Source organism: Pogona vitticeps, chromosome 4 (genome assembly GCF_051106095.1).
Source record: "Pogona vitticeps strain Pit_001003342236 chromosome 4, PviZW2.1, whole genome shotgun sequence".
Lineage (NCBI taxonomy): Eukaryota > Metazoa > Chordata > Lepidosauria > Squamata > Agamidae > Pogona > Pogona vitticeps.
This window is the reverse complement of record NC_135786.1, coordinates 164776882-164921060: the sequence shown is the minus strand read 5'-3', so window position 1 is coordinate 164921060 and position 144179 is coordinate 164776882. Positions and strand designations below refer to the sequence as shown.

General features: G+C 41.0%; 4 protein-coding genes and 2 long non-coding RNA genes across 8 annotated transcripts; 4 read left to right on the top strand and 2 right to left on the bottom strand.

The window, feature by feature from the left end:
• The first annotated feature begins 327 nt into the window (after positions 1-327).
• Positions 328-9365, top strand: NOL7 (nucleolar protein 7). 2 transcript variants are annotated; one of them, XM_020798614.3, is made up of 8 exons: positions 328-597; positions 1314-1374; positions 5266-5324; positions 5816-5850; positions 6187-6259; positions 7568-7689; positions 7777-7854; positions 9097-9365. In XM_020798614.3, the coding sequence occupies exons 1-8, from the start codon at positions 392-394 to the stop codon at positions 9162-9164; spliced, it is 702 nt and encodes a 233-aa protein (XP_020654273.3). In that variant the 5' UTR covers positions 328-391; the 3' UTR covers positions 9165-9365. The 2 variants fall into 2 exon arrangements, with proteins under 2 accessions (XP_020654273.3, XP_020654272.3); XM_020798613.3 differs by having other exon boundaries at positions 5813-5850.
• A 743-nt stretch (positions 9366-10108) lies between these two features.
• On the bottom strand, positions 10109-58313 carry RANBP9 (RAN binding protein 9). The gene is made up of 14 exons (XM_020798612.3): positions 57738-58313; positions 45455-45566; positions 36094-36146; positions 34432-34599; positions 32187-32209; positions 30291-30475; positions 26593-26705; positions 25635-25743; positions 24733-24923; positions 22066-22213; positions 20475-20596; positions 14795-14946; positions 11815-11926; positions 10109-11060 (listed from the first exon to the last, which is right to left on the bottom strand). Exons 1-14 carry the CDS (start codon positions 58171-58173, stop codon positions 10930-10932), a joined length of 2055 nt encoding a protein of 684 aa, XP_020654271.3. The 5' UTR covers positions 58174-58313; the 3' UTR covers positions 10109-10929.
• A 25319-nt stretch (positions 58314-83632) lies between these two features.
• LOC144589229 (uncharacterized) lies at positions 83633-98742 on the top strand. The gene is made up of 4 exons (XM_078393496.1): positions 83633-85526; positions 85721-85817; positions 87653-87713; positions 88531-98742. Exon 4 carries the CDS (start codon positions 93486-93488, stop codon positions 97983-97985), a length of 4500 nt encoding a protein of 1499 aa, XP_078249622.1. The 5' UTR covers positions 83633-85526; positions 85721-85817; positions 87653-87713; positions 88531-93485; the 3' UTR covers positions 97986-98742.
• A 1924-nt stretch (positions 98743-100666) lies between these two features.
• Positions 100667-114724, top strand: LOC144589228 (uncharacterized). The gene is made up of 2 exons (XR_013545214.1): positions 100667-111539; positions 113228-114724. It is a non-coding gene; the product is annotated as an uncharacterized LOC144589228 (long non-coding RNA).
• A 5109-nt stretch (positions 114725-119833) lies between these two features.
• MCUR1 (mitochondrial calcium uniporter regulator 1) lies at positions 119834-137481 on the bottom strand. Of its 2 annotated transcripts, none has more exons than XM_072998662.2 (9): positions 136929-137481; positions 135597-135641; positions 133740-133843; positions 130328-130429; positions 129825-129866; positions 126163-126234; positions 125524-125577; positions 123543-123657; positions 119834-122948 (listed from the first exon to the last, which is right to left on the bottom strand). In XM_072998662.2, exons 1-9 carry the CDS (start codon positions 137269-137271, stop codon positions 122893-122895), a joined length of 933 nt encoding a protein of 310 aa, XP_072854763.1. In that variant the 5' UTR covers positions 137272-137481; the 3' UTR covers positions 119834-122892. The 2 variants fall into 2 exon arrangements, with proteins under 2 accessions (XP_072854763.1, XP_020654257.1); XM_020798598.3 differs by having other exon boundaries at positions 135522-135641; positions 136929-137476.
• On the top strand, positions 130466-133903 carry LOC144589227 (uncharacterized). The gene is made up of 2 exons (XR_013545213.1): positions 130466-131560; positions 133147-133903. It is a non-coding gene; the product is annotated as an uncharacterized LOC144589227 (long non-coding RNA).
• Positions 137482-144179: the final 6698 nt, after the last annotated feature.

Here is a 144179-nt window from a genome sequence, read left to right as displayed (position 1 = left end):
GAGACTGAATTATTTCATGGAAGTCTTTTTTGTGGAAGACTCATTAACTCAATGGGTCTACTCTTAATTTGTAGTAGCAATGCCGGCTGCTACCTTGTCCTGGAATGACGCTCTGCCCAACTGCGGAAGCCCTCGCCTCGCTACGCTTTTTTGCGGGCGCCGTTGGCTCCTATCCCGGGCGAAATAAATACTGTATTGTGAAATGATGAGTCTTCCGCGTCGCCCAGATTTGAAACCCGTCAACATAACCAGGAAGCTGATCTCCGGGATCGTCCCTCCCTCTCTACGGAACGCCATCAAGACAATCTGCATAGCACCGCCCACCCCGCGGCCTCCGCCATGCACTTCCGGGTCACGGGAAGAGAGGTCAGTCGGAAGGGGAACGAGAAAGATGGTGGCGCGGAGGACGCGGGCGGCGGCCAAGGCCGACGAAGCTGCCGCAGGAGGAGGAGAAGGCGAAGCGGTGCCCGCCGCCGTTTCTTCTTCAGAAGGCGAGGAAGCGGGCGGCGACGAGGAGGCGCCCGAGGAAGTGACCTTCGAAAGCGCGCGGGTGGCCGCGGAGGAAGCGCACCGGTCGGCGGGGGAGCGCGCCCGCCGGTATAACTTCTCCCTTGTCCCTCTCTTGGCTCGGCTTCCCTGAGGGAACGGCCCGCGGCGGCGGTTTGGCCTCTTGGGGGCCCGGCCTTTGCTGACCCTGGGGGAGGGGGTGGTGGCGGTGGCCGCAGCCGCAAAGGTTGCCAACCGTGGCCCCCACCTGGAGACAGCAGGTCTGCCTCCCGGGGTTGATGGCCGGCGGTTCTGGGGTTTAAACAGTCCCGAGGCCGTCCTGAGGAGGGAGTTCAGAAGAGGGGCCGCGGAAGGCTAAGCGCCCCAAAAAGCAATCTGTGGCCGAGGAAGGGAGTGAACTCCGTTCAAAGGAATAAAGGCGGGAAGGCGACGTTTTATTTTCGTTGCCCTTTTTGTAAGTAAGAAGTGCCGCTGAGCAGAAGTGAAGCAAACTGGGGATGGGGGGGAACCGAAGGGAAAGCGGGGGCAGCCTAGGTTTGCGACTTGAAACATCCCAAAGCGTTAGAAGTAACTGGCCAGATTCTTCTCTGGCAACGCCATAGTTGAAATGCTGACCCCCCCCCCAAAAAAAAAACCTCATCCGGATTTGTCCAGCGTAATTGCAGGTTCAGCAGGAAGAAAACATTCTCCATTCCTGTGTTAACTACATTGTATTTCAGTTTGTATGTAGAGAGCGCTTTGCACACGGACTTATTATTGGCTACAAGCAATTACCTGTTGATCTCTCTGCTTTTTTGCTTTCTTAGAGAAAAGGCTATCTTGAAAGAAAAGAGACGGCAAAGAGAAGAACTATTTAAGGAACAAAAGGTAGTAACTTGTGCGTCCTTTCTCTGGATTTTGAGGTGGCTTTTGAGCAGGATAGGAATAATTTTCTCTTGGACTTCCAGTCCAAGCTATCTTGGACTTACGTTTCCAGTAGCCCTAGCCAGTGTAACTATTGGTAGGCAGTCATGAGAGTAATTGGCCCCAAACAACTGAGAACCAAAGGTTCCTCGCTCCTACTTTAGAAAGTGTATTTGGACATGTTCCAGATTGCTGTACTGCCTTTGAATGTGCCATCAAGTCAATTCTGACTTATGCGACCCTTCTCAGGGTTTCCTCAACAGACAGCACTCAGAAGTGGTTTACCATTCCCTTCTTTCTAGGGCACTTTTGGAACTGTGCAGCATACCCAAGACCACCCAGGCTGGCCCGCTCTTCCAAGATGCTCTGTGGGGAATTGAATTCCCAACCTCTGGCGTCACAGCCAGATAACTAAACCGCTGAGCTAATTAAACTGAGACGATCGCTTCGTAAATATATAGTCCCAAAGAATTATTTTAGTTCAGATTGGATTTGTCTTCAGTGTGGAAGGGATTGTCACTCTCGAATAGGCCTCCTCAGCCACACTAGATGCTGTTCCAAGTCCCCCATACAGAGCACGTTACCATAGTCTTTCGAGACTGAAGGATGACTAACGGTGGTGTGAAAAAAGTAAGCTGCTTAGTAAAATGAAAATGTGCACACCAGTTTTTCTGATTTTTCCAAACCTTAAAGAACATTGAAAAATGAAATATGATTCTTATGCAGGCTTGGTTTGAACACAGTAAGCAAAAAATAATAATTGTTTTTTCCTACTCTGGTCAGCATTACTAATATGGCATTGATCCCGATATAAAACAGCATGAACTGCCACCCAATTACAGGCACCCTACAGTTTCTACTGTTGTCCATAAGAGGTTCCAGCTTCAACCTGGGCATGGTAAAAAAAAATGACAAGTCCTGTGGCATCTTGTAGACTATATGCCACTGGTTTTCAGTTCAACCTGGAAGTGATTTGTATCCTATTCTTGTATTTATATAAATTTTATTTTCCTTGAATTTGATCCAGAACACATTTAAATTAAAAGAAATAATAAATATCTTTTTTGCCCTATCACAAGACTTCTTTGAGACTTAATATAGGACCTCCTAAATCCTGAGCAGTAACCTTGCAAGCAGGCAATACCAGCCAAATTAGGACTTTAGTTGGTACTGTATTTCAGCCAAATTCCAAATGATGCTTCCAGTTCCAACTTAAAATGTTATTAGATGCCAGTATGTAGTCTCCTAAAAGTTCATAAATTTTCTAGTAAAAGTACATTTGGGAGTTGAGTGATGGCAACTGGACTTCTTCCTTATTAGGCTGAAACATTTTGCTACTCATCCAAGCAGCTTCTTTAGTCTGAGGAGAGTCAGTAGGAGACCCCTGATATATCTTCCTTGGTTTCACATCTCCCTAATCTGAATAGGGTTGTTAGATGGACAAAGGGCGACGGGTGAGTAAAAATTCCACCTCTGCACTCCTTCTCCACCTATTCTCGTGGGTCGTCAGCAAGTGAACTCGACAAGGATGATGGGACAGATGATAGCGGAGGACACAAAGGACAAATGGATGAAAAATCTCTCAGACAGGGAACTCACTCGGTCAGAGAGGGAGATCTTAGTCAAAGGTCTAAATGTTGTCATGACACCCAAACAGATTCTGGTTATGGACTTCATTACAGCCACAGAATTGGCTATCCACAACAATCTACCAGTAACAGAAGCTGAACAACTCCAGATAGAAGTTTCTGCAACACTTCCCAGCACTCAACTGCCACCATCCAACCTCACCAGACAGGAAAGAAGTCCTCCGACATCCCTCAGCAGGGATGAGACTATCACAAAACTGCCTATGGACAAAGGAAGATGCACTGTCGTCCTCAACACTGGATTACCATAGAAAACTAAGATCACACATAAGAGAAACTGAAGAGGGACCCACCAACATTTACAGGAAAAAAGTGATAGGATGCCTGAATCACTTGGAAAAGGACCACGACATTGACAGGGTGACCTACCACGTGTTGTATCCTGAAGAGCTCCCCTTGGCCGCCCTTATGGACTTCCCAAGATACACAAGGCAGAAGCCACCCTTAGACTCAGCAGCAGCAGCATAAACTCAGTAACGTACAACATTGCTGAAAACCTGTCCACTGTCTTAGCACCATTGGTTGGACACTTGGGCCACCACATTCACAACTCAGAAGAGTTTGAATCCAAAGACAGGAAAAATGAAAATAAATACCGACAGGACCATGGTATCATTTCATGTCACATCCCTCTCCATCAGCATTCCCATCTCCGATGCCCTAACAACTGTAAAAAGGAGACTGGAAGAAGACAGCACCCTCTCCACCAGAAGCAGCCTCAACTAAGACCAGACTTGCCTGCTCCTAGACCTGTGTCTGAGCACCACTTACTTCACCTACAGAGGTGACTTTTACAGACAGAAGCATGGCTGTGCCATGGGTTCTCTGCTGTCGCCCATTGTTGCCAACCTATGCATGGAAGAAGTGGAAAATAAGGCACTAAACACATTCCAGGGGATGACTCCAACCCATTGGTGAAGATCAAGATTCAGGAAGTGCAGGCTTTCAGAGACCGTATAAACACAGTGGACCCAAATATCAAGTTCACCAGGGAAGACGCCAAAGATAACCTGCTGGCTTTCCTGGATTGTGCAGTCATCATAGGATCCAATGGCAGTTTAGGAATAGAAATCTACAGAAAACCTACATTCACTGATCATTACCTGTGGTTTGACTCATCACCCATTGCAACACAAACTGGGGTCGTTGGGACACTAAACCACAGAGCAAGAAGCATCCCCACCTCCACAGAAGCCAAGAAGAAGGAAGACAGACATCTGAAGGCAGCCCTTAAGGCCTGTGGATATCCAAGATGGGCCTTTAACAAGGCAATGTCCCAACCCAGCAGGACAATGGAATAGTCTGAGACCCAGAACCAACGGAAGAACCTGCTCATTCCTTACATGGTGGTTGTGTCTGAAAAGCTTAAAAGGATTTTTGGTGAATACCACATACCTGTGTACTTCAGACCCACAAACACACTGAGGCAGAGACTTATCCTCCCAAAAGACCAGACAGCAAAACACAACAGGAGTAATATAGCATATGCGGTCCAAAGCAAAGAGGAATTTTTGGAGCTCTACATTGGAGAAACCAAACAGCCACTAAACAGGAGAATGGCCCGGTGCAAGAGGGGTATCAGCTCAGGATGACAATCAGCAGTGTTCTTTTGTTTGAAGCATAGTGGACACTCATTTGATGACTAAGGTATACTTATTTTGGACTGAGAAGATAGATGGTTTGAGAGGGGTCAGGGAGGCCATACATGTGTACATAGAAAATCCCTCACTTAGCAGGGGTAGAGGCCTTAGATACAGTCTGTCTCCTATTTATCATGCTGCCCTTTCATCCATCTCCAGAAAGATCAGGACTGCACACACACCAGAACGACCACTGTTAACGACGCATGACAGTGGGTGGAGAAGGACTGCGGAGGTGATATTTTCACTCACCCCCAGTCCTTTGCCTATATAACGAGCCTATTCAGACCATGAAACCAACGTGGAGAATATATCGGGGATCTCCTACCAGCTTTCCTCAGACTGAAGAAGCTACTTGAATGAGTAGTGAAACGTTGCAACCTAATAAGAAGTCCAGTTGCCATGATTCAACTTCCAGATAACCACACCTGAATGATTGAGAATCTTCACAGATAATTTCCAGTAAAAGATGAATTGTACAATTACTGTGATGCTGTCAGATTTGTAGATAAGTAATTATTCTCTTCAAGTAATCTTGATTTGCAGAAATTTTCCAATTTTTTTAGAAAAGAAAGCTGCTTCCTGAAAATGTGTTAGAGGAGTTGGCTTCATCCACACAGGAAAGGTAAGTAAAATAGGTTTCAGAGCACAAACTGGCACTCCCAGCTTTAGTTTGATTAAAGTGTAAGGTGCCTTTGGTGGTACCCTATATACAGTGCTAAACGATGACCCCGCTGTACAACGAATCCGCAGGACAGTGACTTTTTTGCGATCGCTATAGCAATCGCAAAACGATGTTCCTATGGGAGATTTTTGTTTGACGATTAGGTCCGTGCTTCGCGAACCGTTTGTTCACAAGACAACAATGTTTTCTGGCTCCGCAAAATGGCTGCCCTGTGTTTTCTGGACCCATGCTTCGCAGGGCAGCCATTTTAACAGCTGATCGGCCCTCGGAAAATGACTTTCCCTATGGGCAATCTTCGCTGGACGACAAGCTAATTTCCCCATTGGAACGCATTAAATGGGTTTCATGCATATTAGCATGCCACCGTTATATATATGAATAAGTTGATTTACTGAATGTCTTCCTAAATACAGCTTTCCTTTCCTTAGCAGAAACCAGCCATGTGACACACCTGAAAATGATAAGTGTAAGATTTTCTTATGTTACCATTATTGTATTGCTTTTGTCGTTTCGTAAGTATTGCCTGCTAGGCAATACAGTGAACTAATTTACTGACCATTAATACTAGAGGTCTTACATTTTTAATTCTGTCTGGTTGAGAGTTTGGTATGTGATATTTTACTGCTCATTATTCACATTTTCATAATCTTAAATTTACTGCACTAGAAGATTTTTTACAAACAGTATAGAATACTCCTGGCATCTATTTTATAAAGATTTAAAACATGTATTTTCCCCTTTGCCTTCTCTGGTTGTAATTATGAAGATAAAACGTCTTAAACCTACCAAATTTTTCTTACAGCACAGGATGTTGAGGGTGAGTCTGAAACTGAACATACAAAGGAAGATGAAGAAGAAGAAACAGTAGCTACTAGGTATAGCTTAACAATTTTTATTTAGTACAGCTTTTCTCAACCTTTTTTCAACCATGGCTGTAAACTATGAAAGAAATATAGGCCAAATCAAGATTATATAAGTTGCAAAATGAACCTTATAAGGTGTTGTGTGGAGAATTGTTTCCAGTCTGTGTCTGCCTTCAAATATTCCAGGGCCTCCTGGGGGGCCATATGGCCCCCATTGAAAATGGCTGAATTAGTCTGTTGTGTCACGATTTACCTTACAGAGCCATTCAGACTAAAAAGTTATAATTTTTAGACATTATGACTTATGACTGAAAATATAGTAAACAAATATTAACAAATGCTTATATCCTATTTCATAGCCTCAAGGAACTCACAATATAGTTAAAGAACTAACAGGGTACCTAGTGAACAGTACTGTATTAAGTATGGTGAGGTCTCTATTGAGATGTAGAGCAAGGAGACAAATTTACTTACAAGGAGAGAAATTTTTCTTTTAGAAACAATGTCTGTAAGCATAGTAGCTTGACATTGTGCCACAACCGTCGGATACCCATGGCCACATATATACCATGCATGTGGAAGCACCTATTTACATCAGAGGTGTACAACTAATGTTTCCACATGTCAGATTACAATTGTTCTAATTGATCACTGATAGCTGATGAGCCTTGTGGCGCAGTGGTTAAGCTGGTGTACTGCGGCCAAAACTGTTCTCATGACCCAGGGTTCAATCCCAGGTAGCCGGCTCAAGGTTGACTCAGCCTTCTGTCGTTCCCAGGTCAGTAAAAATGAGTACCCAGTTCACTGGGGGGGAGGGGAATGTGTAGCCTGCATAATTAATTTGTAAACCACCCAGAGAGTGCTTGAAGTGCTATGGGGTGGTATATAAGCAACACGCTTTGCTTTGATGTGGCCATCTGGAGGATGATAAGTTGCTCATGCTCAGTTTCATAAATGGCATCTCCATGTTGGCATGAAGGCAAAAGCCTTCTCATAACCCCACATTATTACAAAGCTGGCCTGTGTGAGGTGCCACGATGTATGAATATTTGAAATTGTTTTAAGTGGTAGTAAGCCTGTGTCCAGTACAGAGTAACTTCTGGACTAGAAGCTCACATTGCAAATTGAAAGGATTAATTACAACTCTGAACATGAGTGAAAATGTTTCAGAAATCATGACATGTTAAATTAATAGGAAAATTAAAATATTTGATCCAATTTAGGAAAGTTGGAAATGGTTTAACTAAACTGTTTCTGTTTCAGTAAGACAAGACACAATACAAGCTACTATGTCTCTTCTAATTTCTGTTTTATTGTTAGGCTCCAAGAAAACTATATGGCTGTGAGGTTAAAGGATCGGGATTTAACCAACAAGCAACAGCAAGGAGCTAAAAACTTTGTACAGAGACTCCTATATGGAGCTGGCTCCAACCGAACTACTGGTAATGGGATTTTTCTTTGAATCATTTATAGTACATATAGATTTTGCTGCATGCATACTTTGACTAAATTGCTATTTGTCTTTTCAGCAAATCAGTATTTTTCTGTTGAAAACAAGAAAAGGGCAGTTAAAAAAGCAGCAGTCCAGTTTGTGAGTAATTCCTGGGGTAAGTGTTACTCTTTTTGTGTGTTGATGCAAGGAGGGCTCCTTGGTCCACACGGCAAAGTTCTGTCAGGAAAATAATAGCAACATTTGTGAAGTAATTCATTGTGCTCTGCCCTTAAGTTCAGACTTGGACATGAATGACCTTGGGTTCATTCATTCATGTCTCATTCAGACGTTAGTGACAATCTGTTTGTGTTCATTCCAAGTTATAAAAATCCTATTTATTTTAGGCTACAGATCAACTGAATGGTAAACAATTTTTTTTAGAAGCTGGCAATTTAGTCAAAAGCCTGTTGAGTCTCTAAGTATTTATGTCAAACCTTTTCCCCCTCTAATAAGTTTTTCCATGTGCTTCTTAAAAAGCATGTGGTTAAATGTTAATGGAAGCATAAGTAGCAAAATGTGTTAACAACATGTAGGTGTTTTTGTTTTTCACGCCTAATGATGAACCATTTAGGGGAATTCTGTGTCAGATTACTGTCTTAAGGTGGCTTGGTTGTGGTTCATTAAGAGTGTTGGTTGGAACAAGTTTGTTTCAGTGGTGGGGTTATATTGTAATTGGTGGCTGAATAAATTTCTAGCCAGAGGTAGTACTGCTAAATATGTATAGTGCTTTAGTGCCCACAGCACCTCATACTCTAAAGAATAAACTGCTCTCAATAAATACTGTCACAGCATTGCACATGAGAAACCAAGGCTCCTGAGGATAGTGGTTTGACAAACAGCCATTTAATGTTAGTAGTTGCAACATGAAGTGATAGAGTCTTGGCCCAAGACTATGCTACTTTTCTTAGGTTTTGATCTCTCGCGTAGATAATTATATATTTATTTATATACCATGTTCTTCCTCCTCATAGGGGACCTAAGGTGGCTCACCACAGATAAAACAATAAAACACAGTTAACTAGACTCACAATATATTTGTATAGTAATCTTCAGTCTGAATTCCAATTTTCATATAAAATTCTTATTAAAAAACTTAAATGAATGCTTGGAATGTGGAAAACTAAGATTGTAGTAAATTTAATTACTTCCCAAAAAGTAAAAATCTTATCATTTTCAGTGAGTTGTGACAGCAGAGAGTAGTCAGAAAGCTTCCACAGAAAGTTGCTACTTTAGTGGCTAATCATGGCAAGGTTTTTATAGCGACAGCAATGGGTGGTTAGACCCTCAAAATGGACATTTGTGGCTTGAACTGTTGACCTTTCAAGTGCACTTGGAAATGACTGCCTTTCCCCCCCAGGTAAAACGAAGAAACAAAAAGCTAAGCGATTCACAAAGCACTGGGTGTCATCAAAAATAACCCCATGAAACCTTGACTGCATTTTGTTATGGAACATAATAATAAAAATTTAATTATTGTTTTTATATTATGCAAAACTGTTTAGGTGATTTTTCTTATAACTGTATATATACGTTACACTCTTATAGGATACTGCATGTGCTCCTTCTAGATAATATGTTGTCATTTCAGCTATACATCCTAATTAAATATTATTGTGTGCCCCTCAACTCTTTGAGTATTCTTCCTTCTTTTGTTGAATGTCCGACTGCCAGATGGGCTTCTCCAGTGGGTAATAATTTCTTCTGTGTCACTGAAAGGCTGTGTGAACATGAATCAGAGGCTGGCAACATGATGCCTTCCAGCTATTTTGTATTTCAACTCTGAGATATCCTAGTCAGACATTATCTGGTAGGGTATCAGATTGCCTTGTAAACACAGCATCCAACAAATGGGGTAAAAGGAAGGACAACTGCTACAACACATGGGGGGGTAGAAAACAATAGCTGGATTTTAGATGTTGTGCAGTAATAAAGCACAATTGCATTTTTTATTCTACGTACTGTATAGAGGATGTTGAGAGTTAGTGTGGTGTAATGGGCAGAGTACTGGATTAAGACACATGAGATCTAATCTGCTTAGCTATGGAAACTCATGGGAGGGCACCTTTCACGCCTTAAAACCCTTAGAAAGACTGCCATAAGTCTAAACAGACTTGATGGCACATAACAATTTCTTTTCTTTAGCATGTGCACATGGAACTCTATCTGAACCTCTGGAAACCTCAGTAACCCATCATTTCAAGCAAAGGGCTTTCTTCCTCTTTCATCCAACTCACAAAACAAACCCCAGTACTAGATGTAACATGATGTTTCAATGCATGGCACTTTCTACACAGCAGTGAAATCTAACTGCATACACAGAAGTTCATGTACTAATGTTCAAGACAACACATACAAAGGTAGCCATCCTACCATATGTAGAAGTATTTAATGACTGATTAATGATGGTATCACTACATTTTATTGCAATAGAGTACTCATTTAAGCACTTTTAAAAATGCAGGGTGTACAAAGATTAAATTAAGACTGAAACTGACTAAATATTTGGTTTTTATATAAATAGGCCATAACCACACTGTGTTGACATATAATACTGTTATAATACAACAGTTAAACAGGTGAGTCTACAACGTAGGTTGTCTGCAGTTAAACAGGAAACAGAGTTGAAAAGACCATGTTAAAACAAAAACCACTAGGAAACAGGTTGAGATTGTAAGTAGCGACAAACATATTCACTCAGCTCCTGAGTATTTCAAGTTTTACAGTACACATTAAAAATAGTTCTTCCCATCAATACTATACAGCCAGACTGTCAGGTACTTATGCATTTTGCAAATTACACTGATTGATCTATGTAATAATGGGGGTGAAAGTTGGCAAATTATCCTGCTTGAAATTTACATCACCCACATACTAACACATCCACAACATTATCTATTTTGCCCTGCCTTTCAGGAAGGCAGGACATTTTTGGTTTTTTGGAACAATTCAAGGGTTTGTCAATTTGATGTTTACTGATGATATTTGACTCTGGTTAAAGGTGGAAAATTTCTCCTAACAGTAGTTTAGAAAATCATTTGCGTCATGCTGTAAACTAGGAAGCAATGTAAAGCAACAGACCTGTCCATAGTACATAATTTTTAAAAAATCTGAACTCCAGTTGGCAGAGCCGGTCTACTTTCATGTTGAATATATGCCACATTATACACCTTGGTTGTCATCTTATGCATGGCTAGTGTAGATAATCTTCCACTGTGGCAAATGCACAGGATCCAATTCCTGACCGGGCCATCAGTCCTAGGCATTGTGAAGCTTGTCCCATTGCAAGAGCAAGTGGAGGCTGCTTTGGTAGATTGTGTGTCTCTGAAAAGATTAAACAATGCACAATTATGTTATACTTTAAATACTTTATTTTACAATTATGCTTTCAAGAAAAGCATGGCCTCTGAAGTTATTGCATTGGAATTTAATGAAATTCTTTCAATGTTCCAGCTGGTGAAATTAAACTATTGGACTTTTGTGTACAAGAATCACATATACATATATTATCATTACAGTTCAGTGGTTTATGTAAGTAAATACGTTCCTGAGCACTTTGGAGGGTTTACTTATATCATTGCCCTTTCTCTGTTCACCTGGTATAGTCAATATGTTGGAAAATCTTTAGTTTAATTTTTTTTCAAAGTTGAAATAATCTGTGCCACACGCACTTTTCCACCCTGGCTGACACTAGTTGACAGGCTTTGGATACAGCAGTGGCAACACAAGAGATCTCTTATCACGCAGAAGGCAAAATATCTCTGCCTGTGGTGACCAAACATTAATTTGTTTTCACAGTAAGTATTAAAGCCAGGCAAAGATTGATACTTACTGGTTAAGATTCTTGCAATTTTAAGAGATCATGTGGAAAAAGCTCAACTTCAGTAACAGGTTTGTTGATGGAATTTACAAATGCCCCAAATCAGTTGCAAAAGAGGGCATAATTTACACAATGCTGCTGACATTTTCATTCTTTCTATGCCACAAAATGTTAATATTAAACTACCATATACAGCATGTCATAATCTGCCTATAGCTTAATTAAAAATATATATGCAGTATAATGATTAAGTCTTACCTAGTATTGCACTGTTGAGGACTGAACACACAGGCTCTCTCTGAATGGGGTCCAGCTGGTTTCCTACTGGACTGCTCCAGGGATCTGAATATGCAAGTAGACTGAATGCATCCTGTTGAGAAATCCAATGTTCCATTTTATCATCACCAGCATTCCACAGTTCCACCCAATTAAAATGATCTAAGGATGCTTTCTGTCTTGCTCAAAATAATATAAAAACACATGGTAACTGTACCTTACTGCTGAAATACTTTTAAAATGTTGCTAACACAATTAAGAATGAGCAGGATTCAATAAGGGATGTTACTGGCTAAGCAGTGGAATCTAGTTGAGAGCAATATACCGTGGACATAAAATGTTTATACACCCTTGTTAAAATGTCAGGTGTCTGTGATGTAAAAAATTGAGACAAAGATAAATCATTTCAGAACTTTTTCCCACCTTTAATGAGACCTATGAATTGTACAACTCAGTTTAACAACAAACTGAAATCTTTTAGGTGGAGGAAAGTAAAAATAAAAAACTGAAATAATATGGTTGCATCTGTGTGCATACCCTTAAACTAATACTTTGTCAAAGCACCTTTTGATTTTATTACAGTGTTCAGCCTTTTTTTGTATGAATCTATCAGTATGGCACATCTTGACTTGGAAAGATTTGCCCACTCTTCTTTGCAAAAACGTTCTAAATCTGTCAGATTGCAAGGGCATCTCCTGTGCACAGCCCTCTTCAGATCAGCCCACAGATATTCAATCAAATTCAGGTCTGGGCTCTGGCTGGGCCATTCCAAAACATTAATCTTCTGGTAAAGACATTCCTTTGTTTATTTGGATATATGCTTTGGGTCGTCATGCTGAAAGATGAGGTTCCTCCTCATGTTCAGCTTTCTAGCAGAAGCCTGAAGGTTTTATGCCAGTATTGACTGGTATTTGGAATTGTTCACAATTCTCTCTACCTTGACTAAAGTCCCTGTCCCAGCTGAAGAAAAACAGCCCCAAAGCATGATGCTGCCACCACCATGCTTCACTGTGGGTATGGTGTTCTTTTGGTGATGTGCAGTGTTGTTTTTGCACCAAACCTATCTTTTGGAATTAGGGTTGAAAAGTTCAACCTTGGTTTCATCAGACCATAACATTTTTTCCCCACATGCCTTTGGGAGAATTCAGATGTGTTTTTGCAAACTTTAGCCAGGCTTGGATGTTTTTCTTTGTAAGTAAAGGCTTCCGTCTGGCCACTCTACCCCATAGCCCAGACATCTGAAGAAAACGGGAGATTGTTGTCAAATGTACCACACAGCCAGTACTTGCCAGATATTCCTGCAGCTCCTGTAGGCCTCTTGGCAGCCTCCCTGACCAATTTTCTTCTAATCGTTCAATCAATTTTGCAGGGAACGTCCAGTTCTTGGAACTGTCACTGTTGTACCATACAGTATTTTCTCCACTTGATGATGACTGCCTTCACTGTGTTCCATGGTATATCTAATGCCTTGGAATTTTTTTGTACCCTTCTCCTGACAATTAGATCCCTCTAATACTTTGGAAGATCTCTGCGGACCATGGATTCTGCTGTAGGATGTGACTAAGAAAATGTCAGGAAAGACCTACTAGCACAGTTGATCTTTATTTGAGATTCCTCAGAGGCACTTCAAATGATGGCAGGAGTGTACTGACTCCTACATGACAAGAGTTTGAATGTGATTGCTCACTGCTGAAAACATGTACAGTGGTGCCTCGCAAGACGAGCACTCCGTTTTACGACGAAATTGCATTATGACACATTTTTTGCGATCGCAAGTGATTGCAAAACGATGTTTCCTATGGGGGAATTTCACTTTGCGATGATCGGTTCCCTGCTTCGGGAACCGATTCTCGCAAGACGATGATTTTCCTACAGCTGATTGGTGGTTTCAAAATGGCTGCCGGGTTAAAAAAATGGCTCCCCGCTCTTTTCTGGAATGGATTCCTCACTGCACGGGCAGTGAAAATGACCGCGCTATGGAGGATCTTCGCTGGACGGTGAGTTTCAAGCCCATAGGAATGCATTAATCGGGTTTTAATGCGTTTCTATGGGCTTTTTAATTTCGATTTACGATGTTTTCGTTCTACAGCAATTTCGCTGGAACAAATTAACATCGTAATGCGAGGCATCACTGTACTGTACATCCCCAGTTATAAGAGGGTATGCACACAGATGCAACCATATTATTTCAGTTTTTTATTTTTACTTTCCTCCACCTAAAAAAATTCAATTTGTTCTAACTGTTGTTTCCTATCCCACTTATAGGTTTCTCCCATTTCTTTAAGGACTTGCCATAGTTTGCTGTGGTCCATAGTCAATGAAGCAGAAGTAGATGTTTTCTGGAACTCTCTGGAATTTCTCCATAATCTAGCGCATGTTAGCAATTTGGTCCCTAGTTCCTCTGCCACTTCGAAATCCAGCTTGTACTTCTGGGAGTTCTCGGTCCACATACTGCTAAAGCCTGCCTTGTAGGATTTTGAGCACAACCTTGCTAGCGTGGGAAATGAGTGCAATTGTACGGTAATTGGAGCATTCTTTGGCACTGCCCTTCTTTGGGATTGGAATGTAGACTGATCTTTTCCAGTCCTCTGGCCACTGTTGAGTTTTCCAAACTTGCTGGCATATTGAATGTAGCAAGTCTAGGGGTAACCCCCCCAAAACTATCAAAAGCCCCCCCCCAGGAACAAATTCTCTTGTCTTGTTTGGATTCAGTTTGAGTCTGTATCGATGTGATATGTTACCTCACAAGCCCACATGTTACTCGCAAGCCATTTTAACTTACTATCTCACACACTACACCAGAACACAGAGTTCTAACTCCTGTCCTCTGAAGATGCCGGCCACAGAGACTGGCAAAACATTAGGGAGAAAAAACTTCAGAACATGGCCAAGCAACCCAAAAAACCTACAACAACCATTGGATCCCAGCCGTGAAAGCCTTCGAGAATACATTTTAACTTACTTTGAGCATTTTCTTATTTGCAGTGTTTTTGCCACATTCTCTCCTTAGCTGTTCGCTCATAGCTTGCAATTCTCTGCCAAAGTGAATCATTCTTTCAATGGCTGCTTGGCTGCCTCCACACAGCTGACGTCTTAACTGACTGGAGTCAACCTCTGTAAAAACAAGGTACCTTTAGTAATGCAACACAGTACCAAGAGTGCACTATGTTTTGACTAAATATTGACTAATTCAAATAGTCAAGAGAAAAGCAGCAGAACAAATTTGAAGTTATTTACTACTTTAATTTACATACTACTTTTCACATTTCAGAATGAAAGAGCAGCACACAAGAAAGACTTTCACCATGAACATACTCTTCTGTTTTATGTGGTTTTCTATTGGTTTTATCATAACAACACAATTCCCTCATTCACAGTAAAACAAAAAGTTAACAGCACAAGACAAAAGGCAGAGAAAAATATTCTTTGAAAGTATAGGATGTAGAATGCTTAAAATGACCTCGGATTACACAATTCCCAGCAGAAAATAATTTTGGCTCCCTCAGCGGGAGAGACAGAGCTTCATTACTGCAACTAACTACAACCAGCATTCTGTACAAATCTCCTTCAAGAATGCACCAAAAACATAAAATACAAAAACAAAGATGACACACTTCACTGTGAATAAATCCCATTTAACTCACTTATTTTTGAGTAGACCTGTGTTAAGACTGCACTGGGTCATAGAATCATGGAATAATTGAATGGGAAAGGGCCTGTAAGGTCATCGAGCCCAGCCCCCTGGCTCAGTGCTCTGGAGTCTTAACACACATGTACAAGGGCAGCAATTTGATGCATGATTTCCTAGCAAGAAGCCCCATTTAAAGACAAAGAGACAGATTTTCAAATAAGCATGTATACACGCACAATATAATACTAACTTTCACAACAGTAACAAGGAAGGTCCACTACCTAGAATTCAGAGTTAATTAGGCCGATTTAATGGATCCTGTACTCTGCCACCATGTTATGTTGCAAACTGTTTTTGAAATGTTCCCCTATGTTTAGCAACAACCATGAAAAACAAATCTAAAGCCACCCTTGGTTCACATAACTAGTTTCAGAACTCTTTGGGTGTTGGTTGTAGGCTCCATTGTAAACTGTACTGCTTAGAGTCTAAATCTGCTTATCAAAGATGTAGTAAGCTAACCATAAAATCACACATTTGATTCTAGGATTTGCTGGTGCAGGAAACAAGTACTTTAAATATGGTGTACTGGCTCCACTACCCATCACAATCCTGTGTTAATGTGGCAGACAGGTGTGGGTTTCAAAAAGCTGACAAGTTTGTCTGGAATTTTTGTGCAAGTGCATGAGTCCTACATCAGTATTCCTTCAGATATGACTCTTCCTTACCATCTCAGCTTCTATTCTGGAGGACCTAAAATAGTTTCTAAAAGCCTTTTAGCAACAAACAAGATGGAATCTTATGATAGATAAGACAGCTGCTTCTTTTTAAAACCCTGTTGTCTGTAATTTGATATACTCAGAATGTGACAACAGTATAAAAACAAAACAAATTCTAGAAGTAATCAATTCTTCTTAAACCAATGGACACTCACTATTTGTATGTTATCTGTTGGTCTTCCATTCCCCCCACCACCACTATTTCACCATTATTCTTGATCTAACATCAGAAGCTTGACAAACGTTTAAGAGAGAAAACTTGCTGAGAGAAAACTACTTCCTTTCTAAAGCGCTACAGGAGCGTATCTGAATGTTCACTTATGGATTTCTTTTTTAACTAAATAGTTGAAACAGTGCTGGGGGGAAGAAAAGCATTATAGGTTACAGACACTAACTAACATGCACACACTGCATATATTAAAAATAGCAGTGCTGGTGGGCACAGAAGAGCTATGTTAGCTTCTTCCAAGCTACAACTACAAAAGTGTGCAAAAAAGCAAATATGACCAGAGACCAGGGCAGGGAGCAAATAAGAAATGAGCTTCTTGCTGGCTGTTAACAGTTCTAAAGTACAGCTGCCAAGTCTCTTAAAAGTTCTCATCTTTACATAGCCTTTGAGTGTATCTCAAAAAAACAGCTTAACCAATACAATTCAAACACTATTTCCTGAATTCTTTTCACAGGGAGTTAGTTCTTGGTTGCTGTCACTTATCTGACCATTTATGTGAATCAAGCTGTTCTGTAAAGCTGGGTAAGGCTGTAAGACAAGAAAGACTTTGAGACTTTCATTAAAACCACAAAGGACTCAGCTCTACACTACCAGACTCTTACAGATACCAATAATTATTATGAAAATTCAGATATTTTACCACAGTTTTCCCTACTGGGGATAGGAAATGCTATTACTCTAAGCATCTGCCTATCCCAAGTCCCAGAAAAAAGGGGTTTGCTCTAAAATACCTCCTTGGTATTTTGAGCTCAGAATGCTGAGGAACAAATACTTTTTAAAAATTAACAAAAACAACAGTAGTTCTCATCCAGATGTTTGACAAACAAATTTAAGATTTAAAAAGTATTTCCATAAAATATTTTCATTAGGAGGACAGGTTACATACCTATAACTTTGGTTCTTTAAGCAGCCATCTGTGAATTCACACTAATGAGTTTTTTCTGCATCTATGCAGACATCCTCAGAACTTTCCAGAGGCTGACAGGTCATTAGTTCCCCCCCCCCCACCTAGTGTGCACACACCACCACCCAATAACTTTACCTCAGTTCTCTTGTCTGCCACTGAAATTAAACAGGCAGAGAGGGAAGGTTGGGTGAATTCACAGATGACCACTCAAAGAACTACAGTTACAAGTAAGTAACCTGTCCTCCTTCTTCATGATCTCTGTGATTCACACTAATGGGTGATTGACAAGGCCATTTACTGGCTAGTGAGATATCACACCAAAACTGATGATATAGCAGGGCAAAAAGAGGCACTGACCTTTGCCCTGACATCCAGTCTGAAAAGTTTTATGAATGTCATGGGCTGCTGCTTTACGTATCTCCTTTATCTGGACTCCCTTCAAGAAAGCCATAGAGGCAGCAACAGCTCTCATGGAGTGTCCTTTCAAAGAATCTGGCAGAGGTTTCTTTGCTACCTGATATGCTAGAGCAGTGGTCCCCAACCTTAGCCCTCCAAATGTTCTTGGACTTCAACTCCCAGAAATCCTGGCCAGCAGAGGTGGTGGTGAAGGCTTCTGGGAGCTGTAGTCTAAGAACACCTGGAGGGCCACGGTTGGACACCACTGTGCTAGAGTAACAGTACTAACCATCTGGACATCTGCTATGAGAATACTTGGCAAGATTTTCTATGACCTTGATAAGAAATAGATGTTTGTTTTGTGAAACTTTTTTGTCCTCAACAGATAAAAAGCTAATACTCTATGTAAGTCCAATGTGTGCAAAGATTTATCCAACTTATTAAGTGGGGATGGAATGAATGTTGGCAACACTAATGGTTAACTGATATGAAAATCTGAGATGATTTTAGGTAGAAAAAAAGTAATGTCAGTGAACAGTTTCTATATGAAACTTTAAAAATGGAGGATCATGACGTTAGGTATTTAGCTCACTTGCTGTTCTTGCTGGTGGGACTGCTACCAAGAATATAGTCTTGTATATCAAGAAGTATAAATCTGAAGTAACTGTGGGCTCAAATGGTGATTTAATGAGCTCGTGTCACAAAAAAGGAAAATGACCATTAAGTGTTGGCAGTTTGATATCAAAGTATTAGTTTTTTTAGTCCTTTCAAAAATCTCTTCAAAGCTGGATTTTTAAAATAATACAAGGCTGGAGAATCCTCTATTTGGTTAGCAATTATGGCTGTCAGACAAACTTTCAAAGAATGGCTTAAACCCTTCTCTTTTAAATGTAACAGGAATCTTAGACTACGATGTAATTTTGGAGGTTGATATTCCTCTCCCATTGAGTGAATACAAGAAGTGAGCTTTTCCCACTTACAAAACTATGTTTTTCTTGTCAGTGATTTTCTGAATTCCATAATAATTCTTTTTTTTGATGAATTCTCCATACAGTACTGTTAATTTCAACCTGTCAAGATCTGGATGGTAAGCTGTCTGTTTCTCTTGTGTTATGAGATCTGGGGTTATCAGCAGGTGCAGAATCTCTGAGCCATCTGGAAAAGCATTGCAAACCAAGGCTGACACGGCCACCAAGGTGTTACTAGAACTGCACTGGCCTTTTTTTACATAGCTTTACAATCGATTATTTTGTGAACCATTGGAAATTGGGTGGTGGTGGTGGTGAGATAGGTTAGTTCCTTGAACCAATGAATCAGAAATGCATGGACCAGGGAGGAATCCTTCCTCATGATCTTGCCCAAGAGCACTACCTTCTGCATTTTTGTTAGTCTCTGTGGCAAATAGATCTATAGTTGTGTGGCCCCAGTGGCTACATATTTCACTGAATATACAAGGTGACAACTCCCATTCATATATTTGCTTTATTTGTCAACTAAGGGAATCCTCTCTTTAGTCATCTCATCCATGTAGAATCAGAGCAAGCCCTCATATGGTGTTGGGGGTCAACATGTTCCCTCACAAATTGGGAGTCACCTGCTTTTTTTCTTGGTTCTTTAGGTCTCTGCTAATCTTGCTGAGCCTTGCTTTCTGACATTTGAGAGTTGTTCCCAATTAGGAGAATGACTGAAGTTTGAAGACACATGGTAAGAGTGCTGTGGGACTTTGTTCCCGTCTAAAACTGAACCCAAGCAATCCACGTCCCTCTTGCTCTTATAACTATGTCAATGTTTTAGAAGATGATGGACAAACTGCAACAGAAGACAGTTTGTTTCGTCTTTTATATCACTTTAGCTTTTTTGGCCTGGCTGATTTCAGGAATGGCTTTTTTTCTTCTTTTTTGGTACATCAGTTTCAATGTTGAAGTTTTAGACCCCACTTCTTTGTCTTGAGACTGCTGCAGTGATTTGGATGGTTGTGGCGCTGGTTCTTCCTGTGTATTGACAGGTGTTATGTCACTCTGTAGATGCTCCACAAGCATTTGTTTTGATGGTGTTGTGCAACTGAAGATAACCAATGTTAGCATTGATGTGTTTTGTAATAGAGTTCATGGTCTGTAATGTTTTTGCCAAACAATCTGGATTGTCTGTTTTTAATGGTAATCCGGGTAAATTTTTACAGATTTGGCAGGACTGACAATAAACACACTTTGTCCATCCACGAGAGGGAGTTTAAAAAGCCATGCTATAAACTACAGAGCTAATTTTATGATGAATATAACTTCTTTTTTTAGGGGGAAAAAGGGAGCTGAGATAAGTTGAAAAGGAAGAAAACTATTTACAATGAATATTATAAAATAGCAATTATGTAGAAAATTGGCTATGAAAGACTGCTGGATGTCTCCCCTGCAGCAGTCAAAAGGGAACTGAGGTAAAGCCTTTGGTCAGTGGTACACGCACACTAGGTGAGAAGTGCGGCTAATGGCTTCTTTTCAGGCTCTGGAAGGTTCTGAGATTTCTGCACAGGTACAGAAGGAACCCATTAGTGTGAATCACACAGATCACAAAAAAGAATTTTAAATTAAACAGAGCATCTGAGAGTTACAGCAATATCTAAAAACAGCATGTAAATTTCATTTGGAAATCATTACAAGCAAACAGAACAAAAACCAGTGACAATAAAATATAAGAAATATTGCTGCAGACCCATTTGTGTGTCACATTCTTCCATTTCATGATCATGTTTAGAACTACCATTTAGGAAACCATTGGATGACGTCTCTCCAACTCCATTGGAGTAGTGATCTGTTTCCATGTCTACATCATTACTGAGAAGAGGAAAAATGCACAATTAACTATGTAAAGATTTGGAACTGGATCTTATCTTTAAAGCGTGCTACATTCTCCAAGACAACTGTGGAGAGATACAAACATTCATTTTACTACACAGCCACATGTGATGACTACACTTGGGTGAGAGAACCAAGAGGTAGTCTTGATCTGTATCAGGTCTCTTACACATCATTGTGATATTACTACTGAAACATGAGAAAACTGGATGATCCTACTGGGAAATTTTGATTAATGGAAGCTTTAAAGCAGTGGTTCCCAACCTTTTCCCAACCGCAGATCAGTTGAGTGTGTGTGTGGTGCGCCCACAGGGGGGCGGAGCTCTCATGCACGCATGTGCACATTGCACTCAGGGTCCCCCCGCTTGCATGCATGTGCACAAGCGTGCTCACAGGAGTGGAATGTGCTTGCGCATGGCGGCGCTTGTGGGGGCCACCATGTGCGTGTGAGCACAGCACAAGCGCAGGGGTGGAACAAGATTACGCACATGCGCGCGACAGCGCTCACGGGGGTAGGAGATCTGTGTATGTGGGCCGGTCCTGGATAGGCCGCGAACCACTGCCGGGTCATGGAGGGGGGGCTGGGGACCTCTGCTTTAAAGGGTCCAGGGAAGCTTCAGGAGTCCTGTGGTCAAGCTGCATGCAGGAGCAGGGGTACCTTGCTTTTGGGGACCCACAGCTACTGCCTGTTCCTTGTTGGTGCCCATCCCCTTAACCTTACCAGTTGGAGGGCAGGCTACCTGTCTGCTCATATTGCTAAATGTAGTTCTAGGTCTACACACTTGGATTTGCTGGCACACACACGTTCCCCTGCTCCTGACGTACCAGCTGCCATCTCATTAGTCCCCACTGGCTGCCACCATGGGCAGGCAGGTGGCAAGAGACAGTCACCATTCAGTGACACATGTGAACTCTGTTGAGGCCTCCATCCTTTTCCAAGCATGTCATGTCCCGCAAACAGACCGGCATGAAGACCAAAACATGAGCTACTCAAATGCTCCAATCAAGACACCTTGTTTCTTAGGACTCTTAATATTTACAATTACAGTCTTATACATTATTAAAGGTTCCTTAGTATAGCCTGATCTTTTTATAAACAGGAATAAAGAGCAGGAATGGCCTTCCCTATTATTTCTGCTTACTAATGAAAACATATTCTTTTCTTTGCAGAATAGAAAGCAATGCTCTGACTGAAATGCAGTCACTTTACTTCTCTTAGGTCCAAGCCAGGTAATAATTCTATAATTCTGTTAAATGCATGCACTAAATATCTTCATACATTCAAACTAAAAGCAGAGAGGAAAGCAAGATTTCTAGCTTAACCCGTCATTTTGCCCATCAGTAAGGCATTATAGTCAACAACAACTGCCTATGCCTCAAAACCCAATACATAAACTGGAGGTGCTTGATAAGGAACAGTAGAATTAAAATAGATTTAATGTACTTACTTGGAGTAACTATTAACCTGCTGTGATCGTGTTACATTTAGATTATTAAGTTCTGGTACATTCAAACTGGTGGACTGATGTTTACTGTGACAGTAAGACTGATGCATTTTGTTTGATATCACTCCATTACTGCAACTACTTTCAAAACCTAAAATCAAATACGTAAAATGTTAAAAATCAGTATATTTGCTTATTTTGAATATTCATAACCCTGTACAACTTGTGCATGTGTAACTGTGCATGCTAAGTTTCAGAACAGTCCAGCTTCAGTCATAAGACACTTGATGGTGCAGCTTGAAGGAGGAACCTGTTCCTACAATACCCCTTCAGGCAAACAAGAAGTACAAGCAAGCTGTCCAGTAACAGCAGGCAGACTAGAGTGGGTGAAATGAAGGGACCCTTCCTTTTGCCTCCTGAACAGCTACTGTATTTTTCCATGTACAAGACGCTACTTTTTCCTAAAATCATTACATTAAAAATTGAGGGGCATCTTATAAACAGAAGGAAGCTGAGAAGAGAATAAAACGGCCCATACCTTGCCTTTGAAAACAGGCTTTCTTCAGTCACGAAGCTTAGCTTCCTACAGTCAGGAGACTTAGCTTCCTCTAATCACAAGTCTTATGGAAGTGATGTCAGCTGATGCTGAACAAACCAACTGGAACACACCTCATTGGAGGTGGAGCCTGTAGGCTGAGATGCAACAAGGACCCGTAATGTCCAAGCATTATGAGCCCAGAGGCTAAACAGTCAAAGCTCAGTTAAGATTTCTTAATTTTGAGTTAGAAAAGTGGGGGTGTCTTATACATGGACATGTCTTATACATGGAAAATATGGTATGTTAAGGCTAAGAGCATTTATTTGGGGAAAGCACTTGCTTCTCAGAGAGAACAGGGGTGTCGGCTACTATGGATAAGTACACAAAACTGCTCCTATTGTTGTTCATTTTCTAAAACAAATTATCAGACTGTTACTCTTGATGCCAACAATTTCTGTTGAAAACCAACGTTACCATAATATGTGGGCCTATGCATGAAGCTCTCCATACAGCTGCCCTAGATTAGCAGGACACATGTTGAGGGCTCATCACAGGACTAGAATACAGAAGAACTGCATCTGAGAGTACTGAAGAAACTGGCTGAAGAACTCTCAGAACCGTTATCCATTATTTTCTGGAAATAATGGGATATGGGTGAGGTGCCAGAGGACTGCAGGAGGGCCAATGTTGTCCCTATCTTCAAAAGGGGCAAAAAAGAGGAACCTGGGAACTACAGGCCAGTTAGCCTGACATCAATGCCAGGCAAAATTCTGGAACAGATTGTAAAGCGGTCATTGTGCAAGCACCTAGAAAACAATGCAGTAATAACTAGAAGCTAACACGGATTTGTTAAGAACAAATCCTGCCAAATTAATCAGATCTCATTTTTTTTTTTTTGATCAGGTCATCTCCCTGATAGAAAGAGGGAATGCTGTAGACTTACCGTATTTGCCGGTGTACAAGGCGACTGGCCGCATAAGACGACCCCCAAAAAATTCCACTCAAAATATAGAGTGGACGGCTCTGCTGCGGCGCCGGCAGCGGCTGCCCGGGGCTCTGCCCTGGAAGTTCATGGCCGGCGGGGAGGAGGGCGAGGAAGAGGGGAAGAGGCTGGGCGGGCGGCAGCAGGAGGAGGAGGAGGAGAAGGAGGAAGAGGGGAAGCGCGCAGCTGGCGGGCGAGTGAGCGCGCAGCTGGCTCAGCGGTGCGGGGTGGTGGGCAACCCGGCGGCGGGCTCTGGCCGCTCAGGCATGGCCGGCTCTGCTTCCCTCCCTCCATCTGGACCAACTGCCTGTCTCCCTGACCGCCTGCCTTCCTCCCTGACCGGCGCGGCCCCACATCACTCACTCAACAGCAGCGGCTCCTTCCTGGCTCAAATGAAGTGCACCGGGTGTACAAGATGACCCCCCCCCAATTAGAGGCATGTTTTTTGGGCCAAAAAAGTCATCTTGTACGCCGGCAAATACGGTAGTATATCTTGACTTCAGCAAAGCTTTTGACAAAGTGCCCCATGATATCCTGATCAGAGATGGGGATATTCGTATATGAATATACCGCACAGGTAGAAATAACGAACCCATGGGGCTGAACTGTCCACTCACAATTTTGCTGCTGCCACTGGCTCAGCGCAGGCTTCCTATCGTGCGGTTGTCCGCAATCAATTACCCACTCCTGGGAGGAGGCAGGATGACAAGCCTCTCTGCCAGGTCGCAGAGTGGCTAATCCACTGCAGAGAATGGCACGATAGGAAGCGTCTGTGTAGCTGGCGGCAGCAGCGAAATCATGAGTGGACATTCGTTATTTCCACATATGCGGATACCCCCATCTCTATTCCTGATTAGCAAGCTAACTAGGTGTGGACTGGATAGATGAATTGTCAGGTGGATTCTATAGGTGGTTATAGAATCATACCCAGAGGGTGATGATCAATGGGTCCTTATCCAACTGGGAGGAGGTAACAAATGGGGTACCCCAAGGGCTCACTCCTGGGCCTGGTGCTCTTCAAAGGGAGAACCATTCATCTAAATCCGCAGGACAGCAACCTTTATATGGACTATTTCATATCTTAAAAACAAAAAGAATACTGAAATAAAATATTTCTTTGTAACATCTTATTCTGTCACTTGAAACTCACCAGAACAATGTGTGCTACTTCCTTTGCTTGTTGCTAGACTGTGAATATTCATTCCATGACTGGGGCTCATACTAGGACTACTAAATGATCGAGGACTAACAGGATAGCTATCTTGAGATTTCGGACTGTGACCTCCTAGACATCGTACTTCACTATCTGTACCATTGACCATTTCTATGAACTGACGTACCCTACAAAACATAAAAAGAAAAGTTAATTTTGGTACTTAAGATAATACATTCCAAAAATTTAACTGAACTCTCTCAATCACCAAAGATTGGTATGACTATTACTATAAAAAAAAGACAAGCTTCTTCACATCCCACATTACCACCCTTTACTATACTAAAAAAAAACTCTGATCCAGTTACATAGAAAGAGAGAAAGACTGTAGCTATACATATTTTGCTTTGTGTACCACATTTCGAGTAACTGTCCTCCCTCCCAACTAATTTAGAATGATGCATACAAATAGATCTATTTGTAATCCCATTTTTTCTCCTGCTTTAAAAGTTTAATTTATGCAGAAGGGGAGAAGTAGCATTATTGATAGACAACCAGCATACAGTGACCCACAATGTGATACATAACATGAACTGTTACAGGGAGATTTACAGACAAAAGGTGTAATGCAAGTCTTCACCTTCAAAATCATTTCAACAGATCATGGTTAAAACCTTGCTCTTAATCCTTAATACCTTCTTTTTCGTTTTTCCCCATTTTTGGTTTTAATGGGAGCATGTAACAGTATTTCAAGACACATTTTGCAATGTACTACATAAACATTATCATGCAAATCACTAGATCACCAAGATGGCAGCTTGTTATTACAAAAGCTTGAAATTAAGGCACACATTCCCTCCCAGATCAGTTACTATTTTATTAGCAGGTATCTGACTCACTTCAAAGCAAATAAAAGATTGGGGTTTCTTTCTAATAAACTTGGATACAATTGTTGTGTTGTTTCAATGGCTTCTCCCATTCTTCCTGCTAAAACTAATTTCTGAATTCCTGTTCAAAGAAATAAAAGATAACAGTTTGAATATATTATATTTCAGGGCACAATTCGACAACATTTGACCACTTCTAAGCCCCACTGAGTTAAGTTAATGCCATAACACTGATACATCATTTAGCTTACAGTATCCATCTGCAATTTGGCTTCAAAATTCTACATGAAAATAAAAATAGTGGTTGATTCCAAGATGGATCCTGTTTCACAAATGACTGGACAGTGCTGCACAGAAACAAGTAAGATATATTGAACAGCACAGTGTTACTCTAGTTTCCTCACAAGATTATTAGAAAGCCATGATTGAGAAGAAGCAAATAAAAAGCAAACAGGCAATACTGTCCTGGAAACATTAAAAATATTGAAAGAAAAAAAACCAGAAAAAAATATTTTCACACGTATTACCAGAAATGGCCACTAGAGGCAGCCAGAAACCGTGCTATGAATACTTGCTAGAGCTAGAGCATAATAAATAGCATGGTCTCTGGTGCCCTTCAGAGGCCAATTTTGTTAATGCATCTGAAAATAAGTTTTTTTTTTCCCATGGGGGCCTTGGAATCAATCCCCAATGGTTTTGGGGGTCCTATTGTATTCTTTTGTCAGATGATTGCCCTAGTATCTAGGATAATGCAAAGCTTTGCTTGAATTTACCTAAATGTATCTAAAGTAAACTTTCACAACAGAGCCTCTGAAGTGAAAACAAACTCACACCACAGCTACCAATGGTTGAGATTTACAAAACAGCAAACAACAAAATTCCATAAGTGTGATTAAAAGAACAGATCCTGGAAAAGCACTTTCACATCTGAATTTATTTGTATTCAAAATACAGCATTGTTCAGACTTACTTTGTCTATTTTTAATGGAAGCTAATTCTTCAAGAACAGTCTGATCAGTAGATCTAGCAAAGGCTTCTGCTGTTGCACAGTACCCATGATGTACCAAATAAGATGAAACCATCCTGTAAAAAGAAGTCAAAACATGAGCATATAAAAATACAGCACGGATGCAGACTTTCAAAACAATTCATGACAAAATCTGTTATCGACTAGTATTTCATTATGAAAAAAAAGCTGAGATTATTCTTACATATACTTTCACAACTGAAATGAATACTATCAATTTGAATGCACAGTACTATCATTGACAAGTGTTTTACATTCTCCTTTGTATGCATAAAAATGTATGGTTACGTACATTTTTAATTCACAGTAATATGTGGTTGTTTGTTACCAGAAGACTAAAGACGCTAAGGCACAAGTGTCAAACTCAAGGCCCACAGCCTAAATCCGCCTGTTGGGCCATTTCATGTGGCCCTCACAGTGTTGCCTGCTACTGTGCAGTATAATACAAAATGCAGGCACTTCCTGAGTCATCCATTAGGCTCCACAAGGATGCTTGGAATCCGCCCAATGGGACTTCTAATCCCAGCAATCCAAGCAGTGAAGATTCAGAACGTGCAGCCACTTGGGCAGCGTATAGCACCTTGGGAAATGTAGTCCTCGCTGTTGCCCAATCCGATTCTTAAAGGTCCCAGCAAGGACTGTTTGATGGCATCGCCATCTTAACTCAGCCTGCTCTGTGACCCTGAGAGGGAAGCACTCAGGTGAGGGGAAAAGAGACGGGTCCCCCTACCAAATTCCCCCAAATTTCTGCTCCCCCCTCCACCAGCGTGTGGCTCCTGGAAAGACAGGTAGGGGAGCAGCCAGGATAAACTGGCTTCTGTTTTGAAGATACGCTCCAGCAATAATGGATTTCAGACCTTGCTTGGCTGCCACCGTATAAATTGTTTTGCCGCTCGGCTTTTGATAGGGAGAAAGATCACACACAGGCGCACATGTGCACACGTACAACTTGGCAAAGCAAGGAGGGGGCTGAACTCTGCAGCTGGCTTCTGGAAGAATCTGGACCCTGCAGGTGGCATGGCAACATTAAACACGGAGGCCCTTTCTCCTCCCCACGGCTGCTGGCCCTTCTTTGAGGGTGTTCAGTGCAGAGAAACAAGCTAAATCAGCGATGGCTAACCTTTTTGAGTCTGAGTGCCCAAACTTTTTTTTTTAAAAAAGAAACAAAACCCAGTGGGCAACGGGCAGAGATGGCAGTGGAAGTGGCGGCGGCAGAAGCAGAAGTGGTGGTGGAAGGGGGAATCCCGAGCATAGAGCTGCCTCCAAACCCCACTCTGGATCCGTCTCCAGTCGGGCCCAACCCCTGCCGCCGCCGCCACCTGCTCCAGATCCTGGCTCGTCGCCTGTCGGGCTGCTAGCACCACAACTGCAGCTGCCTCCTCAGGTTTGGCTGCTGGGGGTAGTAATCCGGTGTCTTATGGCTCACGTGCCTTCAGAGAGGGCTCTGAGTGCCAGCTGTGGACCGCGTGCCATAGGTTCACCATCACTGTGCTAAACCTTTCCCTCCCTCCCTGGAGAACAAGGCACCTAATAAATGTAAAGAACCAACTCTGTGTCCTGGGCTCATTGCAGAGATGTTATCTGCCACCATGAGCACGGCCCTTGTCTAAAGCTGGAGGGTCAGGGTTAGGATTAAGACTGCATTTCAATTAATTGTACAACAGTTGTACACGTGAATATCTGCTTGCCACTATTTCTAGACTTTGATCATAGACTTTTACTTTCATAGCTAGTTATTACTTAAGTTATTACTAAAACCAATAATAATCAAATGAGGACAATTATATTTAATATGATAAAGAGTAGATACATTTACATAGTGTTACAGATACAACCGGCCCTTTGAGGGCAACCATAATGCCGATGCGGCCCAAGATGAAACTGAGTTAGACACTTCTGTGGTAAGATAATCAGTGCACAAGATGATGAACCTGAAACTACCTTCTCTAGCTGTTCAGCACAATGGAGACAATGCCAGGAGAAGATTTAGCACTTGTGGGGACTCAAAGCAGTATACAAAAAGTTTAAAATCAACAATTAATTAAAACCAATTAATTAAGATTTCCAGAGACAAGTAACACAGATTCTGAAGGCGCAGCAGGTTAGTTGGTAGTACACATTAATTTGCTATTTAATAACAATAACAAAAGAAAACACTGGGGAGGGCCATTTTTACTCTCAAAGAGGCACAAATAATCTTTGCCCACAGAACAAGGATAAAAAATAATTTCCAATAATAATGTATATGGCCAATATTACATCAGAAATATGTAAATCCATAATACCTTGAACATTCTTATCTTGATTTTAGAGTTTTACAGTGACAAAAAAAGGACTGGCAAATGGTTTTTCTGCTACAGGTTGCCTAATCCAATATGAATTAATAGCAGAAACAGAGACTAGTAAGCAGTCTTAAATCATGGATATCCACTTATTCTCCCTTCTCTCTGTGCTATAATTATTTCTGAAGCATTAATACATGTATTTGTTACACAAAACTGGGAAGTCTGCAAAGATAAATTATACAATATACTAATGAGTCTTTGCTCAATTCAAAATGAACTGCATACCATCAATCCAACATTTTTTAAATGCAGAAGTGGCTCAGTTTCTGTAGAAATAGTCACATTAGTCTGCTCAGCACATTGGCAAAATTAATGGAGGAGAACAAGAAGAAAATGAAAAAAATGAAAGCGAGCAAGCGCAAGAGAGAAAGCAAAATATTGTGCCACATTAAAGATTAACTGTTCTATTTCAATTGCGAGCTTTCATGGATCAAAATCTACTTCTTCTGACACAGAATCTTGAGTGACTCAAGATGAGCTCATATCTTTGCAACCACTCCATGGCAAGTGTGCCCACAAACAATAAATCTTTATAGAAATCGGCACATACTTACCACATTAGCTAATTCAAAGTTACAAATGCTGAATAGGAATAACAAAGCACTCCAGAATTATTTTACTGCTCAAGTTGGAGACTAAAAGTTAAAGAGACAGACCTAAATTAAATTACCAGAGGCAAATAATAATTTGATGTTTACTACACAAATATAAATACAGTGGTGCCTCACTTTACTATTGCCCCGTTTAACGACGAAACCGCATTACAATGAACTTTTTGCAATCGCAAAACGATGTTTCCTATGGGGGAATTTTGCTTTGCAATCATCGGTTCCCTGATTCTTTGCAAAACGACAATTTTCCAACAGCTGATCAGCGATTTCAAAATGGCTGCCGGGTAAACAAAATGCCCCCCCGCTGTTTTCTGGGACGGATTCCTCACTGTACAGGCAGCGAAAATGGCTGCCCTATGGAGGATCTTCGCTGGACGGTGATTTTACACCCCTTTGGAACACATTAAATGGGTTTTAAAGCGTTTCAATGGGTTTTTTCTTTTCGCATTACAATGTTTTCGTTCTACAGCGATTTTGCTGGAATGAATTAATTTACTTGACTTTACGAGGAAATAATTCCACCAGATAATCTCTCAGGCATGCATGGCTGGTTTCAATGGGCATTACTTCCACTGACACACAGGCTACAACTAAAATGTATAGAACAGAAAGGCCAAACCAGGATTAGCTCTTAAACCTGAATAGGAATTTAAGCAGGCATTCATCACAATCTTGAAAATCTTACTTTTGGATCATTGTCTGCCATTCTCCTTCCCGATCTCCTATAGGAAACCTGTCAATCTGAGCTTGAATTTTGGTTCTCCATTCTCTCATATAATCTTCAATATCAAACACAAATGGATGCTGCCCAAAATTAGCATCCACCACTTCTCCTGGTGTTTGAAGTCCAACCGTAGGGTACAGGTTTGGCTGCAAGAGATAATCATCATATTTTACTTTACTTAAAATTCAAGTATATCCCTCCTGTCTCAAAATATCCTTCATTATTTCAAAATCCAAATATGTTTCCATTAATTCAGCATCAAAGCAACAAAATTACTGCATTAAAAAAGTAGTAACATAAAATAACAGATATTAAATTCAGGTTCTAGGACTACTTGGAAGACTCCTATATAGTAAAAAAGCAAAATATACTGCCATCACTATATTAAATCTCAAGTTGTAAAAGAATTCCTTTAGTCAGAATTTCCATGTTACATCAAGATTACAAAGTAACAGATGTACATCAGTACCATTCAATATCCTCTCCATCAGAATGGACCGGTAAACCACTTCTGAGTATTTTATGCCTACAAAATCCTAAGAGGGTCATCATAAGTCAGAACTGACTTCACAGCACATCATCAATGTATTGTTGTTACTAATAATAGGCTAAATATTAGTAACTCTAGTTCAAAAAACGTTTCAGGTAATAAGATTAAGAAAGATTTTTGGCTAAAATCTTGTGAGTTGTTGCCAGACAGAATACATAGTACTCATTAGATCTCAATCACTACAAGGAAGATTCATATTTTTGTTCAATGAACAGGCTTCCTCAGGGATTCTGACATCATTGAAATTTCTGTCACAATCTTGATGACAAAGCACTAACATTCTAGAATGACAATTTGGTAATCATTAATTCATCTTCAGTTTTTTTATGGTAAACAGTAGTTCTCGAAATCAAATATACTGATAACTCAGGAGGGTTTGCTCTAAGAAAACAATCACTTGTACTAAATTAGACTACAGTGGTGCCTCGCAAGACAAATTTAATTCGTTCCGCAGTTAATGTTGTCTTGCGAAAAATTCATCTCGCGAAACACGTTTTACCATAGGAATGCATTGATATCTAATTAATGCGTTCCTATGGGCAAAAAAAGTCAGAACAAAGTCAAATTTGGTTTACAAAGGGTTTTAAGTGCTCTTTAAAGCCATACATATTGACTTGATTGAAAAAAATTGCAATCAAAAAACTAACTTTTTAAACATCATAGAAAAGCATTTAAAAATCAGCAAACATGAGGCAGGAACAAAAAAGGGAAAACATTCAACTTGCAAAGCACGGCTATAGGAACATTTGTCTTGCGAGTCATCAACCGCATTGCCAAAACCATTTGTCTTGCGAGGTTTTTGTCCTGCGAGGCATTTGTCTTGTGAGGCATCACTGTATTGATCTATAAAACTCAGCAATATCTATACAGACTGACAGTGGCTTCCCAGGGTCTCAGGCAGGCAGATTTCCTGTCATCTTGTTTGTCCTTCAAAATCTGGAGCTATAAAACATACACTAGTACACTAAGAACCCTATGCTTATATATCCACCTAATATGGAATTTAAATACTTCCTGAGACATAAAATACAAATACTCAACCAGTGCTAACACCAAATGTGACACAGTGCTTATAACTGTTTCAAAATTAAATTTCATGTGCTCGCTTCGGCAGCACATACACTAAGTTTCATAATCAGAACAAAAGCAATGTTTCTGTTAAGTTACTATCTTTTACTATTTTTAGTGTGACTGTAATTTTTAAACAAAACTAAAATGAATATTCTGAATTATGTACATATTACATAAGCACAAGAATCTGCTTTTTCCTATACGAATGCTACAGCTTTAAAAAAAAAGTATCTTACCGGCAAATCTGTGAAAGCAATACCTGCAACCAAGAGACATCCATTAAAATTTTAGAATTACAAGACACGTCTTAAAACGTCAAAACATATGTCTGGATACTATTGTAATCAAAGCAGAAAATTTTCAATCTCAATAGAAGACACAGCATGTTAATTCCCCTTACCTTTTTCTATTTTACCACGTAAATTCTAGTTTACAGTTCAGGAGAAAAACTGTTGAATTCCCATTTAAGAATTTAAATACAGCAAAACTAACACCATCCTGTAATTATATGTCACATGGTAGCTCATTATTCTTAGTTTCAGTTATATATGCAAGTTCTGCTTAGACAATAGTCAATATCCCAGTGCCTAATATGTATTGGAAGAGAAAGCACACAAGTGTCTCACCCATTCCAATAGATTTCCCACTGCATGACCAGATGTGCAATCTTGCAACCAGTGTGAGAACACATGGTGTAGAGCTTGCTGGAGTGAACAGGCACTTACATAACTGTCCTTCAGCTCTTGATTCAGGAATAGGATATTGGCCAACATGTAAGATTTAACGATCAAACTTTTAATAAAGCAAAATTTGGCAATAAAATATAAACAGTTTTGCAGCAAAACTTGGACCATACACAACTATATACATTAGAATCTACAGTTTTATAGAGAATTAGAAGTTAAAGAGAAACCTCTTGAGCCCCAGAAACTAAATTCATATTACTACTAGATAATGCAATACAACCTATTCTGGGCTGTATTCAATGCTTGAAGTCTATCTGCATAACAAAGAAGTTTTAAGCCCCACTGCAGTTCCCCAGGAATCCCAAAATCCAGCTTCAGAAGGCTGGGAAATACTCTGGAACTGGTTTAAATGGTACAGCAGTAGTTAAACCAATAACCAGAGTTTATGTAGACAGCAGTCATTAGACTACATATCATCACATGGTGGTATAGTTTTTTTAACCATATAAATAAAACAATTAGCAAGACAGGCAAAAGTCTGGAACACACATTGCATACTCTCTCTAAAATTCTAAAACTCTGGGGCCTTGATAATGGAAATATGGGCCTCCAGCCAACAGGTATTCTCTGCTACAATAAATCGAATAATCAATGGTAAGTCAGCACCTACTTAAATCTCACTGGTTCAATATGTATACTCTAGTTGGAACCACCCACTGACTCAGGTCAGTGTACTGTCTAATGTTGTGACTATATATATGTATGTGTGTTCTTCGTTTAGACTACCATAAAAGAAATTATCAAAACACCCAGTAAGGTCACATAATTTTCCATTTTTGTTTGAGCTGAAAATTAAAACCTTTTGCTTGAAACACTTCATTTACCAAATATAGTAACTAAAACTACACTCCAAAAGAAAAAGAACAGTGTAGAAAGCAAAATCTGTTTAGCTTATATAATATAAAACAAACATCTAAATTTAAAATTCTACTTTTTGTTATCTGGTTAAATAACCTGTATTGCCAAACAACTAAACATTTCAAAACCTGTTTTTCCGCATCTGTTGAGGTAGCCAAATCAAAAGCATAGCACAAATACTGAACTCTTTTCTTTCATTTAAAAATAACAGAATTATACAAACTGCAAATCCATGATCAATTTGTCAATGTTTTCACAGTTTTCATTATCTCCTTTAATTTTCTATCTTACTGATAAATAGAAAAGCTGTATGTTCTAAATTATTGACACTAAACAACTCAAAGGTACTTTGCTTCAAACCTATGTTCTATTTTTAATTAGATTTTTTCTCTTTTTAAAATTAGTAGAGATGGGGGTATTCGTATGTGAATACCCCTGCACAGGTGGACATAACAAGGATCCAGCCCCCTGGGGCAGGACCATCCACTCACCTTCCGCTGTTGCCCCAAGCTCTGCGCTCCCTTCCTATCGCTGCAGAGCTCGCGGTCTGCAAGCCACTCCTGGCAGGAGGCAGGAAGACGAGCCTTGCTGCAAGGTTGAAGAGTGGCTTGCAGACTGTGAGCTCCAGAGCGATAGGAAGAAAGTCCACAGCTTGCGGCAACAGTGGAAGGTGAGTGGACGTTATGTCCACCTGTGTGGGGATATTCGTATACGAATACTCTAATTAGCAGATTTGTAATTTGTATTTTATAACATTTGACTCAAATATTCAAAGATTACAACCCTAGTGTAAAAAACACAGTAGCTTCTCAGATTTGCAAAAATTAATCTTTTAATCTCCTTACATGTTTGCATCATAATTGGTGATTCTTCTTACCCAAACTATGTCCATTCTTTGTGTAGAAACAGGTATTGTTGATCAGGTTTACACAGCAGCCAATGACATCACCAGTTGTGAAAGTTGGACCATAAGGTTGTCCAGTTCCAGAGGAACAAAACGAGTGTCCATCATCACCATGATAACCATATGAATGTTTATCCCACCCTAAAAACAAGCATATAACATATACCATTTACCATATTATGGAATAGCTAGAATAAGACAGTGAGATCCCAATTCAGATATGCTTGGAGCAGACCTATTAAAATCAAATGGGATTTGCATTGGCCTTCATTATTTCAAGTCCTATTGATTCCAGTGGGTCTGTTTTAAGTTTCAGCATGACACAATGGTCTGAAATGGAACTTGTTGGTTTACTCAGTTCTCAAAATGTAAGAACATTCTGAAACCATAAAAAAAAAATTATTAGTTGCAAGTAGATGTACAAATAAGAAAAATGTTGAGTTTCCCCAACATTTCCCCAACTGAAATGCAAGAGAAACTGAAGATTTAATGCAACTGCAAACTTACCAAATCTTAATGACTTCACTACTTTATGAATTTGAAATATATAGTCAATATGCTAACACTCTGGCATATTTATGCAATTAAAAATTTAAAAATAATTTATTTGCCACGCTGTATTATAACCATTAAGAGCTTGGAGCTGCAACTTGCTATTCTCTAACATACTCTAACATTCCTACATATTGATTAGCTAGAACCAGCAGGCAATTACCAAAGTGCTTTTAAAACTTTCATAGCCACAAAAATGCTGTAGGAAGCATGAAAGTTATAAATCATCCCGATTGAATCAAGGGCCCAGGAATTGTTCCCCTAATAGCTGTAATGCGCAGTACTACCCTAAATTGAAACCAGCCAAGATCTCAGAACACCACAAGAACTGCTATCTGGAATCCTGCACTTTTTTCTTCCTCTAGTGGGTTTTTATATCAGCTTTTCCTGCATTAAACTTCTGCTCTCTCTCTCCCCCCGCCCCCATTCAAATTGAATGAAATAGTTTTAAGGCTTGCTAAGCAGAGCAATTAACTGCTATTTCTACAGAAAGGCTTCATTTTGTATAAACATCAGGACTTCTAAGTGGTAGTACACAATAAAAGGCAATTCAGGTAGCTAGCAATTCCATGCATATACTGAATTAGCACTTTCTGAAACTTACCATTCCACAACACGTTCCATATACAACAAATAGGCAGAATATACTTTCTCTAGTTCTATTATCTGACTGAAATCCTGTTCCAAGTCAGTGTGTCTGAGAAGGTGTGTGGGGCCTTATACCCAGACAGCCAGTATTGCTCTATTTACTGCACAACTCATATTTTGGTTGGGCAGTTCATACTGCAATTGTGCACTTGAGTGTCCAGCTCAGAATGTGACTCCGCAATCAATCATGTGATATGTCTATGGTAGTGCTTCTTGGATCTTCCACCCTGTCATGACTTTTGTACCACTTCCACAGCCTCACTTTATGCATATGGAGGTCTGCAACAGACTGCATTATGAAGTAATTATTGTTATCAATTAAGAAGTAAATTTTCAGCTGCAAGAAATAAATAAAATAAATAAAAGGATAATCAATTGGCCTGCAGTTGATACAAAGAGATGTTCTGAAACCTAAATAATTACTTGTTCTCATACCTGGTAATCTGTTCATGTTCACACCTTGAGCAGAAAGCCCAATTCCCATGTAGCTGCAAAAGCAAAACACAAAACAGTTTCTACGTTTGTGTTTCATAAATAAACAACCATTTCAAAATACAACATTTCTTAAAAAAAACAAAGAGCTACCACTTAATTATTACATACAGCAGCTGTACAATGAGTTTTGTATACAGCACAAATTAGAGATGGACACAAATTGAACTACAGACCAGAAAAAACATGAACTGGGCTGGGTCATAGTTCAATTTGTGGTTCAACTCATGCAATTTTGGTTCTGTTTTGCCAAAGTGAAACAAAGCACCAAAACAGATGCTTACCCATCCCCTTCCTGCTACTCCCACTGCCTCCCTAGCTGGTCCTGCCACCGCCTCCGCCACCACCACAATCTTCAAAGACAGTGGCCTGGCTTCCCTTCCCTGTCTCTGGGCATTTGCCTGTCTATCAGCTGATTGGGGTGGATGGGCACAGGCAGTGCCCAGGCTTCCAGCAATTTTCTCTTGCTATGGTGCACAAATGAATTTCATTTCCATAACATATACAAATAACAAGTGTTGAGTTCTCTAGTTGAAAAAAAATGAGAGGGAAGGTAAAAAACAAAAAAATTCTGGTAAATATTGGTAAATATTGCAGAAATATGCCTGATATGTGCAAATCCATAATAAATACTAGGCTATCAATGTGCCAACATTATTTTCATGACAAGCACTGCAGTGGCACTATAACAGCAGGGCATAGGTAAGACGGCAGGACTAAGATGACCTATACTGGAGGAGTAAATATATATTCGAAAATTAGCTGTTCATGCTTCCCTTCCATTCATTTTATGCACAACACCAGGCATAAGGTCTCATTACTTCCCAATAAAGTGGTGCCTCGCATAACGAGCGCACCGTTTAACGACGAATCCGCATGGCGATCTATTTTTTAAGATTGCGAATGCGATCGCATTGTGATGTTTTAATGGGCAAAACATCGCATTGCGATGATCGGTAAGCGTTTCACTTACTGATCTTCGCATTGCGATGTTTTTTAAATAGCTGTTTGGCGGTTCCAAAATGGCCACCGCAACCATTTTCGCGCGGTTTCCTCGCTTACCGAGGGTGCGAAAATGGCGGCGCTATGGAGGATCTTCGCTGAACGGTGAGTTTGGGCCCCATAGGAACGCATTAAATGAAGTTTAATGCGTTCCTATGGGTTTTTCCGTTCCGTTTAGCGATGTTTCCACATAGCGACGATTAATCCGGAATGGATTAACGTTGCTATGCGGGGCACCACTGTATCTAGAATGAAGGTAGGTTGGTAGGTAGGTAGGTAGGAAAGAAGGAAGGAAGGAAGATAACAGCAAGAACACTGCAAAGCACATCACCTTTCAATAATACTATTAAATATGGATACTGTCTGCAGAGCACTAAACCCATTATTACAGAGGAAGTTAGAGGTATGATTCAGTGATACAGTGGTGCCTCGCTTTACGATCGCTTTGTTTAACGACGAAATCGCATAATGATGAACTTTTTGCGATCGCTTATGTGATCGCAAAACGATGTTTCCTTTGGGGAAATTTCGCTTTATGATGATCGGTTCCCTGCTTCAAGAACCAATACTTCGCAAAACGACAATTTTCCAACAGCTGATTGGCGGTTTCAAAATGGCCACCGGGTAAATAAAATGGCTCCCCGCTGTGTTTAGGGACGGATTCCTTGCAAGACAGGCAGCGAAAATGGCCGCCCTGTGGAGGATCTTCGCTGTACAGTGAGTTTTAAGCCCATCGGAACGCATTAAACAGGTTTTAATGCATTTCTATGGGCTTTTAAATTTCACTTTACGATGTTTTCGTTCTACAGCGATTTCGCTGGAACGAATTAACATCGTAATGCAAGGCACCACTGTATATGCTACATTTTAAAAAAAAAATCAGAGCAGCACTAGTCTTTTCCTATGGACAAAAAGGGTTTTATAATCAAGTCAAATTTCTGCTTTTTTAAAATAAATAAATGTATTGTCATTGTAAGTATATACATAGTATACCCATACAGCAAAATTCACACAGACACCCAGAGACCAGACCCACATGCACATACACAAAAAATTCCCAAACACTCCCCACCCACTAAAATCCCCCTCTAAGAATACAAACATCTACACTGCAAGCTAAGTAACACTGTCCAACTATTCACTACTGGTGGTCTTTAAGCTCATTATTAAGTGCAATTATAGCTCTGGGATAAAAACTATTCAGAAAACGTTTGGTCCGAGTCTTGTTTGTTCTATATCTTCTGCCAGACGGCAAGTTGTATGCAGGATAGGAAGAGTCTCTCAGGATGTTGTGCTACTTCCTCAGACAGCGGGATGTGAAGATGTCATCCAGGGTTGATAGCTGGAACCCAATGATATTCTGGGCAATTTTAATGGTTCTCTGTAGAGCTTTTTTGTCCACTACAGAGCTACTCCCAAACCATATCACAATGCCACAGGTTAGGACACTCTCGATGGTGCTACAATAGTAGAACAGAAGTAAATGCTAAGATAAATTTAACTTCCTGAGCATTCTCAGGAAATACAGCTTCTTCTGTGTCTTCTTCACTAGCATGTTGGCACTTATAGTCCATGAGAGGTCATTTGAGATGTAAGTGCCCAGAAATTTAAAACTACCAACTCTCTCCACTTCCTCACCATTTATGTACAGTAGTAAATGTACATTTCTCTTCCTCCTAAAATCAATTAAGAGTTCTTTACTTTTTTTGATGTTAAGTGTAAGATTATTTTCTTTACACCAGCGTATCAACCCTTGTACTTCCTTTCTGTAAGCAGACTCATTGTTTATTTATGACTCCCACCACTATCGTATTGTCAGCAAATTGAATAACTGCGTTGGTGTTACAGTGGACCCTCGACTTACGGAATGAATCCGTATTGGGACGGTGGCCACAGGTCAAAAAGTCCATAGGTCGAGGGTCCATTTCCCATAGGAATGCACTGAAAACCATTTAATCCATTCCAGCCGAAGAAAAAAAATCCCGGGCTTCCAAAGCTGCACCCGCTGCCCTGTGCCTTCCGTTCCCGCTTGCCCTCTGCCTCCCATCCCCGCAGGAACAGGAAGCAGAGGACAGTGGGTGCAGCTTTGGAAGCCCGGGAAGCCGAAAGCTGCTCTGCGCCCACTGCCAGCTTTCGGGGCTTCGAAAGCTGCACCCGCTGCCCTCTTGTCTCCTATCCCTGGTGCCCTCTGCTTCAGGCAGAGGACAACGGGGACAGGAGACAAGAGGGCAGCAAGGGCAGCTTTTGAAGCCCCGAAAGCGAGCGCGGAGGTCCACAGGAGGCAGAGGGCACCTGGGACATTAGACAAGAGGGCAGCGGGGGCGGCTTTGAATTTCCCATCCTTTCCCCCTGTCTTTCGTAGGTCGAAGCTCCAGCTGCAAGTCAAACTAAAATTTTGCGGCCGGAGTTTTTCGTACCTCGAAATTTCCGTAAGTAGGGACCTTCGTAAGTCGAGGGTCCACTGTATACAGTAGGGTGCAATCATGTGTGTACAGGGAATAGAGGAAGGGACTTAGCACACAGCCCTGGGGAGCTCCTGTACTTAGTACCAGGGTAGAAGAACGGTGAGGTCTACAGTGCTATATTGTATGTTCTTTTTTGCAATACATGCCTCTGGTTTAGCACAGCACTTGGTTTACCAGCTGTTTCAATGCCAATTTTTGAAAGTCAAGGAAGTGGCACACACTACCACACATTCTATAAACAGGAACTTTGGTGACATATGTCCAAACTATTTTATCCAACTAAAAGATAAACAACAGTTATTTTGGAATAAGGCTATACATAGTTTTTGTATTATTTGCATACAAATAATAAGTAACTAGGGACTTTCACATAGAATGCAAAACCACTATATCTATATATATACGTAAGTATGACCACCTAGAAAGGAAAAGCAGTATAATTATTTTGTTGACCATACAAAATCACATAGACTGCATAATAACCTGTTTCAGGACACTATGCAATAAGGAACTACTGTTTTCCACAGAATGATTTGATTTAAAACAAATTGATTTAAATTGTGATTTAAATTTTAAAAAGTTTGGTTATATTTTTTATTTAAATTGTTATTTAAATCAATTCTGTTCTTAAAATGACTGATTTTTATCCACCCAGAGGGACTATCAGGTTAATTTTGATCACTGGCCATGCTTGCTAAAACTAATGAGCACTGCAGAACAGCAAAAGCTAGAGGGCCACAGGGTCCCTAACCCAGACTTGCTTGCTAGAATCATCTTGCATAGCTACATTAGTGCAACGCTAACCATTAGAGGCAAATTGCCTCAAGTTATGAAATCATTGTAGACATTACCTGTTTTATACTGACTTACACTGATACAGTTGTGCAATAGGATTTTGACCATTGTACTTACTTAAAATGTGTGACATTTTGCCCTTGGTCATTTTTACAGAAAAAAGCAAGCTGTAAAAACCTTTTAAAAATGTTATTGATTTGGTTTCAGTACCTTAAGGTCTCTTACAAAATTCTAAACCGGGCTATTTAATCAACATTTTAAGATTAATCCTTGATAATTAATTTAAATTAAAATGACAAATCACTTGGGTATCATTCTTACTTGTGTCACAGATAAGAAAGGACTGGAAAAGAAATTTGAGTAAAAATATCTGTTATATCTATAAAGAGGAACACAGTGTAACAAAGTAGCTTTAAAGTAAATCACCTATGTGAAGAAAAAAGGTAGACCATGTACACCATCATGATTATTGTGGAGAAAAAGTAGAGTATAAATGTAATAGATAAATATTTTTACTTAGGTTGTCCTTCTAATCTGGGCTTGTAAGAAAGAATGTCAAGTTCCATTTGAAAAAAAAATTGTTTTTCTTATAGACCCCACTAATAGATTGTAGGACGTTATGGACAGGACACAAAAAACAGCTGCTTGTTCAACTAGTCAGTTATGCAGTTATTTTACCCCCAATTTTTTTAATACAGTGGTGCCTCGCTTAACGACGATAATCTGTTCCAGGAAAATCGCCGTTAAGCGAAAACATCCTAAAGCGAAAATAAAAACCCCATTGAAACGCATTGAAACCCATTCAATGCATTCCAACGGGGTAAAAACTCACCATCCAGTGAAGATCCTCCATACTGTGGCCATTTTTGCTGCCTATATAGCGAGGAATCTGTCCCTAAACACAGCGGGGACCCATTTTAATCACCCGGTGGCCATTTTAAAACCACCAATCAGCTGTTCAAAAAACGTCATTTTGCGAAGAATCGTTCCCAAAGCAGGGAACCGATCATCGCAAAGCAAAATTCCCCCATTCAGACCATCGTTTTGCGATCGCAATTGTGATCGTAAAAAGATCATCATTAAGCGGATTCGTCGTAATGCAGGGCAATCGTAATGTGAGGCACCACTGTATAAATAATTAGGTTTTGCATTTATATTATCAAGGAATTCTTTCAAACCATTTGCTAAGTCGTTTATATACTGATGTTAAAATCATCCAATTCTTTGCTTCAGTGAATGACCCAAGATGACAATAGCAATAAAAAGGTGGCTTTCATTGCTATTCTCATAACAATAAACTATGGTTACAGGTATGATTACCTGTAACCATAGTTCTTCTAGTGGTTCTCTGTGAATTCACACAAATGGGTTGTTCTGCACCTGAGCTGAATGTCTCGGTCAATTCTAGAGCTTAAAAGTAAAAGATTAGTGGGATGTTCCCCCATGGAGCATATGCTCCGCCCACCCAAGATTCCCCTCAGTTCCTCAAAATTGTCCGCCGGGCAGTAAAATCATTTACCGTATTTTTCTGTGTATAAGATGCCCCCATGTATAATATGCCCCCCCTTTTCTAACCCAAAACTAAGAAATCTAAGTGGGGCTTAGCAAGTGTAGGGGGAAAGGGATCAAAGTGCTGCGGGATCACTTTGATCCCTGCTTTCTCCCTGCGTGCTAAGCACTGCATAGCTTAGCAAAAGAAGGGGGAAAGCGATCAAAGCAATCCCGCAACTGCATGATCATTTTGATCCCTTTCCCCCTTATACAGCCATGGGATTGCTTTGATTCTTTTCTCCCTCCTTTGAGCCCCCCTTAGCACAACACAGATAAATGAAACTCCTAAGGGAAACAACAATATTAGAAACAGGATATAAAAACAAGAGAAAGGTAAATATAAAAATACTAATACTAATGTTAACTACTGAGCTAGTAATTCCTCTAAAAATATTTACACTATAGAATAGCTAGCAAAAACTATAATGAAAATGAAAGATCAACTGTGGAAAGCTTTCAGTTGCAAAAAAAAAAAACCCACTTGGGACACTGTTTAACATCCAATACAGATAAGCTCTTCAGGAGGAAAAAGTCTAACAGCTGATTATGGGTGACCCACTTCCTAATATCTGCTATCCAACAGCCCTGTGATTTCCCCTAAATTACTGAGCAAACAGGATTTTTCTGCATTTTCTTTAGTGAACTAGCTTAAATTAAGGTCTCAGCAAGATCAGTAAACAAATGAAATGCTGCTTGTAATCATTCTATGATAATTAAACAATAATCAATTACATGCTAGCATAAGGCGACAGCCCTATATAACTTTGGGAAAAAAGAAGAAAGAGCAAGGAGCTTCCCCCTAACTAGGGAATACATTCCAGCATGAAAATAAACAAGTTATATAATACAGCTTGGAAGTATGGAGACATCATGAAATGCAATGAAAAGGAAAAAGGAAAAGCCATAATTAAAGTATTTAGGCTGCAATTCTACTCCTACTTTCCTTAAAGTAAGACTGGATGATCTCATTAGGACTTGCTTCTGAGGTGACATGTGCAGAATTGTACTCTTAAAGAGCAGACATGGTCTAGAGGGGCGGGGTATAAATTTAATAAATAAATAATAATAAATAAATATGTTTCAAGAAATCTTGTCAAAATCATCAGTGGATTTATATGTAGATCGAAAACAGCAGAAATATTTACTGAGACAGTTCCTCCCACAGACCACTAATCCACTGTTGATACATATTTACAAATCAGACAAGTTGAGCCCCAAATATACCACTATGGCCCATTGGTGTCTTATTACTTATTTTCTTCAGATATGTGCCATAAATTGTAGATAAATTTATTTTACTTCAGCACAAATTCTAATGTTCAAACTATTTAACATTCTCTCCTTGTTCACCTCTCAATAACACTTTGATATAGTCTGCAATTATCTTAACACTTGTGAAATAAGTCTACCTGCTGAATTCAAGGCCTTGCAAAGTTAATTTACAATTGAAGGTTAAAGCTCATCTTCACAACCAAGCTCAGCTTCAGCCTATCCACTATGCTTCAGCACTCTAAATACAATAAAATTTCAGAACTACTTATTATGTTATTAATATATTATATGGCACGTGGCAATCCTTATTTCTAATATCACACTGAGAGAAATCTCGTATGTTTGCATCTCCATACAAATGGAAAGAAATGCATTTAACTGCAGATCCCTGATCTGATCATGAATTCAGGCCTTCCAAAGTCTGCTTCACCCGTCTCTACTCCACATCATCACATCACTAGACTTTACTATTGGCTGAAATTCTGTTGACCTAAGTTTCACCATTCAGGCTAATGACTCAATCAGAAGTCCTGATTTTTCAAAAATTAACTATTTATTACCTCTATCTTTAAGTTCTTGTATAATCTCTTTCATTGTCAGGAAGCCATGGGAATTGCGGGATGGAAGGGGGAAGTCTTTAATTGCTGAAAGTCATTGCCACCAGCAAAGTCATCTCACTGCTGATAACATCATTAGCATTACACTAACAGGACTTCACCCATTATAGTAAGGTAGGGAACTAAATGCATGGATGGTGTTTCATTTTTAACAACACATAACGTATATGTCTGTGGTTAATACTACATGTTTCAGAGCTTTTCCCAAAGACAAATGCTGCTCAAAACTCACTGCTGACTATGATGGAAACAGCTTCCATTCAGGAACAGAGTTATCATACTTCCAAATATGAGCATATGAATACCATCCAAACCAATCCAATTTGCATCCAAATGTTTGCTGTACACGTCAGCACTAAAAGCTGGTCTGGAGGTGGCATGAACCAATTTGTTCTCAGGTTTATGCAGATATTTGTATGTTTGTATGTTTCAGGATTGGGGGCAGGGTTACTGCAAATGGGAAAATAAAGGGCTACAACCTGAGTGAAATTAGCTACCTGAAAGGAAAAGGGGAGATCATTCTTAAAATGCAACCTGTATAAGTAAGAAAAGTAGCATCCCTCCTTTGCCCTACCAATTTTAATGCTAAATTCCTGCTTGGTTGAGTAGACAGAAATATACAAAGACAGTAAGGGTGGTGTGAGTCCTCTATGAGGGTATCATGATTAGATTTTCCAAGGAAGGTTTCAACTTTCACTTTGGAACCTCATTTATTTGCTATATCAGCTTGTGTCAATCTCCCACCCCCCCAACTCAGCTAAAGATGACTAATGGCTTCTTGAAACCCCTCCAACTGATCCAAGAAATGCTTAAATATGCCTTCACCATCTTTATTTGGACCCTCTTCTCATAAGCTGGTGCACATTCCTACTTCCAAGCACTGTTTCCTCACACCAATCAAGCAAAAACTTACTTTTCAGGTTCAATGTTTCAGAAGAAGAGGCTACTAATAGTCAAGGAAAGTCCTGTATCCTCAACATTGTTTTTGCAAGTCAGGTATGTGGCAGTCTTGAAGAACAAGGCACATCACCTCCAATTGCAGAAGTAAAGATCTAGAAATTCTGTACTGCAGCAAATCATTTAAGATGACCCTCACCTTTTGATATTGCTAGAATGGTATCACAGAAAAAGCAAACAGTAAAAATACTAAACTCTGCTGAATGAATGACTGGAAAAATGGAAGAAATAGCCAAGTATTGTGCTTCCAATCATAAATGTCTACAGGTACATGATGTGCAAAGTACTATTTTACTCACTTGTAGCACAGAAAATCTTAGATTCTATTTGACAAAATAATCACCAGTGAGTGTGCAAACAATGTGTAATGTGGTTGGAATGGTTAGTCAGAAAATCTGATTTCTTTGTTATTTGGATACTAAACAGCCTTCAATCCGGTAACTTAGATTAAACCTTTAAATGTGCAGATCCTTTAATTTTCACTGTTAAGTTGCTACTCTTCCTTTTATGCTAGACTTTCAGCACAACAATACATCCAGGATTCTACCATCTGCTTTGTAAATACTGTATGAACTTCACTAAAATCACAATAGTAGAATCTTTATAAAATATATTACATCTGAAAAAAGTACACTAAAATCTTACCCATCTCTTCCTTTGCTGACAATTTTAACTTCAAAATAGTATATTCCACAAGCAGCGGGTATAGGGTGGGTGGCTCGAACAGAAGCAGCATCTTTAGGAGTTTTCCCATGTCCTGAAAAATGCATTAAAAATACAGTTCAACGTATAATGCAATACTTAACAATATAAAAGACAGTATGTTTGTTTGTTTATTACACTTTTATATTGCATCAACTTGCCAGAAGCCACACTGAAATGAAACGACAATCCAATGAAACATACATGAAACATGGCACTGAGAAGATTCAGTTATTCTAATGGCCTCTTACTAGAAATCAAGATGAAATCTATTTGAAAAATGCTTCAAAAGAAAGGTGTGGCTATGTATAAAATTAAAGAACTGGAAACAAAACTAATTTTTGCCTCAGACAACGGAAGGATATTAATGATGGAAATCCAAAGAGAATCAACGAAAATGTTAATTATTAATATTTATGTTCCAAATAGAAATAAAAACCATTTCTTTAAACAATTACAACTAGAACTAACAAAGATTATGATCATTATCGTGTGATAGGAGATTTTAATGCCGTTTTTGATGAAGAACTAGAAACAAAATCAGATGAAATAACAAAAATTAGAGAGAGGAACGATATCAAGAAATTTTCTACAATTGACAGAAGAAGTAAATAACATAGATGCCTGGAAGATGTGTTACCCAAAGACAAAAGATTATACTTTTTACTCTAATAGACATAAATCGTGGTCAAGAATTGATGCATGTGGGATCTCAACAAGCCTAATGAAAGAATTGGAGCAAATAGATATTTTACCTAACACATTTGCAGACCACAGTCCCATTTCATTACAACTGGGTAGCAAATCCAGAGAATTTAATTAGAAGCTCAACATATTTAAAAAATGAGGAGTTTATCAAGCAAATAAAAAAAGACATGGACTTCTTCTTCAAACAGAACATGAGGCCAGAAACACCAATGATAATGGTTTGGGAGGCAAGTAAGGCATTTTTTTGAGGAGCAGCCATAAGATTAGCATCAAAACAAAAAAGAAAAAGACAAAACAATAAAATAAAAGATGAACCACAGCTGGAAAAAAAATCCATCAAATACAGAACTGAAAGAGAAGATAAACTTAGTACAACACCAGATAAATATATTGCTCACTGAGGAAACTGCAAAGAAGCTTAAATCTGCAAAGCAATTTTTTTTTTGAAAATGCAAGTAAGCCACGGAGATGGTTAGCATATACTGTATTTTTCGCTCCATAAGACGCACCTCTCCATAAGGTGCACCAAATTTTTAGGAGAAGAAAACAGAAAAAAAATAATCTGTTTTCTTCTCCTAAAAATTGGTGAGCCTTATGGAGAGGTCCGTCTTATGGAACACACACTAGGACCCTTTGGAGGCTCACCCAGCCCCCCCCCCACGGAGGCCAGAGGGGGCGAAATCGCCAACTTCTGGGACTCTTCTGAAGCTTCCCAAGCCTCAAAAGAGTCCCGGAAGGTGGCGATTTCGCCCCCTCTGACCCCGGGGGGGGCAGGGTGAGTTTCTAAAGGGTCCTAGGGTGTTTTCTAGGACCCTTTAGAGACTCACCCTTCCCCACCTGGGTCAGAGGGGGCGAAATTGCTACCTTCTGGGACTCTTCTGAGGCTTCTCAAGCCTCAAAAGAGTCCCAGAAGGTGGTGATTTAGCCCGCGCTGGCCCCGTGGGGGGTGGGGTGGGGGGAGCACCACAAAGGTCCTGGAAGGCTCACTCAGACCCTTGCAAGGCTCCCCCACCCCCCACGGGGCCAGCAGGGGCGAAATCGCCACCTTCTAGGACCTTTTCTGAAGCTTGAAAGGCTCAGAAAAGGTCCTAGAAGCTGGCAATTTCGCCCATGCTGGCCCCGTGGGGGGTGGGGGGAGCGTCGCAAGGGTCCTGGAAGGCTCACTCGGACCCTTGCAAGGCTTCCCCCACCCCCACGGGGCCAGCGGGGGCGAAATCGCCAGCTTCTAGGACCTTTTCTGAAGCTTGAAAGGCTCAAAAAGGTCTTAGAAGCTGGCAATTTCGCCCGCACTGGCCCCGTGGGGAAGTGGAGGGAGCGTCGCAAGTGCCCGAGTGAGCCTTCCAGGACCCTTGTGACGCTCCCCCCACCTGGAAGCTGGTGATTTCACTGGCGCTGGCCCTGTGGGGGTGGGGGGAGCATCGCAAGGGTCCTGGAAGGCTCACTCGGACCCTTGCGACGCTCCCCCCATGGGGCCAGCAGTGGCAAAATCACCGCCTTCGCTCCATAAGACGCACAGATTCCCCCCCCCACACATTTTGGAGGGGGAAAAGTGCATCTTATGGAGCAAAAAATACGGTAAATTAAGGAGAGAGAAGGAGAAAACAACAATACAAACACTGAAAGTCAAGGCACTGTTCTTAAGTTGAAGCATTAGTTCCCATAGGAATTAATGCAAAGCCAGTTAATCTGTATCTACCACTAGGGGGCATTTTTTAATTTTTTCTTCTTTTGACCTAAGGTGAACTTGGGTCAAAAAAAGGGCAGGAAAAGTTTTTTCTTCTTCTTCTTTTGGTTCTTAAGTCGAGGCGCCATTCTAAAGTCAAAGGAACTTTTTGCGAATGGAGCCGTTCTTAACTTAAATTGTTCTTATGTAGGGACGTTCTCAAGTCGAGGTACCACTGTACATAAGGCAAACGCGGAGGATAAAGAAATAAAAAATTACAGACCAATCTCATTACTAAATGTGAATTACAAAATAAATGCAACCATGTTGGCAACTACATTGAAAAGAATACAGACAATATATCAATACCAGTCACGCTTCCTTCCAAAAAGGCAGATGAAAAATAATATAAGGATAATCTTAAATATTTTGGAACACTATGAAGCTCACCTGGAAAAGCAAATAGCTATGATATTCTTGGATGCAGAGAAAACTTTTGATAATCTGAATTGGAATGTTATGTTACACCAATTGGAAGTGCTACATGATGGAGACAGATTTTTTAAATTAATTAAAGCAATCAATACCCAGCAAAAGTTAGAATCAATGGAGACCTGATGAAAGAAATACAAATACAGAAAGGTACAAGACAGGGGTGCCCACTCTCTCCATTATTTTTCATTCTTATACTCTAGAAATAATAACTGAGCAAATTAGAGATAAAAAGGAAATAAAAGGACTGAAAGGAAGAGGTCATACTTTTAAGTTCCAAGCTTTTGCAGATGATCTAGTAACTATAATGGAGAAGCCAATGGACTCAATTGAACACCTGATGGAGATGCTGATGAATTTTGGTGATATGGCAGGAATGAAAATAAACCCAAATAAAACAAAAATACTTGTTAAAAATATGAAAGATCAAGAACAACAGAAATTAACAGAAAGGACTAACTTTCAAGAAGAGAAGAGAATCAGATACTTAGGGATCCAAATCACAAAGAAAACTAGTACTATTCAGACAATTATATGAAGTTGATTAAAGAGCTACATATTAGCTTGGAGAGATGGGACAGATTACAACTATTGTTGATGGGAAGAATTGTTACTGTTTAGTCATTAAGTTGTATCCGACTCTTTGTGACCCCATGGACCAGAGCACGCCAGGCCGTCCTGTCTTTCACTGCCTCCTGGAGTTGGGCCAAATTCATGTTGGTAGCTTTGATGACACTGTCCATCCATCTCGTCCTCTGTCGTCCCCTTCTCCTCTTGCCCTCACACTTTCCCAACATCAGGGTCTTTTCCAGGGAGTCTTCTCTTCTTAGCAGATGGCCAAGTATTGGAGCCTCAGCTTCAGGATCTGTCCTTCCAGTGAGCACTCAGGGCTGATTTCTTTCAAAATGGATAGGTTTGTTCTCTTTGCAGTCCAGGGGACTCTCAAGAGCCTCCTCCAGCACCACAATTCAAAAGCATCAATTCTTGGGAAGAATAGCAACCATCAAAATGATTGTTCTACCTAAAATTTTATTTTTATTTCAGACAATTCCCATAATATTAAAACAGTCATTTTTTCAAGAACTTAACAAGATAATCATGGTATTTGTGTAGCAAGGTAAAAAATCAAGAATTAAAATCAAAACAATGCAAGATGCTAAAAAAAGAGCAGGTTTTGGTCTCCTGGATTGGGTATTGTATTATAGAGCCTGTGTATTAGTTTGGATAAAGGAATGGATAACTTTAGATAACGACAGACTATTCAAGTTGGAAGGACATGATTTGCAGTTAGGTTGGCATGCTTTTCTATGGTACAAAAAAGATAAAGACCAGAAAAGTTTCAACTCGCATAGGATAAGAAGAGCCCTACTAGGGACTTGGAAAAAGATCATTCAGCATATTTACCAAAAAAAACACCAGGCTGGGTATCACCCATAGAGGTCTTTACACAACCTAACCTCATGACAGAAGTGAAACTTTTAAGATATCAAGATCTATTAAAAATGATTGTGAGTTAAGGTCCAAAGGAGAGTTAGAAACACAAAAAATATATCTAGACTGGTGGTACAGAGCACAAGTGGAATCTAGGTATAGAAAAGATAAAATAGAGGGCTTTTACACAGAGCAAACAATATTCTGTAAACTTCTGCTGGGTTCAAATGATAAAGTAATTAAGAAAAGGTATGATTATTTGCTTCAAATTAAAATGCAAGATGAGATGGTAAAAGAATGTATGATTAGGCAGGCACAAAATATAGGATATAATATTGATATTAATGGTTGCAAATATGGAAAAATAATATAAAGCTCACAAAATCAGTAAATTTCAAGAACATATATAAGGTGTTTTATAGGTGGCATATGACTATGAAAAAAATGTCAAAGATTCATACAGAGGTGTCAAATGTTTGTTGGAAGTGTGAAGCACAAGAGGGAATCTTTTACCATATGTGGTGGACTTGTGGAGTAACGAAACAGTATTGGATAGCAGTAAATACTCTGTTACAAAAAATACTGCATGCAGGCAAAGACCTTTCTCTTCAAGCAAGCTTTCCCTTACAGACTGGCAGACTGAGAGGATTTTTTGAATGGATTGTTGCGCCTTGTTGCTTTGAATGTGTTTTGGTGTTGATTTTGTTTACAATATTGAATGTGGTATTGGTTTGACCTTTTACAATATTTGCATATTTACTGTTTTTAGCTTTTAAATACTGTTTTATAAAATTATATAAACGACCTTGAGTTCTTATTACAGAGAAAGGTAGGGTAAAATATTGTACATAATAGGTACCAATGTGATTATTATCTTACTAATAAATGTTTTTCAGGTGCCACAGCATTCTTTGATGTTGCTGAAAGAGACAAACAGAGACATCAAAGAAATCTAACTTACTCCTATTCTGTGCCATGAGGACAACAAGAGGCGTGTGTATGCATACAATCCAAATTTTCCCCATGGTCTCCTTTACGTTTATGTTTGTAGCAAACAACTATGATTTTATGTTACATGAAAGTGTTGTCACATTTTTAAAGTTCGTGTAGAGATAAAACTTACATAGAAGAAATTCTTAACTCTGTAGTGAGACAGTGGCCCTCAGGCTTACAACTTAAGATCAAGGACTATAAAAAGCAAAAGAGAAGCAAAGAAAAAAGCTTTTTTTACCTGCAGTACTCTGCCACCTCAATAGCTTACCACTAGAATCTTCTCTGAATACCAGTGACCTGGTATTATCACATACTATTTGCAAGTATCCATACAGATACCAGTATCAGTTCAGTTTTCCAACAAAACCAGCAGGACACCGGCAATATAGTTCCCCTAGTGCAGGGGTCTCCAAACTACGGCCCACCTTGCCACTTTATCTGGCCCGTTCCTTTCAACCCATGTGCAGGGGGCATGCGTGCATGTGGGGGACATGTAGAGAGGTGCGTGCATACATCCATTTATGCAGGGGTGCATGTGTGCATGTGGGGGTGCATGCGTGCTGCTGCACGCGAGTTCCTGTTCCTTCGGCCCTCAAAAATGTTGAAAATATCTGGTGTGGCCTTCACGGTCAAAAGTTTGGAGACCCCTGCTACAGTGAGTCAGGAACTATAAGATTGCACCATTATCAGTAGAGAGACACAAAAAAAGACCCTATGAAAAATGTTAGGACTTTGAACACATCTGGGCATCCTCTGGACAATGGGCTAATTCTTCCATCTCAGAAGCACCACTGAACTGCTTCTGAGATAAATTTAGACAAACTATTAGACTGTAATGGTGGCTTCACTGCTCACTAAGGCTACAGAACCACCATTACCAGGTACGTTCCATCCATTACAAGGAAGCAACTGAATGCCCCACCCAACACAGACTAACCATTACACGTTCAAAACAGAAAACCAAAAATAAAGTATGATGATGTCTCTGAACACATGGGATAATAACACAGCCCCATAATGTTCAAAAGGTTCAGGGCTATCTCTAACAAGACAGCATTAAGGTGAATCTGGAATCCCTCTACAATGAAAGCTTGGAGGTCTGCAACAAGATATTAAAGACCACCTCCATGAGCTTATTTTGTCAGATAGCAGAATAACAGCACATCAACAAAACTATAATATGTTTCTGGAACTGAGCACCAGGTAAAATCCCTGATACTTATTATTTCTCAGACTAGATACCTAGCAAGATTAAATCTATGGATCATAATTACTCTAATGAAGTGGTCCCCAACTTTTTCCTAACCATGGACCGGTTGGGAAGGCATGGCACGGTCATGCGGGGTGTGTGACAGGCTTGTGGGGATGTGGCGCACTTGCAGGGTGGTGCATGCTCATGCACATGCACACAACAGCACGGTGCTCTCGTGGTGCAGGAGATCTGTGTCTGCAGCCTGGTCCTGCCTAGGCCATGGACCTCTGCCGGGTCGCAGAGAGAAATGCCTAGCTAAGAATGCTTTGTGGTGTAGAATGGGCCTATTTCCACTCTACCCTCCTGTTAAGAAAGCAGCTGGTCTGCTGCTACCTGCAACTGGACACCTTTCTTTTGAACAGGAAGGGCAGAGATAGAACTATACTAGTACACAAATCCTTTCATCTACATGAGCAAAAATTTGGGGCCTGGAGGTGTGAGTCTGACAGGTGGAATACCTAGAATGGAAAATTCTGGAATTTGGAGTTTAAATAAATCCACATGGCACATCCCTAAAATGACCTTTCACCTCATCCAAGCTTAGTAACACACCAAGCTGGTGTTTTCTTGTGTACAATAAAGAGAAACCAAATTCTGAGAAAGTCTTAAGGAATTCTTTCCTCAAACTTTCAGACTGCACAACAGTCTTTTCCAGAATCACATTCTCTACATATCCTATCCTCCAAAATAAAAATGACACCTGACTTCCATAATGTGACAATGACTTCTTTGACACTGGTTTAAACAATAAAATAAAATAAAATCTTTGATCTGTCAACCATCTCCTTGCTTTTATGCTAGGCTGCAAAACCCTGCACCCTTTGCACTGAAGTCTCACTGAAATCATCAGAACTTTGACAGAAGCTAAGGTGATCATTACTACTGTTATCTTTGTGTTGTAACACAAATTAGGTAAAGTTACCTAATCAACATTTAACATCCAACACATATGAAGAAAAATAATTTAGGTAAACATTTACACTTTATTGCTGGTGAGCAATTACCTAATTGGTAGCATTCCTCATTCGGTGGGAGGGATTTAAAATATTTTAATGTCATATATGAAGAGTAATCCCTTTTCAACCTCATATCCAACAAAGATTCATTTTACATAAACACATTATCAATGTTTCAGCAATCTTAGATATTAATACAAATTACTAGATGAGCAGTGGGGTTGCTCAGTTTTTTAAAAAAACACGTTTTGCTTAATCTCAGGGATGAATTAGAAGTAGCAACTCCTGCTGAATGTCATGGAACTTACTCTTCAGCAGTGTGTCCAAGATTACATCCTCATGTTCACACAGATACATGTAGTTTCAATGCTGGAAACACAATTACTGGAATCCTATTGCTTCATACAGTGAATTGCACTAGAACAAGCCCACTGAATCAATAGAATTTCCAAAGAAGTTGACTCACCAAATTCAGTGGGCCTACTTTAGCACAACTTACCACACTAAGCAACAAGACTTCAACCAATATGTTTTAGGCATATGACATGTTCCCCCACAAATCAAACCTGGAAAAATCCTGGAGCTGAAGCCAGAATTGCAAAACATTGCCCAGTTGTTGAGTGAAATCATGAAGCCCTCACTTCATGGAACAGGGCTAATGCTCAGTGCTGATTTGCTAGCTTGTACCCATTACAAAACACTTCTCCACCCATACCTATGAAATGTTACAAAATGATAAGGAAAAAAGCATCAAATATTGAAGCTGGCAACCATGTCAGCGTCTGGTAAACAAACACATCATATGTTACATAGGACTGAAAGAGCAACAATCAGCATTTAATTCAGAGGCTTGTACCTCCTATTCCTTGTGAAGGTCAGGAGGGCAGGGAAAACCACCTGTTTCTGTTTCCTTATGGTTCTGTATGTAACATGAGTTAGGCAGTAATCAATAGCAGAGTCCTCGATTTACATCTACACTACAAAAAGTAGCAAGTTTCTTTCTCAAATGAACATTCTATTCAACGTAGTAGTTACACGTGACTGACAAACAAGCCAAGAATAAAGTACTGTGTAATACTGGTTAGTTTACCAGTCAGTGCTGAATTTGAATGGATTTAACAGGGAAGAGTCACACCTAAACCATGTAAAAACAGGTACCACTGAATCTAGTATTAGTCTAGTTCCTTTTATTCCTTACCTTCTTGCATTAATCCTGAAAGTCATATTTTATATTGCTTTAGAATATGCTGTTATGATATCAGCACAAAGTAACAGATTCAAATAATTACTTGGAAAACAAAATCAAACAAGAATCTTTACTTCCTGATCTGCCTCCATAATAAAATTGGCTATAGATATCTTTTATCTGTTCATTAATTCCAAAATGCCATTTGACTCTACTTAAATGCCTGGAAAACTTAATTTCACAAACTAATGTACAATTACATCACACATAAAAATGCAACTGTATTTTTCCCTTTTAAGAACCTCTCTCTCATTTTCCAATATTTCAGCTGTAGCGTAGTTTTTTTAAATATATGTAACCAGTTTCTTCTAGTTCTTCTGTACCACTAGTGCTACAGCTGATATAGTTAAAACACTCTTCAGATGTAAAAAACTACTCTCCTACCTAGAAATCATGCCATCCCTCACAAAGGGGGGGGGGAGTATTTCATCAGTTTTCCTACTTATTCTAAGCAAACTGTACTAGATTGTTCTCTCAATCATTATGTATATCCAGATACACAACTGCTTGGGATTAATTTCAAATGATACCTACCTAATCTAGTTGTCTACATTCTTTCCTCTTAATTCTAAATAGTAATTACTAAATGCAGTATATAAATCCATGAGAAAGCAGTTAAACAGCTTTTTTCCCTATATTCTACAGGTGTGGCCATGGCTCTCTGCAAGTTTTCTGAAAAAGTGTAACACTGCTATTTTTGAGCATTGCAGCAGAATGAAGACAGAAACCACTAAATATACTTCAGAATTAAGCCAAACCGCGTATGCTTTTTTTAACTTGTTAACAAAATATCTCACAAAAAGAACACAGAGCAAAACAAAATACAGAAGAGAAAATTATGAGGCAGCTAGAATTATGCCCAAAGTATAAACCACCACATAACAGGCATATCTTGGCAAACAAAAATTACTTAAAACATTATGACCATGTTAGCCAAAACAAAAATAAACAACAACAAAAAACCAAGTATGATGTTCAGTTCAATGCTAAATGTCTCAATGCATCTATTAGTTTGAATTTCTTTTTGGTTTTTGGTGTTAATATGGTTCGGCATTATAAGAATGGGTTTAGCTTTCTACAGTGTTCACAAGCTCCCCATCCTCACTTCTGCCAGGGCCACAAATTAAAGACTGGAAGTGTCTACTTCTGTCCCAGATCAACCACAGTTTAGCATGTATCTCAAAACCTAAACTGTAGTGTTTCCTAAATTCTGGTTATTGGTTAGTGAAATCAGGGCAGCCTCATGAACTCTCTTTTCCGTTTGGCTAAATTCCACTCACTACAGTTAAGATTAACCTAAGTTTGGATGAGCTACAAATATGTGGTTAATCAAAAATAGAAACAAAGGTTTCCAAAATCAAGCTCAAGGGAGTTCTAAAGGAAAAAGCAGAACATACAATCTCACAGGAGGCTAGGCCTATTCTCATAACAATAAATTATGGTGTAACATTATGGACTCAGCTTACTCTACTTCCTTACATACAGCATTTTCCACAAAATACTTTGTCTTCAGTTTAAAATATATATACTGATTTCAAGAATAACCAAGTTTGACAAATGTTAGGCTATCTGAAATATTTTATTTGCACCCTTACATCTAAAATATTATTTCGACCTTGGCCCCCAGGATTTTAGTCATCAATTTACCAATTTCCCTAACTTTGTATTAAACAAAATCTTTCAATTAACACTGAGTATTTTGTACTGAATACATACTAGAACTTATAATATTTTGTTGAACATATTTTATCTTGTCATAAAAAGTAATATACAATATGTTCTTCTACCATTCGCCTACACTTTAAGCAGGTATCTCATGTTTATTAAAATTAGATCTCAAGTTCATATTATTCTCAGGACAAGAATAAGCACACTGGCTCTTCCCTCCACCTCCCACTCTTGTTCTGCATTCAATTGACAATCTTATCAAAGCCTCCTTTTCATAACCAGTTCAGAAGAGGTCTTCACTTGAACAATAGTTTTTTTAGGTTTGTAATAATTTGTAGTCTTTTGAATTCTAATAGCATAGTTCTACATTAAGTAATTAGCAGCTGCTATCACTACTATTTTGCTTTATTTAGCTATACCTTATTTTTGCACACCAGTAAGATTAAAACATACATAAGGAAAATGTCACTGTCCCAGGAAACCAAATCACAAAAGAAAATTTCAGTTTCCTTTGCATGTTAACATTATTTTCCCCATCACTGCTTCCTGATATTTACAAGGATCACCAATTTATCATGTAAAGGAATCTTAATTTAATTCATTCAAATGTTAAAACTATATGGTGGAATTCAGTTATAAGCCCAATGTTACACACATGATTAATTAATTTCTAGAAACAAACATTTCTCTAGCTTTTCTTTCTCACTTTCTCATGCTTTATAGTTTCACATTTCTTCTTGCAACTTTTGCTGACCTTTGCTCCCTTGCTAAACAAACACACATTCCTTGCCCTAACCGGTTGTTTTTAATTGGACACGTCACACTGACTGACTTGCTTTCTCCTCCCCTGACCCCAAGTTGTTATTCAACAAGAGAATTGATCGGCTGAAGGAACCTGACAGTATATCTATCCTTCTCCCCCAAACTAGAAAGCAAATACTCATCCAAGTGCCCCCACATATTTGATGGGCGGAGAAAAATAAGCAAAAAGGGAGGGATAAAATCAGATTGTCTCCACTTGATTTCCTAAAGTGTTCCGGAGGCCCAATGAGAGTTATTTCCTGTTGTTCTATTTTGTTCCATTCCCCTCCCCCACGCGGGTTCCTAAGATAATACTGCTCCCCAATAAGGAATATATTAGGAAGTGGTGAAATAGGCTTAAAAATCAATTATATACAGTAGTTCCCTCTCTCTTTCATACTCTTCTAATATCGCAGAAGTAAAAAGGATCTGGTTACAGACTAAAGGGTAATCTCAGGCCTAGTCTCCCAAGAAAAACCAGATCGCTCATAACCCGATTCGGGGAGTGAGGATGGGTCAAAGAAAAAGAAAAATAACCAAAGCACGGGTGACGATCCGGGGCAAAAACAAATGCCATCCGATCTCTTCGAGAGCAGCTTAGTTGAAGAACTGATACTGTAGTTGCCTCACCATTGTCTGCTGAGGGTGGAAAGGGGGGAAAAGTGAGGTATTAAGAGGGGGGGGGTTCCTCCTCCGTCGATGGGAGCAAAACAGTAAAGGAAGCTACCGTTCAATCATGAGAGACGAAGGTTCACTGGCCCAACTGGTTTGTTGGTATGGAAAAACCGGGGAGGGCTGGTGGAAGAGCGACAAAAAGCTATTATCTAGACTCTAAAATAAAGAAAGGAGACAATCCAGCCTCCTGATTCTTTCGGGGAGATGCTGACCATTCCAGCAAGCAGCTGATCGGCCTGCAAGGGTCTGTGGAAAGAGGCGCCCGGGGAGGGGAGGGGAGGGGGCAGGATGGCGGCGGCGGCGGCCTCGGCCTTGTTTTCCGTCCTCTCCTCTCCTCTCACCTTTATAGTGGACGCGCAGGTTATTCTGCGAGAGGCCGATGTAGCTAAATTTGTCCTTTGGGCTCCAGGACCGAGGCAGCGGCGTTTCCTGCTCGTCCACGGCCGGGTAGAGGCGCTTGAGGCGCCGCTTGAGTTCCTTCTCTTGCTCGTTCAGGGCCGGATCGCCGCCGTGAGGGAAGGGGGCCGGGGCGCTACTACCGCTCCCGGCAGACATGGGCCCGGCGGAAGAAGAGGAAGACGAGGCGGCGGCGGCGGCTACCGCGGGCGGAGGAGGGGGAGGCGGCGGGGCCGAAGTGGCCGGCGGCGGCGGCGGTGGCGGCGGGGGGTGAAGGAGGAGCGCGGCCGGGGACGGAGCAGGGTTGCTCGGCGCTTGAGGAGGAGCCGTCGCCGGTGGCTGCTGCTGCTGCGGCTGCTGTTGTTGTTGTTGCCCGGACATGCCGGCCTCGTCCGCTGTCGAAGTGAGCGGAGAGAACGGTTTGAAGAGGGTGTTTACACGGACAGCCCTAAACCGGAGTGACAGTCCGAAAGCTAGTGGGGGGGAAGGTCACACAAGCGGAGGAGGCAAAAGAGCCGAGAGGCCCCACTGAGCTCGCGCGACTACGAGGAAGGGGTTGGCAATGACGACGAGCTGGCGCGCGCGCGCTCGTGTCTCGAGCCGGGGAGGGAGGTCGGTTGGGCGCGCGCGTGGCGGCGGCGTCTAGTTTCTCGCGCGAGACGGCGTTGGGGGGCGCCAGGCGCTGTCGCTTGAACAACGCTGGGGCTGTTCCTGAGGCAGCCGCCGCCAGCGGAACGGTCAGCTGAGGGGGGGGGGGGCGGCGCGAGAGTGCGCTTGAGGGAGGAAGGGCTTCTTAGCCTGTGAGGGCGGGCGAGAGCTGCCGCTGGTCGCCTTGCGCGCGAGGGAGTGCGCGATGGGTGTTCCACCGCCAGGAGTTTCTACCGGCGGGGACCCCCGGGTGGATCCCTTTGGGGCTCTGCTCTGCTTCGTTGCTGTCCCCGAGCGACAGGGGAAACAGGTTTCGTCCGCCAGGAAAACCGGGCACCGCCTTGGCTGCCGCTGCCGCCCCGTTGGAACTGCCGCCGGCGGGAAAAGGGCCTGAACACGCCGGCCACGGAGAGGGCATAGTGGGGACGCGTGCGAACTTGGCCCCCACATATTCAGAGTTCTCTAAAAAGACGCTTCGCTTTTACGACCGTCAAGTTTCATTTGGCCCGAGCTTCGGCGGACTGCAGCCCACTTCTTCGGGTCCCTCAGTCCGGGAAAACTTATGCCAAATAAAATGTTAGTTAGTCTTCAAGGGGTCACAACGACCCTTTGGGGGTTTTATTGCAAGAAACAAAATACAGCTGCCCTTTCTAAATTCATAGTTTCTTTGAAGTAAGTCACGATATGGTTTTTTTCCCCCTTTATGGTGTTAACCTTACAACTGCGGGCTTCTTATACAGTAGTTTTCTTTAGGGTTCCGTTATAATTTTGCGTGGGGCCCAGCAAAGGCGGAAGGGCAACTTGCCCTTCCTCTGACATGGTTGGCCAGCCTGTGGTGTTTTGTTTTGCATTTTTTAAATTTATTTAAAATTACAAAATGAAACAAAAACGCCCAACTAACATATATAACAGAAAACGATAAGAGTTATTCACTAACAATATATAACAGACAAAACTATGTATAAGAGTTATTTACTACAAACATAACACAGGTAAAGAACATTATCACATAATGTGCTTGCCCCCATTTGGAGATAAGGTCAATTTTCTGCCCCCTACAGAGTTCCCTACCAGTGTGCGGTAATCTGAGTAAAATCCAATGGGTTGATCAGTGTCAATGCTTAATGGAAAATGAATTCAGTTTCTTTACATAAAAGAGGAGTGAAGAATAGAATTCTTATACATAAAAATAAACATGGGTATAACATAAGGCAACAGTATCCTGGAAGGGGGGAGGGGCTCGAAGGTTTCTTGATATCCAGTGATTTTCCAGAAGTTGGCAAATTCACTATGAAACATTAATTTTCAGTATTTAGAATCGTTTGTGCCATTTGGGGTTTCATACCTTTTCCCACAAGGCATTCCCAATGACATTGGGATATTTATAATTAAGGAAGACCATTTGGTCTGACCATTACTTTACAGATGCTGATTCAGAGAGTAAGTTGTACCATTGCCCTAGTCCTATCAGGGTTAAGAAAAACAAGTCTTGCTGCATTGATTGCAGCTGTGTCTCCAAACATGAACAGGATGTTGTCATTGCATAGCAGCAGCCCTGTTACTAACATCTTCATGAGAAATATATCCTGTCAGCTATATAAGCCAATATGTTGACTAATTCTGATATCTTGATTTATACATAATCCTTTTTTAATCTACATGCCAGTTTTCAACAATGGAGATGAGTTTTGTTTGATTTCTTAAACATTTCAGTGCCAAGAGCAGCTCATCAGTCTTATTTTAAAGAGTTTATGGCTTGGGTCCAGGCTATCTGAACAACTCTATTTCCCCATATGAGCTTTTCTGGCTTCCAAGACCTTCATGAGAGGCCCTCCTCACAGTTCCACTGTCCTCAGACACATCTGGGAACACAAGAGGGACCTCTTCTGTGGCTGGCCTCACATTGAGGAATGCCTTCTCTCAGGAAGCTAGGTTAACCCTCTCCCTCTTGTCCATCTGGTGTCAAGTGAAGACATTTAACACGCCTGTAACAATTACATTGGGCATCAAAGGTAGACTCCAAAATAGTAGTTACGATTTTAAAGTATGTTTTTAAAGGTTTTGATGTTTATATCATCAAATGTTTATATTAGCCTATGTTTAGTTGTTTTAAATTGTATATTTATCATCCCTTTAAACTTACTTGCATTCATGATTGTGAGCTGCCACCAGTCCCTTCATGGGAGCAAGGTGGCATAGAAATAAAATTAAAGTATGGTGAGCGTTGACACCTAACAGGGAATGTTAAATCTCTGTGAGGCCTAGCAGAAGCATCTGTAATCCATTTATCACGAACCTGCTTTTCACATTTACATCATGGCATGATATAAACATTTGCTATATGTAAATGATGCAATATGAATTACATTTTACACTTGCTAAAAGTGTTTGATTGGCTATAACATAGCAAATCAATGATTTTTTTTTGACATTCTAAACCTGTTTCAAGCTTGAGTATTTCCTATGACTTTTCTGTTTTGTCAGCTGCCTGGCAATTGCCTTAATAGCTGGGTCTTTAATATTTTGATATGTATACCAATGATTTACATATGCCACGTGTTCCTGTCTTTGAATGCGTAGGCCAGGAGGATCCTGTTGTGTCACACTACTTGCACAACAGACATAGTGCTAGCAATTTTACTTTGAGGGCACTTGTACAAAGAGTTATAGTTAAAAGCAAAATACATATAAAAAGTGTAAAAGAGACAAAAACATGGTGACACCTTAAAAACTAACTTTTATATTTTTTTAATGTGAGCTTTCGTAGACAAGTCCACTTTGTCAGACATGAGAGCACACAGAGGTATCCAGTATCTGCTTGAGCAAGTGTAAGCTGGCTTTCCCTGTCTGCTTGCATATTAGCACTTCATGCACCAGGAGGACATCCTGTGCTACAGAAGCAGGAAATCACATGTTGTATTAATGGAGTATTATAATTTGCTGGCTCTCAGAAGGATTCCTACCATACTCTTAAAGTCATATTGTGTTTCCAGGTGAATTAATCTGAGACAACTGTCACCCTATATTAAGTTTCCACATAAATAAATTAGTAACACTTATTTTTATATAATCAATTTATGCTGTCTTTCAGGAAAAAAACACCCCCATCAATACTGCTGTGTAACATCTTGAGAGTCGTCAGATGACTTTTAGAGATACTTAGTAAAAGCTCTGATTTAATAATAACATTTCTCTCCCCCCCCAAAAAAATTAGGTCTACACAAGGATACTGCAAACCTTTCAATCTCACCTCCAGCGTGCCTTCACACCAGAATGAGCCACATGTCAGATATTTCTCCATGCTAGTATTAACTACACAGGATAGGAATACAGTGCTTATTATGAAGTACATAACAGAAAAAAGTACAAGAGATTTTTGAAATCTGATAGTTTTAATATCTGTGGTCCATTGGTCATGTTATTTTTTTAAAAGATCACGAAAAATATACTAGAGTTCCTAAATGGAATATTTGTTCACCTGAATTATAGTGCTGATGTATTCTCCCTCCACACCATGTAAGCCTTTTCTCAGTAAAAACAGTAACAAATGGTGTTGAAATCCCTGACTTCCCATGCAGTTCAGTTCTACAGTTCAGAAACCTTTATTAGGCATATAGAGAATGACAATTTAACAAGTAAGTCAAAATTAAAATTAAGCAGTATGTACTGTAGATGGGATCTATGTTCCATTATGTAATGTCCCCAAGTAGCTCAGCTTTTACATACATGTTCTATTTGGTCAGTTAACTCCCTGGTTGCTCAGTCGTGAATTTATACCTTGTAGTTTGTAGTCTCATCGGATTTTGCTCTTTTCTCATTAGGACAGTGTTATGAAAGAGCGCCACCCTAGTGATAGTCTCCATGTCCGTTGACGACAGCAGATAGGACAAAGTGTTTTTCGGGCTAGCACCTGGGGGTCCAATGCCTAATGGAATACACTAATATAATTTGCTCTCAGGTCCTTATACCTAGGGCATCTACATATTATGTGTTCCAGGGTTTCGGGGGTGTTCCAAGTACAGTCTCGGCACCAGGTTGGGCTTACATTGTGAGTAAATGAAGCAGCCAGCTCTTGTGTTGGCATGACGTTGCATCTTGCTAGAGTAAAAGCACGTCGCAGCTGGGGATTTACCAGGAGAGCCAGGTACCTGGGCATCTGGCCAATTGTAGACGGTAGTTGGAAAAAAAGAGAGTGTGTTCTGGTGGCGGCTGCAATGTGATTTTGTCTTTCAATGTCCATCAGCCGTAAGACCAGTAGCTTACAGGCATTATTAAGGTTAGCAATGCCCAAGCACACGGGGGAGAGACCTATAGACTGATTTTTTTTTTTGGTAAAAAAGACAGAGGCTTGAACAAATGAACGAGTCACTTAGCAGGGCTTCAAAAAAAGGGGAGTGATTGGCCTTAAAAAGAATAACAAGCCAAAATTTGCAAAATCTGATCCAGGCTGCATACTCTAGGCTCAATTGACCTGCCTCTAACCACAGAGTGGCATAAGCTACACAGTGGGCTACACCAAAAAGTTTGTATAGGAACACCGATAAAATACGTTCCACCTCATAATTAAAGGCTGGCATCCAAAGTTGAATGGCGTAGAGAAGATGTGGGGAAACCTTGGTGTTAAAAACTTTTAACGCCGTGGGTATATAGGAATTGCCTTGTACTAAGGTGAAGCGAAGTATGGATTGAGCCAAAAGTTTGGCTGATTTGATGACTTTCATACGTTGCTGTGTCCAGGTGAATCTGTAGGAAAAGGTCAAGCCTAGATAGTTAAAGGATTTGACTTGCTGGATAGGCTTGCCATTGAATATCCAGGATCGAGGTGTCCACCTTTTCTCGAATACCAAAATTTTTGATTTGTCGAAATTTAGTTGTAGTAGGTTGGACTCCAAGTATTCTATGGTACCAAGTACCAGGCGTCTTAAGCCGATTCTTGTTGTAGAGATCAGGACCATGTCATCAGCGTAGAGAAGCAAGTTGACTGGGGTGTTGTTAAGTTTAGGGCAGTGGGAGTCAGTGTCAGCAAGATGAGGTGCTAGGTCATTCAGGAAAAGATTAAACAGGGTGGGAGCAAGCACACAGCCCTGTTTTACTCCCCTGTTGGTGGTAATGTTTTCGGTAAGGTTGCCTTGATCATCATACCTGACTTGGCAAGATGTGGTCGCATATAATCGTTGGATCAAGAAAAGGAGTCTGTTGTTGATTCCCAGCTTATTGAGTTTTGCCCAGAGAAGATTTCTGTTTATGAGATCAAAGGCTGCTCTAAGGTCCAGAAATGCAGTAAATAGTCTTGAGTAGGGGCTGGCTAGTTGTTTCTCGGCAAGATGTGATAGCATCAGGCATTGTTCCAGGGTAGATCTCCCAGATCTAAAACCGGCTTGTTCTGGGCCTAGGATATTATTATCATCAATCCACGAGGTCAGCTTAGTGAGAAGGTATGATGCATACAGTTTGCCCGGGATAGAAAGAAGGCTGATTGGTCTGAAATTGCTTGGATTCAGTTTATTGTCTTTTTTTGTAGATTGGCACTATATAAGATTGTGTCCAATATTTAGGTACTTGCCCCTGGGAGTTCACATTAGAAAACAAATCAGCTAAGAAAGGCGCCCACCACTGTGGAGCGTATTTTATCAGGTCGGATGGAATGAAATCGGGGCCGGCAGCTTTGCCTGACTTGAGACGAGCAATGAGGGTCAAGATTTCCTCTTGAGAAACCGGTGGCCATATGGGCAGGACCGCTATCCCTGAGTAGTCAATGGTAGTTTGATGGTCTGCATGTCATTGAACAGTTTCCCAAAGTGAGCTTCCCAAGAGGATGCGGGAATTGAAGGGGAAGATGGATAGCTCGCCCGGGTTGGGGTGGCATTGATGATTTTCCAGAAAAGCTTATGGTTGTTGGTTTTGGTTGCCATGATTAGGGTGCCCCATCGCTTAGAGATGACCTGCTGTTTGTTAAGTTTCATAGCCTGGGCAAGCTGGGCTTTAATATTAAAATACGCTTGTAAATTTGACAAAGGTTATGTTTGAGATTCTGGCAATGGTTGTCGAAAGCTATGCGGCTGTCTCTCGGTGGGTTTTTCACCTTGGCGGAGTTGTGATGTCCTAGTTCGTTCAGCAAGAAGTCAATTAGTAAATTATAGCTATCCAGAATATCCCCAATGGCAGACAAATCAGCTAGCGTGATGTGAGAAGTCAGGCTTCCCTTTGATATCAGATCGGAAAATAGGCACATTGTCTTGTAGTTCCATTTGATAAACAGAGGGCCAGAAGGGGGTTTATAAAATATTGAAGGTGGAATAGAGGGAGGGTTGTTGGTTCCAATTAATAGTGAACAGTTAAGAGGGAGGTGATCACTAAGAAGTGGGGGATCAATCCGGAAACTGTCTATCATCTGTAGTACAGCTACTGGGACAATAATGTAATCGATTACACTTGCCCTCTGTGGCGCTACAAAGGTAAATTCCCCTTCTTTGTCTCCTTCTAGCAGACCATTAAGCCATGTAAGTCCAAAGGTCACACATAGGTTAGCTAAGGCAATGCCATTTTCATTGATTGTTAGATCTTTAGAGCTCCTATGCAGGTAGCTGAGGTCGGGGAAGAAAAGGTCGTCAACCAGTTGTCCAAAGGTGTCACCACCCGATCCCACGCGGGCATTAAAATCCCAGCAAGTAGGAAACAATTCGCCTGAAACTCGGCGATGGTATCCATCAGAACTTGTGACAGATAGTCCCATTGTTTCTCCCTACATAGCTTGACGGGGTTGGGTGGTATGTGTACATTAGAGACAACCAAGGTTCCTGGAAGTAAGCTAAATTTGACCACTTGCACCATATAATGGCTATCTACCATGAACATAAGGACTGGTGTTAGGTGGGTCTTGCAGAGAATGGTTAGGCCTCCAGCAGGGCGGCCCTTAGTTTTAATATCTGTAATCCGTTGGTCATGTTATTTTTTTAAAAGATCAAGAAAAATATACTAGAGTTCCTAAATGGAATATTTGTTCACCTGAATTATAGTGCTGATGTATTCTCCCTCCACACCATGTAAGCCTTTTCTCAGTAAAAACAGTAACAAATGGTGTTGAAATCCGTGACTTCCCATGCTTTTTGTCCCTTCCTGAAAGCTAGTTTCTAGTTGCTGCTGTTTGTTGTGTAAGAAGCATGTAGAGAAAGCCAGAGAGTTCCAGAAAAACATCTGCTTCTGCTTCATTGACTATGCAAAAGGCTTTGACTGTGTGGACCACAGCAAACTATGGCAAGTCCTTAAAGAAATGGGAGTGCCTCACCACCTTATCTATCTCCTGAGAAACCTATACGTGGGACAGGAAGCAACAGTTAGAACTGGATATGGAACAACTGATTGGTTAAAAATTGGGAAAGGAGTACGACAAGGCTGTATATTGTCTCCCTGCTTATTTAACTTACATGCAGAATACATCGTGCGAAAGGTTGGACTGGAGGAATCCCAAAACGGAATTAAGATTGCCGGAAGAAATATCAACAACCTCCGATATGCTGATGATACCACTCTGATGGCAGAAAGTGAGGAGGAATTAAGGAACCTTGTAATGAGGGTGAAAGAGGAGAGTGCAAAAAACGGTCTAAAGCTGAACATCAAAAAAACTAAGATCATGGCCACTGGTCCCATCACCTCCTGGCAAATAGAAGGGGAAGATATGGAGGCAGTGACAGATTTTACTTTCTTGGGCTCCATGATCACTGCAAATGGAGACAGCAGCCCCAAAATTAAAAGACGCCTGCTTCTTGGGAGGAAAGCAATGACAAACCTTGACAGCATCTTAAAAAGCAGAGGCATCACCTTGCCAACAAATGTCTGCATAGTCAAAGCTATGGTTTTTCCTGTAGTGACGTATGGAAGTGAGAGCTGGACCATAAAGAAAGCTGATCGCCGAAGAATTGATGCTTTTAAACTGTGTTGCTGGAGGAAGATCTTGAGAGTCCCCTGGACTGCAAGGAGATCAAACCTATCCATTCTGAAGGAAATCAACCCTGAGTGCTCACTGGAAGGACAGATCCTGAAGCTGAGGCTCCAATACTTTGGCCATCTCATGAGAAGAGAAGAATCCTTGGAAAAGACCTTGATACAGTATTAGGAAAGTGTGAAGGCAAGAGGAGAAGGGGACGACAAAGGATGAGATGGTTGGACAGTGTCATCGAAGCAACCAATATGAATTTGGCACAACTCCGGGAGGCAGTGGAAGATAGGAGGGCCTGGCGTGCTCTGGTCCATGGGGTCACAAAGAGTCGGACACGACTAAACGACGACAAGCATGGAAAACACACCTTCCAAAACTTCCAGAGAAAAAGCGCCAGCAGGATATTGTTTCTTAAAAATATATTTTAAAAGGATTTCTGCATTTAAAAAAAGGTTTTAAAAGAGGTTGGTTTTGAAAGTATAGGAGTTTGAAGAAGTTGGTTTTTCTAGTACAGAAATCCCAATAAACCCTGCACTTCATGACAAACTGGGAAAAGGGGAGAAAGAGTAGCCTTCTATTAGATACAGTGGTGCCTCGACTTACAAACATCCCTACATACGACCATTTCAAGTTGCGACCAGTTCCAGCCACAAAATTTTGCTTCAACCTGTGGCCGGAGCTTCGAGTTGCAAACAGAAGAGGCATGGAAAAAAGGCGGGAAATTCAAATTACAGGACTAACTGCTGGTTGTCGAAGAGCTTCTTTGTAGCTCTTTCGCCCCAACAGTTAGTGTGCACACATTTGCAGAGAGGCTTCGGACTGCCTGGTGCTGCTTTCTGGGTGAGTACATTTACTTCTGGGTGAGTACATTTACACAGGGTTTTGCAAGGTGGGTTTGGGGAGGTTATGTTTCTGTGCTGTGATTTTGGTTGGTTGGTTGGTTTTTGGTGTGTGTGTGTGTGTGTGTTTCAGCCCCATTGCGTTCCAATGTGGCTGGCTGTGGGTGGGTAGGGGTTTTGGGTTATTTTTCACCCCCATCGCGTTCCAATGGGGCTTGCAGTGTTTTGTTTTGTTTTTTAAATTTTATTTTAATATTTTAACTATAACATAAACATAAACTACATAAACCAAAATACAAATAGACTGTGCTCCCCACCACCATAAATGGGACCTCTTGCAATAATCCTCTTTTTCCTCCATCTGTTCTTCTTTTATTATCCTCTTCTCCAGAACTGCACTGATTCTTGATTTGGAGCTTTCTGTTTTCCTCTTGTTAACACATATTCCAAAAATCTATCCCATATATCATAAAAATTATTCTTTTTTCTACTCTCCTTTCTTAACCTTTAAATTACAAGTTAGCTTATCATTTATCGCTGTATTCCATATTTCATTATACCATTTGTCCATTTGAAATTCAGGTTTTGATTTCCATTGCCTAGCTATTATTGATCTGGCTGCTGTTAATAAATTGGCAATCAATTCTTTAGTCATCTTACCGTATTCCACATTTTCAAATACAGTGGTGCCCCACATAGCGACGATAATCCATTCCGGAAAAATCGTTGCTATACGGATTCGTTGATATACGGAACAAAAAAGCCCATAGGAATGCATTAAAACACATTTAATGCGTTCCTATGGGCAAAAAACTCACCGTTCTGCGACAGTCCTCCGTACGGCCGCCATTTTCACTGCCCGGTAAGCGAGGAATGGGCGTGAAAACACTGCAGGTGGCCATTTTTTTACCCGGCGGCCATTTTGGAACCGCCAATCAGCTGTTAGGAAAACATCACTATGCGAAAATCGGTAAGCGAAACAGCTTACCGATCATCGCAAAGCGATTTACCATTTAAAAGATCGCAATGCGATCGCAAAAACGATCGCAAAAAAAACATTGCTATACGGATTCGTCGTTAAATGGGGCGCCCATTATGCAGGGCACCACTGTATTGTTAACAAAGCAATCTCAAGATAAAATTCTATATCTTTTTCACATATGTCATTTAATTCTTTAAAGATTAGTTTACAAAATCTTTGTACTTTTTCACATTCCCACCACATATGAAAGTATGTACCAATTTCCTTCTCACATTTACAACAGACATTAGGATAACTAGCGTTAATTTTATTTAATTCTGTTAGTGTTAAACACCATCTTAAGCCCAATTTTGAAAAAAATTCTCTTATTCTCACTGACATAAATCTTAAAACCCTCATTTTCCACATCTTCCTCCATTCTTCCTCATTTATTCTTTTTCCAAAGTCTTGTTCCCACACTAACTTCAATCCTTCTTTCTCACTTTCTTCCTCTTCTAAGTCAAGCAGGAATCCATAAATTTTACTCAGTGTACCCTTTGCTGAATCAGTCATCTGACTACCTTCATATGATAATAGAAATTGTTCATACTTCGTGTGTTCTCTACCTTTGTTAAATTTCTTTACCCATTCATTAGTCCATTTTTAATTGCATATAATTCAGCCATGAAATATTCTTATTCTGAAGGATTTGTTTCATTTGATCTTTCGATCTCATTTTATACAACCAATCTTTCAATCTAATCACATTTTTCTTTAAATAATTCCACATACACTTTCATATTGACAGGAAAATTGTCTAATTCAGTCATTAATTCTAGTGAAGAGTTAAATGGACATTATTTCTATATTTTTACCATATGTTTAACATTGTCTTTAAAAATGGGTTATAAATTTCACTTATTTTATTTTTCTTGACCATACCAAATAGGTATTTTTCAATATCTACCTGTAATTCTGATGATTCCATTTTCCACCAAATTAATCTTTCTGGATTGTATATAATTTCACCAATGAACCTCAACTGATTATCCAGATAATAATAATTTATATTTGGTAAACCTATACCACCTTTTTTGTTGCTTTATACCAATACTTTTTATTTATTCTGGCTCTCTTCCCTTCATTACAATATTTGTTAATCATTCCTTGCCAAAATTTTAAATCATTCTATTAATTGTATTGGTAACATTTTAAATAAAAAAATATTTTTGGTAAATTTTTCATTTTTATCAGTGCAATCCTTCCAAACCAGGAAAGTTTTAAATTATTGTATTTCTGTAATTTCTTTTTAACATTCATTCATTCATTCATTCATTCATTCATTCATTCATTCATTCATTCATTCATTCATTCAATTTATATCCCGCCTATCTGGTCGTTAATTTCCTTTTTTAATTTATTATAGTTATGTTCCTTTATTTTTAAGTATCTTTTACTAAGTCAATACCTAAATATTTAACTGATTTACATATCTTAAAGTCATATTTATCAGCAAATCTTTCTTTATTATGGGTAAACATTATTTCATATTTTTGCCAATTTACACGTAATCCAGTTATTTTTCCAAATTTTTCCAAATGAGTTTTAATTCTATCTATACTTTGTAACAGATTTTTCACTGTCAATAGGGAATCATCAGCAAATAAATTTATCTTTATTTTATTATTTTCTCCCATACCTTCAATTAAATCATCATTCCTTATTACATTCACTAATTTTTCAAATAAAACAGAACTGGAGAAAGAGGGCAACCTTGTCTAGTGCCTCAGCCTAGAGCTATCTGTTCTGTCATCCCATCATTAACTATTACTGCAGAAGTATACTTCACATATAATCGGTCTGTTATCCCCCTAAATTTCTTTCCAAAACCCCAACCCTTTAAAAGAATCTTCAATGTTAGGCCATTCTACAAAAGCAAATGCCTTAAAAATATCTAATGATATAATACCTGCCTTTGATTTGTCTTTATATATAATATTCAAAACCCTCCTGGTTAAATTTTCCATTTGTCTTCCCTTTAAAATCCCATTCTGATCACCTTTAATATATTATGTAATAAACTTGTTCATTCTCTCTGCCAATATTGCAGTAAATATCTTTGCATCTTGGTTTAATAATGAAATAGGTCTATATGAACTTGGGTCTGTTAAATCTTTATTGGGTTTTGGGATAAGAGTTATTAATGAATGTTTCTAAGCCTTCGCGAATACAATGTTTCTAAGAGTCTGGTATTTTCTCACCTTCCAATATCTCATTATAAAGTATTTTTAATTTAGGGATCAATACAGTATTGATTTAAAAGCTTTATAATATTTTGATCCCATTCCATCAAAGCCTGGAGTTTTACCATTTTTTAGTTTATTAATAATCTTTATAATCTCTTCATCCTTTATCTCTTTTTCTAATTCTCTTTTATCATCCTCTAAGTTTACTCTTAACATTTTCTTTAATATTATTTTCTATATCTTCTTTCGATGCACTATTACCTTTATATAAATTATGATAGAATTCTTGTATTTAATTTTTCCTTCATTAGACTACAATTCTTTCCTGATTCATCTGTAATCATACCAATTTTATTTTTTGATATTTTAATTTGGGCTTTTCTAGCTAAAAGCATTGAATTTTTATTGCTATATTTAAAAACCTCTTCACATATATCAAATCCCTCTGGACCTTTTCTAACTCTACACTTTCCAACTCCTTCCTTTTAGCTTGAATCTCTAATAATTTTTATTATCCCTATCTATAAAATGTTTACTTTCTAAATCTTTGAATGATTCTTCTTTTTTAATATATTTTTTCTCTCAACCTTTTTATTCTACAGGATTCTCATCTCATAACTGCTTTCATCGTGCCCATAACACTCCTATTTTATTCCCACCTGCTTCATTAATTGACTATATTTCCAACCATTCTTTCTTAACTGTTATCAACTACATCTGTATGCTGAAAAATATTGGAATCTGTTCTCCATCTTCTAGCTTCTCTATAGTCCTTCCTAACTTTCATCTCCATCACCATCAATGCATGGTCCATTATTTTTATCACATTAATCCTTGTATCTACTACGTTTGAAATTAAATGTTGCGATATAAACATAGTCTATTCTTGAATAACTATTACGTACAGAAGAATAATATGTAAAGCTTCTTTCATCTCCCTTCAGTTCTTTCCATATATCTTTTAAATCCGTGGGTTTCAGCATCTTACTCAAAAAGGTACTCCTTTTATTCAACTCATCTTTTTACATACAGATTTATTCTTTACCTTATCCAAAACCATGTTAAAATCTCCTGCCATAATCACATATCCCTTTCTAACCTTCTCCATCTCTTTAATCACAGTTTTATAAAATTGTCCTTGATTCATATTCGGTGCATAGACATTTACTAATGTATAATCTTCTTCCCCCATTTGACCCTGTACAGTGGTGCCTCGCACAACGGTCGCTCTGTAGAGCGACGAATCTGCGCAACGATGCCGTTTTTGCGATCGCAAATGCGATCGCAAAACGGTGCCTAGATAGGGGGAAAAACGCAGAGCGAAGGTCGCTACAAAATGGCCGCCGGAAGCCCCAAAATGGCCGCGCGCAGTGTTTTCGCGCCCTCGTTAAGCGAGGGGAGGGCGCGAAAATGGCTGCCGGCCATTAAGAAGCATTGCTGAACAGTGAGTATTCGGCTGAACTGGAACGCATTAAACCATGTTTAATGCGTTCCAATGGCATTTTACGTTCCGTTCAACAATGCTTTCACACAGCAAGGGTTAATCCGGAACAGATTAACCTCGCTGTGCGAGGCACCACTGTATTATCAAATATCTAGTATTACTATCTTTTACTACTTTTTTTTTACCACAAATTCACAATATTTAGATATCAGTATTGCTACACCTTTGGATTTGGAAGTCCCAAATCCTTTTTCATAAATATCTGTATTTTGCAATTTCAGTTCATTAACTCTATCCTTTGATTGATGAGTCTCTTGTAGATAAATAATGGTAACTTTATTTTTCTTCAGTAATGATTCTATTCTCTTTCTCTTTGTTATATACCCTAGGCCTTTCACATTTAAAGTAGCTACCCTTATGTTTTTCCCCATATCCATTCCATATTCTGTCTTTTATTCGGTCCCGTTGTGTATCCCATAAAACAAAACCAAAAACACCCTAAAAAACAAATTCACCTGCATCTCTATCTAATCTCCTATACCTAACTTCCCTCTCTACATATAAGCTCTTTTCTTCCCTCCCACTTCCCTGTGTCTCACTAAAGTTTGGTGCAAACTCTGGGAGGGAGGGAGACGCCACCCACACCAGTTTGGGCCCCAGCCAAATCTTCATTCCTGTTTAACCCTACCATATATTTACCATATATTTCTCTTTAATGCCTTCCCCTCTTTCATTTAATATATTTGTTTCTATTTATGTCCTTATCCCTTAATTTTTCCTCTCACTTCTCCAACCCCAAAACAAACAAACAAACAAAAACAAAATAAAAAATGAATAATGTTTTGGGTTTTGGTGATTGTTGGTTGTTGTTGTTTTTTTGTCTGGAACGGATTAATCGTGTTCCCATGCATTCCTGTGGGAAATGGTGCTTCGACTTACGACCATGTCAAGTTACGCCCATTTTCTGGAGTGTATTATGGTTGTAAGTCGAGGCACCACTGCATTGGTTATTTTGAGACAAGTGTTAGAGCTGTTGTAACCTCTGTGGAGAGTAACAAGCTGTTATTTGTTTGTTTTTAAAGATTTTCAGGCTTCAAGTTCTGAGCTGAAGAGCTTCTTGAATCACCTGATATTATGCCACATTTTGCTTTAACAGCTGGTTTGAGGCTTTCTAATACTTGTATAGCTAAACAGGAATGTATAGTAATATCCAAAATGTTATTGCAAATAGGGACAACATAATAGTATTTATAAGAGGTGAATAAAAATTAGAACCTGCATGACAAAAAACCCAAATTCAGGAGTTTAAAAATAAGCGGCCATGAGTGAGAAGGTCCTATTTATTTTCTTCTTCTTTAAATAACCAGATAGCATTTATGTAAGCTGTGTTATATTAATTTTAAAATATTCCAACCACTTTTACTATATTAGAGGCATCTGAATTAGGATTCCATAATAAATTCAAGTTTATAACCAATGACTTGACTACAGATATTGGCTTTTTAGCACATTACTTCTACTAACAGACTAATTTCTGGCAGCAGCTTTATGTACAGCTTACATGATTTTTCTAAAAAGAGCATGCAATACAAGAGGTCAGTCACAGCTACAGCTAAAACAGACATCATCATAAGGGCAGTTGACTTGCACCCTGTTTCCCCGAAAAAAAGACCTAACCTGAAAATAAGCCCTAGTATGATTTTTCAAGATGCTCGTAATATAAGCCCAACCCCCAAAATAAACCCTAGTTAAGTGAAACCCCACCCTCCAACATTGTGCAGCAACCAGAAGATGATGACATTACTGTATTTGAATAAATATAGATGGTTGTATATGAAAAAAATAAATCATTCCCTGAAAATAAGCCCTAATGCGTTTTTGAAGCAAAAATTAATATAAGACCCTGTCTTATTTTCAGGGAAACACGGTATAACTGACCTTACTATTGCTAGGAAGTGTTATGCTAACCAACCCTTTGTAAGTTTATGACAAATATTATACAGCTATGTGCATATAACCCTGTAGATTGAGTACTATGCATTGTCCATCTGAAGAAGTAGATTGTTACCCATGAAAGCTTATGCTAAAATGACTATTAGTCTTAAAAATACTACAAGCCTTTCACTTTTCTCCTTTTTCTTTTTAATGCATGCTGTAACAGACTAATATGAATTTAATGAAAATGCATTAAATTAAATCAGTCTTAATACAAGTCCGAAAATAATATTATATACAATAAAAGAAGAAACATTTTTGACATAGATTGTATATAATTAAAACTGATATTTTCAAGTTAAATCTAAACATTTGAGTAGGTGACACAAAAAATGTAAGAAAAGTCTACTATTTGTAACAGTAGGATAAGAACTATAGACAGACGGTACATCATTCTGAAACCTTGTCAAAGCAAAGAATGAAATCAGAAGTGGTGAGAGATGAACCTCTGGTTTTGAAAATAAGTGTTAAATGGGGCAGGGGGGCTCTGTGGCATATTTAAAAGTTAAGAGGCTTTCAGGGCAGCAGTTGTTTTTGTTTGTTTTAATGGAGCAAGGGATGGGAAAATGGCCATTACAGGGCTATACTTTGCTCACACTGTGTTGTTGATAAACCTATTGTGGTTTACAGTAAGAGGGAGTTTCTCCCAATGAAACTCCCAATGAGAGTGAGTTTCAGTAAAAACTGAAAAGGGGCTTTTGGATTTTATCCAGATGGAGCCAGGCAAATTTCAGCCTCAAAACGGACAGGTTACTTACCTGTAAACATGGTTCTTCAAGTGGATTCTCTATGAATACACACCAGTGGGTTTAGTCAGCGCCTGCGCTGTCCTCTCGGAATTTTCTAGAGCTGAAAGAAAAGTAACAATGTTTTAGGCTACCCTATACCGCGCATGCTCCGCCCGCCAATGGCTCAGTTCCATATGCCCGCCACATAGAGAGAGTTGGACCTCACGTACTAGTGACGGACATGTGGGGAGGCCGGGCGGGACGTATGTATTCATAGAGAATCCACTTGAAGAACCATGTTTACAGGTAAGTAACCTGTCCTTCTTCAACGTGGTTCTCTATGAATCCACACCAGTGGTTGACTAGCAAGCACACTTACTGGATGGTGGGCCGTCACTGTAGCACTGAAGTAAGTACAGCCCGTCCAAACTTGGTCTCAGTTTTAGCCCGAAGGTCCAGCTTGTAATGTGTAACAAAAGTGGACACATTGGACCAGGTAGCCGATCTGCAAATCTCCTGGATGTCGCCTCCTCTTAATAAGGCTGTTGAAGTGGACACAGCCCTGGTTGAATGGGCTTTGAGACCCTCAGGAATAGGCCTCTTCAGTAGTTCATAGGCCAAAGAAATGGTGGAAACCAACCATCGAGACCACTGGTTCTTAACCTTGGGTTACTCAGGAGTTTTGGACTGCAACTCCCAGAAGCCTTCACCACCAGCTGTCCTGACTGGGGTTTCTGGGAGTTGCAGTTCAAAAGCATCCGAGTAACAAAGGTTAAGAACCACTGATCTAGACAGAGAGGAAGATGAGGCAGGTGCACCCTTGCGTTGTCCATAGAAGCAAAGAAACAACTTAGGAGTTTTCCTAAAATCTTTAGTTCTGGTAACATAATAGGCCAAGGCCCTTCGAACATCCAAATAATGGAGCATGCGCTCAACATCCGTAACCGCATCAGGGAACAACGTGGGCAAAATCAAAGGCTGGTTAATGTGGAACTCTGAAACCACCTTTGGGAGAAAGGAAACATCAGGATGCAGGACTACTTTATCCTTAAAGAACTGCAGATATGGAGAATCCGCACGTAAGGCTGCTAGTTCACCTGCTCTTCTAGCTGAAGTGATGGCAACCAGGAATAAGGTTTTGTATGACAAAAGTTTGAGGTCACACGAAGCCATAGGTTCAAAAGGATGTCTGGTAAGACAATGCAGCACAGACTGTAGTGACCACTGGGGAACAGGTTTCTTCAATGGCGGCCTTATGTTAGACAAACCTTTGAAGAAGGCTTTAAGTGTTGGGTGGGAAAACCAACGTGATGACTCAGAGGTTGAAAGGCCACAATAGCCGAAGTATAAACCTTCAGAGTAGACTTAGACAAGCCAAAATCAAAGAGATGTCTTAAGTAAAGCAAAAGAGTGGATACGGCCACCGGAGAGGGTTATAAGTTGCGTTCCCTAGCGAACCTCAGAAAGTTTTGCCACTTGTACTGGTAGAGCAATTTAGTGGCTGGTTTTCGGGCCTTATCAGTGATGATTTGTGTTTTTATGTGTATTAGAATGGGATATGTAGTACTAAGATTGTCCCAATAGCATCCATTTTGATTTAAAGTCTGTTCTGTAGTAGGAAAGTTTTACATGCTGTTCCAGAGAAGCTTCGCTCTCTGGTTATCTCGTTGCTAAGATGAGCAGAGAGCAGAGAGTTTCGTAGTCAAAATAAGTCTGCCACAAAGAATGATAACAACTGAAGCTCCCTGAGAAAGTTAGGCGGGACAACAAGACCCAGGAGGCATTCTGGGAAGAAGAAGAGTGAGGAGAAAGTGAGAAGAAAGATGGAGTTTGCCTGAGAAAGGGGCAGACACGTGTTTTTCCCATAATGGACTGGTTTTCATCTAGCATCAGCCTTTGAAGACCCAAGACACGTGAGATGGATGATTTATGCTTTTTGTTAGTTAGCATAGTTTCATTTCTTTATTTTTTTAGCTGGACTGGGGGAGTGGTGTGTTCCGTTAGTCTTGAATGAAAATGTACCTACTGACTTAATTTACTATCAACTGATACCTTTTCTAAAGTAATTCTTTTTAATAAAACAATAATGATTGATTTCTATGTAGAAGCTTTGTTTCTTGAACAGACCAGCTGAATGTCTAATTGGCCACGTGGGTTTGCTACCAAACTTTCAGAGCCAAATCATTCTGAGTATATCTCATAGTTATGACTGTGTTGCTTTCTTAATAAGGAGATTGGCCTCTGAGTAAGAAAATTTAGACAGAACTTGGCTGAGTTCAATTGGCTCTGCTCAGCAGTTAGAAGTTTGTCTGGTTTTCTTACTCGTCCCGATTTCCTGCACCCCCATAAATCTCTTTGGAGATACGGGGCTGTTTACATGGTTGGCAGCGGCCGGACGGAACACGTGCTTTAGTGTGATTTATGGATTTATGGTGCTTGCTTTGTAAGTGAAGCTGCAGGCATTCTTCCGGAAGCCTTGGCTGAGGGAGTGCGTGCATGCTGACAGGCTGTAAATTAGCCAAATTGCTTTTCTCTTTCCAGCTAAGGATCTTACGGAAAGACTTAGCTGCAGTGAGGTCTGATAAGAAACAACGCTTATGTTTAATTGGGCTGTTTAATGAGTGGGCATTTTCATGCAAGTAAACGGACGCCCTTCTGAAGCTCCAGTTTAGGGCTGTTCCTGCCAGAGTGTTTTATGGCTTTGCTCTCGCCCTACAGTTTCGGCTACATGGGCAGAGAGAGATTTTACTTTTTGGGTCAGCTCGGTGTTTGCGTTGGTTGAAGCTTATATGGATCAACACTTAGCAGGAGAAGAATTTTTGGAATTGCCTGGAGAGCTGTTTGTGACTCAGAGAAAAGTTAAGATTGGTAGTGCAGATACGAAGCCCTGGCACCAAGAGCTTTTGGAGGCTCTTGAACAGGACGTCTTGACTCCAAGTGGTGCTAAGCAAAGGATTACTTATGATTCTTCACAACTGAGAAGGGAATTACAAAAGGGAAATATAATGGCTAAACTCCCAGCACAGGACGTCCAGGATTTACTTAGATCTGATTCAGATCAGACTTGGACTAAGTTGCAACAGATGGATCAGGCAGAGGAAATGGCGGGTGCCAGCACTCCAGTAGGGAGGGGAGTGCCAGGCAGAGGCATTTCTGATGGGACAGCAGGAGCAGCAGCAGCAGCAGCAGCCGGTGCTGTGGGTCCTGATCCTAACAAGAGTCTATCACCAGTGGATAAGTTAGCCATGGTGTTTGCTGATTTTGTTGCTTGTCACACTCAAACTATTCGTAATCAGAGCATGGCTGATGAATTATTGAAGCAGTACAGAGAGGCAAAGGTGGAGCGTTTGGTTAATGAGCTGAAGGAAAAAGAAGAGTTTAAGAACTCAATAGCCAGTGTTGATAGAAGCAATCTACCTTACTACCATGATGGCGATGATATCTTATCATTTTTATCGATATATGAACAGGCGTGTCGAGACCTTAAGATACCGGAGGCCTGGCACCTTAAGCTATTGCGTACTCAGTGTTCTGGGCAACTTGCCAACTTGGTAGCCAAATTATCTGATGAGGACCCTGACTGGCCTACTTTTAAAGAGGTGGTAAAGAGAAAATTTGGTTTCACTTCGGAAATACTGAGGCAGAACTTTAGAAAACTGAAAAAGCAGCCTAATGAGTGTTATTCTGCACTAGCTGACAAAATAGAACATCTAGGTGATCAGTGGTTGAGCTCCTTGGGCGCCAGTACTTTTGCGGATTTAAGAACTGTGTTGTACATGGAGCATTTTCTTAATTTAGTGCCTTCAGAAATAAGGAGTACTTTGTTGGAGAGAGGATACAAAGACTTGCAAACCCTTGCTTTAAAGACTGATGAAATTCTCTCCTTTAAAACGCATGAACCTGCTGTTAGGCCAAAGACTGCACCAGTAGCGCCTAAGAGACAGAGTCAGCCTGAATTTAGAAAGTCTTTTCCTCAAGAGCCCAGGCAAAGTTCATTTGAGCAACGCAGGAGTCTAGCTCCTAGCCAGAGTAAAACGCCTCTTAAATGTTTTGAATGTGGTGGCTCTCATCTGCGACGAGATTGCCCAAGGTTGAATGTGCCAGCTAGCCAAGTTAAGGAGCCAGCTAGGAAAACACCTGTGCCAGCTCCACGCAGATCTAAAGCAGGCACACCCAAGATGGCGTATGTAAGTTCTGTGCCAGCAGGAACTCAGCAAGTGCCAGCTGCCAGTAATGCAGTTTCTGTGCCTCACCAGTCAAGCATTGTGCCTTCACAGAGTCAGGAAGGAGTTAACCTAACTGTAACCCCTTCGCAAGCCAGTGGAATGCAGGCAGCAGTAAACCAATATGTGCCTAGAGTTTTGGACTTACAAATTGCTTCAATTTCCTCAGAAATTGTAAAAGAGACTGCATCAGGAGAAAGGTTTTCTGTTATGGATCCTGATTGCATAGTACCAACTGCGCAAAGGGACTGGGCAACCCGCACATTTTCTGAGGTGGTTTTTCTTCACACACCTGGAGGTGATATAGCTTTAAGTGCTTTTCGTGACTCAGGTGCCGACATTTCTTCGATAAGCAAACGTTTTCTAGACCCCACCTTAATCTTGAACAACCTGAGGTGTCCAGTAAAAACTTATGGATCTGTAGAGACTGATCAGCGTTTTATTCCTTTAGCTTATGTCAAAATTTCGTATAAGTCTTGGTCAGGGGTAAAACATATTTTAACCCATGAGGGAAAACCTGATTTTCTTCTTGGAAATGATCTTGCTTTTTTGGATCACATGCAGAGTCAAAATGCAACTTCAATGTCAGTAGTTACGCGTTCTCAAAGTAGGGAGATGCATGATCCTGAACGGGAGCAGGAATCCACTGAGGATAGCTCAGGTGGAGACCTTACCCAACAGCAGCCTCTTGTGACCGAACCTGATAATACAACTACAACAGAAACTAAAATGGAGGAGGTGGTACCTAAGGGATCAGAGGACTTTAGACTGAAGCAACTTAATGATCCCTCTCTAGCTTCTTTGAGGTCACAAGCAGAGAACTATGCTGAACGCCCTGCGCATCAGCAAGTTAGTTTCCTGTGGGGAGAAAATGGACTTTTGTACAGAGAATATTTCCCCAAATCCAACTTGGATGCCCAACCTGTTCAACAGTTAGTCGTGCCTACTGAATATAGACTGAGAATACTAGAAATGGCTCATGACCATCCAAGTAGTGGGCACCAGGGAATACAAAAAACCCTAAAGAGGATTTCTCAACATTTTTACTGGCCTGGTATTTCAAAAACTGTAAAGGACTATGTCAGTTCTTGTGACTATTGCCAACGCACAGGCCATCAAACTGACAAGGTAAAGGCCGAAATGCAGATTATGGAAATTCCTGACCAAGTGTTCCAGTGTTTGCAAATGGATGTGCTAGGACCTTTTGTTCCTACTAAATCTAAGAAGAAATACATCATTTCTTTCATCTGTTCTGCCAGTAGGTGGATCGAGGCTTACGCTATTAGCAACCTGACAGCTACCACCATAGCTAGAATCATCGTGGACTTGTGCTCACGTATTGGAGTACCATCCAAAATAATTTGTGATCAGGCAGGAGCCTTTACAAGTGAACTTATGCGTAAGATCTGCGAGATAAGTGGAATAACCATCAGTTTTTCCACGGCCCATCATCCTCAATCTCATGGTATGGTGGAAAGAGGTCAACAAACTTTGCTTAGGATGATTAAAACTTTGACCCAAGAATATGGAAACATTTGGGATGAGCTTTTGCCTTTTGCTTTGTTTGCTTACCGTAGCTCAGCCCATTCTTCACTAGGTGGCTTTTCTCCAAGTGAGGTGGTGTTTGGAAGAAATCTACAAGGACCATTGGACTTCCTGAAATCCAACTGGGAAGGTGTGGTTAAAAGTAGTACTGTGCCAGTTGCTGATTTTGTTAGAAAACTTCAAGAGAAACTCTTGGCTGTCCAGGAGTTAGCCAGAGACAATTTGTTGGACGCTCAAGCAAGTCAGAAGTTCTTCCATGACAAGAGATCCAGACACAGGGAATTTTCTGTGGGTGATTTGGTACTTGTTCTGAACCCACTCAGACCTTCTAAGCTAGAAGTTGTCTGGGAAGGTCCAGGTGAAATTGTTCAAAAATTGGGAAATGTCAATTATCTTGTCAAAATGTTGGATTCTAATAAGAAACCTGTTCTTTACCATGTCAATAGTTTGAAACTGTACAAAGATAGATCTGCAATGGTTTTTCAATGTCATGCTGAATATTTTCATGCTGCAAATGAACCTATTGATATGTTATCTGAATTGCAAGATGCAGGTACATGGTCTGATAATCTTGTTTTAACAGGTACCGTTGATCAGAAAGAAAGGTTGTTTCAAATTTTAGAACAATACCAAGATGTGTTTTCAGATAAACCAGGTTACACCAAATTGATCAGTCATGTGATAACTACTGAGAACAACGCCCAGCCCATACGGTCTAGCCCATATAGAGCAATTGGTAATCATGCTATCCAAATTGAACAAGAGATACAAAAGATGTTATCTTTGGGGGTGATTGAACCGTCATTCTCCCCTTGGGCTTCTCCGGTGGTTCTGGTGCCAAAACGTAACGCTTTGGGTGAAATTCTCGAGGAAGTAAGATTTTGTGTTGATTACAGAAAGTTAAACAGTGTTACTGTTCCAGATCCATACCCATTGCCTAGAATGGATGATTTAATTGAACATCTTTCAAAGGCTAAGTTTATCAGCATTCTCGATCTAAAGAATGCTTATTGGCAGTTAGATTTGGCTGAAGATTCACGAGATAAGACCGCTTTCATCACGCACGTGGGAACTTTCCGTTTCCGCAGATTGCCATTTGGTTTGAAGAATGCAGGGGCGTCATTTCAAAGGATGATAGATAAACTTTTACAAGGTTTACCTTTTGCAAGTGCTTATCTTGATGATGTTGCCATTTTCAGTTCTGATTTTGATTCTCACATGTCTCATATTGAAACTGTTTTGTCCAGACTTCAACAAGCAGGATTGACAGTCAAAGCCAGCAAGTGTCAGTGGATGCAAGGAAAAGTCATGTACTTAGGTCATTTGATTGGGCAAGGAGAAATTCAGACTTTGCAAGCTAAAGTACAATCTATTAATGATTGGCCTATTCCTAAAACTAAGAAACAGGTACGCTCGTTTTTGGGCCTAGTCGGCTACTACAGAAAATTCATTCCTGATTTCAGTCATTTGGCTTCACCTCTGACAGAGCTTACTAGGAAGAGACAGCCTGTCAAGGTAAAGTGGACACCAGAGTGTCAAGGTGCCTTTGAAGCTTTAAAAGCTAAGATTATGGTTGCACCTATACTGAAATCCCCTGATTTTGACAAACCATTCATTTTACAAACTGATGCTTCTGAATTAGGACTGGGAGCTGTTTTGTTACAGCAAGGAGAAGATGGGAACCTTTACCCTATCTCATACTTCTCTAGAAAACTCTTGGATAGAGAGAGAAGTTACGCAGTACCTGAAAAAGAAGCTCTTTCTATATTTTGGTCTCTCAATTTACTTCGACCTTATCTATGGGGTCGTAAGTTTACACTCCAAACAGATCACAGAGCTTTAGTTTGGTTGCAGAAGATGAAATCTCACAACCAAAAATTGTTGAGATGGAGCCTAGCATTGCAAGATTTTGATTTTGAAGTTCAACACATTCCTGGAAAATTGAATGTAGTGGCAGATGGTCTTTCTAGAATGTACTGTGAAGATTCTTATGAACCTGAACGTTGAAACAATGTATTCAACAGTGTGCTATGTTTCAGTATTGTAATAGTTATTCTGTAGTTGAATTTTGAGATGTAACCAATTAATTACTTTGAATTACTTTTTAGTTACTTTTACTTGATTTCTTAAAATTAGATCAGATTAACTGCTCTGAATTTTAACGATAATCAGGGGGGGCATGTGATGATTTGTGTTTTTATGTGTATTAGAATGGGATATGTAGTACTAAGATTGTCCCAATAGCATCCATTTTGATTTAAAGTCTGTTCTGTAGTAGGAAAGTTTTACATGCTGTTCCAGAGAAGCTTCGCTCTCTGGTTATCTCGTTGCTAAGATGAGCAGAGAGCAGAGAGTTTCGTAGTCAAAATAAGTCTGCCACAAAGAATGATAACAACTGAAGCTCCCTGAGAAAGTTAGGCGGGACAACAAGACCCAGGAGGCATTCTGGGAAGAAGAAGAGTGAGGAGAAAGTGAGAAGAAAGATGGAGTTTGCCTGAGAAAGGGGCAGACACGTGTTTTTCCCATAATGGACTGGTTTTCATCTAGCATCAGCCTTTGAAGACCCAAGACACGTGAGATGGATGATTTATGCTTTTTGTTAGTTAGCATAGTTTCATTTCTTTATTTTTTTAGCTGGACTGGGGGAGTGGTGTGTTCCGTTAGTCTTGAATGAAAATGTACCTACTGACTTAATTTACTATCAACTGATACCTTTTCTAAAGTAATTCTTTTTAATAAAACAATAATGATTGATTTCTATGTAGAAGCTTTGTTTCTTGAACAGACCAGCTGAATGTCTAATTGGCCACGTGGGTTTGCTACCAAACTTTCAGAGCCAAATCATTCTGAGTATATCTCATAGTTATGACTGTGTTGCTTTCTTAATAAGGAGATTGGCCTCTGAGTAAGAAAATTTAGACAGAACTTGGCTGAGTTCAATTGGCTCTGCTCAGCAGTTAGAAGTTTGTCTGGTTTTCTTACTCGTCCCGATTTCCTGCACCCCCATAAATCTCTTTGGAGATACGGGGCTGTTTACAACCAGGAATAAGGTTTTGTATGACAAAAGTTTGAGGTCACACGAAGCCATAGGTTCAAAAGGATGTCTGGTAAGACAATGCAGCACAGACTGTAGTGACCACTGGGGAACAGGTTTCTTCAATGGCGGCCTTATGTTAGACAAACCTTTGAAGAAGGCTTTAAGTGTCGGGTGGGAAAACCAATGTGATGACTCAGAGGTTGAAAGGCCACAATAGCTGAAGTATAAACCTTCAGAGTAGACTTAGACAAGCCAAAATCAAAGAGATGTCTTAAGTAAAGCAAAAGAGTGGATACGGCCACCGGAGAGGGTTATAAGTTGCGTTCCCTAGCGAACCTCAGAAAGTTTTGCCACTTGTACTGGTAGAGCAATTTAGTGGCTGGTTTTCGGGCCTTATCAGTGACCTCAATTAGGGAGGGGAAATCCTCCACGCTGTCAAGTGAAGGGTTTCCACATCCGGATGTAGAACAGTCCCGTCATTCAGAGTGAGTAGCTGTGGATGTAAGGGCAACATCATGCTGTCCACGGCATTCTGAAATAGTGTGGAAAACCACGGTTGACGTGGCCACCAAGGGGTGATTAGAATCGCCTCCGCCCTCATTTGCAGTACTCTGACAATGGTTCTTTGAAGAAGTGGTATCGGTGGGAACAGATATAAGAGGTTCTTGTCCCACGGAACCATGAATGCATCCCCTAAGGATCCTTCTTCTCTCCCGGCTCAGGAAGCGTAAGTCAGGCACTTCTTGTTGTGGGTCGCGAACATGTCCACCGATGGCTGACCCCATTTGTGACAGAGTGTGAGAAACACCTCCTGGTCCAATTCCCACTCGTGAGACTGGAAGGAACGGCGGCTCAGCTCGTCCGCCAGTTGATTGTCCGAGGTTGAGACGTGGATGGCTACCGGAAAGATGTGATGCTGGTAGCACCACTCCCATAGATGTACAGCCAGAAACAGAAGGGACTTTGATCTGGTTCCTCCCTGCTTCTTCAGATAGAACATTGTGGTGGTATTGTCTGTTACTATCTGTATGGCTCTGCCCCTCACCAGGGGAAGAAAGGCCCTGAGGGCTTTTACAACTGCCAACATCTCCAAATTATTGATGTCTAGTGTGGACTCTTCTAGAGACCACAGAGCATGGATCCGATGACTGTCGCAGTGGGCCCCCCAACCGACTGGACTGGCGTCTGTTGTAACCTGCCTTGTAAGTTGTATCGGCCTGAAGGGTCTGCCAATCAGAAGATGTGGGAGAAATGTCTACCACTGAAGCTGATGTGCGAGCTCTGGTGTGACTCGGAGGCGTTTTCTCTGGCTGTCCCTCGTGGGATCGAAGAGAGTGAGCAGCCAGGACTGAAGGGAGTGCATCTTGAGGCGTGCATGTGATACAGTAGCAGTTGTTGAAGCCATTAGGCCCAACAGGTGTTGTGCTACCTTGGCAGATACCATCCCCCGAGGTCTGAACTTTTCCACCGCCTTCTTGATCTTTCTAATGTGCTCCTGGGGAAGGAACATACGTGCATGCACTGCGTCCAGACGGACACCTATGTAGTCCATCACCTGGGAGGGCTGCAGGTGTGATTTGTCGTAGTTGATGGACAGACCTAGAGCTTGCAGGGTATGAAGAACATAATGAGAGTCCTTGTATGCCCTTGCCTTGGATGTGGACACGATGAGCCAATCGTCGATATACGGGTAAATTTGAATGCCCTGTAGTCGAAGGTAAGCGGCTACTGGGGCAATGCACTTGGTGAAGACCCTCGGTGCCGAGGACAGGCCGAAAGGAAGGGCCACAAATTGGTATATCGTGTCCTTGAACATGAGACGTAGATACTTTCTGTATTTTCGGTGGATCGTAATATGAAAGTAAGCATCCTTGAGGTGCACTACTACAAACCAATCTCCTTTCTTCAACAGGTGAAGGATCCCCTCCAGAGTGACCATCCTGAAGCGTCAAGGTTGGATGTAAGCATTGAGGTCTCTCAAGTCCAAAATGGGCCTCAAACCGCCGTCCCTTTTCGGTACCGTGAAGTACCGGGAGTAGAACCCATTCAGAATGTCGCGTTGAGGGACCTTTTGGATGGCTTGCTTCTGAAGAAGGCTGAGAATTTCGTCCTCTAGGATGGGATCGAATGAGGTAGGCCTGACCCACCCTAGAGGAGGTAACTCTGTAAACTCCAGCCGGTAGCCTGAGCTTATAATGTTTAAGACCCAGGAGTCCTGGGTGATCCTGTACCAGTTGTGAAGATGAGGAGACAGTCTTGTGAGTTGATGAGTGGCCTGGATGGAAACTTGAAAGTCAAAGATATTGTTTTGACTTTTTCCCCGAAGGCTTAAACGACTGACGCTTGTAAGACTGAGGTTTAAAGCTGGAGGCCGAGGACGAAGCCTGAGAAGAACGCGGAGCCCCCTGAGACCTGAAGGACCGGTATGTTGAAGGCCCAGGTTGCTGGTAGGCTTGCTGCTGAGGTTTAGGTCGCCACTGAAACTTGGTGGTTCTAGGCTGTTGTTGTATAGCATAAGACTTAGGTGTCTTCTTGCTTTTGTTCTAGATTTTCATCTGTTTTCTCACTAAATAACCCAGAGGCATCAAAAGGAAGGTTTTTAATCCGAGCCTTGATGTCATCAACAATGTTGGCCGAGCGTAGCCAGGCATGTCTCCTTAAAGTAATGATGGAAGCTAGGTTCCTGGCATTCGCATCAGCCACATGACGAGAGGCCAAACGCTGGTGTTTGGAAACAGTTAGGGCCTCAGCATGGGCGTTGAGACACATTTGTCTGATGTCTTCCGGGGCCACCTGAAGGGCTGGCAGCACTCTTTCCCACAACTGCTTCTGATATGCTCCCATAGCCACTAAGTAGTTGAGGGCCCTGAGTGCAAAGGTTGTCATGGAGTAGAGTCTCCTTCCCAAAACTTCCAAGTCCTTTCCCTCCTTATTAGTAGGAGTTGGGTGACCCTTAGCTGGCAACCTAGAGGCACTAGACTCCACTACTAAAGAATTAGGAGCAGGGTGTTTCAGTAGAAAGGAGGTCTTAGGGCCGTGCACACGGTACATGTTTTCCGTAAGCCTCGATATAGAGGAAGAATTTGCCGGGTGCTCCCAGTACTCCATGATAAGGTCCATAAGCTCAGGAACGTATGAGAGGCTGACTGGGTGAGACCTTTCTTTATGGATGTCCCCAAAAATAAGATCATCCTCACGTGTTGGGGACTTTTCTATTTCCATCCTGAGGGCTGTGGCCATCCTCGAAATCATCTGTGGATAGGAGGAAAAATCCTCCGATGGGGAGGAAGGATGGATATTTGCTGCATCTGACCCCAGAGGCTCACCTGGAGGTGGCAAATCCAGAGACGCCTCTGAAGTAGCACCATCCTCTTGTTCAGAAGAGGAGTGCAGGTCCTGACTGTCCTCGTCAGAAGACTGGAGAATGCTAGGATGAGAGGGTGTATCCTTAGCCTTAGATGGTTTGCGAGGCTGAGGCGCCTGAGGAACAGATTCAGGTACCGGATGTACAGGCAGTGGAATCGGCTTCGGTTGATTCAGCTGTGGATCGGTCGTTTTTGTCGACGTCGATGGGACATCGTCGCAGACAACGGGGCGTTTGCGCTGCCGGTGTTTTCTAGGCGGCGACGTCGATGACGAGGAAGAGGAGGTATAGCGGGACCTCTTCCTGTGCCTCCGCCGGTCCCTTGACGTAGAAGAGGAGGACTCTGAGGAATAGTCCCGTCTATGGCGTCGACGACGAGACCTCTTCCTGACTCTGCTTTCATCGGAGTCTGAAGAAGAGTAGTCTCGACGCCTGTGCTTCTTGCACCTGTCGACGCCGGAACCACGTTTACGTTTGTGGTGGTGCCGGGTCTTTTTCGGCGCAGGCTCCTCCTCTAAATTGGACACTGGGTGCCGAGGAGAGGGGGCCTCGATAGGCTGAACAGGTCTCCCCGGTGTAGACGGAGACTTGGAGCCTGGAGATCCCGGTGTCGTAGACCGGGATCTTGACACCAGCCCGGTTAAGATAGGGCTATCAGGGGCATTAGGTAGATCGGCCACTATTTTCTCCAGGTGGCTCGTTGTCGTCGATTTCTCGACAACGATCGGTGGCTCTTGCCGGAGAGGCAAAGACGGAGCCAAATCCGACGTCGACTCGATCACGAGAGGAATCCTCAAGTATCGGCGAAGGGAGCGACGTCGAAATAGAAGGAACAACGAGTGTTAGCTCCTTAGCCCTCAACGATGACTTGGTCAATGTTTTCTTCTTTTTCAGGTGGTCGGATGTCAGTGGAACAGAGGATTCGGTCGACGAAAAGAGCAAGACCGATGCCAAGGTAAAAACTGTAGAAGAAGTTTTCTTTTTAGACTTGCCCTTGGAGGATAGCTTGGGCATCTTTCCTTTAGAGGACTCTGGTGCCGGCGCCGAAACGACTTTAATCTCGGAACGTACCGATGATGTAGAAGGAGCTACCTCCATTTGTGAAGGCTGGGAAGCCGACAAAGTTTGCTTCCACAGAGAGTATTTCAATCGCTGCTGGCGAGCCTTGAGAGTGACCTTAGTGAACTGTTTGCAATGCCTGCAGTGGGATACCGCGTGGGACTCTCCCAGGCAGTACAAACAAAGCGAATGTCCGTCCTGGAAGGGAAGTTTCCTTGAACACGCAGTACACAGGCGGAAATGTCCTCTCCTGGCAGATGGCTTTTCTTTAGGAGGCATAGACCAAGCAAAACGATGAGACTTCAAAGTAGTGAGGCGCGTGGCCGCCGATTAGGGAATAGAAAGCCGAAAGCCAAGTGGAAAGGCCAAGTAATTGCCAATTGAAGAATTCCGGTAGGCGCGTGGCGCCTCAGCGGGGAGCCACTGAAGGCTATTAGGCCCCAGTGGGGGCCCGCCACAGGCAATTAGGCCCAGGAATCACCGAGAGTTCAAAATAGAATCGCCAGAGGCCAAAAGACGAAGTGAAAAGCCGTTCCGAGGTCAGGGTAGCGAGAAATAAAGAAGCAAGAACAGTTTGATGTAGAAAACGAACCAAAGTAGCTAAGCTCTATCCGAGAGGTCCCAACTCCAAGGCGGAAAAATGGAACTGAGCCGTTGGCGGGCGGAGCATGCGCGGTATAGGGTAGCCTAAAACATTGTTAGTTTTCTTTCAGCTCTAGAAAATTCCGAGAGGCCAGCGCAGGCGCTGACTAAACCCACTGGTGTGGATTCATAAGAGAACCACGTTGAAGAACCAGCTGGTACAGGGATAGAAAGATAATAAGAAACAAAGGCATACTAATGGTTATTTATTTATTTAAAATGTTTTTATCCTTTCTCCTTAAAAAGAACCCAAGGCAGCTTACATCATTAAAAAGGAAAAATTTAAAGCTAAAAACACTGGGTACAGAAATATTTAAAAAGAATTAAAAATATATTACATTAAAATTGATACTAAAACACATTTAAAGCAACAGAGCACAACAATCCATTTAAAAACCCTTCTCAGACCACCAGTTATTAAGGGAAAGTCTGCCTGAAGAGAAAGGTCTTTGCCTGCTTGCAGAACAACAACAATGATGGGGCAAGTGTAGCTTCCCATGGGAGGGAGTTCCAGAGTCTGGGAGCAACAACGGAGATGACTCTCTCCTGTGTCCCCACCAAGCGCACCTGTGAGGATGGCAGGACCGAGAGAAAGGCCTCAGCTGCCAGTGGAGTTGCAGTAATGGGGTGGCGTGGGGTGGGGTCCCATGATCTCTGTAACCAGCCCCAGTCAGCACATAGGACAACTTCTGACTGTGGTAATATTTTATGGTATGACTAACTAATAAGTACTGTAATGTGTTAGTCACTATTTCTTGTGAGTAATGCATTATTTGCAAGTAGTGAGTATGGGATTGTTGTAATGTGCTGTCAAGTTGGAACTGACTTATAGTGACCCTAACAGGGCTTTTAAGGTAAGTGAGATATTTAAGGAGTGGCTTTATCAGTTCCACTCTCCCAATGAGTTTCCATGACTCAGCAAGGATTCAAACCCAGCCCTCCGGAGTCCTAGTCATCACTCTATCCACTGTATCACACCAGATGTCCAGTAGTTATGGAGCCTTAGGGTATATAGCCTTAGAGCAGTGGTGTCGAACTGTGGCCCTCCAGATGTTCTTGGCCTTCAACTCCCAGAAATCCTGGCCAGCAGAGGTGGTGGTGAAGGCATCTGGGAGTTGAAGTCCAAGAACATCTGGAGGGCCACAGTTCGACACCAGTGCCTTAGAGTAAAGACAGCATTCTTCAGGTAGAGGCTTCAAAAACAGTTTAAAATAGGAGGGTATTTTTAATGAAAACCAAGCTTAATCACCACAGCCACCACTCAGATTCACAGAACTGCTGATTTTTGTGGATTTATGGATTTTAAAAATAATTTTTGTTTAATACTTTGCTATTAAGTCCCAGGGACGTGGTGGCACTGCAGGCTAAACCACAGAAGCCTTTGTGTGCTGCAGGGTCAGAAGACCAGCAGTTGTAAGATCAAATCCACGTGACGGAGTGAGCTCCCGTTGCTTTGTCCCAGCTCCTCGCCAACCTAGCAGTTCGAAAGCATGTAAATGGTACCATCTCGGTGGGAAGGTAAACAGCGTTCCGAGTCTAAGTCACGCTGGCCACATGACAACGGAAACTGTCTTCGGACAAACACTGGCTCTACGGCTTGGAAACGGGGATGAGCACCGCCCCCTAGAGTCGAACATGACTGACTAAATATGTCAAGAGGAACCTTTGCCTATTAAGTCCCTATATTAACAAGTATGAGCAAGTTCTACATGTTAATAGATTTGTAATAAATACATCCAACCTTTGTTAGATCAGGGCTGTTCTATGGGAGTTCAGCATAAGAGACTGATTATTACCATTTCATCTATAAATACAGCAGCCACATGGGCTAATTTTAGAAGTCCAGTCCTTCAGTCATGAGTAATAGAGAAGCATATTTTTCCCCCGAGACTACAAACAGATCTTGTTATCTACAGCTAAAAACTGTCATTCCTACCCACCCAGGTACTTGATTTTTATTGCACATTCAATGAAAACCAAATCCTGAAATCTTATATGTATCTCCAAAGAGAGAACAAGAACAAGCTCTTGTCCTTTTTTTTTAACTGCAACAGCCTCTACACTCTTTCAGTGTCACATTACTGCTTCACCTGACACCTTGGGATCAAGCACTGAGCAAGGGTTTGAGCTTGCCTATCCAGTAAGGTTTTCTTCTTACGTCCATCTCTGACAAATTTCATTACAAATATGTAAGAATCAAATTAAACAAATAATTGCAATAGGGCATTTAAGTCACAAAAGAGCTTCCCTTACCAAATTTGTTATCTTCAGGAACAAAGACCCTGATACACTCTTAACAAGAATGCAAATATTAACAGGCAATTCTGTAGACCAGTTTTATTCACAGTAGGGGGAATTACACAGTAGGGGGAATTACTCCTGGACCCCAGTCTAACTCTGGAAGCCCTGGTGGACTCAGTGGCGCCTTCCTTCAGCTGCGGAAACTACCAGCTACAGCCCTACCTGGACGAGCGGAGTCTCATGACAGTTACACATGCACTGGTAACATATTGTATAGATTATTGCAATGCGCTCTACGTGGGGCTGCCTTTGAAGACGGTCCGGCGACTGCAACTGGTCCAGAATTGAGCTGTGCGGCTGGTGAGTGGTGGGGCCGCTAGAGAACACATCAAGCCGATTCTGTTTAAGTTACATTGGTTACCGGCTGCTGCCCGAGCCCAATTCAAAGTGCTTGTTCTGACATATAAAGCCCTAAACGGCTTGGGCCCTGGATACCTGAAGTGCTGCCTCCTTCCATATGAACCTACCCGGCAGTTAAGATCTAGCCAGGGGGCCCTTTTGAAAGAGCCGTCCCTCAAGGAGGTAAGAGGGATGGCTTGTAGACAAAGGGCCTTTTCGGCAGCTGCTCCCAGACTATGGAATGCCCTCCTGACTGAGATTTGTCTGGTGCGGACGCTGATGACATTTCAGCGTCGGGTCAAAACCTTTCCGTTGCAGAAGGGTTTTAATTGAAATAACATCAACTGTGGGTCCTGATGGCAATTTTTAGAGTATCTATTTTAATTGTATTTTAATTGTTTTATCTTTTATTTTATTTTAATTGTTGTAAGCTGCCCGGAGACCTTTGGATAGAGTGGGCGGCATAGAAGTTAAATAAATAAATAAATAAATAAAATATATACATAGTATACAACGAAATTCACACAGACACCCAGAGACCAGACCCACATGCACACACATAAAAAAATCCCCAAACACTCCCCACCCACTAAAATCCCCCACTAAGAATACAAATATCTACACCACAGGCTAAGTAACACCATCCAACTATTCACTACTGGTGGTCTTTAAGCTCATTATTAAGTGCAATTATAGCTCTGGGATAAAAACTATTCAGAAAATGTGAGGGCTGAGTCTTAATTGTTCTATATCTTCTGCCAGACGGCAACAAAAATGTATTATGAAATATGAAAGAAATACAAGCCAAATCGGGATTGCAGGTCACATAATAAACCTTATAAAGTGATGTGTGAAGAATGTTTTTCAGTCTGTGGCTCCCTTCAAATTAGCCGTGGCCACCACACGAGAATTACTGCTCTAGTCAAAGATACCAATAGGAACACAATGCTAAATCAGTTATTTATTTTCTACCCTAACCTTCTTCCTGGAGAAATACTCAAGATGGCTTACACAAATATTAAAACAATTACAAAATATCAAAAACACAAAGAAAATTAAGCATACTGATTATTAAAAAACATAAAATAAAAACCCTGTGAAAACCAGTTAAAACACATTTTATAAAGCTAGATGAACAATCATCTCCTTAAAAATACCTTCTGCAGCACTGTGGTAATTTTACATTTTAAAAGACTGTCTGTAAAAAGAAGGGGTTTTCCTGCTGGCAGAAGGACAGACGGGAGGGGGGCCAGTGTGCTGTCCTGTGGAAGGGAGTTCCACACCCTGGGGAGCAGCCATTAAAAAAGCATTCTTCAGTGTCCATACCAAGCATGTTTGCGAGGGTGATGGGACTGACAGAAAAGCCTCCGTCAGAGATCTTAAAGACCTGGGAGACAGACAACTTTCCAACCTATATATAAAGAAATCCAATTAAAGATACTCCTGTTACATACAGCACTGATGTTACCTGTCTGTCATGGGTTTGGAGGGAAAGTTCCAGCCTATGGGGAGTGGAAGGCGGGACATCAGGAGGAGGGGCTGTACTGTATATATATGTGGAGCGTGTGAGGAGAGTTGGAGAAGAGCTGAGAGAAGAAGCTTGAGTGGGAGTCTGTGTGTCAGACAGGGTACTACTGTGTGTCAGTCAGTACCAACCTGATAGGTTCAGGTGTCTGTATGGTTAGCCAGAACTGATAGGTTCAGGGTCTGTGCTTCAAGTTAAGTGTTCTGTGTGAACCAAACTGTGTGTATGTATGATTGAGACTAAGCCACGTTACTGTATCTTATTCACTTGATCCTTTTATTTTTCCCTGTGTGTTATTTAATAAACCTTGTTCTTTTATTTGTTAAAAATCCATCCCTGGTCTGTGTGACTTCTTATAGGGAATGGTTGGTGGCAGCTTAGTGAAACTGTGGCATATCCCAGTAGGTCTGGGTTTGTCACATTGATTGGTGTCCAGCGTGTGGGATACGACTGGTCCAGTTGTCCAGTGGTACAGCAAAGCCTTGGCAAGTGTGCCCAGAGCAAGGGGGGTCTAGTCAGGGACAATCTGAGAGCACGTAGGTAATCTTCTAGGTGTACCTCACGGGGAGGTGCGCTAGTAGAAGAACGTGTAACCTCAGATTGGGGACTAGATTAGGGAGCTCTGAGGCAGCCTGTTTTGGCGGGAAAAAAGCTGAGGCAAAACTGTGTAGTAGCAGTGATCTAGCCTGCCTGCTGAGAGGCCTAGCAGAGGGGGGTAGACTCTGGCTCGCAACTGTTGCAAGTTAGTGCTGAAGAACAGCAGCAATCTCTAGAAAGCTGGTTCTGAGGCAAAAGAAAAAAAAAAGTGGTCGCTTTACTTTGAGGCTTGACTTTTGAAAGCAGCCTGTTCTGGGGGGGATTATGCCCTTGACTCGAAGCCAAATTGCAGAAATGGGTGAAGTGAAAGACCCCCAGGTTGACCAAGGTTCTGAGGATGAATTTGGCTCAGTGCAGGGTGACAGCACAGGAGAGCAGAACCCAGAACTCAGGAAAATGCTCATAGCCCAACAGCATGAACTGAGGATGAGGCAATTTGAAATGGAGGAAAGATTAGAGAGAGAAAAAATGGAGGAAAGATTAGAGAGAGAAAAAATGGAGGAAAGGGAAAGAGAGAAACAGAGAGGTTTCGAATTAGAGAGAGAGAAAATTGCTCTGGAAAAAGAAAGAATGGCGTTTGAGTTAAGAAAATTGGAAATGATGAACCAGAACAATAATAACAATAGGGATTCTGAGGGAGGCCAATTGTCTAAAGCTGACCTGAAGAAATTCCCTGTGTACCACAAGGGAGATTGTCCTGAAGTGTTCTTTTCCCTAGTGGAAAGAGCGTTTGTGGACTTCTCAGTAAGGGAAACTGAGAAGATGACCATCATGCGATCTTTAATCAGTGGCAGCCTTGCAGAAGTCTATGCAGAGATGCCACAGGAACTGATGAAAGATTTTGCAGAGTTTAAAAAACTGGTGTTTGCCAGACATGGGATAAATGCGGAACAGCTGAGGCAAAGATTCAGGTCAATCACCAAGAAACCAGAGCAGACTTTTACCCAAGTGGGGGCCCAATTGGTGAGGCTGCTAGAGAAATGGCTATCTCAGGAGGGGACAGAGACCTTTCAGCAGCTCAAAGACTTGATAGCGCTGGAACAGTTCTATTCAGTCCTGCATGGGGAACTGAAATTCCAGGTGAGGGAAAGGAAACCAAAATCTGTGGCAGAAGCAGCCGAGATCGCAGATTTTATTTCCCAAATACGAAAGCCCTTGGGTGAGGGGAAATCGATGGGAAAACCTAAAGAAACCTACAGCAAGTACTCTCAGGGACCAGGAAGAAACCAGCAAGGGGGAGGGGCCCATGGTGAAGGGAAGCCCTCAGACATGAAACCAAGACCTCAGATTTTGGAGGGAAAACCAAAACAAGATGAGAAAGACTCAAAATACAGCAGAAAATGTTATTTCTGTCAGGGAAAGGGCCATCTAATCTCAGAGTGTGGGAAATTAAAGCAGCTAAAAGGAATTGTGCCTCAGGATTCGAGTGGACCCAAGCCAAAAGCTGTGTTCTGTGTCCAGAAAGAGCAAAGCTCCTTGTCACTGAGGGAGCCTGTTGCCATGGCTACTCAATCTGGAACAGTTACATCTGCTGATCAGGCTGAGGAAAATGGTCCTCTTGTGGAGGTCAAGCGCTGCTTGCTCGTGAGAACAGATTCTCAGTTGTTTGAAACAGCAGGGGTGGACGTAGGAATACTTGACCATCAGTATAGGGGGCTGAGGGACACTTGTTCCCAGGTGACCCTGTGCCATCCAGATATTATTCCTAGGGAATATATAATCCCAAATGAGAGCATGAAGGTGGCAGGGATTGAGGGGCAGGTGATCTCACTGCCAGTAGCAGAGGTACCTGTGAACTTTCAAGGCTGGAGGGGAGTTTGGCGGCTAGCGATTTCATCGACTCTGCCAGCAGCCGTGCTCGTGGGAAATGACCTGGCTGAACATGTGAAACGGGTGCTAGTGATTACACGTTCACAAGCCACCACGGGGACAGTTCAGGGGGGTACTGATGAGCCAGAGACGGAAGCAGAGGGGAGTTCAGAAGCTGTGGTGGAAACCTTAACCACAGACAGCCGATTTGGCCAAGAGCAAAAGGCAGACGCCACTCTCCAAAAGTGTTTTGAACAGGTGACTGACGCCCAGCTAACACCTGAAACCCCAGTGAGATTTCTAGAGAAAAAGGGGATTTTGTATAGAGAGACCCTGAGGAATATCTCAAAAGGGGGAGATGGGATCCGAAGTCAGCTAGTGGTACCTGAAAAGTATCGCCCCATGATCTTACAAAGGGGGCACTCTGACATGTTTGCTGCGCACTTAGGGGTGAACAAGACACAGCAGAGAATCACACAGAATTTTTACTGGCCTGACATAGGGAAGCAGATCAGGGAGTTCTGTAAACAATGTGATGTGTGTCAAAGGCAGGGGAATAGCCGCGACAGGACCAAAGCAAAGTTGTGCCCTTTGCCTGTGATTGACACTCCGTTCAAATGCATAGGGGTGGATATTGTGGGACCTTTGCCCAAGGCCACAAAGAGGGGGAACAGGTTCATTCTCACCATTGTGGACCATGCCACGAGGTACCCTGAAGCCATTCCCTTGACTAACATTGAAACTAACACAGTGGCAGATGCCTTGGTGGGGTATATGTCCAGGATGGGATTTGCCTCAGAAATAATCACAGATTTGGGCACATCGTTTACATCGAAGCTCATGAAACGGTTATGGCAAATCTGTGGAATTAAACACAAGGAAACCACTGCCTATCACCCTGAAAGTAATGGGTTAACTGAGAAGTTCAATGGGACTCTAATGCGCATGATTAGGGCTTACTTGGCAGAGAATCCAAACAATTGGGACCAGAAGCTGCAATCCCTTTTGTTTGCTTATCGATCAGTGCCACAAGCCAGTACCGGGTTCAGTCCGTTTGAACTTTTATTTGGGAGAAGGGTGAAAGGGCCCCTTGATTTGATCAAACAAAATTGGGAGCAGATCACCCAGGATGACCCACAAGACGTTGTGACATACATAGACACCTTGATGAATGACCTAAAGAGAAACCTAGAGCTGGCAGCAGAAAACCTGCAAGCTCAGAAGGTCAGACAGAAAACATGGTATGACCACAAAGCTAGAGAGAGGCACTTTGACCCAGGGGAGGAAGTGCTTTCGCTTAGGCCCTGCAGAGAGAACAAACTGCAGCTCAAATGGGCAGGACCATATAGGGTCATTTCCAAGATGTCAGACCTGAACTACCTTATAGAGCAGGAGGAGAACCAAGCAAGGAGGGTGGTTCATGTGAATGCCCTAAAACCCTACTACAGAGGGGAACAGAGGGTTTTATTTGCGATAAAAGCAGCTGAGAGTGAGGAAGCTGAATTACCCTTCTGGGAGGGTAGAGGGGAAGTAAAATACAACCCAGAGGAGGTAAAGATCAGTCCTGCACTCACCCAAGACCAGCAGCAAGAACTAAAAATGCTGCTCATTAAATATCAACAGGTGTTTTCCAACAAGCCGGGGATAGTGAAGGGAGTGATGCATCGGATCCACACAGGGGATGCACCCCCGCAGGCAGTATCCCCATACCGAGTAACGGGACCCTATAGGGACAAGGTGCGGAAGGAGCTGGACGAGATGCTTAGGGAGAACATAATCGTCCCCTCTTCTAGTCCTTGGTCCTCTCCGATAGTCCTAGTGGACAAGCCTGATGGGAGCATTAGGTTTTGTGTAGATTACAGGAAATTAAACCGCGTAACCACTCCTGATGCCTACCCAATGCCCAGGCTAGACAACCTGATTGAAACCATAGGGGGTTGTCGGTTCATCTCATCATTGGACCTGGTAAAGGGATATTGGCAATTAAGAATTGATCCCAGGGATCAAGAAAAGACCGCCTTTTGCAGCCCTTTTGGTCTCTATGAGTTTCGAGTCCTGAGCTTTGGTCTCAGAAATGCACCAGCCACATTCCAAAGGCTGATGGACCAGACCTTAGCAGGGCTCAGTGACTTTACTGTGGCCTACATTGACGACATAGGGATCTTCAGTAATACCTGGGAAGATCACCTGAAACACCTGGAGTTAGTGCTGCAGAGGTTAAGTGCAGCAGGGCTAACAGTAAAGGCGAGCAAGTGTCAGCTGGGTAGCCCAGAAATAAAATACTTGGGTCACATAGTAGGGGGAGGAGTGATAAAACCCCTCGAGGCCAAGATAGAAGCAGTTCGTGATTGGCCCAGACCCAACACCAAGAAAAAAGTCAAATCATTTCTTGGGTTGGTGGGCTACTACAGAAAGTTCATCCCGAGGTTTAGAGAGATTGCGGCTCCGCTGACCGATCTGACGAGGAAGAAGGCTGATGACCGCATCCCGTGGACCAGCGACTGTGAGGAGGCATTCCGGAGGTTGAAGGAGGCGCTCATCAACTATCCAGTGCTGCGTGCTCCAGACTTCGACCGGGAGTTCATCATCTACACCGATGCGTCTAACAGCGGGGTAGGAGCAGTTCTTTGCCAGGAGGATGAGAATGGTGACCAGCATCCAGTGTCCTACCTGAGTAGGAAACTCCAGAAAGGTGAGAGACATTTGGCAACCGTGGAAAAGGAGTGCCTGGCCATAGTCTACGCGATCCAGAAGGCCAAGCCTTACATCTGGGGAAGACATTTTGTTCTGTGCACTGACCATTCACCACTGCAATGGTTAAAGACAATGAAAACCCACAATAGTAAACTTATGAGGTGTGCTTTAAACCTGCAAGACTATGACTTTGAAGTGAAAGTGGTCAGAGGGTCAGTGAACTGTGTTGCTGACGCCTTGTCAAGAAGACCTGAAGAATGAAGACGGCGAAAGAAACATGGACTATGTATATATTTTGATGACAAAAAGTCAAATGTGTCTGTTTATTAAACATGTTGGCTTGTATGAATAAAGGTAACTTGATGTATTGTTAATGGTAAATGTTTAAATGCCTAATAGAGTGTAAGTATAAGTAAGTATGGTATTGTATGTATAACTGTTTTTGTGTGTTTTATCCAGGTTGTTTTTTGGTGAAAAGCACCTTAGCTTTCCCCCTACAAAACAACTTATAAAGAGGGGAGGTGTTACATACAGCACTGATGTTACCTGTCTGTCATGGGTTTGGAGGGAAAGTTCCAGCCTATGGGGAGTGGAAGGCGGGACATCAGGAGGAGGGGCTGTACTGTATATATATGTGGAGCGTGTGAGGAGAGTTGGAGAAGAGCTGAGAGAAGAAGCTTGAGTGGGAGTCTGTGTGTCAGACAGGGTACTACTGTGTGTCAGTCAGTACCAACCTGATAGGTTCAGGTGTCTGTATGGTTAGCCAGAACTGATAGGTTCAGGGTCTGTGCTTCAAGTTAAGTGTTCTGTGTGAACCAAACTGTGTGTATGTATGATTGAGACTAAGCCACGTTACTGTATCTTATTCACTTGATCCTTTTATTTTTTCCTGTGTGTTATTTAATAAACCTTGTTCTTTTATTTGTTAAAAATCCATCCCTGGTCTGTGTGACTTCTTATAGGGAATGGTTGGTGGCAGCTTAGTGAAACTGTGGCATATCCCAGTAGGTCTGGGTTTGTCACAACTCCACTATCTTTCAAAGTAGTCTGGTCCACAGATGAATAGCTATTATCTATATGTTTTGCCTGCAGTTTAATCAAAATCACATTTCTTCTAATCTTCTAATCTTGAGTCCCCAGATTTGTCTGTGAAAGAGCACCTGCAGCTAGTTACCAGAAAATTCCACTAAATGGAGGAGTGAGATACCAATTAGCAATTACCAAGTGTCTCTTTCTGCTTTCCAATGTATTAAAATGGTCTCATAATTTCATTAGGATCAGTGGCAGTGATTTTCAGTCATTAAAGGAGCCCCTCCTCCATCCTGAGGTTCTCAAAGGCTTTTCCGGGTTGAAAGGGATCCCTAGAGAGCCCTAGCACCTTGGAGTAAGATAGGAAACTTTAAAATAAATATTAACACCCACAGCTGATGATATCAACAAGATTTACACACAGACAGTTGCACAAGAGGATTTCAGCCAATCAGTGTTAAACCAGTGGTTATCAGAGTGCCCACAGAAATATTGGTGGGGCTTTGTATTCATGCCCAGTGTAGAATTAAGGGAATGCTCTCCAATCAGTTCTTATCTGGCATGAGGATTCATGCACAGTAGCTTGGCAGCATTAGGGACATTTCTCTTGTTTGTTTGTTTGTTTGTTTGTTTGTTTGTTTGTTTGTTTGTTTATTTATTTATTTATTTATTTATTTATTTATTTATTTATATCCTGCCCATCTGGTATATTCTACCACTCTGGGCGGCTTACAGAATAATGACACTTCTTCACTTTTACCTAACCTTATAATTCTACCACCATCACATACCATTAAACTAGTTTCTGTTGTAGAGTTTTGAATGTCTAGCAAAATTGCCTTTCATCACACAGTATAAATAAAAAAGCTCAAAGAACAGGATAGCTACAAGTTCCCAGAGCCTATTCCTTTGTCATTAACCAGCACTTAAAGCCCCAGTAACTCCCTCAGGGCCATTTGCAAGAGAAACAGTAAGAATGCAAATAGGTGAGAATTTTGGTGATCTCATGAGTGTGAAGAACCTTGGGCTCTCAATGCCTGGGCTTCTTACATGCAACTTTAGTGGAAACCTTTCCTGATCCCTGTTTAAATCTCTTCTGTTTTGGCATTCATGTGCTTCCATCAAATGATAGGAAACATAGAAAAGGGGCAGCTGGAGAGAGGTCTTCCTGTGCCAATTAATGTTCAAGTTACCTCACAAACTAAAGGAATAATCACAAAGAGGTGATGATGATTACTCCAATTTCCCTATCTGTAGGGCATGGATTGTTGCCAAATGGAGGACACTGTAGCATTTTTGCACACTTTAGGAGGAAGCTTATCAACAGTGATGGCTAATTAGAGTTAGATTCCTTGATATTGAATAATATGGTTTTATTCAGCTTCTGTATCACAGCTGAGAGTGTTGTATGGAAACAGTTCAAGAATGCAGAGGATGACTTCACAGTCTTCATAGATAGCATTTCTATTTCCCTTCCATTTTGCCTTGAGTAGGCAGATTTCAAGGGACGTGGTGGCGCTGTGGGCTAAACCGCAGAAGCCTGTGCTGCAGGGTCAGAAGACCAAGCAGTCGTCAGATCGAATCCACGCGACGGAGTGAGCGCCCGTTGCTTGTCCCAGCTCCCGCCAACCTAGCGGTTCGAAAGCATGCAAATGCGAGTAGATAAATAGGTACCATCTCGGTGGGAAGGTAAACAGTGTTCCGTGTCTAAATCACACTGGCCATGTGACCACAGAAAGATTGTCTTCGGACAAAACGCTGGCTGTATGGCTTGAAGAGCGGGATGAGCGCCGCCCCCTAGAGTCGGACACGACTGGACAAAAATTGTCAAGGGGAACCTTTACCTTTTTTAGGCAGATTTCAAGCTCACCAGCTTTCATACACACAAATTGCCTGTGCTCAAGATGTTTGAATAATGGTGCTAAAATATGTGGTGAGATTGTACCCTGAATTTTGAAATTCACCCAGAAATATTTGGTCTTGCCTTCTCAAAACAAATGTACCCCATTGTACATTATTTGTATAATTGCAGAGTGTGAAGTCACAGAAGAAAAATCATCCCCAGTCTTTGGCAGAAATTATATCAGTCTCAACTGATCCCAAGCCATATACCACATATTAAAAACACATATTCTTCTTTGTGGTCTCTGTGAATACACACAAATGGGTTTTAGTGCTCCTGCGCAGAGAAGCTCAGCAACTTCTAGAGCTTTAGACATGTCCGTTAGGACCTCTCCTGTTGCGCTTGCCCCACCCATGACACAGACTGCCTCAGTTCCTTTTTTGCTGTCACTGTAGCAGCCCCTCGGCTATGGAGCTTCATTCATTTCTGTTTAAAAAAAAGGAAATAAAGATAGTTAGGTCTCTTCAAGATCTTCCTCCATTTTGTGAGGAAAAAAACCAAGGCGAGAGGAAAAGAGAAATAGGAGAGAGAAGATAAACCTCTTTTCCCGCCCTTTTGTCCACCTGGGCTTTTCACTCTTTTATGGCCTCCTCAGGCCCCTTTAGGTGGTGCGAGTCTTGCCCGAACAAAATAACTATCTGACGGGCATTCTCAGTGCTTCTTCTGTTTGGGTGATGCTCACCAAACTAACTCCTGCCAGGCCTGTAAGAATGTAACAAAACCGGCACTTAAACTTAGACTCCAACATCTCAGATCTTTCCTCTGGGAGAAATCCCTACAGTCACAGTGCCCAATCATGGATTCTAGTCAGGCCCAAACTGCAGGCCCCTCACCTACTTCTCTCACTCCAAGATCGACCCAGTCTACAAAAAAGTCCAAACTGACATCTAAAGTGAAGCTTTCAGTGTCGGTACCAAAGCCCACATCAACCCATTCCACTGTGTCGACACGGAAACTGACATCAGTGCCATCAGACACACCTGGGAAGAAAAATAAGTCATTGGCTCCCCATAAGGCCAAGCACTCTCCTGCTTCATTGCCTGGGGATAAGCCAGATCCACTTCCCACATCTGCGGATGAAACTCTACAAGAGACGGTGTGCCTGGAATTATTGTTTTGGGATGAGGATGTCCCTCTCCCTCTGTCTGGTGCTGTGCCCTCCTCTGATATCAGTCAATCTATTAAGTAGGGTAGTACCTCGGCTGAGGTCACTGTGATTATGCAACAGGTGCAGGCAAGCCCTGGATGTTAAATGGGCTCTAGTTCAGGTCGTATATCAGTCTTGAATTCAATACGGGACAATCCTCTTCAAAAGAGGACCCATAAGACCCATCATATTGACCTGCATGATGATACCAAAGGGCACTGCCCTTGTGCTCCAAACTGCATGGCCCTACTTCAGGATCATGTGTACCACCATAGGCATTTTAAAAAGGGTTGTCTTTATGACCGCCCCACGTATTACGAGCCCAAGGTTGAGCCTGAGGTTTATTATGATTTTGGGCCATATGAGTCAGACCTTCATTATCGTAGATACATACGTCACTACCATTATGCTATGCTTATCGCTCAGGCTCTTCTTCCATGTTGCTGTCGCCTCCTTGATACCGAGCACCACCTCGATACTGAACACCATTTGAGATTGTTCCATACCAATCTTCAGAAGATGACTGGCATACTGTAGCTCTGACTCCAGTACCACCCCATCATCAACAAAGGCCTCCTACATTCAATGAAGAAGCTTCTCAGTCAATGCCAAAACTACCACACCGTACTGCATCGCTGGCCACCCTACCATCTCAAGCCCATGTTCAATAATCTTCTGTACAGGTCTCTACAACTTACAGAGATCCACGATACAGAGCCCATGATACCGACCATACTCGTCCACCAACTCTGCAGAGATTGGACATACAGAAAGATAACCATCACCCTCTTCTGAAGAATCTTTAAGTCATTGATTGATTGATTGATTGATTGATTGATTGATTGATTGATTGATTGATTGATTGATTGTATTTATCAGTATTGACCCCAAGAATCATCTCTCCATCTCCAGACCAGCCACCAGTCCATGTCAATAACAATACGGACAAATCCAATCTTGAAACCAAAGCCGATTCACCACCTAATATTCTAACACCACACTCTGATGTCACAGAAAACTATCCTTCATCTCCCTCAGAGGACTTCACATCTTACACTCAATCAATCCTCCATATCGGTAAGGTCATGGACCTTGCTGTTGACCAGCCAGCACCAGAGGAATCTGATAAGGTCTATTGAGGACATTACTCAAGATCAGACCCTACCACTTTGCCTGGCCTTCATTTCTTCTCTGCTCAAACACATTAAGGAATCATGGAAGAAACCATCCTCTGTTGCCCAGATTTCCAGGAGAGTTGAAAACCTTGACAAGACTCATGGTACCAATACAGTCTTTTTTTCTAAGCATTCTCTGTCTAACTCATTCATTGTGAATGCTACTCAAAATAGGGCTAGAAATGCTCTGCCTCCACCCCCAACAATCGTGAAGGTAGAAAGTTGGATATTATAGGCTGTCAAGTTTGTTCTCTCACCTCCTTCATTTTAAGGGTAGCCAACTATATGGCTGCAATGGGAGCCTACCATCACCATATTTGGAATAAAGCACTACCCATTCTCCAGGCTGCTTCAGAAGGATCTGTGCTCTCGAGGCCTCTCACTCCATCAAAAGGCCTTGACCCTTGCTGAGCAGGAGAGGATCACAGCACGGCATGTCATAGATGTGGCTTGTAAGCAAATGGCTACAGCTATAACACTACATTGCCATGTGTGGCTCAGATTGGCTGGCATATCAGATGATACATGTGACGTCCCTCCTCTCACGTCACAAAGGAGCTTCCACGTCACTCTCACACTCTTACTTTATTCACGCTGCCACCAACCATTCCCTCATAAAACTCTTCAGACAAAAGTATGATTTTTAAAGTAAAAACTTATGTTTATTGATAATCACAAAAGGAATGGTAAATCACTATAATAATTAAAATAAAAAGGCAATCAGTAATAATAAAGTATCCCCTCATACACACTCTCTCTCAGACCTTAACTCTTCATAACTCTTAACTCCCAACTGACTCACATCATTCACTCCCCCCCCCCCTTATATACACAGCTCCACCTCCTGGAGTCCCACCTCCTGCTCTGCTATAGGCAGATGGGTTCCAGCATAACCATGATAGGCAGGTGACGTCATCGCAGCCGTCACAATACACAACCCAGAACTGAATATCTACCATTTTATGGCCTCAGTCTTTTTGATGAAAAGACTGATGAAATCCTAGGCAACAAAAACTTAGGAAGACTGCAAGGTCATACAATTCTCAGCAATACTGTCCATAGAATTTATGGTGTTGCCCCTATACTTACCAGCAATATAGACCTCAACTGGATCCCCAATTATCACAACCTTCGATTTGGTCCACTTCCTTCTTTTGTCAACAAACCACATGACAGCATCCATGCCACTCTGTCCGATGACCTGAAAAGAAAACAAAACATAATCTTTGACTCCTCACCTGTCCGACTCCATACCTCACCACCAGAAACTTATCTTACATGCCTGGCACCCTTTTTTCATACTTGTGCACACATCACTTCAGATACATGGGTCCTCACCATCATCGTTATGGGCTATTTATTTATTATTTATTTTATTCATTCAATTTATACACCGCCCCCCTAGACAGCGTCTACTAAGGGCGGCTTACAAAATCATAAAATATCATTAAATGACAATAAAACATCACAATCAGAATAAATGACATTCATAATCATAAAAACATTTAAACAATAATATAGTATGGTCAAGATGGGGAATGAAAGAACAGAAAGATAGAATTCAAGAATTGAAAGGAGGGAAGGCCTGCCTGAAGAGCCAAGTTTTTAAATGGCTCTTAAAAACACCCAGCAAGGGAGCCCGGCGGATTTCTGATGAAAGGCTGTTCCATAGTCGAGGCTATCCAATAGAATTAGATTCTTTCCCTCCAACTGATCTCTTCAAGAAAACCACCCCTTCTCCCACCTTAGAGGAAGAGGTACGCACCCTACTGCAAAAGGATGCCATCACTCTAGTCCCTTATGCAGACATTGTTCTGGGATTCTACTCCCAATACTTTGCAGTCTATGGCTCCCACAGCTGCTCACACTCAACCAAGGCAAGACTTTCCACCCAAACCTCCACACGCTACATCTCACTGCCTGGAGGATATTCCCTCGATAGCGCAAGTTTTAGACTATGCTCGCAAACCTTTGACAAAATTGTTGCATGTTTACAAATGGAACATCTTAATTAGATTTGCACCAGTACGTAACTCACCTGTCGCTCCAACAATACTGGACACTGTTCTAGTCTTCCTTCTTCATTTCTTCCAGCATGGCTTTTCTCACTCCACTTTGAAGGTTTATATTGCGGCCATAGTTCCCCATCAGCCTCAAAATTCTGACTCTGCTTCGTTGTTCAGGCATCCCACACTAAAACAATTTCTGTGTGGCCTAAAGAACATTCGCCCACCCCCATACAGGGCACCTACTCCTCAATGATCACTTCAGCTGATGCTTATTCGCCTAATGCAACCGCCATTTGAACCCGTGGTGACCACATCAGAAAAACTCTTAACACTGAAGACTGCCTTTCTTGTTGCTATCACCTCGGCCTGTAGGGCCAAGGGAGCTCTCTGCCCTTTGTGTTGATCCAGCCTTTCTACAGCTCCATCCTGATAAAATCATGCTTTATCCTGACCTCACATTCCTCCCAAAGGTGGTTTCTCACTGTCTCTTACGACAACCCATTGTTTTTTTCTACATTTTTCCCTTCACATACTACCGACTTAGAGCGATTGTTGCATTCTCTGGACGTTAGACGTGCCTTGGCATTTTATGTTTTCCGTTCTGCTTCCTTTTGGAAGTCCAATAGACTCTTTATTAGTTGTCACAGACATTCTAAGGGTTCTCTTGTAACCTCCCAAATGATTTCCAAATAGATTGTATCCACAATTTGTCTAGCATATGACCTTGCTCATAAACCTTTGCCATTTTCGCCTCGAACACATTCTACAAGGGCCAGAGTGACATCCACAGCATTTCTAAGAGGAGTCGACTTGGTTGATGTTTGCAAAGCAGCCACTTGGGCCACACCTTCCACCTTTGCTGCCCATTATTGGCTAGATGTTCAGGCCAAGGCTGATGCCTCATTCAGTCATGTCCTCGCCTCTGCTTTATCGTGATGTCCCTCCTCCTGGTATGTCAGCTTGCTAGTTACCCATTTGTGTGCATTGACAGAGACCACGAAGGAGACGCTACTTACCTGTAACTCTGGTTCTTCAAGTGGTCATCTGTGAATTCACACTTCCCGCACATCCTCCACTCTGTCACGTATGCCTACTGCATGCTGGATAGCGGTGGACTGTTCTACGGAACTTGGGGCAAGTGCGACGGGAGGGAGGTCCTAACGCACGTCTAAAGCTTTAGAAATTTCTGTGCACAGGTGCACTACTTGTAAAACCCATTTGTGTGAATTCACAGATGACTACATTTAAGTAACAGAGTAACAGAGTTACATTTAAGTAACCTCTTTTTTGACTGCTAAAAATACTGCAGGTGCTGTGACATGATTAAGAAAATACTTCATTTTGTATAGCACCAAACCTCTTTTGTTTTAATTTTTGCATGTCTGGTCCTGTGCGTACAACATTAAGAGTTATGAGTATCTTTCTCTTCTCTATATTTTACTGAAAGTTGGGAATCAAATTTACCTTTCTACCAAAATTCAAGAGCAGGATGGGCCACTCACTTCTCTTTGCTCTGATTAGCAGAGGAGGAAAGGAAGGAACACCCTACATTTTAATTGGCATTTCTTCCAAGAAGTATGAGTACTTTCTCCAAAAATGCTCTTTTATTGCAGGCAGTGAGTCAACCAGGAGTTACCCAAGGTCTCATGCCCATATAAATAACACCCCCTGACTAGTCAAATTCAGGTTATAGACCTCTATATTTCAAAATTTAACATTTAGATAATTTCTCAGTAGGGATCAGATTCATGTGCCTTTGTACATTATGCAAGAGAATCTCTTTCAGTGGGCAAGTACAATGCTAGTTTTACAGTATGTAAGTGCAATACCGCTTATTATCTTTTCTCCTACTCCCCACACCTTGTCAATAGAACTCAGAGCCAACAATCAAGTCAGGGCATGTAGAAATGGTAATCAGTGCTGTGTCACTGTGCCCTGCTTTCATGTATGAGAACACAATACTCACTATTTGGCAGTTGCAGGGGATGTGACATTCGTGAAAAAGGGATGCTGTAAATTTAGCAAAATGCTGGCTGTAACCCAGAATTCTCTCTGTTATTTATAATACAAAACAAACCTAACCCTCTCACTAACCACCATTCACTGTGCTACTCCTAGTATATAGGAGCAGCTATAGGCACAGAAATTTAACCCATTAAACTACTCAATTGTTATCCATGCTAAGAAAAGCTTCAGCAGCAACACTGTTATTTGTCAGGCTCTGTTAAAGGAGGAGCTAGTTTTACCACCTGGCATCCAACAGCAGCTCCTGGGGACACAATGGCTCTTCCCCTCCCAATATCTATTCTGCTACTCCTAAGCAATGCCAGACATTTAAGTCTAATTTTTGCACAATGCCTTCAACAACAAAGCAACACTTTGGGTAATAACAGTCTCAAGTACTGCAACACTGCTTTGACCATCAATGCTCCAAGGAGCATCAAAAAAGGAAAAATCCTACCATTTGACACAGAACCCCTAAAACCTGAAGATAGATTTGCAGCAGAGCAACCAAAAGTGGCAACTGAACCAGAGCAGCACCAACTTAATTCAGTTCAATCAACTCAGAATTAGAGCAACATTATCATAGTACCCTAATGTTGGAAGGAGCCTATAAAGCCATTGAGTCCGACCCCCTGTTCAGTACAGGAATACAAAGGATATCTGGTGGTTGCCTAAATTTCTCTTGAATGCCTCCAGTATTGGAGCACTCACCACCTCTTTAGGTAATTGGTGCCTTCGCTATACTTCTCTAACAGTTAGGAATTTTTTCCTGATATCCAACTGAAATCTAGTTTCCTGTAATGTGACCTGATTATTCTGTGTCCTGCTCTCTGGGTTGATGGAAAACAGGTCCTGTCCCTCCTCTGTATGGCAGCCTTTCAAGTATTTGAAAAGTGCTATCACATCTCCCCTCTGTCTTCTTTTCTCAGGACTATACACACCCAGTTCTTTCAGTTTTTTAATCATAGGACTTGGTTTCTAGCCCCCAATCATCCTTTTTGCCCTCTTCTGAACTTGTTCCAATTTGTCAGCATCCTTCCAGAAGTGCAGTGTTCAGAAGTGGACACAGTAATCACGATGAGGCCTAACCAGTTCCAAATAGAGGGGAACTAGTACCTTGTGGGCTTTGGAGACTATACTTCTATTAATGCATCCTAAAATGGCATGTAGTCACATCACACTGTTGGCTGAATATGAATTCAGCTTGTGATCTATGACATACTTAGGGACAAGACTGGGAGTCTATTTTTGACTAGTCCTGTCTCACATCTTCTATGAAAGCATTTCAAGAGGACAATCTAAATTTTAGAGGCATGCTGTTACTGGAGATACTTATAATTAGCTTTAGAATAACCTTGGGGGTAGCATGTGGCCCTTCAGGTATGTTGAACTGTAACTTTCCATTTACCCTATCCAGCATAGCTAATGGTGAGGGATTATGGGGATTGCTGCCCAATATTTGGAGAGAGAAAATGCTCATGCCTTACTTATGATACTCTATTCAGGCAGTGAAGAATCCCAGTTTCTCAACACATTTTGAATATCTAGCCCCACCACTCTCTATTGTTGCTATGCATGTGCATTCACTGACAAGTCTGAAGAGCAAGTTGTTACATGGAGACTCTCCATGTGAACAGGAATTTCTTCTCCTCAGACACATTGTGAGAGAATATGGAAAACAGTGTTTGAGTGGATAGGGCAATGCCCTCCCCTCTAATTACACTGACAAACTAGAACTCTAACACTTGTATGGGGCTGGCAGCACTCCTTTATCACTACTAAATCTCATAATGGTATTATAACCTAGCTACACCTGTTCATTCTCATTACTGAATAAGGGATGGCATGAGCTGGGTCAACTGAAAGGGCAGGAAATTTTAAAAGGATTGTAAAGGCCTCTTTCTCTTACAGACATTAAAGTTATTCTGAAACAAGAATAAAGATAACTAGAGAAATTATCTTCTTTGTAGTGGCAGCCAGATTGTGGAATGCTTTCCTCAGGGAAGTGTTCCTCATATGGAGTTTTGCCAGAAGGAGCCCTTTTCAGTTTTGCTCCGATTTTAATCTGGAACTTTATCTGAGTTAGTGTGGTATAGTGGTCAGAGTACTAGAATGAGGCGCAGACAGAGTGTGCCCTGAAATGTCATTGCAGCTCATTTTATATATTTGACTCAATGGCCTTGACTCAACTTATCCCACCTCATGAAAGTTTATTTATTTTATTTATTTATTATTTAAAATTATATCCCATACCATCTGGCAACCTGGCCACTCCGGGCGGCTAAAACAATATAAGGAGGAAAAAAACTTAAAAACACGATAAAAATAAATTAATACATAGCAAATCAGAAATTAAAACAGATGGCAGTAAGGTGGTGGAAAGTGTGATGGAGAGGATAGCAAAAAGAATAGTAAAAAGGGAGGGCAAGATCCTAGTGTTTTGTGAGAATAAAACCCAGTAATGATGGTGGTTCCTGGATTCTGTCTTGAGTGTCTTGGCAAAAAGGCAGATGGTAAGTATAATAAAATAATTAGTGTGGAATAGTGAACAGAGTGACAGATTAGGACTCAGGAGGCATGGGTTCGAATTCCTGCTCACCCATGGAAACTCACTGGAGGTGTGGAACTCGTAAACCATTATTGTACTTAAACATCTTGCTTTCATTAAGAGCCCTATTAGGGTTACTGTAAGTTGGTTCCAGCTTGACAGCACATAACATAGCAAGTACGAATAAGATTATGGCTGTTTCTGGTTCTTTTAAATATGCTTTTATGCTTTGGGTTTTTAAACAAAGTCCTCTCAGAATTCTTGCACTAACAGTAAATATACAGAATAGATAAATAAGATAGGGGGAGAAAAATCAGAGGTGGAAATTCTTTTCAAAGGCAAAGTACGTATACAATCAGCAGCTCTTAATGTCCATTTATCTAATTTGCTCAACCTGTCTATTGCATTAGAAAGCCAAAAATGATAACTTTGAGAGAAATAAAAGGAACATGCAATTTCAGATACAACAGTGTGCTTTTAGACTGCTCTTTTATTAAGGATTGCATTCTTATGGGGCATTGTTCTGAAGATACACATGCAGCAATTTCATTTATCTCTGCATGAGTGTGCGCACATGACAAATGACAACATGGTGCACACTCAAGTGACTATCAACAGGTATAAGGCAAAGGCCATTAAAAAGTACACTGATCCACCTGTAGGGGAAAATCAAAGTTTCTCCAGGTGCATTGTATAAAGAGTCAATGTGACTAAAATCTGTACAGTTGAACAGTAGCGGAGTGCTTGCATACTTCAAGACTTTTACTGTCAGACAAGAGTATTAAAGACAGTAAAGTGTGCTATATTGCTTTCAAGTAGAATAAAAAAGAACTACTTTGAGAAATACCAGTCTTTTTTAGCTCCGCAGCAATTTTTATTAAGAGTCTCTAATGAATAGAAATGACTTTTTCTTGTAGATTTGATCAGAAGTGATGAAGCTACTTCTTAAGAGATTCTTATTCTTTTATGGCTCTTTTTAGATTATTAAAAGCAAAGTAATAAAAGACATACAGGCAGAAAGCTCCGTGCCACTATTTTAATAGACATGGGAAATCTTAACAGATTAGTTTTCTAGCTACCACATTCCAAGATGAAAAGCTGCTTTCAGACTGCACTAATCCTCATTTTACAGCAAAGCATCACAGATTTATTTCTTCTCTTGCATGCTGTGTGTCAACAATTTAGTTTTTTCCAGTCTTTTCATGGTATGGATCCAATCACTTTTAAATTCTATTCACTGTAAGAAGTGGAGCAAGTTAGGTAGATTCACTTACATTCCATGTATTTCAATAATTTTAACCCAAGTATTATAATATAATGTATAATGCCTGAAATCTTGCTGCTTAGCACAAGAAGTCACAACTTGAGTAGGCCCATTTGAATCAATGGAATTTACAGAAGAGTGAACTCACCAAATTCCTACTGATTTAACAGACCTACAACTTGATAGGATATAATAAACATCAAGTATAATTAAGTCTGGATCTAATCCACGTCTCAGGAAGCATCTGCTAAAAATGGAATCTTTTTCATTCCCAAGTCCGAAGTGCGACAAATACTGTCACAATCAATTTCTATTCTTGTCAATATGCCCCAAAATCATTATTACATTGTGTGGAACTATTTTTAAAGGACTCTTCTTTTCGGTTCTCCTCCCTGCCAAAAAGGTGCAACCTTAATTACTTTAGTTTATGTGGAAGAGATGAATACTTTGCTATTGATCTTTTTTCCCATTTAAAGATTAATCAGTTTTCTTCAGGGCAGAATATGATTGAAATCCTGAGCTGCATTTATAAACCAATATATATTTAATATTTATGCTTTTCTTACACCTGACTTAAAAATCCATTTTTTCAGTTCCTTTGTTGAGCCAACAGGATGACAGATACTCACTTAAAAGTCAACCTTTAGTCTGGCCTAGAACAGTACACCCCACTGTCAGGCAAGGGACCTAATTCTTCTGTCTCATCAGAACAGTTCCAGTGCTTGAAGACAAATGGGTGAGTTCATGAATAGTGATGCCAGTTAAGCTAATTAAAAGCACTTCTTTTTCTCAGCTGAATGTCCTCTATCATTTTCCTTTCTTCCATTCTCTGCCTTTTGAAAAAATTAAGTCTAGTTCTTTTCATTTATAGTTTGAGGATGCGCTTTTACCAACACTTTGTAAAAAAAAAATATTGAAAATTTGCACATCCAAATTGCCATAATCTGGATTCAGAAATCCACACTGAACAGATTCTTGCTTAAAGTCCACTCTAATCAATTGTGGACGTTAATCCAGGGCAATTGATAGGATATTCTAAATGGAGACAGCCCCTCCCCTGAACTTCAGTGGTAACCAGCTAGAAATAACATAGTAACCTATCAGCAGAAATGTGATTAAATTGTGAAACAAGGAGGTAACTGAGTTATATTTCAAAAATAATGAGATGAGTATTTGCAAAGCTGCTGTTTTGGTGTAACAAGTAACAGAACAGGACATGCTTTATTGTTTAAAACCATAGGCCACCACAATGTGAACAGTAACACAACTGCAGACCCCATATATCTTATACATAAATTCAAGATAACATAACATCCCTTCTTTCTTAAGACTTTCACTGTTTGGCTTTTTTTTTGTGCCAAAGCAAATTTTGCTACTTGATAGGTAGTATTTTCATCCCTACCCATAAGTAGTGTGCAGAGTTGAGCTGGGGGGGGTCTATCACATAGAAGTCTAAGAATACCAGCAAGAAGTTGGTTTCTGGGATGCTCATATAAAGGGCAACTTAATAATGGAAAGCATCTTCGACCTCTCCTGATCCACAGATACACAGTCTTCAATGAAATAGGACATTATCATATCTCCCCTCTAAAATGGCTGATAGCATACACTGAAAACGCAAAGCTGTGAATGCTTTTCTTAAAGGGGCTAAAAAACAAAATAATTCTCCAAACCAAATGATGTTTTGTATAGAGGGAACCAATGAGAATAGGTCATTTGTGAGATGGCACACACATCCAGCCACTTAGAGTGAATATTGATTTTTTTTTCTTTAACCAGATGCTTTGCTCTTTTAGAGGGAAAAGTGGACAAAGACTCTGTGCCGACCCCATAGCTCTATAGAATGGGTCTAACTGAGTTTACCCAGGACTTTCAAGGAGGACTATGCAGTTGTTCTTTGTAGCACTTCTTTGGGAGGCAAGAGTTACTCATGCAGGCCAATTTCAACCAATACATGGCCAGTGCAATGTGGGAATATATTTCAGTTGGGTTTAATCCTAATTCAGCACTTAAATATGCAGCAGACATGGCACATGGGACTGTTAGGAGAGATCACATGAAAGAGTTTTGAACTACTTCTTGAGCAAGGGTCTTTGTATACTGTATCCCCATATCGCTGCCCTGCATATTATTTGGGGTATTTGTTCCTTAGCAAATACCTCAACTGCAGGAGCAACTAAATTCCCCTCATAAATTATGGTAAACCACAAGAGAGACTGAGTGAAATGGGATGCTTTCAGACTGGTTGCATTCAGATTGTGTTTCCATGAAAGTTGGGCATTAAAGTAAAGGCCAAGATATCTAAAACTGCATAACTGCTCAGTGGGGTTGTCATCAAGCTTCCATATGTGAGTTTTTCTCTTATTTCCAAAGACGACTACTTTGGTTTTGGTATTATTGCTGACCAGATGTTCTCTTAAACAGGATTTGCTCAGTTTAGCCAAAAGTCTTTGCATGCCAACTAATGTAGACATCAAGAAGAGGTGGCAAGAATACACAGAAGAATTATACCAGAAAGATCTGGATGTCCTGGACAACCCAGATAGCGTGGTTGCTGACCTTGAGCCAGACATCTGGAGACTGAAGTCAAAAAGGCCTTAGAAAGCATGGCTAACAACAAGACCAGTGGAGGTGATGGCATTCCAGCTGAACTATTTAAAATCTTAAAAGATATATGCCAGCAAGTTTGGAAAACTCAACAGTGGCCAGAGGATTGGAAAAGATCAGTCTACATCGCAATCCCAAATAAGGGCAGCACCAAAGAATCCTCCAACTACCGTACAATTGCACTCGTTTCACACGCTAGTAAGGTTATGCTCAAAATCCTACAAGGCAGGCTTCAGCAGTATGTGGACCGAGAACTCCCAGAAGTACAAGCTGGATTCCGAAAGGGCAGAGGAACTAGAGACCAAATTGCTAATGTGCACTGGATTATGGAGAAAGCCAGAGAGTTCCAGAAAAGCATCTACTTCTGCTTCATTGACTACTGTATGCACAAAGACTTTGTGTGGACCACTGCAGATTATGGCAAGTTCTTTAAAAAATGGGAGTGCCTGACCACCTTATCTATCTCCTGGAAATCTATATGTGGGGCAGGAAGCAACAGTTAGAACTGGATATGGAACAACTGATTGGTTCAAAATTGGGAAAGGAGTACGACGAGGCTGTATACTGTCCCCCTCCTTATTTAACTTATATGCAGAATACATCATGCGAAAGGCCAGACTGGAGAAATCCCAAAACAGAATTAAGATTGCTGGAAGAAAAAACAACCTCTGATATGCAGATGATACCACTCTGATGGCAGAAAGTGAGGAGGAATTAGGAACCTTGTAATGAGGGTGAAAGAGGAGAGCGTCAAAAATGGTCTGAAGCTCAACATCAAAAAACAAAACAAAACAAAAAACCTAAGATAATCACCACTGGTAAATAGAAAGGGAAGATATGGAGGCAGTGACAGATTTTACTTTCTTGGGCTCCATGATCACTGCAGATAGTGAAAGCAGCCATGAAATTAAAAGACGCCTGTTTCTTGGGAGGAAAGTGATGACAAACCTAGACAGCATCTTAAAAAGCAGAGACATCACCTTGCCGACAAAGGTCTGCATAGTCAAAGCTATGGTTTTTCCAGTAGTGATGTATGGAAGCGAGAGCTGGACCATAAAGAAGGCTGACCATCGAAGAATGGATTGTTTTGAACTGTGGTGCTGGAGGAGACTCTGGAGAGTCTCCTGGACTGCAAGGAGAACAAACCTATCCATTCTGAAGGAAATCAACCCTGAGTGCTCACTGAAAGGACAGATCCTGAAGCTGAGGCTCCAATACTTTGGCCATCTCATGAGAAGACTCCCTGGAAAAGACCCTGATGTTGGGAAAGTGTGAAGGCAAGGGGAGAAGGGGATGACAGAGGACGAGATTGTTGGACAGTGTCATCGAAGCTACCAACATGAATTGGACCAAACTCCAGGGGGCAGTGGAAGACAGGAAACAACAAAATGTAGTGGAAACGATTGCAATATTATCTGCATATAAAAGGACTGAAAGCTTGACATCTCTGATTGAAGGTGGGAAGAATTCAAGACCATTCGATTTTTGCACAATGTTATTGATAATAGAAATTGAAAAGAAAGGGGGCCAACAGGCATCCCTGCCGAACTCCTCTATCTGTTGTTATTGTCTCCATCAGCATCCCATTTGTTCCAAGCCTTACCCTAAGATTAGTATTTGAGCAAAGCACCTGAATTAGTAACAACAGCCTTCTGTCTATATTGGTGGAGGAAAGTTTTTGCCACAGATGGTCTATATCTATAAGATCAAAGGCTCATCCGAAATCCACAAAGGTGACATAAAGCTCCTTCCTACCTAATTGGGAATATTTTTGTATCAGGTGATGAAGTACAAAGCATTGATCTACAGTGGATTTTCCCTTTTGAACCCTTCCTGTTCTTCTGCTAATACTGAATTCTCAGCAGCCCAACACTCTAATTTGCCCAGTAAATATTTGGAATACAGACAATTGCTTATGTTGAGAAGAGCCTCACCTCTTGGCTCTTTTGTGGCAAGATCAGTGTGGGAGGTAACTCCTCAACCAGCAAGACATTGGTCAACATGACCATCTCTTGGCTAGGGTGCAGATTCTTCCAACAGATAGTCTCGTTCATGTTGTTAAGCAAATCAGATTTGACTTCATCTAGTTTTTGGATTGTCTTTATTTGTTAAACACTTGTCAGGGCTCTGAAAGTATAAATTGCCTCCTCTTGGATCTTATCTCCCTCAATATTCAATTGTAGTAATAGATGGTTGGGGTGGAGTTTTGTCACACCCTCTCCTTGACCCCCCCCCCCCGATAAGTTGTCTTTGCCAATATAGGATACTGCTAAACGGAACTGAAGCCCCATCTGTTGGCATCTCTTGTGGGAGTGATGTTTCCATCAAGGTCTCAGGTAACCTAGCCTGAGATACCATTTCTATTGGCCCTTCTGTACATGCCTTGGTCAGGGCTATAGAATTCTTCTTTAAGGTGTATAGCAAGTTCTGTAAATGTGTGGTCATTTCCTCCAGTTCCATCATTTCGATTTCAGCCAGCGTTCTTAGATGCCTGCAGCTCTGTTGCTTTCTATTTTCTTTATGAGCAATTGCTCTGATCTTTTGAGCGGAGCCTGGAAACCTGGCCTTATAGAATCTTGCATAATGGGTCAGGGGAGTCAATTTCTGCTTGTTATTTTTCTGACCTTACATCTAGTAAGTCTAGTAGGTCTAGTAGGGACGTGGTGGCACTGTGGGCTAAACCGCAGAAGCCTATGCTGCAGAGTCAGAAGACCAGCAGTCGTAAGATCGAATCGATGTGACGGAGTGAGCTCCCGTCGCTTTGTCCCAGATCCTCACCAACCTAGCAGTTTGAAAGCATGCACATGCGAGTAGATAAATAAGTACCACCTCAGTGGAAAGGTAAAACGGCGTTCCCTAGTCATGCTGGCCACGTGGCAACAGAAACTGTCTTTGGACAAGTGCTGGCTCTACGGCTTGAAAACGGGATGAGCACCGCCCCCTAGAGTCGGACACGACTGGACTAAAAATGTCAAGGGGAACCTTACACCTAGGTCAGAAAAAACTTTGTTGCAATGTTAAAACTGCTTAGAAATTTCCTCATCCTTGGAAGCATCATTGGGATGACAGGGCTGGCAAATTTCAGGAGTAATCTCAGTAAATGTGGGAGACCCAGCAGTCTTTCAATGATTTTTAGATCAATTTGTCCCACATCTGTTCTTAATAACCTGCTCAAGGACTCCAGTGCTTTCTCCTTGTTGGCCCAGTGCCCTCTATTTGTAGAAGTACAGTGGTGCCTCGCACAACGAGTGCCTCACACAACGATGAATTCACACAACGATGCCTTTTTCTGTTAAATTTGCTGCCTCACACAGTGATGTTTCCTATGGGGGATTTTCGCACAACGATCTCCCTTTTCACTCCTGTAAAAGTGTCTTACAACGTTTGGACGCTGTTTTAAATGATTGCAATGGTTAGTCCACCTCCTGAAACCTATGCAAACTGATTTTGGTGTTGTTCTGACACTTCGTTAATTTATGATGATTTTTTGAATTTTCTCCATTGGAAACCATTGGATGGTCTGTCTAATGGTTTCCAATGGAAAAAACAAAAAATCATCATAAATTAACGAAGTGTCAGAACAACACCAAAATCAGTTTGCATAGGTTTCAGGAGGTGGATTAACCATTGCAATCATTTAAAACAGCTTCCAAACATTGTAAGACACTTTTACAGGAGCGAAAAAAGACTTCGCAAAGGCACTGAAATGTATTGAGTCGGCTTCAATACATTCCAATATAGGAAACATTGTTTCACTCAACGATGTTTCCTATGGGGATTTTCACTGAACGATGGCAATCCGTTCCAATTGGAACGGATTAACCAGTTTTCAATGCATTCCTATGAGAAATGGTGTTTCACAGAACGATGTTTCACACAACGTTGATTTTTTTGGAACCAATTAACATCGTTGTGTGAGGCACCACTGTATCTGCAATTTCTAGGGTTATTTGCAAGTGTCATGTGGCAGCATGACTTACATATACTCCCCTTCTGGTCGTGGACTCAGCAGCCTCATTACTGTTTCCCAGGCAAGTAAGGCTTTGCAGAATTGGAGTCTCATTTGAACACCCATGTGGTGAATCCTGGATTTTGTCCAATTGAAGTGATATTTGTTTAAGTTCATGGAGAATGGCCAACACTGTTTTCCCAGTCAGAATGCAATGCTCCCCCACTGTGTTCAATATCCGGTTTCCCTGAAAATAAGCCCTAACCTGAAAATAAGCCCTAGTACGTATGATTTTTCAGGATGCTCCTAATATAAGCCCTACCCCAAAAAATAAGCCCAAGTGAAACCCCACCTTCCACCTTTGTGCAGCAACAAGATGACATGCATGTATTTGAATAAATGTAGATTGTTGTACACGAAAAATAAAAAATAAAACATCCCCTGAAAATAAGTTTTTGGAGCAAAAATTAATGTAAGACCCTGTCTTATTTTTGGGGAGACACGGTAGTTGTTTGGTAGATGCCAATAACCAGTCTGTTATTTCTGTGTTTGGACTTACAGAAGCTTGGGTTGCTTTATGTAAAGGAGTTTGTATTGCTGCTGTAATTTTTCTGCTGGCTGCTAAAGAGAAGCCAGTCACTGAAGAAATTTCAGCAAATAAGACAGAAGTGTTTTTGTTTGCAACACAGTTGTATAACAAATAATGTGTTAGTAACTTTCAAACCGTATTTTTAAGGACACTTTTAGGAATTTTTAGATGTGTTGAGACAGACATTTGTCAACTGTGATGCCCTTTTCTTATCAGTTCTAAGCAACTTGTGAAGTATTGATTTGTTTAGTCTTTTGCGTTTTTACTAGTTTTTATTGGCTACTACAGGAACCTAGAGAATATTCCCCTCTAGTTTTCCTGCATGTTGGCTAAAAATAATACAGTGTATTAGTAATATGCAGTATACTGCTTCTGCAAATACACATTAAACCAAAAAAGTCATATTTCTTGATTCATTTATTTATAATTTTTTAAAAAATTCATATAGAAATACTCTGTCATTCAAGAGTCTAGATCTATCTAGATATGTAGCATAATTCCTAGAAACTCTTTGGTTTAACCACTAAAACGCTCTCTAGTAATTTATGTCTTCAACCCACAAGACCAAAATTCTACTGGCAATTTATGCTATATATGTGAAATTGTCTAAGTTATAGCAGCAAACTGCCAGAATTAATATGGTGCAAGTTCATATTGTCAACCATGTGCCCATTGCACAACCATGAGTGTGACCAGGAATATAACCATCACCTGTTAATTGATGGCAATTCCCTGCCTTGATTTAAAGAATTTCATTTATATAAGCTTAACTTCCAATAGGATTCCAGCCTATGCTTTTTATACAGTGATGTCTCGAGTTATGAACTTAATCCGTTCCAGAAGATGATTGTAACTTGAAATGGGCGTAAGCTGAAGCACAGTTTCCCATAGGAATGCACTGAAACGGGATTAATCCGTTCGACCAGGGGGAAAAAATCACAAACAAACAAAAACACTGCAAGACACATCAGAAACACAGTTAATCCATTCTGGTCGAAGGGGAAAAAACAAAAACAAAAAAGCAAACAAACCCTGCAAAACCCATTGGAAATGCGGAAAAAAAACCCAAAACAAAGACTGCAAGACCCATCACAGAACAGAAACATAACCCCCCAGCCCAAAACCACGCTGCAAAACCCACCCAAAACAGGCAGTTTTTAAAAAGCAGAAAGCAGCACCTTACCAGGTAGTCCAAAGCCTCATTCAAACGGACACTCTCTAACCGCTGGGGTGAAAGAGCTACAAAGAAGCAGCCTCTTCGCCACCAACGGTTAGCAATTTGAATTCCCTGCCTTTTTTCCTGATCGTAACTCGAAGCTCCAGTCGCAAGTTGAAGCAAAATTTTGCAGCCGGAGCTGGTCGTAACTTGAATTGGTTGAAAGTCAGGACGTTCGTAAGTTGAGGCACCACTGTACCACATTTGAAAAAGAAATAGTAACTCACAGTTAAATAGCTGGAAACCTGACTACAATTGAATATCAAGTTCTTGAGGAGGAAAACGAAGAGAATAACCGTCAAACAATTTATGTGTGGTCCTTGATTCATCATTAATACATCAGAAACATCAGAAAACAATATGTAGTATGCTAAGGCACAAAAGGTAATCCAAATTTATATTTTAAGATGAGTTTCTACTGTAATTTGACTGGGCTGAAAAATGCTGTATGCTGGTATGTGAGTACAGGAATGTATTCTTAATATAATTTTTTAAAAGAAAAAATTTTAATCACCTCTTTTCAAAGCAAAACAAATTTAGAGGGTTGTAGTTGTAGATTGTAGTTGTTCTATTTAGACTTTACTGCATAATTGGGTTTAAGGGGGAAGAGTGAGCTACAATATTTTGAGACTTCAGAAATGGTTGCAGAAGTACCAATGAACAGTGAAGTCACATTGAGATTTTAATCATGTTTAGAATAGACTCTTGGAAAATAAGAGAATGAATATGACTGAATTTTAACTCGGACAAATACCGTCAAGTGAGCAAATTAGCTGCAGTCACTACCAAAATGTTTTATACATTATAGTATTTTCAAGTACAGGTTTAGACATTTCACAATTTATCTTGTGTATGGCACCAACCTGGAACAGTAAACTATTTCTGTATAATGTGACTAGAATCCAGTTACATCCATTGGCACACTTCCATCAGCATAAACCTCATGAGAGTTCCTGTTAGTTAAGAAGTTGGTGTAGATACCTGCTGTAAAAATTTGTTGCACAACTCAGCCTGTGAAAGAAAGTGCCTATGCTGACTTCCTATCTTGTGGAATTCACAGCTGAAAATGTATGCTGATGGATTTATATTGGTATTTTTCCATAAATTTCCAGCCAATATTTAACACCAATTTATATCACATACATAAACATTTAAACAAATACAGTGGTGCCCCACTTGACAATTACCTCGTTAGATGAGGAAATCGCTTAACAATGAAGTTTTTGCGATTGCAAAACGATGTTTTCAATGGGAAAAATCGCTTAACGACGATCTTTACAGCTGATCGTCGGGTTTCAAAATGGCCACCCGCTGTTTAAAATGGCTCTGTGCTTAGGACGGATTCCTCGCATTACAGGCACCAGAAAATGGCCGCCCTATGGAGGATCTTCGCTGGACGCTGAGGTATTTCGCCCATTGGAATCCATTCAGTGGTTTTCAATGCGTTTCAATGGGCTTTTTCATTTCGCTTGACGAGGATTTCGCTTAACAGCGATTTGAACGGAACGGATTATCCTCATCAAGCGAGGCACCACTGTACCTCAACTAAATTCTGTAAGCCGACAAAGAGGCTTTGCAGATACAATTGCATAATTACTCATTTACTGCATTGACAACAATAACAAAAAAGAGTTCAAATACATAGTAAAGTAGGACCCCCTTATCCATTGGATTAGTAGCCACTAATTCACTTATCCATGGTATGAAAATATTAAAATATTAAAAGAAAAAAATCCAGAGAAAACGATTTTCACATGTATTACCAAAACAGCCACTAGAGGGAGCTAGAGACCATGCTATGAATACTTGTTAGTGAAGAATACATATCGTGGTCTCTAGTGGCCAGTTCTGGTAATGCATGTGATTTTTTTATTTTATTTTTTTGCTATCCCCCCCTTTACCATGCTATATACACAGGCATATCTCAGTTTAAGAATTTAATGCGTTCTCCGTGATGTTTCGTAATGCAAAAAAATTCACAAACTGAAACGCAGTTTCCCATAGGAATGCATGCATGGGATGATGCTATAAACCTCCCAGGCGCAATGCAAACTTGCTTTGTATTTCCAAAAAAATTCGCAAACCGAGTCATTTTTTTCAATGGATTTTCGTTCATAAACCAAAAATTACGTTAACCAAGGCATTAGTAACCCAAGGTTCGCTATTATCCACAGTTTTCTGTATCCATGGAGGGAAACTTGGAACCAATCCCCAGCCAATATCAGGGTCCTACTGTACTGGCTTCCATTCATTTTTTGTTATGCATAGAATCCACTCCTTGATTTTGCCACCTCCTCCTAGCGTTCTGTAATTTTAAAATGACACAACTGGTAAACACCAAAAGGTTTTCTAAAATAGCCAAACTTTTATGTGAAAAACTATATTAAAATAAATGTATTGCACCTAAATTCTTTCTGAAGATTCCAGGTTGCAAAGATTTCAGTCTCTGAAAGAGGGATGATAGCTGACAGTAACCCCCTCTCTTCAAGTTCAGGTGCATAATAATCAGGTTACTTCCATACAAGGCAGAAAATCCCACAAGTTACTGTCCTTATTGAGGCAGGGCAAATACAATAATGAATGAAACACCATTGATCCAATGTCTTTGCATAAGTCCAAAAGCATTAAGTATTTGTCAACTGTATTCTAGTTTAACTGCAATCTCTGATCTTACTGCCAACTTTCATTCAGAAATGTTTGGTCAACAAGAGTTAAATCCATCAATTTAAAACTTGCATTAACTGATATTTCTTAGTATTGACATTTCAAGACAGTTGTCGCTAGTAAATGTTTCCAAACATTTCAAGCCATGTTCTCAAATAAAATATCCTACACTATTTTCATACTGCTGGAGTTCATCTTATTGTTCAACTATCTTTAGTTTAGGCTGTAATCTTATATCTACTTACCCCAGAGTAAGCCTAGTTTATGTTGAGCAGAATTATACAGAATTATATTGTCTGCCTCTTCATTTTCTCTGCAAGAACTTTATTTTCTTCAGTTTTTCAGAGAAGTGAACTGCATTATTGAAGACAAGTTTTAATGTCTGTATGAAAAGAAGCACTCACTGCCCATAGATAAAGCTAAAATAACCCAAGCAGCTTTGTTTTCTTCATTATTATGTTAACAGCCAGGATGTAGGGTTTTTAAAAATCTATTATTCATTTGGCATCTGTTGTACAATATGATCTTCTACAACACTTGCACGTTATTAATTGGATGGAAATCCATAAAAGCAGATCACAATGAATGCAACTCATCTGATAATACACAACACAGTTAAGTTTTACCAAAAGAAAGAAAACAAGTTGTTATTTAAAAGTGTTTCATTCCAAAGAAACTGGGTCAAATAGATTTCCCCCTCTTCCACCTGAGTGATGAATTTTGTTCTTAGAATTTGGCATACAGTAACTCAGTAGATTCTCATCTACAAGGTAAATTTGGTGTTTTCTGGTAAACACTATCATAACAACAGCTGAGAGACATGTAAAAGTTTGCGAGGATAGGCAAGATTGCAAAACAGTTGCTGGATATTTGGACCAAGTGTATCAATATTTTGATATTTACATTCTATTTCAGGCACATTCTTTGGTTACATTCTGTAGTTTAACAAATAAATAAGACAGCGACTGTCTGAAGTAAAGACTGCATTACTTCAGATAGGTGACGATGCATTTTTGCTTTTCTCTGGGGAAAAATATACAGGCCGTTGAAAAACAAATGTTTTATTATATCCATAAACGATAAAATCCAAGTGCTACCGTGAGGCATGTAAATACTGAACCTGAAAGAAAATAAGGATGGGGAAGAGAATATGCACACTGTCAAATTTTAATCCAGTTTGAAAACACGAAAACATTTAAATAATTCTATATTCAGCTTGTATCCTGTCTACAACTATATATGGTTAAAAAAGCTATAGGATTTGCTTGCTTACATGTTCACAGCCTATGATCTGTGTTTCCAGAATGCAAAAAATATGTCAGAAATTGGGGGGGAGGTCTAATTAAAGAAGGAGATGGGAAAGGGACAGGAAAACTAGGGTAACTAGCAGTGAAAGTAAGTTTACAATTGCAGGATAACTATTAGCAGAAGCATGGAAATACAATTTGTCTCACTGGTATGTATTCATGCAAAATTACTTTTCCTTGAAAATATGCTAATACAGTATGCTGATTTTTTGTGGGAAATAAATCCAGCATTCGGATCATCTGAATAAGCAGAAACAGAAGAGAAGTACTCAGTACTATATACATAAAGGCATGGCAAACATATCTAGAATCTAATCAGAAGTCTCTGTGTTCTAAATATTAAATACACACATGGTAGACAACCAAGCCAGTTGACAAAGCACATGCACTGAGACAGATCAACTTACCTGCTAAATATTTAATGTTGTCAAGCTTGTGCGATTCAAGCATTGTTTTCAGACCTGCAACTTCAGTGTCAATTTTTCTATCTGTCTGTGTTAAAGCTCGATCTTGTTGTGCATGCTTTGAAAGAGAAAAAATGTAAATATTTCTATTGAAAAATGAGACTCATACAATGAAAAGGCCAGCACTTTCTTCTATAACACAGATTCTGTACTTGCTGTTGCTAGAAAAAACTTTGCTGCAGTACTCTGCCAACTCACTGTCTCCAACATAAATACTCTTACTTGGTAGGTTCTCCCCTCCCCACCGACTACAAGACTAGGCATTTAGCCCTAACGAGCATTCTACAGCTTGTCTAACCTAGCAGTACCTCATCAGGTGTACCCAAATAATCTTCATGTACATGAAGGAAACAACATTAAAAAAATGTAAATAAAGAGCTGCTTACTTCAAAGCTATTTTCTGTTGCTATCAGGTTTAATTTAGAGTAAAAATCATTAGGACAAAATACAAAGGTGTTTCTAAAAAAATTAACACTTCCTACAGACATGCACTGAATCACCAGTTAAAAGCCCAATCTGGCACATTTTGTCAGATGTACAAGCCCTGTTCCCACACACTTCAAGAAGTCTCATGTTAGTAATTTGAGGAAGAGCCAAGAGATGCACAACAGAATGAAAGCACACCATCTGCGGTTTTGCCTCCTCATTCATATATATATATATATATATATATATATATATATATATATATAGAGAGAGAGAGAGAGAGAGAGAGACAGACAGACAGACAGACAGACAGACAGACAGACAGACACACACACACACACACACACACACACCCAAGAGCTCAGTCTGTAACGGAGAAAAGCTACTGAACTACAAATGGTGGTATTCTCCAGATAGTTCCCCAAAGGGGGAAAAAAGAGTTAGCATTGTAAACAACACATAATTGAGATTTAAACCAAAGATGTTAAACATGCCAGATGCTTTTCTTCATGCATATGCTATGGGGGTGGATACCTAATCCAAACAGTTGGATTAGGTATCCTCCCCGATGGGCAAGGAGCTCTTTTATGGTTTTCAAGAATAAATATGTATTTAGGATATCAGTCAAACTCAATTTCAAACCTTTCCCTTGGATGTCATGTTTCCATTTGTACTGCTACTAGAAATTCATACCCATCTGAGAAGTTAAACACTGACTTTGGAATGTACAGCTCTGTAGTGTGTACTTATTCAAGGCAGTAATGGATAATGTGTTCCAGGCTGATTACTTGCATAAAAGTCATCTTTCAACAATTTTGTATGATTCATGATTTTGACTTTCCATATATTTCATCAGCATAACCATGTATTTTGCTTCCCTTGTTTCATGGCAATTCAATATAAAAAGCAGTAGAAATTGGTCTGTTGGGTCACAATGAGGCACTGTTCTTCCTTGTGGATAGAAAGAGGGGTAGAAGCCATATTTTTCCACCAGCAGATAATTCAGTAGGATAAAACCTATTAAACCAGCATAAGTGACAATGGGTCAGTTCAGTTAGCTGCTAATTATAAGGGGCTGTATTCCAGTGTCATTTTGATGGAGGAGGAAGGGGACAAAGCCAAAATTAATTTGCCCCACCTGATCTTGTTTGCTTCCCTTTCACCAATCCTGATTAGCACCATCTTTGTGAATTTCGTTGTATGGTATACTGTGTATATACTTACAATGACAATAAATTACATTATTATTATTATTATTATGATATGTATCACTTCTAACTATAATACGTTGCATGTATTATGTATTTTTGCAGAAGGCTGGTTATACATTTAACTATAAAATGTAAGTACCAGCTAATTGTCATTTTACACATTCAGGGATCTGTTGTTTTAGTCAATAGATAGGTAACTAAATAATATTGTCATTAAAGATGGTGCATATAAGCCTACACAACAAATGAGATTATTATCTTGTTCAATGATCAGTCATAGTTCTTACCAATTCCACTATTTCTGTTCTCATTTTCAACAGTTTTCTTTCATTAAGTGAATACTGAAAAAACAACAGCAATGGATTAGGTTTTCATTTGCATTTTTCATTATTTCAGCAACACTGTTACAGCTTCTGGCTTTAACTGCTCTATTTTGCTTTCTTCTGTATAATGATCTTTCAACATTGTGAGCAAATGGTTGCAAAAAACAAACACAAACAACCCGCCCATCAATTAAGATTCTAAATTATGCACTTACAAATCTACACATTACAAAGGGCATTCAATATGTATTTTTGGATTACACTTGTTCAGAAGCTTTTGTAGTATGCCAGACGACAATAAGTTTCACAAACAAATATAATATTGATAGAGTTCACATTATCTTAAAGCACTCAGAATGCTGTGAAAACAGAAAACCTTTTTTAATTTCATATTTTTAGTCTCATATTTTATTTTCTAATTGTGTTTTGAATCCAACAGTGTGTCCAAGTAGTTTCACCCTACACTATGAACACAATGTTGACTGATAAATTACACAGTCTCTAAGACTATCAGACAGAGACTACAAAGAAAAAAAATGTCTAAATTAGAACAGTGTGACGGTATGTCCAAAGAACCCATCTTCAAGACAGAAGCGTACATACCAATTCTTTTACTCTGCTTTTTTCAAGATTGAAATCTAACTTGCTGTCTGTACGAACTTTGGAAGTTTCATCCTAGAAAAGAAATGGACAATAAAATGCTTATATTGTTTATATTCTGTAGTAATTTCACAAGTGCAACAATACTATGCTTACTTTTTTCATTCGTCTGCACTGGATAATATGAGAACGCTTTTTCCCCCCAGCCTTAGCAAACTTTCTTTAACTGAGCTTCCTAATCCAAAAAGAAGTGCCAGACTAGATGTCATCACGCACACACATACTGTGCTCAGATGTTTCTGGACAGTATGAGGGATTCTACATCCTACATAATATCCAAATAGCTAATGAATCATGTAAATTTGTCCAACTTTAGAAAATGGCAATCAAAATTCTCAGCAGCTCAACTTACACTTAACTGCAGTTGGGGCACAACATCCATTGACCTGCTTCATAAAAAAAGCTTTCAAAAATTGGCCTATGCCTTGCACTACAGCAGCCATTACTGTCCTTCAGATTCCAACTGATGTCAACTAACTTAGGATGAAAGGTGTTTATGTGCTCTGTTCCCTTACTGTTTCATTCTATTCAGCTTTATATTTTCTTGTTATCCTTTTAAATTATATTTTACTTTTTAATCATTTTGCAACAACAGGAGCTTTATATAAACCACTTTGAGGTGAGTGATCTGAACAAAATAGCAGCAATGACTGAAAATGAAAAAGTGGAGGCATAAGAACAAGAGTTAGCTGGATAAACTTGCCTTAAAAAAGAGAGGCATCTGTCAGAAACACCAGTAACATTAAAATCTTAGTCGGATAAGCCTTTTCCCAGCTTCTCTCTACTTTGCACACCTACACACAGGAAAACAGTAGCTGCAGAAAACTGTCACCCAGTGAGGCTGGCCCACACTCCTGCAACATCTTGGATATGGGACTGAGACTGCTTTGGTAGATCATCTACACTGGGGATTGAGTAAGGGGAGTGCAGCCTTATTAGTTATTCCACTCCTTTCAAAAGCATTTCATTCTTATGATCACAGTATCCTGCTGGATTGCTTGGCTAGCTTGAATGTTGGGGACACTGCATTACAGTAGTTCTGATCCTTCCTGTCACGATATATAAAAACGGTCACATTAGGAGAACACTGTTCATCAGCAAGGCCTTTGGCATCCCTCAGGGCTCTATCTTATTTCCTATTTTACTAAACATCTATATGAAGGTGCTGGGAAGTCATTTCATGCTTTGGAGTGAGGTGCCACCAGTGTGCTGGTGACACCCAGCTCAACTGCCTCCTTCTAAAGAAGAAGTCTGGACCTTTGAATGTTGCCTAAGCTCACATTGGGCTAGATACTGGCGAACAAACTAAAACTAAATCCTGTCAAGATACAGAGGTGTTGCTGGCCAGTAGAAAGTCAGATCTGGGTATCCAGATTCAACTGGTTCAAGAAGAGCTTACACTCTCCCTGACATGTCAGATTTATAGTCTGGGAGTGCTCCTTGACTCTCCATTGTCACTGGACTCCCAGGAGGCAGTGGGGATGAGGAATGACTTTACAAAATTCTGAAAAATTCATAGTGCACTATGACTTTTCCTGAGTCAATCTGACTTAGCAACAGTAATTCATATCTAAGTTACATCACATCTTGGTTACTGCCATGCACTGTAACTAGGGCTACCCTTAAAGTCTGGGATCATCAGCTGCTGCAACATGCAATAACTTATCATTGCTTTCCTTCCAAGAAGCAGGCATCTTTGAATTTCATGGCTGCTGTCACCCTCTGCAGTGATCATGGAGCCCAAGAAAGTAAAATCTGTCACTGCCTCCATATCTGCCCCTTCTATTTGCCAGGAGGTGATGGGACCAGTGGCCATGATCTTAGTTGTTTTGATGTTGAGCTTCAGACCGTTTTTTGCACTCTCCTCTTTCACCCTCATTAAGAGGTTCGTTAATTCCTCTTCACTTTCTGCCATGCTTTTGCGTAGTCAATGAAGCAGAAGTAAATGTTTTTCTGGAACTCTGGCTTTCTCCATAATCCAGCGCATGTTAGCAATTTGGTCTCTAGTTCCTCTTCCCCCTCGAAATCCAGCTTGTACTTCTGGGAGTTCTCAGTCCACATACTGCTGAAGCCCAACTTGTAGGATTTTGAGCATAACCATGCTAGCATGTGAAATGAGTGCAATTGTTTGGTAGTTGGAGCATTCTTTGGCACTGCCCTTCTTTGGGATTGGGATGTAGACTGATCTTTGGCAGTCCTCTGGCCACTGCTGAGTTTTCCATTGATGATGATAAAAAAAAGCACACTGGTCCTTTGATATTGGGCTGTGGCACCAGGGTGTGTGACATGGCCTTTAGCCTGGTTTGTTCCTTTTTGCACACCACACATAGAATGATTAAAGTGGTAGGGAAAGCCCCTCCCCAATTCTGTGTTGGCTGTCTCTAGCAAGCATGTCATTGCTAGCAACACTCTGGTAGCCACTGATGGTGATTAAATCCTCCGCGAGCTAGCAAAAATTTAATGTAATTTGCTAGGCACGTTGGACACCTTACTACTCCCTATACCACACCATGGCTGGAGTGCAATGTGTTTCAGCAAAAATAATGCACATCTTTATCAAATTTGGTGCATCCTGCTAGTTCAGTACACAGCCTGTGTAGATTCAATAATATTTTTAGTTCAAATAATGTATGATTTCCTTCTTTTCGAATCAAGGGGGTAATGTTGGCGTATATAAATTTTGGGGGGGTAAAAGGTAAAAAAGTTCGCTGATCCCTGATCTAAGGTTATATTTACCTAATTTTCAGACCTGCTAAGGACCAGATGATTTCTATTATCTCCTGAATTCATAGAGGATGTACCTTCTTTTTCATATGACTATACTAATGCTAAAAGCATTTCAGTCTGTGAGACTCTTTACAAGATCCTTCTAACTCCTCAGACCATTCTCAGCCACAGCACAAAACATGACCTGGAACCACTCCAGGTCTCTGCTCATAGACTTAAAATCCTCAGCTTATGAACTAATAACTGACTATCTCCGCCTCCTCCACACCAATTTGTGGTTCCCAGAATATATTAGTGCTATGTTTTGTCCTTTGTAATCCTTCTCTATATGTCTATGTCCTTCCCCCTTCCTTCTCTGGCATTCTTTGTTGCCTGTAAAGCTGAAGCTGGCTTTCCCAACCACACCATTATCTTATCCATTCAGGTTTACTTCCAACCATAAGAACACATACTCTATAATTTAATTTAGCCAACTGATCACAGTTTACTAAAGGAAACATGTAATTCACTGTCATTCTCATCCAGCAATAGATGACAGCAACAGATCTCTTCAAGTGAGTCATTCACCTAGACTGATGCTGTATATGGATGCTGCATAGAAGAAAAATTCTGCATCCAGAAGTGCTCTTTGTTGAACTAGAAGAAAGAAATTGGATACCCCACACCTTTGTGGATTCTACTGACTTGTTACAAAGCAGAGGCAGACCAAGTTGTTCAACGGTACTTATTCCTGAACTGCTTTCCCAACCACATCAATATATAATCAATCCATGGAATAAAACTATAATCTCAGAATATTTTACAGAAAGTCTGAACACACAACACATCTCGCTAAAATTTAAAGTAAAGTTATATTATCTGGTTACAAAATACCTTACCATTACTTGCTTTTTTAGCTGTTGAAGTTCAAGTTTTAATTTCTTTGCATTAAAAAAAAGAAAAGAAAAACATTAACATTACAAAGATAAAATGATACAAATATTGGCCTAATTTAATCATTCCAATCTGGTATGAAATTTGAGAAGTAACGTTTCCAATGTCAATTAACAATTTCTTACATTACAAAATTTTATACATGCCACCTATATGGAACTGGATGGATTCAAACTCATTATGCATCTTTGGATCTTTTCTTTATAGAAACAAGTAATACTTGCAATTTGCATATGCGTGATAGAGAAAGCTTTCCTTTCATAAGAAGGAAACTACTTTTGTTTCTCTTGAACTAGGTAACAAATGTACTTAGCAGATTGTGCCTGTTGCATTTAAGTAAAGAACGTAACTGAATTAACTAATGCGTTATATTTCTGCTGGATGGCACATTAAAATGTCATTAAAAATCACAACAAACAGTCTTGAAATTTTTAAGAGTTCTTCTTACCTCATTTACTGCTCGGAGCGCTGAAAATTCACTTTTCTCCAAAATAATCATATCTTTCTTCACAACACCAATATGAGACATTATCTGTTGCAGAGCAATTTCCTTTGAAAGAGAAACATTACTTCAGTGTAACAGTACGAATGCTATCATTATATTCTCTACATTCACTGTTTCACCAACTCTTATAAACTGTTATACTAGTAACATAAAACTTGCTGAAGGCTTTACTCTATCAGGAACGCTGCAACTTCTAAACAGAGGCTTTTCTCCCCATCCTGCTCAACTCCAGTGCCCGAAGAAAAGGTGGGATGGGAATGTTGTAAACAGGTATGGCAAAGTAACGTATTCAAGGCATCGCAGTAATCTAGATGGTGATGATAAAAATTATAATCATCATCATGATCTTAGAACTACAGGAAGAAACCTATACACCATATTTTCTGAGCATTATACTCCTACTGTTCAGTTATAAATAGCTTCAGCATGTTATTATGTTTATTCCTCTTAAAAGTAACTGTCCCTGTGACTCCACAAGACCAGGTCACATTTCAAGGAGGTTGTTAAGAGTTGTGCATAAAACCATTTATGTTAGCAGCCAAATTAATTAATTATAGGCCCGTCACCAATGTTTCTTTCCTCAGCAAGGTAGTTGAGAGCGTGGTGGCCGATCAGCTCCAGGCTCTTGGATGAAACCAATGCCCTGGATCTGTTCTAGTCGGGCTTCAGGCTGCGCCACAGCACGGAAATGGCATTGGTCACCCTGTTTGATGACCTGCTGAGGGAGGCCGACAGGGGCAAAATGTCTCTGCTGGTCCTCCTTTACATCTCAGCCACCTTTGATACCATTGACCATAGTATTCTCCTGGGGAGGCTCTCCGAGTTGGGAACTGGTGGCCTGGCTCTTGCCTGGCTCCATTCTTTCTTGGGGACTGTCCCCAGAGAGTGTAGATTGGAGAGAATTTCTCGGCCCCGTGGAGCCTCAATTGTGGGGTTCCACAGGGCTTGATTATCTCTCCAATGCTATTTAACATCTATATGATGCCACTGGGAGAGGTCATCAGGGGATGTGAGGTTTCGTGTCATCAGTACGCTGATGATACTCAGCTCTACATCTCCTTTTTTCCAACAACAGTGGATACTGTTTTGTCCCTTGAGCACTGCCTGGAGGCTGTTCAGCAATGGATGCAGATGAATGAACTGAGGCTGAATCCGGGCAAGACGAAGGTTCTTCGGGTGGGTGTCCCAGACATCAGTGGTCTGGGAAACTCCCTCTCCTTTGGGGAGGTGAGTCTTACCACCAAGAGTGAGGTTCTCAGTCTGGGTGTACATCTAGACCATGGAGACCCAGGTGTTGTCAGCGGTCCATTCCGCACATTTCCACCTTCGGTGGATTGCCCAGCTGTGTCCCTATCTTGATGTGGGGCGCTCACCACTTTGGTCCATGCCCTTGTAGTCTCAAGATTAGGCTACTGTAACGTACTCTACGTGGAGCTGCCTTTGAGATGGACGCAGAAACTTCAGATGGTACAGAATGCAGTGGCCAGACTTCTTACAGGGGTGAAAGTTACCAACATATTTTCCCCACACTGGCCGCCTTACATTGGCTGCCCATCCATTTCTGAGTTGATTTCAAAGTTCTTACAATCACATATAAAGCCCTAAATGGTTTAGGACCTCAATATCTGGCAGAGCACCTTCTCCCACCCAGTTCTGCCAGAGTCACTCGTTCCAGCCAGGCTGGGCAGCTGAGGGGCCTACTGCCGAAGGAGGTCCGGAGGGAAAGAACGAGGAACAGGGCCTTCTCGGCAGTGACCCCTCGCCTTTGGAACAACTTGCCAGTGGAGGTCCACCTGACTCCCTCTCTGGGCGTTTTCAGGAATAAACTTAAAACCTGGCTATTTGGGCAGGCTTTCCCTCCTGTCGCATCTTAATTTCTTATACTTTTGCCACCTTGGATCTATAATGTATGTTTTTTGGTTTTATTGTTTTTAAATTTGTAAACCGCCCAGAGTAGACCTTTGGTCTAGATGGGCGGAATAGAAATCCAATAAATAAATAAATAAAAATTATACTAATTTTTGAGACTTCAGTGGATATGGGTGTGACCACAGACATCTCATTTCTCAAGATGGTCCCAATTTGTACTCATCTTCTGTTTTGAATGGGTAGGGAAAACTGGAAAAACAGGGTGATGTTCAGTCCCGCAGGAATATTTTATGCATAGACACAGTGTTTGCACTTGACCGCGTGAAGCCTGCATTCCACACTCAAAACATAAACTAGTTAGCTTAATACTGTTAAAACATCAAAACCTCAATACAACAGAAACAGCTCTCTCCTCCGTTATTTGTAGAAAACTAGCACTCTGCATTTTTGATACATAAGCTTATGTAGGGACTTCTCTGAAAAAATGTGAGTTGGTTCATTTGGACAATAAAAATGATCCCAGTCCTGAAATGCCTACATATAAAGAGACTATAAGAGATCTTTTAACAAAATGTTGCAGGGGTCATCAAGGTGTTGCTGCCACCTGGATTATTCCACACTATTTATTTCTTGACTTGCAGGCTTTTGATGGTGCCAGTCCTGAACCAGACCAGTTTTCATACTCAAGTGTTCCTCTGTTCATGTGTGAAGGCTGTCCAAAATGAGAAAACCTCCACAACAGAAAAAGGAAGCAGAAATGTTTGCACAAGGAACTAATGAATGTACACTACAATAGGAAAAAGAATACAGACAAGATGTAGTAGCCTCATGAAAAACAACTGCTTTAGCTTACAAATGATACACTGACCAGAATTCTATTTGTAATCCTGTAGGAAGTTATACTAAGAATTTATGATGCTGCACAAGTGACCATGCAACCTAAACCACTGCACCCCAGGAAAGATGGAAAAGAGAAGAGAGGCGTAAGAATAGAAGAACAGAGTGAGATAAGAGAGGTCATGGAATGAGAGCATGAAAGAATGGCAGGGGAACTCATTGAGCCATAAGGGGCAGGGGAACTCACTGACCCATAAGGGGGGAAAACATGGAGAGAAGGAGGCAGAAGCATGGGAAAGGTTAAAGCATGGTACAATTTCTACTAACTCCCAAATTTTCAGTGTGCACAAGAGATTGCATAATGTCACCTGCAGAATTACTTTGCAGGCTACAGTTTACCATGATTATGTTGATTTTGCAACCACTTGCTCAATGCTGAGTTAGACAGGCTTAATTTGTAAATTTCTTTGGGATGGGGCCCAACTTAAAAGTAAACCTGTTGAGAGCAATAGGACTTGTTAGTCATAAATATCTTAAACCATTGATACAAATGAACATAATCTAAGCAAAAATACATCTGGTTCCAAGTCTATAGTGATATATTTGGCTATCATTGGATAATAAGAAAATCCACTTTCATGTATCTGACCTGTTGCATTTTTGTGACCATATCCTTGTATATCACATCCATGTTGCTTTTCATAATGTTCATTAAAGCTGACACAATGACCTCAGCTTGCTGAGTTGTGAATCCTAAAGAAATATAAAATATTATTAAGCAAATTTCGGCTGTGTTCAATTTATCACAAGAAATACAACTGTAACCAGTAAATAAATACATGTATGCCTAACATGTCAAAAAAGTGCTCTGGAGGATATAATTAGAGATGGGGGTATTCTTATTCTTATACAAATATCCCTGCACAGGTGGAAATAACAAGGGTCTGGCCGCATGGGGCTGGACTGTCCACTCACAATTTCGCCACTGCTGCCAGCTCCACGGAGGCTTCTTATTGCGCCGTTGTCCGCAAATGATTACCCAGTCCTGGCAGGAGGTGGGATGACAGGCCTCTCTGCTAGGTCAGAGAGTGGCTTATCCATTGCGGAGAACAATGCGATAGGAAGCCTCCCACAGAGCTGGCAGCAGTGGCGAAATTGTGAGTGGACAGTCTGGCCCCATGGGGCCGGACCCTCATTATTTCCACCAGTGCAGGGATATTTGTATTTGTGTACAAATACGAACACCCCCATCTCTACATATAATATTCACAAAGCCAAAGGCTGCCTTAGCAATTCTTTACCCAAAGGAAAAAAAAAGCTTGCAAGTTGGAAAAACACCATTCTTTCCACCTTTTCTACCCAGGAGTAACTCTCTTCAAGTTGAGTGGACATTACTCCTAGTTAGGCAGCTGAGCTATTACAAGTCTACATATCTAGCAATACAAACATTCATGTACAGTGGTGCCTCGCACAATGGGCGCCTCGTAGAGTGATGAAACGGTGCCTGCATAGGGCGAAAATCGCAGAGCGAAGGTTGGTAAGCAGTTCGCTTACTGACCTTCGCTTTGCGACCTGCCGATCAGCTGTTCGGCGGCTACAAAATGGCCACTGGAAGCCCCAAAATGGCCACGCGCAGCGTTTTCGTGCCCTCGTAAAGCGAGGGGAGGGCGCGAAAATGGCTGCCGGCCATCCTGAAGCATCGCTGAACAGTGAGTATTTGGCCCAATTGGGTTTTTACGTTCCGTTCAACGATGCTTTCACACAGCGAGGGTTAATCCGGAACGGATTAACCTCGCTGTGCGAGGCACCACTGTATTTACTCAGAAGTTATGTCTTGCTGTATTCTATGAAGGTTTCTTACTATTAGTGGGATTTATGACTGCAGCCTAACTAAAATCTCATTCCCAGTCAAAGACCTTTTTTTTTGCAAGTGTGATTCATAAGGAAAATTATCAAAATTGTTTTAGCTGAAGCACGTGAAAGGATGAGAGAAGGAACTCAGTTTTGGCAAAGGAGGATTTCTCTTAAAACATCAAACTGCTCAGAATTCTTCTAATGCAAATAGTACAATTACAGTGATTTCCAAAATGATCCATTCTAAATCCAAATTCACATAACTCAAAAGAGTACACACACAAAGAGCTATCCCTGACAAGGCAAAGATAAAAAGAATAAAATCCACAGTAACTCATATTGGGCAATGCAGATTAATTTATATAATGGGCCTTAAAATCTTCAGGAAAGGCTCTAGTAAAAATACCTATTGTTTCAGAGGCCTACATATCATGCATGTAGAAGGTGGTTCTCTCCTGTGCTGCTCCAAGAATGTGGAATGCACTCCCTTCAGAGCTGGGATCTGTTTCCACCCTTAGCACTGTCATTTAATGGAAAGGCAGGGCATAAATATAATCATCATCAACAACAAAATTACCATTTTTCTCCAGGAGGCACACAAAGGCATGGGTATCAAAGTAAAGCTTTCTGCTTCCGGATAAAGAAAAGCTACCTTTGCTGTTTTCAAACTGTGGAGATGAGACAGAAATATTCACATCTAAATAGAAAAAAGAAAAGTACATCAAAGTAAATTTCATTAATACTAATATACATGTCAGTAGCTATATGACAATGGAGAAATGGCCAAAAGGACAGAGAAAGTATGCTCCTGTTGGTTCTGCTGGACTTTGTGTTTTAATGTGCAATGTTTAATTTGTAATTTAAATGTAATTTAATGACCAGATTCCTGTTAATTGTGCCTGCTAAATTGTTACAAGTTAAGAAGTTGGCACGGGCAATTCCTATCATACACCAGTCATATGATGCAGTGAACAAGAGGAAATGCCCACATTTACTTCTTAACTTGGGGGTAATTTACCACTTAATGTTGTGTTAATGATTTTACACTGGTGGAAGCATATGCTAGGATTCTGGCTACTGCCATTATAAATATTCTGTAGGTCGCTCCCATTATTGGGAGAAAAATGGGGTGCAAAATAAATAAACATGGAAACAAATGTAAGACACAATTTTTTCTACCTCAAAACCTTGCATCACTGTATAACTACATGCTGTAATATTATAATTTTCCTTTTTGCTGTAAGAGGAGAAGTAATTCAAACATGAAAAGTTCAGGATGGATTCTTCTTAAGTGCACTCCCTGCCATGACTAAAGCAATTTAGTTTTTCTTTTATCCTACAGCAAACACTTCCAATATACAAATTTCACACTCATGATATCATTCTAAAGTGTACAGAGAAAAGGAATGTTTACATGAGCACTATTTGTCTCTTTGCTTATCTCATTCCTCTTGCAATCAAATGATTATGAATGCACAAAGCATCCATCCTGCCTTTAAACCCAGAATCAATTCAGAACAGTAGGGAAAAGCAGGGTACAGCTACAAGAAATCATCTGCACAATTTCTTTAATGTGCAGCTGATTTCAACCGGTAACAGAAAAGCAGATGACCAGAAAAAAACAATACAAAAGGATCTACATACAAGTTATCTTCTGCTTGATTTTTCTACAGATATTATTACGTGATACTTAATAGGCAACTGATGTATATCTAATTACATTGTAGGTCATTACTTTTATTAATTAATACTTCTCAAACAGAGTCTGCAACAGCAAAAGGTATTTTCATTTTCCCCTTCTGGAAGCTGCACCAAAAGACAAGGACCTTCAGCTTCCTGCGTTGTTTCAAAGGATTCTCGGGAGGGCACCGCCTGGCAACGGAAGCGCGTTGAGCCATAATACTGTAGTGTATATTTCCATCCCTCGACACCGAGAGAAGCAACCACGGCCTGCCTTGCCCTTTCTAACTCCCGCCCGGCTCACCTCGCTCTTCGACCGCCCGGCGACGGCCCACGTCGCGGCTGAGGGAACGGGCGCCCGACCCAAGCGGCCGGAGGCTCTCGAGACATGGCACGCGGCTGCGCGAGGCGGCCGGTTTCGCGCCGTCCTTCGCGGGGAAAGCGGGAGAGTGCCGGCGCGCGCCGCCAGCTCCCCGGACCAGGAACCCCGCGCGCTTCCAGTCACCTAGGCAACGGCGGGCGAACGGGGAGCAGAGGGCACCGAGCCGTGCAACAACACTTTGCCTGTGCGGGAGAAGGGCGCCTCGTTCCTGCTGAACGCTAAAGAGCTCCTTCGTCAGGGGGACTCCGGTCCGGCCTTTGAGCATCCCTCCTTCACCCTGGGCCCGAGGTCAGAGTTTGGGGGCTTCTCCCCTCCGTCGTCTCATGGCTACGGCCCTCGGCCGGCAGATTCCCTCCGACGGCCTCACGCGATAGCTGGCTGGTTCCGGCAAACCCACCACGCCTGCGCCTCCATGGGAGGCGGGCCGTTGCCAGGGCCCCGCCCCGTCGGGCTAACACCCCCGCCCAGTTCACTGCGAAGAGTAGAGCGTGACAGGCCTGCGATCCGTGTTGGGCGTGATCCGTTCGCTTCCAGGAAATCGCCAGCCGGGCGTTGGGCGCCAACCCTCTAGGAACCGGCCAGAGAAAAGAACCAGCAGGGCTCCGTTCCGCCTGATCGTTCCCTTTTGCTCGCCATCTCGAACCGAAACGCGATTATGTGTGGGACCACGAGGCTGAACGCTTTGGCACAATGCCGTGCAAGGTGTTGCTAAGGACGGAGGTCCGATGGCATACCTCGCCTTTCTTACCGGAGTGACTCTGGACCGATCTACAGTACATATACACCTATATGTAGTCTGATTTCCAGAGTTTTCTTTTCACTTCTAAAGCAGCATTTTAGGGGCACGAATTAGGATTAGGAGCATTAACACCATCCCAGATCCCGCGCATTGTTTGTGGGCTACGAGGCTGCTCTTCTATACTCATTAACCTGAATGTTTTCTTTCTGAGTAAACATAAACTGGTATGGGAAACAGGTGGCCCCTCGCCGCTACGCCTAGTTATTCCAATAGATGAACTACTGTAATGGGAATCGTAGGCCCAAGGACATCTGTCCCCCTTGCCCCAGTTTATAAGACTATACTATGAGGTGCCCTTTTCTGGAACTACAGAAATTACTGTCGTGGGGGTTGTATATGCCCTTTTCTCTGCCTCACTGGTATTTTAAACCAAGAGCATAACATTGAGAAAAGATGTTTCTAAAAATACCCCATGCTTTTCTTCCTCGTTCATAATATGCACTTGAACCTGGATCATTTCTGAAACTTGAATGAATGAGATTCAGGGAATTTAACAAGAGTACATTTTCTCACAGCACACAGTTAACATAATGGAATTTACTACCACAAGATGAAGTGACGGCTACCAGCTTGAGTGGCTTTCAAATGAGCTTAGACAAATTAATGGAGGATATGGCTGCCAATGGCTACTGAGCATGCTACCTAAAAACTACCTCCGGGAATACCAAATAGTGGAGACCAACAGTAGGGCAGATTATTGCCTTAAACTGCTTGTGAGAATCCCATGGTCTGTTTGATTTATGAGTGGTTGTTTAGATCAATTTTTGATATATTTGATTTTTGATATATTTATAGTTCTATATGAGTAGTAATTTCTTTTTATATTATGTTCTGTTATCTTTATTTGTGATGTAAACTTCCCAGAGTAGTGCCCAGCACTAATTGGGCAGTATACAAGTTTATCAGACAAACAAACACTTGATTATGGAAACAGGATACTGGGCTGGGCAAGTTTTTGGTCTGCTTCAGATGGCTGCTTATGTCCTACCATTTAGAGTAAAAAATAAAATAAAACCCAGATGTCTGACTATAGATATCCTGTGCATTAGATAGCTAGGTCCATTGTTTTGTAGAAGCAGAAGGGTACCAAGTTTAAACTTAATAAATATAACCCTAATAAAATAATTCATTAATTTTAGTTAATGGCCAGTTATTATTTTCACCCTGGTGGCAACAAAAGAATCTCATTTTTTCCTCTTGTTTTCTTCTTACAAGACAATCAAGTTGATAAGACTATGTGTAGCTGCAAGAGTGGGGAAATAGATTCATTCTCTCTTTAATATATTGAAATAAAGTGCCTTTTGTACTACTAAGCTATAGCAGTAACTTTATATATGTAAAGTTACTGCTATAGCTTAGTAGTACATATATATGAGTTTTTGAACAGTTGTATTTTTTAGCCTGACCTACTTAATGGATCTTTTGATATTTAGCCATCCAATATGAGTTTCACAAGTAAGGGTTGTGACTATTGCTGAATAATAAGTTTGCAAATATTGCAGCACTCTCTTTCATGTTATATGCTTGATATTATAAAAAAGAAATGTGTGTGAGAATTAGACCTTAGAAAATTACTTCTTTGGATTCAGAGCTTGGACAAGTTACTGCACGGTTCCTTAGATTGGGAGATTTTTAGCATTCTAGTCCTTTTTCAGGCTCTTTTAGAAGTTATCATAGCATCAACAAAGAGTTGCCACCTTTTTCTCTAACAGAGACATGACAAACAAATAGGCAACAGGTTGAAATTTTCAAGGACAGAGAAACAGTGATAGAGAAAAACTTGTCTCTTAAATTTCTGCCTCTCACAAAGAAAGACAGAGAACTTGCTAATAAATGTGCAAGGATTATTAAAAGCAAACTTTAAAAGTTCTGATTTTTGATTCTATCTAAATAATCAGTGAATAGTGATTATGTTGGAGCATCATGAACCAAGCAGAGGGCATCTAATACCAAGATGCATGGTCCACAAGCTAGCCATAAATAATTACAAACGATATAGAAATACAGTGTCATGTATCATGATGATGAAACAATCTGCTTTTGAGGGCATTGTGAAGGGGAGAGGAACAGTTGAAGACAGGAAACATAGTCTGAATGGCACAGGAAGATATTTTAAGTGAGGGATATTTCAGCATATACAGTACATCAGTTCCTTTAATAACGAAGTTACGTACATAATGGTGGATGGACAGACACTGAACCAAATGGAGGCTAAAGAAAAATACATTTTAATATAAAAATACTTTATGCCTTTCCAAACAGGTGAGGACTGAATGTGCTCAGTAGTCCATTCATGCGATGGAGGAAGTAGAAAGTGGTTGGGGATAGAGAATTTCCTGAAAGAAAGAATGGCTCCCAGCTCTTTGTCTAACAAGATTTGCAGTCACTTTCTAATCCACACCACCACTGGTAAAATCTGAAACCTACCACATCTGAGCTGTTTCTGCAGCCACCATTTTGGATCTTCCTTTAAACAAGGATACCCAACCCACTGATCTAGTCATGGATTTTTGCTTCTTGTGTTTATTCTACAGAACTCCCAACTCTGTAGTTACTTACCCTTGTCTTCAGATTGTATACAAGGATCATACTTTATTTATTTTTCATTGTATACAAGAATATACCCTTAATCTATTAAAGGGATTGGTTATTCAGTAATTAAACAAATTGGAACAAGTTCAGAGGAGGGCAACAAGGATGATAAGGGGGCTGGAAACCAAGCCTTATGAGGAAAGGCTGAAAGAATTGGGCATGTTTAGCCTTGAGGAAAGGCTGAGGGGTGATATGATAGCACTTTTCAAATATTTGAAAGCCTGTCATACAGAGGAGCAAGATCTGTTCTCGATCATCCCAGAGTGCAAGATACGCAACAATGGGCTCAAGTTAAAGGAAGCCAGATTTCAGTTGAATATCAGGAAAAACTTCCTAACAGTTAGAGCAGTACAACAGAGCACTACAACAAGTTACCTCGGGAGTTGGTAAGTGCTCCAACACTGGAGGCATTGAAGAAAAACTTAGATAATCACCTGGAAGATATGCTTTGATTGCATTCCTGCATTGAGTAGGGGTTGGACTTGATGGTCTTGTAGGCCCCTTTCAACTTCACTTTTCTATGATTCTATGAAACATGCTTTATTTGTGACTACAGGTCAGATACTTCAGTACAGTTTTTCCCAACCTGGTGGCCTTCCCAATATGTTGGACCTCAAATCCCAACATGCTTGAGGACAGAGTTGCTAGTTTGAGGGAAGATGACCAATACATCTCTTCACATTAATTCCAAATACTTGGGTATGAAGTGACATGAGAACAATTTCTTTAGAGTGAGAGTGGAGAACTGCTAGAGAAGAGGTTTTCCCCATGTGCTACAACCATAATGAATAAAATAATCTGGCTCAAATTGAATATTTGCAGTGGAAATATACAAGAGGTGGTCTGTTTTGTAAAGAGCAAGGACCAGAGAAGATAACAAATAGAATGAGTAATCTGTCTTGCATAAGCACTTGATTGTTCTAACTTATTTCCCATCTTCCTTAAAAAAAGGTGTTTATTTTGTGGTGTTTTCCCTCCTTTGCTGAAGTCTAAAGAAGATATTGGTAATAGCTACTAGGCTTTCCACATTATATTTGTTGAGTTACATTAAAGAATTACATTATGATGACTAAACAGAGTTGCAGCTCCTGTGTGAATCATGTTAAGAGATTAAAAGAATTCCACCTATAGATGGCAGTAGCTTCTAACGAAGCTGTTTACTTAGGGCATTTCAGGTTGATTAATATTTTCCACACAAAAGCTGAAATGTGTAGCTTTAAACCAGTCACATTGGTTCGCACAGCTCATTATGATTTCATCTCTAGACTGCTCTTAAACCTGTTCATATTATACCCTTCATAATTTTTCCAGACCCCTTGTATCATGTTTTCAACCTTCTGTGACATCTTGCTACAGTATATCATCACCTTCCAGAAGATCTTATTATAACCACCACCACCCCATTCTCTCAGGAGACCTGCTCTAACATGGAACGGGAGAGCGGTTCGTGATCCAAGCAGTGAACTGCCTCATCCTCAAAACAGAATTGAGCAAGGTACCACAGGGCTTTACCTGCTGCCATATTTTCTGAGATCACCCGGAAATCTCTTGCTGTACAGCCTCAGTATCCTTGAATGCCCTTGCTAACTCCAGACATAGCTCACTATATACCTTGATACTTGCCTTACATGCACATCAGAAACAGCTTGCTACCTCTCCATAAATATTTCACTTTATCTCCTTGCAAGATCTTCTTCTCTGGAATAATATTACCATCTTCCTATGAAACCTTTCACTGTCTTGCTACAGTCCCTGTCATATCTTGTCATATTTAGATTCTCATTACAGCAGGGACCCATTACCATGAGAAGCTGAGAGCCTTGCATTCACAACGATCTCGGGCTCCATTTCCTTGGAAAGAAAACAATTTGTTAAAATGGAAATGGAACCATGATCTCAAATAAGCTAATAGCTTAATGTGAGCAACACCACCGCCACCTAATGCCATAAACTCCATGCTTGAGAAACTGATTGAGTTTGACTTTATTAGGGTAATGGAATGCAGAAAAAAGGAAGAGTTCTTTCCCACTCCTGTAGTCCCATAAGGGGGTTAGTTGACGATTGTCTCTAGTTGACCTGAAATTCAAAGCACTGGGGTCAATGGCAACTGGTGTGGGTGTTAGGTCTTTAAGACAGTCTTGAGCTACACAATGCCCTTCAAGGATGGCCTGAAGTGCCATCTCTTGGGAAGTGTCCTTATACCTCTATCTTTCCTGGAGGTGCTATTGCCTCTCCCTCTGTCTCTTGTACCTCCTCTGGGTCATGTGGGGGGTTGGGATGCCCTGGCAGATGCTGAGGCCTACATTGGCTGGCTGTGTGTGGTGGCGGCTTGCTGGAATCAGATTAAAACCCCCAGCCTCATCCCCTTCCTTCTGAGATCCACACCTGTACCAGGACATCCATCCAACAGACCTTTACAAATGGCACAGAACATGCAGCTTCACTTCACTCCTCAGCACTGTCCACTGAATCTTCAGGTCACATGCAGGGTTGGGCACAAAAGTATATCAGCATCAACTAGTAGATCTCTGGATTATTCACATTTGATCATCCAGGAGTTCTGACTCTCAGATTTTAACAATAACAACAACAAATATTTTATCCTCCCTCTGCCTAAATGAGGCTGGTGAGATGGAGTTGGGTGGGAAGCACATCCTAACCAGGACTGGATTTTTGTATGCAGTGCTATAAGCCCAGCCCATTTCTGATGCTGAAACAAATTTCTACATGCAGAATTCTTTCAGAAGCGCCCTTCATTTTTATTTTAGGGTATGACTTTTGCATCTAGTTACAGTGGGTAGTCATGTCTGAGAAATACCTGCACAGGTGTCATACCAGAGCCTGGTTCCTTTCCTCAATTATCCACTTCTCACCCAAACGCAAAGCAATTATTAGACCTGTTTTTCAGTAAGTTCTCTTAGGTATCAATTACATGGAGTGACAAAGTAATCAAGATGCCTAGAAGAAATGGTAGTGAGCAGGAGAGGGTATCATGCAGAACATTTTGACTGCAACCATAGATGTGATCAACATTCAGGTTGCCTTTTGCTGTGTGAAACTTGGTATTGTTTTTTCATGTTGCCAATGCAAACACAATAGTGTACAGCAGGCAATGGTATCCTTCTGCAGGCAATGGTATTCCCAAAAGATCTCCTGAACGATATGTCCACACACACATGGCACTTGAGGGAGCTGGGAAAAAACATCTTACCTGCCTTACCTATGCATTATGATTTTGATCCACATTAGGGCACTATGTTCTTACTCAAGAGTAACATTAGTATGCACTGCCACACTACACACTAAATATTCAGTACTGCCCACTTGGATTCAGACCTTAGCTATGAAGTTGGAATGGCAACCACGGGGGGCTTGGGAAATTACTTTTACTGGAGAATGAATACAGTCACCTGCTGATGCCAACTATAACTGAGCAGCAGCAGCGTGCTTTAGACCAGGGGTCCCCAACTCCTGATCTGTGACCCAGCAGCGGTCCGTGGCCTAGGCAGGACCAAGACGTGGACACAGATCTCCTGCCCCCCGCAAGCGCTTCCCCCTTGAGTGCGCCCTGCACATGCGTGTAAGTGTGCCCCGCCCCCTGCGAGCACACCACATGCATGCAACACAACACGCCCCCATGAGCAGTACTGAATATTTAGTAGGGTTATCATGAACTAATCATTATGCTGCCTTACAAAGGCATTGTGCAATTTCTGATTTGTAATTTATGAGGAACACAAGAGGGAGGGTATCAGTGCATTCATGTCCTGTATGTGGGACTC

Bases quoted from the DNA above. Each gene is read 5' to 3' on its own strand.
- LOC144589229 (XM_078393496.1), top strand. From the start codon at position 93,486: ATGCCCTTGACTCGAAGCCAAATTGCAGAAATGGGTGAAGTGAAAGAC.
- RANBP9 (XM_020798612.3), bottom strand. From the start codon at position 58,173: ATGTCCGGGCAACAACAACAACAGCAGCCGCAGCAGCAGCAGCCACCG. The intron at 36,147-45,454 runs GTAAGATTTTAG...TTGCTTTTGCAG, and splicing joins GTCAGCAAAGGAAGAGATGG to CTACATGGGAATTGGGCTTT. The intron at 24,924-25,634 runs GTGAGTCAGATA...TATGTTTTGTAG, and splicing joins AATCTTTTATTTGCTTTGAA to GGTACGTCAGTTCATAGAAA.
- NOL7 (XM_020798613.3), top strand. From the start codon at position 392: ATGGTGGCGCGGAGGACGCGGGCGGCGGCCAAGGCCGACGAAGCTGCC. The intron at 1,375-5,265 runs GTAGTAACTTGT...CAATTTTTTTAG, and splicing joins AACTATTTAAGGAACAAAAG to AAAAGAAAGCTGCTTCCTGA. The intron at 5,325-5,812 runs GTAAGTAAAATA...TCCTTTCCTTAG, and splicing joins GCTTCATCCACACAGGAAAG to CAGAAACCAGCCATGTGACA.
- MCUR1 (XM_020798598.3), bottom strand. From the start codon at position 137,271: ATGCTCAAAGGCCGGACCGGAGTCCCCCTGACGAAGGAGCTCTTTAGC. The intron at 125,578-126,162 runs GTATGTACGCTT...TTGTTTTTTCAG, and splicing joins AAAGCAGAGTAAAAGAATTG to TATTCACTTAATGAAAGAAA. The intron at 123,658-125,523 runs GTAAGAACTATG...TCTCTTTCAAAG, and splicing joins GAACAGAAATAGTGGAATTG to CATGCACAACAAGATCGAGC.